This window comes from Emys orbicularis, chromosome 2 (genome assembly GCF_028017835.1).
Source record: "Emys orbicularis isolate rEmyOrb1 chromosome 2, rEmyOrb1.hap1, whole genome shotgun sequence".
Lineage (NCBI taxonomy): Eukaryota > Metazoa > Chordata > Testudines > Emydidae > Emys > Emys orbicularis.
Genome location: NC_088684.1, coordinates 144,746,435 through 144,888,055, shown reverse-complemented (window position 1 = coordinate 144,888,055; position 141,621 = coordinate 144,746,435). Strand labels below are relative to the sequence as shown.

The 141,621-nt window shown below is 51.5% G+C and overlaps 4 protein-coding genes across 4 annotated transcripts in view; 2 read left to right on the top strand and 2 right to left on the bottom strand.

Moving 5' to 3' along the window:
* Positions 1-2,032, top strand: part of NEURL3 (neuralized E3 ubiquitin protein ligase 3) — a 2,228-nt gene extending 196 nt beyond the window's left edge. Inside the window, 4 exon segments of the mRNA XM_065398360.1 lie at positions 1-303; positions 1,036-1,110; positions 1,720-1,986; positions 1,989-2,032. The exon segment at positions 1-303 is cut by the window's left edge and continues 196 nt beyond it. Coding sequence (XP_065254432.1) covers positions 1-303; positions 1,036-1,110; positions 1,720-1,986; positions 1,989-2,032 — 689 coding nt within the window.
* Positions 2,033-44,958: 42,926 nt separating this feature from the next.
* Positions 44,959-98,260, top strand: LOC135874645 (serine/threonine-protein kinase 10-like). Its single transcript, XM_065399531.1, has 18 exons — positions 44,959-45,105; positions 55,325-55,489; positions 56,786-56,834; positions 66,089-66,238; positions 67,557-67,629; positions 68,519-68,713; positions 69,363-69,444; positions 69,722-69,838; positions 71,083-73,644; positions 82,835-82,965; positions 83,885-84,008; positions 85,556-85,735; positions 87,186-87,315; positions 94,309-94,433; positions 95,064-95,249; positions 96,938-97,063; positions 97,431-97,544; positions 98,153-98,260. Exons 1-18 carry the CDS (start codon positions 44,959-44,961, stop codon positions 98,258-98,260), a joined length of 4,764 nt encoding a protein of 1,587 aa, XP_065255603.1.
* Positions 98,261-102,776: 4,516 nt separating this feature from the next.
* On the bottom strand, positions 102,777-119,178 carry NCAPH (non-SMC condensin I complex subunit H). Its single transcript, XM_065399005.1, has 15 exons — positions 119,116-119,178; positions 115,236-115,374; positions 113,390-113,511; positions 112,812-113,001; positions 112,134-112,225; positions 111,064-111,269; positions 109,333-109,481; positions 108,405-108,511; positions 107,477-107,599; positions 107,014-107,121; positions 106,015-106,179; positions 105,215-105,331; positions 104,600-104,688; positions 103,794-103,869; positions 102,777-102,836 (listed from the first exon to the last, which is right to left on the bottom strand). Exons 1-15 carry the CDS (start codon positions 119,161-119,163, stop codon positions 102,777-102,779), a joined length of 1,791 nt encoding a protein of 596 aa, XP_065255077.1. The 5' UTR covers positions 119,164-119,178.
* Positions 119,179-129,676: 10,498 nt separating this feature from the next.
* On the bottom strand, positions 129,677-131,345 carry ITPRIPL1 (ITPRIP like 1). The gene is given in 2 exon segments (XM_065399997.1): positions 129,677-129,724; positions 129,726-131,345. Coding segments are annotated over 2 exon segments (1,668 nt in total).
* Between the last annotated feature and the right edge of the window lie 10,276 nt (positions 131,346-141,621).

Sequence of the window (141,621 nt, the reverse complement as noted above, 5' to 3'; positions counted from 1 at the left end):
GGCATGGGGGGCTGAGGGTGGGCTTCACCTCCATGGACCCCTCCAAGATGGACCCTGGTCACCTCCCTCCATTTGCGTGCCCCCACCTGGTCATGCAGGGGAAGACGTGGGCTGCAGTCCTGCCAGACCAGTGCATAGAGGAAGGCACCATCCTCATGTTCTGGGTGGACCACAGAGGCAGAGTTTTCTTCCGCAGCCAGCAAGAGGCCCGGAATTTGCCCCTGCTGACGGGCGTCCCCGTGAGAGGCCGTCTCTGGGCCATCATTGATGTCTATGGACAGACCAAGGCGGTCCAGCTTCTGGGTGAGCATGCAGCAGCGCTGGCTGGGGACTGATGCCTTGGGCTCACGGTCCACACAGCACATCTGAGGAGATGTTTCATTCCCTTCTGCATGGGCTGCAGGGGCCACCCCACACAGGCTGGGATTGACGGGCAGCTCAGGGAGGGAAGCCAGGGGATGACAGACATGGCGACGACTGGCTGCCCTTCTTGGCTCAGACAGGGGGAGCTCTGCAAGGCACAGCTGCCCTTTGGAGTGTGGGCATAGAGAGGCAGAATGCCCTGCCCCGACTGCCCCACCTCACACCCCACTGACTGCGGGGGCTGCCCTCACTGCCCCACCTCACACCCCACTGACTGCAGGGGCTGCCCACACTGCCCCACACCCTGGCTGGGGGGGCTTTCAGAGGAGGCCGAAGGATCTATGTGACCTTGGCTAATCCCAGCCCATTTTCTGTCTCTGTCCATGGTGGGGGTCTCGGAGGGCAGGAGCAGAGTGGGTGTGAGGAGAGGGTGGGGATTCCCACATTGCATGAACGCCGATCTCCCTGGGAGGTGCGATCCGATTTCCTGCCCCTCTGGGGCTTGGCACAGACACTGCCCTGGAGGGCCTGGCCCGGCAGCTCAGGGGGCTGTTGCAGGGTGGACTCTGGCCCCCTGGAGTGAGCAGCCAGGGACTCGTTCCCTCTGGGGTCTGTCGAGAGAGGTTTATATTCATTGAGGCTAATCCTGGACTCTGTGTTTTCCTCTCCTAGATCCCACAAGGCCCCGTGGAGGCATCTGTGATCCCGCCCCAGCCCCCAGGCCGTCGTATCCTGCCAGGCCTCATGGTCAGTGGCTGAAGGTGGCTCTGACCACCGGCTCCTTCTGCTCCATTTCCTCTGGGGGCATGGAGCCGACCCAGGACGGGCCATGTCCCTACATACATGAGAACGGCCAGACTGGGGCAGCCCAATGGTCCAGCTAGCCCAGGATCTCATCGCTCGGTGCTGTGCATGGCCTGTGGTCAGCCTGCCCGGACAGAAGGCCCTTGTAGCCCTAGGAGCTCTGGCGGTGTGGAAGCGCTGCCCATCTGTCCGTTCTGGAAGTCCCAGCAGAGACGGGCTCCCTCAGCTCCACTAAACACTGAGGGTCACCTGAGCAGCCAGGGATTGTTAACCCCAGCCCCAGGCGCAGGGTCGGAAGCGAAGGGGACAGCCCTCGGACAGGCTGTGTCACTGGGTCAGCTAAGGGTGTGTCCACAAACTGGTTATCAAACCACTGTTGCAGCAGTTGTGTGTGGGGGGGTCATTCCAAGGTGGAGGGAAAATCTCTCTGATCCTAGCTCACTAGTGCCCAGGACTCTCGAGGGCTCGGAGAGGTGGGATAGGGCAGGACATTAGCCCAGCAGGGGAAGATGCCTTGCCTGCCCCTTTAACGCCATGCTCCTGTCTCCGCAGCGCCGGCGTGCAGAGATTACAGCTCTCTCCTGGGAGGCGACGTGGAGGAGTGCGTCATTTGCTGCTCACACGAGGCCAACGCTCTGCTGCAGCCCTGCGGCCACGCCACCCTCTGCCACTGTTGTGCCCAGGAGGTGTTCCACAACAACCAGCCTTGCCCCTTCTGTCGGGAGCAGATACAGGACATCGTCCAGGTCATCCCGGGAGCTCCAGCTCCTGTCACATGTCTGCCTGTTGGGAACCAACTGTGGCCAGGAGGATGGATGGAAGCGGGGGTGGGGGAGTTTCTGCAACCTGCCCCAGTGAAGAGTAGAGCTCCTCCCCCCAGCACAACCCTGCTGCTGGCTCCCCTTGCTGTGGGGGCCTTGGCCATGTCTTCTCCGCCCCCCTCACTCTCTGCACCTTGCACGGGTGATGATTCTCCTATACTCTCCCTGGCCAGGCTGTTCATAACACAAGCAATTCGCCCAGAGCAGGGGAGCCGGGAGCAGCCCCCATGATGAGGGACTCAGCCCAGAGGAAACAAGGAAGGTGATGAGGAAACAAGGAAGGGAGGCAGGGGCCCACGGGAAATTTTCATGGGAGCCAGAATTAGTGTGCCCAGTTCATCTCCTGCCCGTGTAAATAGCACTGCTGCCTGTAGTAACGTCAGCCCCAGCAGCATCAGCCCGTGTCTGGAGAGAGGAGCTCTGGCTAACGCTGAACTATGTAAATAGGCTGAAATGTGTGTAAATGTAACGGGGTCTCAGTCCCTCCCGGCAGTGTGTAACTAGCTCCATTGTGCAGCTTGGTGTGTCTCACACACCCGTGCACTCAGCACCTCCCCCAATGAACTCGGCCTGCCTGCCGGGAGCGTCACAGCCAAGTGGGCGGCTTTCGCTTACCCAGGAATTTGGGGCCAGGCCAGATGCTGAGACCACGGGAGTCAAAGGGAGCCTTTCGCTGTGTGCTGAGGGGCTTTCGATGAAGCCCTGAGTGACGGAGGCTCAGCGAGTGTCACTGAGATGGGCCTCGTCGGGGCAGATGGATCCAGGGCCAGACGGGGGCCTCCGGTCCCAGGGACAGCAGCTTTTCTTAACACAAGGGAATTCCTCCTGCCAGACCACAGGGGCCTGAGCACCCTGGGGGAGTGGAAAATACCGGGACTTTCCTGCTGCGGGGAATTCCATGGAGCCAGCCCGCCCCACACTGGGCACTCATGTGACCCGCACCCAGGGGGATGTGGACCTTTTATTTACAGTCGCCTTGGTGACAAACTGTCACACAAATGTCACTCAGTTGGGCCTGATCCTGGGTCCTATGCCAACCTCTGCCACTGGCCTGCTGGGTGACCTTGAGCAAGTCCCTGCGCCTCGCTGTGCCTCAGTTTCCCCATCTGTAAAACAGGAGTAAGAACCCTTTTGTAAAGTGCTTTGAGATCTATGCTTGAGAAGTGCTGTCTGAGAGCTGGGTATTGTTTACTGTTGGCTTTGGATCAGGCACCAGCATTTGGGATTAAATGTAAGACAGTATGTAAAGCCCCTGGGCCAGAGTCTGATCCCGGTTACACCAGGGTAGATCCAGAGTGAAGACAACGCCCCATGCACAGCATGCCCCGACCACTAGGCCTTACCATCATGAGCTGGGCGGTGTGTTTCGGTGACTCCTTTGAAAAATCTCACCCCTTAATCTTTAAAACCACCCGCATGCCGATGGGGAGAGGGGTGTGTCGTTCGCGTCCATATGGACACGCTGCCAAAGGCTTGTCTGTTACGGTTAATAAACTGTATTTCTTATGGCCTGGCTAGGATGACCAGATAGCAAGTGTGAAAAATCGGGACAGGGGATGGGGGGTAATAGGTACCTATATAAGAAAAAGCCCCCAAAATCAGGACTGTCCCTATAAAATCGGGACAGCTGGTCACCCTAGGCCTGGCTCTCTCTGGGGATTTCTGTTTGTCTTCAATGGTCATTCCACCCACGGCGTGGCTATGGACCCAGAAGCTCCTGGGTTATGGGCGGTGTGGAATGGTTGCCGGGACTGGTATTGTGAGGAGCAGCCAATGTTGCGGAGTGACCCCACAACAACAAAACAGGCCAGCCCTGCACCAACAGACTCGTGAACAGCATCGATGACCCTGGCTGCTGCCAGAGCATTTGTCATCCCAGGCTTGGTCTACACCTAAAACTTAGGTCAACATAGGCATGAAAACGCCCCCGAGAGATGTACGCCTTGGCATAGGCACAGTGGCGGATTATCCAATGGGCCCACGGGGCCCAGGGGCCCCGGCCAATTGGGGGACCCTGGGGAAATGGGCGCCCCAGCAGAAATTGGAAGCCTGGAGACCTGGCAGAAGCCGCGAGGCAGTCAGGGGAGGCCCCAGTGCCCCGACCCCGGTCCCCAGCAGAAGTGCGGGGCAGGCAGGGGAGGTTGCGGCCCCGAGGCCTGGAGGAGCTCTTGCTCCCTGCCATTGCCTCAGGGCCATGGCGGGGGGGCAGAGCTTTGCCAGTCTTGGGGCCACGGGGGGTGGGGGGGATGTTGCTATGGAGGGGGCGTGGGTGAAATGGGGACAGGGCCATAGGGGGAAGGGGCAGAATGGGGCGGGTCCGTGGGCGGGACCGCAGAAAGAAGGGGTGGAATGGAGGTGGGACCGCAAGTAGAAGGGGTAGGGCAGGGCCTCGGTTCCGGCGCCGGGGTCCTCCCACTTGCTCTGGCCCAAGGCCCCAGGAGACCTTAATCCGCCTCTGCACAGGCACCACTCTAGCGAGTTCTTCCATCGAAGAACTCTTGAGGCGGTGGATTCGTTCCAAAGATGGAAAAACTGCTGCCTTTGCTGTGGCAGGCGTCTACACTCCAGCGGCGTAGCTGGGCTGCTCTAGCGCAGACACGGCACCACACTGCAAGGACAGGGCTGGGTCCCAGCCACCTCCTCCGGTGGGGAAAACACACGAGGCGAAACAACTGGCCCAAAGTCACGCAGTGAGTTCGCACCGGAGCGGGGAATGGAACCCTGGGCTCCAAATGCTTCATTCCATGCTCTGGACACATCCCCTCCCCACCCCAAGAGCGAGGGGCTTGTCTCCAAAGGGCTTTCTTTGCACCAGTGCAATCCTGATTGCACAAAGGTTTGCACGGGTGTAGCTGCAAACAGCGCAGACAAAGCCTAAATGTGTCCTTGAAATGGACAGAGCCGCGTTCACGTGAGACAGTGGAAATGTACTGAGGGAGGGACAGGCTGCAACTTCAGGGTCCCGCTGATGATGCTGGTTTATTATTTGTATTGCAGTAGAGTCCGAGGACCCGTTCTGAGCTGGGGAAGCAGTGTCCTTCCTTCCTTCGGATCTCTCGCAAACCCTCCCCGTCCCCAAGAGGGGAGCCCTGATTGCTTCCTCAGGGCTTAAACAATAGCTGCACTCACTGCTTCCGGTGCCTCATCCCTGGGGCATGCATGGTCACTGCAGGAGGGGATGTTTCGTTACTCATGCCCTCTGGCAGGCTGTGAGTAATCAATCCCCCATAAATCAGTCCCACAATCACCTGCACACAGGACTGTCCTCAGTGGACTCTGGCCTAGAGGAAACACACAACGCTGATCACTCTGTGAATTGGTTTCCTATTACCAGTCCAGGACCCTTACTGTAGCAGGCTTTGAGGCAGAACCTCGGCTGCTGTAAATCAGGACCGAAGCCAATGGAGCTGCCCATTTACACCTGCAGGGGATCTGGCCCAAGAAGATCTTCAGTGGCCACCTGACCAAGAGGCGTAAGGGGCAGGGAAGGATCCTAACCGTGTTCTTTTCTTCCTCACGTGACATCTGTCATTGGTTTGGGGGCCCACTGACCCTCTCAGACCGCGTCTAGACTAGAATTTAAAGAGTGACTAAGTCTTATGGTATTTGGTTTTCTTCAAACCCCAGCTCCTGGAGTCATGTGATCACATGAAACTCTCAGCTCACATTTTTAAAAGTATGTTTTTAACCCTCATGGTTGTGGCGAAAAGTTTGAACATGTGTGTAGCGGGGTGGTCACCCCATGTCATAACTATAAAGGGAAGGGTAACAACCCTCCTGTGTACAATACTATAAAATCCCTCCTGGCCAGAGACTCCAAAATCCTTTTACCTGTAAAGGGTTAAGAAGCTCAGGTAACCTGACTGACACCTGACCCAAAGGACCAATAAGGGGACAAGATACTTTCAAATCTTGGGAGGAGGCTTTTGTTTGTGTTCTTTGTTTTGGTGGTGTTTGCTCTTGGGATTAAGAGGGACTGGACATCAATCCATGCTTTCCAAATCCAAATATGAGTGAACAAGTCTCTCATATTTCAAACTTGTAAGTAACAGCCAGGCAAGGCGTATTAGTTTATCTTTGTTTTTCTCAACTTGTGAATGTTCCCTTTGCTAGAGGGGGAGGTATCCCTGTTTTGCTGTAACTTTGAAACTAAGGCTAGAGGGGGTTCCTCTGGGCTCTTTGAATTTGATTACCCTGTAAAGTTATTTTCCATCCTGATTTTACAGAGATGATTTTTTTCCTTTTCTTTTTAATAAAATCCTTCTTTTAAGAACCTGACTGATTTTTCCATTGTCCAAAGACCCAGGGGTTTGGGTCTTTGATCACTTTGTATCAATTGGTTAGGATATTATTCTCAAGCCTCCCAAGGAAAGGGGGTGTGTCATAACTATAAAGGGAAGGGTAACAGCCCTCCTGTGTACAATACTATAAAATTCCTCCTGGCCAGAGACACCAAAATCCTTTTACCTGTAAAGGGTTAAGAAGCTCAGGTAACCTGGCTGACACCTGACCCAAAGGACCAATAAGGGGACAAGATACTTTCAAATCTTGGTGGGGGGAAGACTTTTGTTTGTGCTCTTTGTTTTGGGGGCTGTTCACTCTTGGGACTAAGAGGGACCAGACATCAATCCATGCTCTCCAAAGCTTCTCAACAAGTCTCTCATATTTCAAACTTGTAAGTAACAGCCAGGCAAGGCGTGTTAGGTTTATCTTTGTTTTCTCAACTTGTAAATGTTCCTTTTTGCTAGAGGGTTTACCTCTGTTTGCTGTAACTTTGAACCTAAGGCTAGAGGGGGTTCCTCTGGGCTCTTTGAATCTGATTACCCTGTAAAATTATTTTCCATCCTGATTTTACAGAGATGATTTTTACCTTTCTTTCTTTAATTAAAAGCCTTCTTTTTAAGAACCTGATTGATTTTTCCTTGTTTTAAGATCCAAGGGGATTGGATCTGGACTCACCAGGAATTGGTGGGGGGGAAAGGGGAGGAGTGGGGAATGATTAATTCCTCCTTGTTTTAAGATCCAAGGGGTTTGGATCGGTGTTCACCAGGGAATTGGTGGAGGAGTCTCTCAAGGCTACCCAGGGAGGGAAAGGTTTTTGGGGGGAAGACAGAGTTTCCCAAATAACTCATAAATCATTTGGGTGGTGGCAGCAAAAGCAGATCTAAGCTGGTAGTTAAGCTCAGAGGTTTTCATGCAAGTCTCCACATCTGTACCCTAAAGTTCAGAGTGGGGAAGGAATCTTGACAGGGTGTAAGGGCTTGGGGGGGATATTTTGGGGGAAGAGGAACGTCAAGTGGTCCTTTCCCTGTTTCTTGTTAAATCACTTGGTGGTGGCAGTGTTCCAGGTTTTAACCTAAGCTGGTAGAAATAAGCGTAGGGGGCTTTCATGCGGGTCCCCACTTCCGTACCCTAGAGTTCAGAGTGGGGAAGGAACCCTGACACCCTGCTCCTGCCCTGAAGGGCTTAAAACAGCCCGGGAGAGGGCTGTGGCAGGGGAAAAGCTGGGCTGATTGGGAAAAGCAGTCACAGCTGCAGCCAGTGCAATCAGGGCCCAGCTGGCCCTTATACGAGGGCTGAGGGCTAGAGACTGAGACAGCCACTCTCTCTAGCTCCCTAGAGAGAGAAGGACCTGGCTGTCTGGAAGCTGAGCCGGGTACCTGAGGTGGAGCAGTGCTGGGGAAGGGCAGAGGGAGCTGGGGAACTCCAGCCTAGAAAAGCCCCAGGCTGCAGGCCGAGTTAAAGGCCCACAAAGGGTACTGGGGCTGCAGAGGGGCAGCCCAGAGACAGGCAGAGGCAGCTGGTCCAACCCCCCCTTGCTGATGATGAGTGGTTTATAGACTGCAGCCTGCCCCAGGGAGCAGGGGCTAGATGGCGACTGGCAGTAGCCACTGAGGCAAGGTGGGGATAGAGGGTGGGGAGACCCAGATTGTGAGTTACTGCTGGGGACAGAATCCTGACATAGAGGGGCACCAGGGTCCGGGAGGGACATGGGGGGCCAGTGGCAGGTGAGACACTGGCCTGCAGAGGGCGCTCTGGGCTGGAAGAGCTAATTCCCTGGACGACCAGCAGGAGGCGCCATGCTGGTGAGTCATTGTCCCGCCACAACGTGACTTGTGTGTGCCCCAGAGCTTCAGAAACCCAACGAATCCCTTAAAACCTCGTGATGGTGCGAGGCCTGAGGCAGGGTTTGAACACCTGGGCATGGCCATACTGGGTACGTTGGAAAAGTGCAACACAGATGGGTTCCTCGGAGTGCATGCACTAATTTCCACAGGCGCTCGGCGAGGCTCCACCACACACGTCGATGTATTGTGTGTCTTGCAGTAGCACCTGGGATGTTGACTTCAATGGAGCCATGACAAGATATAGATGCCAAAGCCAGACAGTCCACTGTGATCATCTAGTCCAGAGGTCCCCAAAGTGTGGGGTGTGCTCCCCCTAGGGGGGCATGGAGGAACATCTGGGGGGGGCCAGGCCAGCCCTCACGGGGGCGGGGAGGGAGCATCACCCAGCCTCTCCCCACCCCCAGCATCAGAGGGGTAGCCATGTTAGTCTGAATCTGTAAAAAGCAACAGAGGGTCCTGTGGCACCTTTAAGACTAACAGAAGTATAGGGAGCATAAGCTTTCGTGGGTAAGAACCTCACTTCTTCAGATGCATCTGAAGAAGTGAGGTTCTTACCCACGAAAGCTTATGCTCCCTATACTTCTGTTAGTCTTAAAGGTGCCACACCACCCCCAGCAGCGTCCCCAGCTCCTGGCCCCAGCCTCAGTGCTGCTCCACTCCGGCCCCACGCCAGCCCCCAGCCTCGGCAGCTGGCCACGGCTGGGAGCGGAGCCACATGTGTCTGCAAGCCCAGCTGCCGGCCCCACTGCAGTCTGGCTGCGGCTCCACTCCCACCCCCAGCCTCGGTCCCTGGCTGTGTCCCCAGCCTCGGCCCCCTTACCCCTGTCTGCCCCCCCCCCGAGTTGTGGCCATGCTCCCGGCCCTGGCTCCAGGAGGTCTGGGAGGGGCAGACAGGGATCGGGGGGGCACAACACTCAAAAGTTTGGGGCCTACTGATCTAGTCTGACATGCTGTAGACCAGTGGTTTTCAAAAAAAATTTCCGGCGACCCAGTTGAAGAAAATTGTTGATGCCCGTGACCCAACGGGGCTGGGGCAGAGGGTTGGGGTGTGGGGGTGAGGGCTGTGGGGTGGGGCTGGGAATGAGGGGTTCAGGGTGTGGGAGGGGGCTCTGGGTTGGGGTGCAGGAAGGGGTCAGGGCTCTGGGTTGGGGGTGAGGGGTTTGGGGTGCAGGAGGGGGCTCCAGGTTTGGGGGGGGCTCAGGGATGGGGCAGGGGGTTGGGGTGCAGGAGGGAGTCAGGGCTCTGGGATGGGGGTGCAGGCTCTGGGATGGGGCCAGGGATGAGGGGTTTGGAATGAAGGAGGGGGCTCTGGGTTTGAGGGGGGGCTCACAGCTGGGGTTGGGGCATGGCCTTACCTCGGCCGGCTCCTGGTCAACAGGGCTAAGGCAGGCTTCCTGGCACCGCGAATCACGCTGCGCCCCAGAAGCGGCCAGCAGCAGGTCTGGCTCCTAGGCGGAGGCGTGCAAGTGGCTCCGCGTGGCTCTTGCCCGCAGGCACCGCCCCCCAGCTCCCATTGGCTGGGAACGGTGCTTGCGGCGGAGGCAGCGCGTGGAGCCCCGTGGCCCCCACCTGCCTAGAGCTGGACCTGCTGCTGGCCGCTTCCGGGGCGCAGCGTGGTGCCAGGACAGGTAGGGATTAGCCTGCCTTAGTCAGGCAGCACCGCCGACGGGACTTCAGCAGTGCTGACCAGAGCTGCCGCAACCCAGCGCCTTCCATTCTGCGACCCAGTTCTGGCTCACGACCTGCAGTTTGAACACCACTGCTGTAGAACACAGGCCAGAGACCAGCCCTGAAATAATCCCTGTTTGCCTAGAGCAGCTCTTAGAAAACATCCCATTTACACCAGCCGGGGCTCTCGCCTGCGGCCTTTAGCACTTGCAGCAGCATCAGTCGGGCGCTTCGGCTGAACTCGTCCAGCTCTGCCCATGCTAAAGGCCTTGTCTACACTAGACTTCAAGTGTGTTAGAGCGTATGGGTTACACATGCTAATATATAGGTGTAGTTTGACTTCTATATTTGGGGGGGCAGCTCCAGTCAAGTCAATGGGGGCCATGCATGGGGGGGGGCAAATTCTGTGCCGGCCCACAGCACCACCTTTTCAGATATTTTGGGGTGTGGGCAACTTTAACCGTGTTCGTGGGGCTACTTAGGCAACTGAAAACTCTAATTTTTTTTGCAGATAATAACTTAGAAATATCTGACAGGAGCACTGCATCTAATTCCTACAGCAAGAAAGAAAATGAAATATTAGACCCACTCAGCTCCAATACTAACATGTTCTGACATCTTGTGGGAAGTCACGTAAGGGACACTGGCTAGGTTTAAAATTGTAATGTCTATTCTTACTCAGATACTCTTAATAAAGTCAAAAGGGACCATCATGATCCTCTAGTCTGACCGCCTGCTCATCACAGGCCACAGAATCTCACTCACCCACCCCTGTAACAGACCCCTAACCTCTGGCTGAGTCACTCACTTCCTCAAATCATGGTTTAAAGACCCCAAGTTACAGAGAATTCACCATTTACTCTCGTTCAAACCAGCAAGTGACCTATGCCCCGAAAAACCACCAGGGTCTCTGCCAATCTGACCCAGGGGAAATTTCCTTCCCGACCCCAAATCTGGTGATTAGCTCGACTTTGAGCACCAGCCAGACACCTGGGAAAGAATTCTCTGTAGTAACTCAGAGCCCGCCCCAGCCAGTGGCCCATCACAGACCATTGGGGATTTTTGCTACAGACAGTTGCCGATGGGCCACACACCATTGTAGGCAGTCCTGTCACACCATCCCCTCCGTAAATGTATCAAGCTCATTCTTGAAGCCAGTCAGGATTTTTGCCCCCACTGCTCCCCTTCGGAGGCTGCTCCAGAACCTCACTCCTCTGGTGCTTATGCTCAAATAAATGTGTTAGTCTCTAAGGTGCCACAAGTACTCCTGTTCTTTTTGCGGATACAGACTAGCACGGCTGCTACTCTGAAACTCCTCTGATGGTTAGAAACCACCTAATTTCAAGCCTAAACTTGTTGATGGCCAGTTTATAGCCATTTTTTTTTCTGGGGTCTACATTGGTGCTTAACTTAAATAACTCATCTCCCTCCCTGGTATTTATCCCTCTGATGTATTTATGGAGAGCAATCATATCCCCCCTCAGCCTTCTTTTGGTTAGGCTGAACAAGACAAGCTCTTGGAGTCTCCTTTTATAAGACAGGTTTTCCATTCCTCGGATCATCCTAGTAGCCCTTCTCTGCACCTGTTCCAGTTTGAATTCATCCTTCTTAAACATGGGAGACCAGAACTGCACACAGTATTCCAGATGAGGTCTCACCAGTGCCTTGTATAACGGTACTAACACCTCCTTATCTTTACTGGAAGTACCTCACCGGATGCACACCAGGATCATGTTAGCCTTTTTCATGGCCGCATCACATTGATGGCTCATAGTCATCCTGTGATCAGCAAATACACCCAGGTCTTTCTCCTCCTCTGTCACTTCCAACTGATACATCCTCAGCTTATAGCAAAAATTCTTGTTGTTAGTCCCTAAATGCATGACTTCACGCTTTGCACTATTAAATTTCATCCCATTTCTATTACTCCAGTTTACAAGGTCATCCAGAACTTCTTGTATGATATTCTGGTCCTCCTCGGTATTGGCAATACCTCCCAATTTTGTGTCATCTGCAAATTTTATTAGCACACTCCCACTTTTTGTGCCAAGGTCAATAAGAAAAATGTTAAATAAGATTGTGCCCAAGACCAATCCCTGAGGAACTCCACTAGTAACCTCCCTCCAGCCTGACAGTTCCCCTTTCAGTATGACCCGTTGTAGTCTCCCCTTCAACCAGTTCCTTATCCACCTTTCAGTTCTCATATTAATCCCAATTTAAGTAATAATCTCTGGTATGGAACTGTATCAAATGCCTTATGGACATCCAGGGAAATTAGATCTACTGCATTTCCTTTGTCTAGAAAATCAGTTCTCTTCTCAAAGGGCTGGTCTACACTTGTGGGGGGGGGGGTCGATGTAAAATACGCAACTTCAACTACGGGAATAGCGTAGCTGAAGTCGACGTATCTTATTTCGACTTACCTCGGGTCCTCACGGCATGGGATCGATGGCTGCGGCTCCCCCATTGACTCCGCTACTGCCGCTCGCCCTGGTGGAGTTCCGGAGTCGACGGGAGCGCATTCGGGGATCGATATATCGCGTCTAGATGAGACGCGATATATTGATCCCCGATAGATCGATTACTACCCGCCGATTCGGAGGGTAGTCTGGACGTACCCAAAGAAAGATAGTAGTACCACCTGTTACCACCTCTTGAATCCAACAATTGAAACAACTGTAGAAAACGCTACAATTCCTTTCTATCATTTCGGCTACTCACTTTTTGCAGTTCACCAAGCTTGGAACAGATCATTGAAATTTAACAAACATCCTAATGGCCCTTTCTTATCTCAATCCCCTGTTAATCACTCTGTTTATAAACAAAATTCTGACTTCCTTCCTCAGGGGCCCAAGCTGGGAGAATTCTCCTGGTTCCTCTGCAGAGCTCATTACATTGCACACTCAGGCTGGTTGCCTGAGGTTTGCCGTTTGGGGGTGCAATATTCCCCTCCCACACCCAAACTCTGGCCCTGCTAATATCACATCTTTCGCCCTCATCTGGACAGGGCCACCGGTGAGAGTCTCATCCAACCTATGAGACAGTCACTGGAAATTCCCACGCACTCAGACCAACCTGGGTGAGCTGTTCCCATGGCTTCCTAGGAGTCAAGTGGAGGGGGCTGGAGAGAGAAACCAGGTGTGTTGAAGGTATGCTGTCGGCAGGCGCTGGGAGGCGCATCATGCCGAAGACGCAGGGGGCCAGTGACACGCACTGACAGAGGTACATTGGCAGAGGGGCCCTGTGCTCAGGAAGTCTGGAGTCCTGTAATTATGTGGGATGGAAACATTGTTCTCTTTGAACCATGGACAAACATAGACAAACCATGGCTAAACAACTGGAGGGATAGCTCAATGGTTTGAGCATTGGCCTGCTAAACCCAGGGTTGTGAGTGAGTTCAATCCTTGAGGGGGCCATTTAGGCATCTAGGGCAAAAAAAAAAAAAAGTTGGGGATTGGTCCTGCTTTGAGCAGGGGGTTGGACTTGATACCTCCTGAAGTCCCTTCCAACCCTGATATTCTCTTAACTGAGTTTCATCCTGAATGCCCCACTGGGCCTTTCCTTTCACAAGACACAAAGGAAACTGAAAATGGATGAGGGTGGCTGAGGCACTGCTGCTGGTGTTTACATGGAGGGCGTTCCAAGGAAGGTCTCCTGTTCAGCTCCAAACTTTTTATGCAGTTGTTTCCAGCAATTCGTTAAAAAATAAAGCACCTTTTACTAATCAGGGTGCGATTCCTACATGAGCCAGCGCCGCAGCTGGTGCAAATGAGCGTCGCTGATTGAAATTGCCAATTTACACCCGCCGAGGAGCTGGCTCCAAGCATTTCAGCAGGAATTCTACCATGGTGTGACAAACACAGCGGAGCGGGGGCTGCAAAGCGGCTGCTTCACAACACATTTGTGCAGCCGTACCAACTTGCCTGCCTCGCCATGTCTGTATCATGCATTGTGGCACATTCTGGACAGCTATCCCACAGTGCCACAGCCGGGGACCCAGTTCCAGGGGGAGGTGCATGCAGAGCAGTACCATCCAGCAGCAGGTGGGGCAATGCATTCTGGGCTGTCTGTGATGGAATGCTAAGCTGTATTATACTGTTCTGCCACTAGGTGGCACTTTGTGTAAAATACCCTATTTAAGCTAACCTCAGCCATATGGGGCAGGGCATTAAAGGCTCTTATGATGAACACATCTTGTTATCCCAGAATTGAGGGGAGTGTTACCCCAGAATTTGATCAAGCTAGTCACAGCCATTGCGTGCATTCAGCTGCCATGAATTAATAAAATAAAAGGTTGTTACAAGGAGGAGGGAGAAAAATTGTTGTTCTTAACATCTGAGGACAGGACAAGAAGCAATGGGCTTAAATTGCAGCAAGGGCGGTTTAGGTTGGACATTAGGAAAAACTTCCTAACTGTGAGGGTGGTTAAGCACTGGAATAAATTGCCAAGGGAGGTTGTGGAATCTCCATCATTGGAGGTTTTTGAGAGCAGGTTAGACAAACACCTGTCAGGGATGGTCTAGATCGGGGTGGGCAAACTTTTTGGCCTGAGGGTCACATCAGGGTTCCAAAACTGTATGGAGGGCCGGGTAGGGAAGGCCGTGCCTCCCCAAACAGCCTGGCCCCTGCCCCCTATCTGCCCCCTCCCACTTTCCGCCCTCTGACTGCCCCCCTCAGAACCCCTGACCCATCCAACCATCCCCTACTCCTTGTCTCCTGACCACCTCCCTCAGGAACCCACCCCTATCCACACCCCCGTCTCCTGACAGGCCCCCCCAGGACCCCATCCCCTACCCAACCCCCCCCCCCCCCCAAAGCCCCTTTCAGAATGCGGCCCTGCTAACATGGGCGGAGGGCTTAGAAGGAGCAGGGGCAGCCGCGCAGCCAGAGAGAAGCAGCCGTTTCCCCTTCAAAGCGCCGCGGCTGCCCGGCTGGCTGCGCGGCTGCCCGGTGTCCTCCTGAGTCCTCCGCCCACGTGCCCGCCACCCGCACCGCCCACCTGCTCCCCTGAGACTGCAGGTGAGCCTCCCTCCCTGCCCCCGCAGTGCAGCCCCCTCCCACACTGGTGGCATGGCGAGCTGAGGCTGCGGGGGAGGAGGGACAGCAGGGGAGGGGCCGGGGGCTAGCCTCCCCAGCCAGGAGCTCAAGGGCCGGGCAGGACGGTGCCGCGGGCTGGATGTGGCCCGCCGGCCGTAGTTTGCCCACCTCTGGCCTAGATAATACTCAGTCCTGCCTTGAGTGCGGGGGACTGGACTAGATGACCTCTCGAGGGCCCTTCCAGTTCTATGATTGATTCTGTAGTTAAGGATTAGTTTGGACAAGCAGGGCTTCTTGAGGCAAGGTCAAATGCGAGCCACAGGCGTGCAGTTTTTGCTAATCAGAATGAGAGGAGGGGAGAAAAGAGTCTACAACTGATGAGACTGAAAGAAAAATGAATGGAGACCCTGAGTTTGGGCATCTTTGATATAGAAGCTTATTATGGCTCCGATTGTTAGGAATGTTTTGTTGATTGAAGTCAGGAGAGCTGATGACCAGTAGGGGTCACGATGTGTGTTTTGTAAAAGCTAGTTATAAAAAGACTAGATATTAGCGTGTACTTGGGCGCAGTTCTCTGAAGCTATCCTGAGAGATTTTTCCCTGACACCCTATTCCCTGGCGGAGAAGCAACTGGCCATCATGTCCTGCTGCTAATTACTCGATACCATCTCAGATTTTAGGTAATTATTTGAGATGTCTTAATCCTATTGCTTATGTCTGTGTGTGCTTAAATCTAATAAACAGTAGTTTTAGATAGAGGATTGATACAAATAAGTGTGTGTTTATCAACCGGAAGTGCTGTGTTCCCATTGATTTATTCCTGACATCATCTGGAGTGAAACAGTTAAGTTACCCCTGCTTTGGGTTTTAAGACCCCGGGTATCAGTCTGGGGTGTATAAGCCAGCTCCAGAGCCGGGGTCTGGGAGGAACACGGGGCCCGCGGCAGGCGAGACGCCGGCCAGCTGAGGGTGCTCTGAGGTTGAGGCGCTAATTCCTGAGACTGGCCAGCAGGAGGCGCCGCGTGCTACAATTACATTTTATAACAGGGGTCGGCAACCTATGGTACGCGTGCCCAAGACGACACGTGAGCTGATTTTTAATGGCACGCTGCTGCCTGCCGGGGTCCGGCTCAGCCCGCTGCCGGGGTTCGGCAGCGGGCTGAGTGGGACCCCGGCAGGCAGCAGCGTGCCATTAAAAATACTGCCTGACCCAGCCCGCTCTTCTCCGCCCCCTGCCTACTGCTCTCTCTGGCGGGGGCAGGGGGCAGAAGCAAGCTTGGTCCTGCCAGCTGTGGTTGTAGGGCAGGCTCCACTGGCAGCCAAGCTTCCCCCTCCCCCGCCTCTTCCCCCAGCGTGCTGCGTGGAGCCCCGCCTCCTCTCCCTCCCTGACGCCGATGGCCCTTGCGAGGGAGGGGAGAAGAGCAGCCCCAGCGCCCTCGCTGCTCAGACCGGTAAGGAGGTGGAGAAGGGGAAGGGGGTAGGAGTGGGGTGTATCCCTCCAGCCCCCTGCCGTGAGCCGCTCAGGGGGCTGGGAGCACCCCCTGATCCCAGCCCAGCCCCCCAGCTCTCTGCCCTGACCCCTGCACCCCCCTTGCACGCCTGCCCCCTGCATCCCCCCCATGACCCCATCCCTGATTCCTGAACCCTCCACACATACCCAGACCCCTCACACCCCATGCCCTGACTCCTGCACCCCCTCACACGCCCTCTGCCCTGACCCCTGCACCCCAGCTCCCTGCATCCCCCCCACGACCCCATCCCTGACTCCTGCACCCTTCACACATACCCAGCCCCCCCTCACCCCTGCCGTGACTCTTGCACCCCCCACATTCCCACCCCCGACCCTGAGCACCAGGTTGGCAGCGGGCTGAGCAGGGCTGGCAGCTGGGACCCCAGCTGGCAAGGGGCCGTCAGCCAGAACCCCGGGCCGGCAACGGGCTGAGCGGGGCCGTCAGCCGGGACCCTGGCTGGCAGGAGCCAGCGGACGGAACCCCAGACCGGCAGCAGGCTGAGCCGCTCGGCCCAGTGCTGGCCTGGGCCCCTGGCTCCGCTCAGCCTGCTGCCGGACTGGGGTTCTGGCTGCCGGCCCGGGGTTCTGGCTGCCGGCCCCTTGCCAGCTGGGGTCCCAGCCGCCGGCCCCGCTCAGCCCGCTGCCAGCCTAGGTGAACGGAATCCCAGGCTGGCAGCGGGCTGAGCAGGCCAGCGGCTTAAGATCAGCATTTTAATCTAATTTTAAATGAAGCTTCTTAAACATTTTGAAAACCTTGTTTATTTTACATACAACAGTAGTTTAGTTATATTATATATAGATTTATAGAGAGACCTTCTAAAAAACGTTAAAATGTATTACCGGCACGCGAAACCTTAAATTAAAGTGAATAAATGAAGACTCGGCCCACCACTTCTGAAAGGTTGCCGACCCCTGTTTTATAAGATGGTTCAAAGGAACCACAGATCATTTACTGTGAACTTTTCCATAAGCAAGGGGTCTTCATTCCAACAGCCCGACCCAGTTAAAGTCTGCAGTGTGGCAGCAGCATGATCAGGCTCCCCTAACTGAATTAAAATCCTGGATGGTCCAAAGGCATCTCTAATACACCTTGTGTACTCTTCAATAATAGTTTACAAGAAATAGTTGTTTATAGTGTAGCAGTAAGATTGTCCAAGGTGTGTCAGTTGAAGTAATGGCTTTAAACTAACAAAAGACTAATGTGGCGCTAAAGAAAAACATTTCCTCCTGGGAAGGGCCATTCGATAAGAAAAGCTATTGTGATCACCTCGTTCAGAAAGTGATTAAAGTACGGTGCTTGCGAGCGGGGTTGAAGATGGTAGTGAAGAGCAGCACTGCCCAACCCTCCGTGTTCAGAAATCAGGAGGCAAGTTCCCCCAAATTGTGAGATTACTTTCAAAATCCTAAATGTCAGGCTCTGTTTCTCTGCCTTCTGGTATCTGCCTTTAGGGGGTCATGTCTTCAAGCTTTTCTTGGGGCGAGGGCGAGAAACGGTTTTTAATAAAAGCCAAGATTCCAGAGTCAGAGATCCAGGAGCTGGGGGTTTTCAGAAAAATAGCAACTAGTGTGAGACTTGTAATGAAAAATGGCAATACTGGATAATGTATAGGGTGCGTCAGCAACAAGGCTTTTGCCTGTTGGAGCATTACTGTTCTGCAAGATGGCGTAATATACTGTACATAGAACAGAGCAACAGAACCGTGAGACTAACAGATCCCTCTTCCAGAACACCTGTCAGACCCTAGGAATCTCATGCATACAGTGTCACACAGATGTGCTCTAGGGCAGAGGTGGGCAAACTATGGCCCGCGGGCCACATCTGGCCCGTGGGACCCTCCTGCCTGGCCCCTGAGCTCCTGACCCAGGAGGCTAGCCCCCTCTGCCTCCCCTGCTGTTCCCCCTCCCCCGCAGCCTCAGCTCGCCCCCACTGCCGGCGCAGTGCTCTGGGCAGTGGGGCTGCGAACTCCTGGGGCAGGGCAGCGCAGCTGCAGAGCCCGGCCTGACCCGATGCTCTGTGCTGCGCAATGGCGTGGCTGGCTCCAGCCAGCCACCAGTGCTCCAGGCAGCGCGGTAAGGGGGCAGGGAGCAGGGGGGGTTGGATAGAGGGCAGGGGAGTTTGGGGTGGTGGTCAGGGGGCGGGCGTGTGGATAGGGGTTGGGATGGTCAGAGGACGGGGAACAGGAGTTGAATGGGGGCAGGGATCCTGGGGGGGGGCAGTCAGGGAGGAGGGGGGGGTTGGATGGGCTTGCAGGGGGCAGTCAGGGGCAGGGGTTCTGGGGGCAGTCAGGGGACAGGGAGAAGGAGTGGTTGAATGTGGCAGGGGTCCCAGGGGGGCAGTCAGGAATGAGAGGAGGGGTTGGATGGGACGGCAGGGAAAAGTCAGGGGCGGGGGTTCTGGGAGCTGTCAAGGGACAGGGAACGGGCGGGTTGGATGGGCGCAGGAGTCCAGGGGGGCCGTCAGGGGGTGAGAAGCAGGGGGGATTGGATAGGGGGCGGGGCCAGGCACAGCCTCCCCTAACCGGCCCTCTATACAATTTCCGAAACCCGATGTGGCCCTCAGGCCAAAATGTTTGCCCGCCCCTGCTCTAGGGCCACCAAGATAACATAGCAGCTAGCCTGCCAAATGGGGTGTAAGATAATGAAAGAGCATTTGACCGCAGCTCAGGCTGTTACTGGTTCAAGTTCTCCTTGACCACAAGACGGGGTTTCAGGAAGAAGAAAGTCAAGAGATGGGGTCCCTTTGACCATGAAGGGGAAGAGCATCTTCACACAGTGACTTTACAACCTGGTGAAGCGGGTCTGTTGTATCGATCTCCAGGGTCAAAAAAGTTAAAGGTGTTTATAAACTCTGTGACTGTCCCACATTCAAAAAGTGATGGGTCCGGGGGGGGTTCTACAGAGGCCTTGGGCTACACAGGCAAAGACCCAAACGCATTAATTCTAAAGTGGAAAATGCAATGTGCAACATCCAGAAATGAAAACAAGCATTCCCATAGAAACTGGAATGGAGGGATTATGCAAAACAAACAATGAAAGCCTATTAAAGTCTCTCTCCTCTCTCCTTTTCATTAACAATCTTTCTTTGATGAAAAGAAAAGGATTAATTTACTCTCAGTCCTGATGTTTGAAGGGTATTCACTTCTCTGGATTTTGAACAAACACTCAGCAACAGGTGGGGGAATTATGGCTTTTGTTGTTCTGCGCACAATATTTTAAAATTCAGCGAAACTCTGTATATATTATTTGTCAAAATAACACAATATAATCATGCCAGTTTCAATTATTTTGGTAATTTATTTCAAAATACCTATCAGCAAGTATCTGTAACAATACAGACAACAACAACAAAAATTCAGGACAAATAGATTCCTTACTAGGCATATTAATACAGAACTTTTAATAATAATTAATTTAAACTACAGTACAGAAATGTATTTCCTGCACCCCTCAGAAGCAGTGCAAAGGCTTGGGGGTGTCAGGGTAATGGAGGAGCTGAGGGAGAGGGAAGTAAGTGGGAGAAGTATGGAACAGGGTTTTTGGGGGGAGGGATTGTTAGGGAGTCGGGCGCTTCCCCCATGCAGAGTCCAGATGACCCCAGCCTCTCCCATTCAGTCAGGCACATCTGCCCCTGTCCCCCTTTGTCCCTGCACCCCCACTCCCCCATGTGTCCCTGCACTGCCACGCAGCCACCCCTTGTCCCCATCCCATGTGGCCCTGCACCCCCACTCCCATTCAGTCCTATTCTGTCCTCCTCACTAGCCCTTCTGAATCCCAGTGCATGTAACCCCCCAACAGCCACATGTGCCCCCCTCTGTTTGTCCATCCCCCATATCCCATCACTCCCCACCTGGCCCCGCAGACATGCACTGTGAGAAAAGCAGCCTCTGCTCTCTCCCCATCAACTGCTGGCTGCTACAGTGATCTGGCTGCCCTCTGTTCTGGCACCACAGCTGCCCCTGGTGGGCAAAAGGCATAAATGCAGTGCCTCTCCGGTAGAATGAATTTTCTGTGGAGGAAAAAAAAACTTGGGGGGCTCTGAGCAGGGAGTTGGACTAGATGACCTCTTGAGGTCCCTTCCAACTCTGATATTCTATGATTCTATGAATTCTGCATGTGTGCCATGGCGCAGAATTCCCCCACGAGTAGTTGATATCTTTAGAGCATTGGACGGCTTGTCAGTCATGATTGGATGCTTTGGCTGGTAGGTCAACCACAAACATCTGTTGCTTGGACCCTGACATCATGTTGTGTCTTTTCTCCTTAGGCAGGGCAGGGTCGTGGACATCTCATTTCACTGTGCTGATGCAGTGCCGCTGATTTCAGAGTGAGCGATAGGATAGGATAGAAGGAAAGACGAGGAGCAGAAAGTAACACAAAAAGAAGGAAACAGAACATGATCTTTTAAGTGCCTCTGCAGTGCTAGGAATCAGGTAACCCCACAGATGACTGAGGACTGGATGTCATGATGGCATGATGGCATCCGGGACTCAAGGGGAAAAACAAAAGTTCCTTAAACAAGAGTAAGGCCTAATGGCCTTCCTCTTGGAAAGAAATTCCTTCGGTCTGGTCTGCTCCTTCTGTCTTGGGGTTGGGAAAGATGAGGTGGGGTGACAGGAGCTAGGACAAGACAACCGGAGTTGGGATTAATTGAGCTGACATATGTTGGGAAGAGACGTAAAAAAGTTCTACCAATCCCAAAAGATCGGACACATTACCTCCCAGGTTAGTGAATATTCCAGATCTTACCCAAATACACGCTACAGCCAATGCTTATTATCTAAACTAAAATTCATTTAAAAAGAAAAGAGAGTGAGTGTTTGTTAAAAGATCAGTATACATAAAGAGATGAGTATAATTCTTGAGGTTCAGATTTATAACAGAGATGGAGAGCTTTGCAGATGCAAAGAGTTCCTTCAGAAATAGTTCATAGGTTATAGTCCAATGTTTCTATTCAGGATGGTCCAGTCAGAACTGGGATCTCAGGCCCTGTGGCTTAGGCTTCCCCTGCATGAAACCTCAAGCAAATCTGAGATGACAGGATCAGGACCCAAGCCAGTTTTTATACAGTTTGAGGCCCTCTTGTGACAGCTCAGAGTCCCTTGGTGAACAATAGACACTCATTTCCTAAGCTTCGCTGGTAATTATTCACACAGATCAACATAAGGCATTTGCCTGTTTTTCCACCATTCGCAGATGATTTGCTTTGCATTTCAAAGAGAGATGAATACAGCGATATCCTAGGTTTACAGTTCATTTAAATATTAAGATGTTCTTTTGATCTCTGAATTAACAGAATACAGCACAGACAGGGACTGTTTGATTACATTGTTGATCTCTACCAATATATATGTAAATACACAAAAACACAAACATTATCTCCCCAGATGTTTTTAAGAGTTTAATTTGAGTCATTCATCCTGCAGGATGCTTAACCCTTTCTGGTCATGCATCACAAAAGTCTTTTTAAGAACCACAAAAAGGGGGGAATGGATGGCATAGCTCATCCTTCATTATTTTTTTTCCCACCAATTATGTCTAATATCCACCACACCAATTTTGGTCCATTAATTTCTGGAACCACATCTTCTTGTTTATTAAGTCAAACCACAACACAGTCCTCGAATCATATCAGAAGGTCCTTTTTTGTTTGGATTAATTTAGTCTGTCTGGTTTTCTTGCACTTGTTCATAACATTCATTATTGAAAACACCTTGACCTATTTTCCATGGTTAATTCCCAAGCAGGTAAAAAAATTAAAAAGTATATAAAAGTTTATAAAATGTCACAATACCCTATAATTTAATCTCAGATATAAATTTTGAGGGTCAACAATCACAATGGGCCCTAAACCAGTTCAAAGGGGGCAGGTGACAAAAAATCTACAGCTAGTGTAGTAGAATTTTATGTTTGTATTTTGTATAATTTTGTATTTGAGCTGATTTCAAGGCAGTAATAGACCTTTTAGGGTCACCACTTTGTTGTAGGTTTAGTATTTTAAAATAAGTAAAAGAATGCCGTGATTGTTTTCTCTTGCATTGCAATTTGATGTTCCTGTTCAAATGCTCTGTGTAAATCAATTCTGTGTTGTGTGTGATTGAGGAATATGTGTGTTAAGAAATAAGTGCGAAGGCCATCACCAAACCAAATGTTCTAGAAAGGAACCAAAAACAGACACAAGGGCGCCAGAAGATTGCAACACGTCCCTATTGAAATGTCAAAAAAGGGCAAATTAACAACTAAAAATAAAACCGGAACCTATCAATGGGAACAAAATAGCTGTAATCAAAACCAGCATGGGGTTACTCCCTAAAAAAAACGAAATAACAAAATAAATAAATAAACAAGCACTCATCAAACAACAATTAATTACAGCATGACGGTGCAAAACTCATTGGTCCCAATGAAGGACAATCACTATATAAACAGGGTGCCTTGCCATAAAACTTTGGATTCGTCCTGCCAAGACTTTCCCGGAGCATTGTGTCGCGACCGACAGAACCCGGCTCCTCCCTACCCGTGATCAACCTAGCTGGCCAATAGATTGATCCGGACTCTAAACTGGTAACTATAACATCGACTGGTGGGAGAGTGTGTGTGTGTGTGACTGAATTGTTGTATCTTCAATAAACGTGGCGTATTGCCTTTTCCCCTTAAAAAGATCCTGTGTGCTTCTTATAAGCATCACATTTTGGGTGGAGAATTGCGAAAGGGGGAAGAGGTGCACCGTGATTGTTGAAAATACTGCTAAAAGGTATCCCATACGTATAAAGTGATCGATCGATCATTCAGGTGTGCACACCCTTGGTCGTAGAGGTGCTGAGCAATAGGGGGAGGATTAAAGTCCTCACTACGACCTGTCTGTCAAAAAAGACTATACAAATATATATAAACTGTTCATACAAACTGTCGAGGTATATACACCCTCCGGTTGTAGAAGTGCTGGGCCATAAGGGGGAGTGTGTCGTTGCACTCCATATGAACTTATGAAAATATGCTAATAAGTGTGAATATAATGTAACTGGAATATGCTTCATGCAAAACGTCTCTTGTAAGATATCATTACGAAGCTTATAGTCTACTGAGTGTGTTCATCCTATTTGTATGTATGTATCACTCTTGTATCTGAAACTAGGAATATCAAATATAACTCTGAGGTCCTATTGTAGTTATGCAAAGTGGGGGCTATTAATGATGGTTTAGAATCTTGATGGCTCCCATCAACTAGGACAATTGACTGTAGATGGTTCTGTTTACTTGCAAGCCTTCCTGTGAGTCAGGCTGGGAAGAATGAAGGTTTGGGGTCTCACAGGAGATGTGACCATGTCACCCGGTACTGAAATCCATCTTAAACCTGGCGCTTTTCCATTTAGAAGGAGGGGTGGGGACCCAGAGAGACAAAGGATTCCCGCCTTGTGCCAAAGCTATATAAGGGGGTGGAACAGAACAAATGGGGCTGCAATAATGAAATCCCCTAGCTACCACCTGAGCTGGAACAAGGACTGTACCAAGGGAAAGGATTAGGCCCAGACCAGAAAGGAGTCTAGTCTGTGAAAGAAGCTTATTGGAACATCTCTGAGGGTGAGGTTTCATCTGTAATCAGTTTCTTACTGTATTAGGATTAGACTTGCGTGTTTTTGTTTTATTTTGCTTGGTAATTTACTTTGTTCTGCCTGTTATTACTTGGAACCACGTAAATCCTACTTTTTATATTTAATAAAATCACTTTTGCTTATAAATTAACCCAGAGTAAGTAATTCCTGGGGGAGCAAACAGCTGTGCCTATCTCTCGATCAGTGTTATAGAGGGCGGACAATTTATGAGTTTACCCTGTATGAGCTTTATACAGAGTAAAACGGATTTATTTGGGATTTGGATCCTAGGGGGATCTGGGTGCTAGAGACAGGAGCACTTCTTAAGCTGTTTTCAGTTAAGTCTGCAGCTTTTGGGGGACGTGGTTCAGACCTGGGTCTGTGTTTGCAGCAGGCTAGCATGTCTGGCTCAACTAGGGTGACCAGACGTCCCGATATTTAGTTGTTTGTCCTGCGTCCCAACCTATGTACAGTTGGGATGCCATTTGTCCCGATATTTTGGCTTGGGGCTGGAGGAGTACACTGGTGAGTGCCCACCTGGGGTCCCAGCAGTGGGGCTCCCAGGAAACGGCGGGCAGCAGGACCCTGCGGCCTCTAGGCACAGGGGTGGCCGGGGGGCGGTGTTTCTGCGAGCTGCACCTACCACAAGCACTGGCTCCATCCTGGCCAATGGAGGGGAGTCGGCGGGGGGGAGCTGCGGGCATGGACAGGGCGCAGACACCCCACCCCCCCGCTGCCCCTGACCCTGGGGTGCTGCGTGCTACTCACGCCCCCAAGTAAGTCCCACCCCCACAGTTTCCAGCCAATGGCAGCTGGAGCCAGTGTTTGTGGCAGGCGCAGCATGTGGAGTGGAGACCCCGCTGGCCGCCACTGACCTTAGGAGCCAGAGGAACCTGCCAGGTGCTTCCCAGTGGGTGGGAACCATCCCCCAGGGAAGTGGAGGGGCTGCGGCTGGGGCCCTGTGCCCGTGGCTTGTGGCGGGGCTGTGGGCGGGAGCCGGGGCCGGGTGCTTGTGCCGGGGGCCATGTGCCCCCAACCCGCGGCTTGCAGCAGGGCTGGAGCGGGTGCCGTGAGCCCCTGACCCGCGGCAGGGCAGTGCACGGAGCCAGGCCCTGCACCCCCAACCTGTGGCAGGGCTGTAGCGGGAGCCGGGACCCTGTGCCCCCGACCCGCAGCGGGGCTGCGTCTGGAGCCGGGGCCGTGTATCCCCAACCCGTGGCTTCCTTAGGCTTTGTATCCCCTTTCCCCCATGGCTCCAGTGGGGTGTGTGTGGGGGGTCAACCTGTGGCTACTCCCCCACCCCCATGTGTCCCGATATTTTGTTTTTGTCATCTGGTCACCCTAGGCTCAACAAGACGAGGTTCTGAAGTCCCATGCTGGCAGAGAAAACAGAGTCAGAAGTCCTCTCAGCACATCAGGTGGCCGTCCCAAGGGGGTCTCTGTAACCCAACCTGTCACAGGGAGGATTAGAGTCCTCGCTCCTACCCGTCTGTCGGGGGAAAATTGCATAAATTTAAATATAGCCTCGTAGCAGGATAAAGCCCAGAAGGTCGGGGGCTTTGCGGTCCCCGCTCCTGCTCTGTCAGGCAGAGTTTTTAGTGGATTAAGACTTTTTGTGGTTTGTAAGTCCCAGCACAATCATGGGCAAATAAAAAATACATTTCTGTCAGACCTCACTCTGAAGAACATGGGAGTGTGGAATATTGTTGTGATTTCACAATTTTGAAAAAAATGTTTAAGAAAAGGGACCAGGAGGGCGGGGGGCTAGTTAAGGAGCCCACCCTCCTTGCTAAATGGTTAGTGGAACAAAGCCTGCGCCCATGGGAAGGAACGGTTCAGCGAGAAAAGCAGGATCGGGCCCAAACAAGCAGGCAGGCAACAAACAAAAAAATTTAAAAACAAGTTAAAAGCCCTGAGGGGTAGAGTGGCAAAAGTAAGGAAAGGAGGAAATACAGGCCTGGGGATTTCAGATGGCTGGGACAGTACTTGGAATAGTAATGTCTGGGCTAATAAAGGTGTCATTTTAAAAAAAAGGTAAAAAGTCAACTCTGCAAAGGCTAAAGAAAATTAAGCAGTTAAACTTTGTAAAAATATTTTTAAAAGAAGTGTTATAAAAAGAAAATTCTTGGTTTCTTTGCAGCCATTCTGAAGGAAAAATGGGCCCTTTTCCAAAGGAATGTCTGTAAATAAGCCAAGAAAAAAACAATCTAATTTAAATCATTTGACTATAAACAATTTAGTTAAATTCGCTAAAAGACATTAAGAGATTTCTATTGGAACTTAACTTCCCCCAAGTGTATACAAATGTAATCTGTGTACAACTGTGTAAAAATTAAAGCAATATAAAAATATTTTTTAAAAATGTATGTGTAAATATATTATGTAAATATGTATGGTTTTAAGGACCTAAAATCAACACTCCTGATTTGTAGGTTTAAAATAAATTGGTTTTGTTTTTAAATAATACCACTAAAATCCATTTGAATCTTTCATGCAAAGTTGCAAAACTAACACACACTGTTTGCCAGACACAGGTAACTAATGTTGTCTGGCTTTGGTATTTGGCATTTAACCCTTCAGGTACCTTAATACTTTATAATGTTCAATATCTTTCTAAAGACCAAAGTCGTGGCAGTCAAAAAAAAAAATCTAAATTTGTTTTTTGCTAACAAAATAGCAAATAAAAGCTAAAGTAAAAAAAATTAAAAAAAATACAACAGTGCCCCTCTGGAGCAACAGCAGGGGTGAGGTGCACAAAACAAAAAAGGCAACATTCAAAACACTGAGCCTTAGGGTGGCTCTAAGAAGTAATCAGCCTGTCACTTTAATAAGGGTACACAAAAACTCTATAAGCACAAAAAAAGCCAGTTGCACCTTATGTAAAAAAGTAATATGGCTAATAAAATGTTATAACAGTTAAACTATCAAAAAAATGTGCTTTTTTCCCAAAACATGTGGGTTGTATATTGTAAAAAAAAAAAAATAATAAATAAATAAAACCCCAAAACATGCTACTTAATTAAAATCCTATTAGGGCTCCTAAAAGGAGCCACCATAAGTTGTTTTCTTTTTCAGATTGCCGTGTGTTTTAAAAGCAAAAATTAAAAATAAAAAGTAATCAAAACTCTGGTAGAAGCCAATTGTGTCCCTTTTAAAACAAAGTCTCTGAGCTCTGCTAATGGCTTTAAATCCAAAAGCAAGCCAAAAACCGTCTGTCTCAATGCAAATTACCTAACTAATAAGAAGAAGAAAACCCAACCTGCCCATAAATGGCAGCACAAAAAAGCCACAAATAAAAGACATACCTAATCAGCAAACAAACTACCTAAAACCAAAAAGGTCAAATGATAACCCTCCAAAAAAATAAAAATAAAAAAAATCAAACCTAATAATAATAAAAAAAACAGGTTAACCCTAAGTAAAAAAATAATAATAACACTTTTTTGTGTGTATGTACAGTGCTAAAATCTAAACTCAAATACAAAAGGGGTCTGCTTATATGCATAACACCCCTACCTTTTAATTCACCAAACCCCCCAAAATATAATTAAATTAAAAAGTCTATGTAAAATTTTCACACACACACAAAAAACATTAAATACACTGGCCTCAAAAACAAATTGTCTAAACAAAAGGCATGGTATAACAACATACTTTCAATAAATGTAATATTAAACATTGAAATAAATTTAATGTTAACAAGTACCCCTGTAACAATGTAAAGTGTATAATTAAAAAAAAAAAAAAAACCTTTAAGGTCATATGATAATGATGCTTCTCAGCTATTACCTGTAAATAAACTTAAAGCTTCGCACAGCAAAAAAACCATTACAAACCTGGTCTGCTGTATATATAAAAAAAACACAACTAAGGTATACCACCTCATAAATCTAATAACTAAACGTGAAATAATTTCCTCTAAACCCTTAAAAGGTAAAAGCCATTAAAACAGGGGTGGGCAAACTTTTTGGTCTGAGGGCCACACTGGAGTTCCAAAGCTGTATGGAGGGCTCGGTAGGGAAGGCTGTGCCGCCCCAAACAGCCTGGCCCCCACCCCCTCCCACTTCCCGCCCCCTGACTGCCCCCCTCAGAACTCCCGACCCATCCAACCCCCCCTGCTCCTTGTCCCCTGAGTGCCCCCTCCCGGGACCCCCCACCCCTAACCGCCCCCCCCGGGACCCACCCCCTATCCAACCCCCCTGCTCCCTGTCCCCTGACTGCCCCGACCCCTATCCACACCCCCACCCCTTGACTGCCCCCCTCAGAACCTCTGACCCATCCAACTCCCCCTGCACCTTGTCCCCTGACTGCCCCAACCCTTATCCACACCCCCGCCCCCTGACAGGTCCCCGGGACTCCCACGCCTATCCACCCCCCCCCCCCCGCTCTCTGTCCCCTGGGACCCTCTGCCCCTTTTCCAACCCCCCTACTCCCCACCCCTTACCATGCCGCTCAGAGCAGCAGGACTGGCAGCCGCGCCGCCTGGCCGGAGCCAACCACGCCGCCGCGCTGCCTGGCAGGAGTTCGCAGCTCCGCTGCCCAGAGCGCCAGCGGCACGGCGAGCTGAGGCTGTGGGGGAGGGGGTTCAAGGGCCGGGCAGGACGGTTCCACGGGCCATAGTTTGCCCACCTCTGCATTAAAACCTGGCCTGCCTATAGAACAAAAACACAGGAAAGTATCGGGGTAATTCCTGTTTTGCCTGCAATAAGCAAAAATATTTGTAAAATAAAAATAAAACATTTTAAGCAATAATCTGCCACCCCAACAAGGGTAAAAAAATGTTTTTTGTCTTTCAAAACTTCAAAAAAAGCTGGTACCAGCTAAAAAGCAACCCAAAATACCTTAAAACTACTGTCACAACAAAAATTGTGTTTTATGTTTTGTCTTGTATTGTTTGTCTTGTTACTAACATTGTTATGTACTGTGTTTACAAAAAAAACCCTACTGCATTAAACAAAAAAAATGTATAAGCATTTAAACTGTATTTACAAAAAACAATGTTGCAAAAGGGTAAAAGTTCAAAAAATGCCAGTCTGTTAACAAAAAACATCCTCATGTAGCAACCATCATATTAAAAAAAGTTGGTTTTAAAGAAAAAATTATAAATACTGTAAACCTAAAAATAACTAAAAATAAGTTAAGTTCCTTGTCAGAACTGCAAAATAGTCTCATTCACAAGCAAGCAAATACTACTATAAACTTAATACAAATAAATCTAAAAGCAACATAAAATATGTAGCGGTGGCTAAACACCGCCTTCTAGCTGCTATATAAACAACAAATAAAATTAAAAAATAAAACTGCCTTAGCCATAAAATGTACTGAAATGCAAATTCCTAGTTTAGCATCACTTGAACACAAAATGTTTTGGGTGATATCTAAAAATGTTCAGGTATTAACGCATCTTTTAAAACAACAAAAAAATCCTTGTTTAACATCTACAAACATAAATAAATGCAATATGTTTCCGGCATGGTTAAGCCTAATTTGTTATTAGGTAAAATTATTGTTAAAATTGCTCACCAACAGTCTATAAAAACAAAAATATAAAAAATAAGCCCACTCCCAAAATTAACTATGAAATCCTTTTGGCTACCCCGGGTCAATAAGCTTAAAAAAAAAATTGGATACTTAAGGGTGTACAAAATAAAGCCCTCAAAAATGGGTATGCTTGTCCCTACCTTTCACCACAAAACCATGTAGCAAAAATACCTCATTAAGAACATGTGTGTGAAACAAACTAGAAAATATAACACATGTTTTGTACAACAAACAATGTGTATATGTTACATCCTAAAAAACAGTATTTTAAAAAAATGCAAGTATTAGCCAACCCCCAGTAAATAAATATAAATATAATGCGAGTGTATTATATACTAGCACTCACACGTACTATTTACCAAAAATAAAAAAGCACAAAGCACTATAACCACCACCCCAGTTAATTTTTCTGTTACCCTTGGCCTAAATTGGCGCAATCTAACTAAGCACTTATTGTCAAAAACAAAGGTAACTCAGTTTTTTACAACAAACACAAAAAATATAAAAAAGCCTATCATGCAAATAAAAACATGTTAAAAATGGCTAAATCTAAAAAAACTAACGTTTTTACAAGCTGGTCCCCGACTTCTAAGGGCATATTGTCTATTATGTTTCACCCATTACTAGTTGTGTTAATATTGTCCTGTGTTTGCTTGCTAGGAATATGTCGTATGTGCTGTTAAACAAACAAAAAAAAATGTTTGTTAAATTGCAACCACAAGCTCCAATGGCCTCTCAATATATTGCTATAAAATAGTTGTATAAAATATGACCCACTCAAGAATTGTTCTTGAAGGGTCAAAAGGGGGACATCTAGTAGTAGAATTTTATGTTTGTATTTTGTATAAGTTTATAATTGAGCTGATTTCAAGGCAGTAATAGACCTTTTTGTTGTAGGTTTAGTATTTTAAAATAAGTAAAAGAATGCCATGATTGTTTTCCCTTGCGCTGCAATTTGATGTTCCTGTTCAAATGCTCTGTGTAAATCAATTCTGTGTTGTGTGTGCGAATGAGGAATGTGTGTGTTAAAAAATAAGTGTAACGGCCATCACCAAACCAAATGTTCTAGAAAGGAACCAAAAACAGACACAAGGGCGTCAGAAGGTTGCAACACGTCCCTATTGAAATGTCAAAAAAGGGCAAATTAACAACTAAAAGTAAAACAGGCACCTATCAATGGGAACAAAATAGCTGTAATCAAAACCAGCATGGGGTAACTCCCTAAAAAAATTAATAAAAAATACAAAATAAAATTTTTTTAAAAACAAGCACTCGTCAAATCTTCCAGCTCAAGCACATGGGGCACATACACACCCACAATTGGAATACTGATAACGATCACACATCTTGAAGAACCTCCAGTTACTGGTAAGCAACCTCCTCTTTCAGTATGGCCAAATTGAAGCTCATATATCTAGGAATTGGACTGAAATCAACAAGATGAAATTCAGTACAGACAACAGCAAAGTACTGCACATAGGAAGGAAAAAACAAAAGCACAACTAGATAATGGGGACTAACTGGTGTGACAGACCCAGACCAGTGGGGTACAGGAGTCTGGTAGAGGGCAAATATACTGGTCACTGGATGAGTAGTTTTCTGTTCCCTGAGTGAATCTCTGAGGCAAGAAAATCCGCCAATAAGCGCAGGACCCACCAAGATAGAGGAGGAACTTTGTCACACTGGTGTCAGGAGTGGGATCTTGGGGTGCACAGCGCGGCGGAAGAAGGAGGGTGATTTAAACAAAAAACAAAACAAAAAAAGAGAGAGGGTTTATTTTTTTTCACCACAATGGATGACGTAGTGCGGGCACTGATACAAGCTACGGCGGCCCAGCAGGAGGCTACCCGTGTCCAGGCAGCCGCCCAACAGGAGGCAGTGCGGCTGCAGCAAGAGACTAATCGCCTGCTGATGGACCAGGCTGCTCAAGACCGAGCTATGTTGCAGGAACTGGTAAACCAGGTAAAGTCCCTTACAGAGCTGAATCGCGGCCATGATGGGACGCGGCTCATACGGGCCAGCCATTGGCTGCAGAAAATGACACGGGAGGATGATGTAGAGGCATACCTTCTGGCCTTTGAGAGGACAGCCCTACGGGAGGCCTGGCCTCGAGATCAGTGGTCTGGCATCCTTGCCCCATTCCTGTGTGGGGAGGCCCAGACGGCCTACCATGATCTGCCTGAAGAGGCTGCGGCAGACTACCCCCAGCTGAAAGCAGAGATCCTGGCCAGATCTGGGGTAACGACAGCAGTGTGGGCCCAGCAGTATCACGGTTGGAGGTACCAGGAAGACAAAACCCCGCGGTCCCAATTGTATGACCTCATCCATCTCGCACGAAAGTGGTTGCAAACAGAGTCCCGGAGTCCGGAAGAGATACTAGCGGTTCTGATCATCGACCGATACATGAGGGGACTACCACCAGACCTTCGTGCCTGGGTAAGCCAGAACGAACCCTCCACCTATGATGAGGTTGTCACCCTGGTAGAGAGGCGAAGGACAGCGAGGGAGCTGACCCGACCAGTTAAGGAAGAGGCACCCCGGGTTAAACTAGCAGCACCAAGCCCTAAAGTTTGGGTGACTGGGCCACCAGGAGGGCCCAGGTGGAAAAAGAGAGAGGCTGAAGGCCCATTAGAGGCCACAAAGAGTCGGAGCACTGAGGGAGAAGAGGGACCACAGCACTGGTTGATTCTGGGAGTGCTATCACGCTTATCTCAGGGAAGCTTGTGAAGCGTAGTCAGCTGCTGCAGGCTAAATGTACGGGGATAACATGTGTCCATGGGACAGTTAGTTACTACCCCACCATCCCAGTAAAAATCGAGATCCAAGGGAACACTACTGAGGTAGCAGCAGGTGTAGTCCCTAAACTCCCATACCTGGTGCTCATAGGGAGGGACTTCCCAGGGTTTGGAAACTTACTCCCAGTAGGGGGATTGGAGAAAGATGGGGACCCTAAAATTGATGAGGCATCCACAGCAGACTGTCAACCCCCAATCTTCTCTGAAATATCCCCAGATTTGTTCTCCACTCCCAGACAGGGTAGAAAGACAAAAAGGGAAAGAAGGGCAGCTAAGGCCTTGGGAACCCGAATACTGACCCAAAGCCAGAGGGTCGCTCTTGTAGGTAGGCGGACCCGCGCAGCTGAAAAGGAGGCCACGCAGGAGGGAGAAGCACCTGAGTCTGACCCCCACCCTAATGCTTCTGAACCAGTAGAGGCAACAGAGACTGGGCCCCTAGATCTTGGGCAGATTAGCCCCGGGAGAGGAAATTTTGGACGGGACCAGGCAGAAGACCCAAGGTATGACAACATTAGGAAGGAGGTGACTGAAATAGATGGGGTCCCCATGGAAGGAAAAACCCAGGGACCAGGACCCTACTTCATAATGAAGAAGAATCTCTTGTACCGGGTTGCACCAGTACAGGGGCAGAAGGTACAGCAGATCCTAGCACCTCAAAAACACCAGAACGCTGTATTAAGTCTTGCTCATAGTCATCTTTTTGGGGGGCATTTGGGGGTAGAGAAGACCCTGGCACGAGTCCTACGACGGTTCTTCTGGCCCGGAGTACATGAAGAAGTTCGGAGGTACTGTGCCTCCTGCCCGGAGTGTCAGCTGCACAGTCCCCGTCCCCACTTGAGGGCACCTTTAATACCCCTTCCCATCATAGAGGTCCCCTTCGAGCGAATAGCCATGGACCTAGTGGGACCCCTGGAGAAGATGGCTTGGGGCCACCAATATATACTTGTTGTTTTGGATTATGCTACTCGCTACCCAGAAGCCGTCCCCCTGTGGAACACGGCCTCTAAAACTATAGCCAAAGAGCTGGTGGGGATCTTTGCCCGAATGGGGCTACCGAAGGAGATATTAACCGACCAAGGAACCCCATTTATGTCGAAGCTAATGAAGGACCTCTGTACGCTGCTCCATATACATACCCTGAGAACTTCGGTCTACCATCCGCAGACTGATGGGTTGGTAGAAAGGTTTAACCGAACCCTCAAGGCTATGATAAGGAAGGTGGTAAGTCGGGACGGGAAGGATTGGGACACCCTACTACCCTACCTTATGTTCGCTATCCGGGAGGTACCACAGGCCTCAACTGGGTTTTCCCCCTTCGAGTTATTATACGGGCGTCACCCCCGTGGCATACTAGATATCACCAAAGAGATCTGGGAAGAGGAACCCAATGAGGGGAGAAATATAATAGAGCATGTAATGCATATGCGAGACCGGATAGCCCGGGTTACCCCTATTGTACGGGAACATTTGGAGAAGGCACAGGAGGACCAGCGAACCCATTACAATCGCCAGGCAAAAGTGCAACAGTTCCAACCAGGGGATCGGGTTATGGTGTTGGTACCCACGGCAGAAAGCAAGCTTCTGGCCCAATGGCAGGGGCCCTATGAGGTGGTTGAACCCGTGGGGGAAGTAACCTACAAGGTGCGGCAGCCAGGACGCAGAAAACAAGAACAGATTTATCACGTTAACCTTCTGAAACCCTGGCATGCACAAGAGGCATGCACAACAGTTCAAAAAGACCTAACCCAGGAAAGCAAGCCTTCCAAACAGGTGAGAGTGTCTCCCGATTTAACACCAGACCAGAAGAATGAGGTGTCTGAGATGATCTTCCGGAACCAAGATGTGTTCTCGACAAAACCGGTCGAACAACCGAGACATATCACCACATCGTCACGAACCTTGGGGCCAGAGTAACAATAAGGCCCTATCGGGTGCCAGCGGCAAAAAGGGAGGAAATAAAAGCAGAAGTAAAAAAAATGCTGGAGTTGGGGATCATCGAAGAAGCCCACAGTCAGTGGTCCAGCCCAATCGTGCTGGTGCCCAAACCTGATGGCACCACAAGATTTTGCAACGACTTCCGGCGACTAAACGAAGTATCCCAGTTCGACGCATACCCCATACCTCGCATAGATGAGCTAGTGGACCGTCTGGGTAATGCCCGGTACTTGACTACCCTAGACTTGACAAAGGGGTACTGGCAGATTGCCCTTGCAGAAGATGCAAAGGAAAAGACTGTGTTCTCTACACCAGAGGGTCTTTTTCAATATACTGTCCTCCCTTTTGGACTACATGGGGCCCCAGCTACCTTCCAGCGCCTCATGGACAAGCTATTACGCCCGCATAACAGTTATGCTGCTGCCTACTTGGACGATGTGGTCATTCATACCCCAGACTGGGAATCCCACCTGGAGAAGGTGGAGGCAGTCCTCGATACCTTCAGGCAAGCTGGCCTTACAGCAAACCCTGCCAAGTGCGCTGTAGGGTTTACAGAGGCCAAATATCTTGGCTACATTGTGGGGAAAGGTCTGGTAAAACCCCAAGTGAACAAGTTAGAGGCCATCCAAAATTGGCCCCGACCAAGTCGCAAGAAACAAGTCCGGGCGTTCCTAGGTGTGGTGGGGTATTACCGACGATTTATCCCCCACTTTGCCACAAGGGCAAGCCCCGACAGACCTAGTGAAAGCCCGTAGACCTGATCTGGTGAGATGGTCTGACGCAGCAGAGGAAGCATTCACAGACCTACGGACTGCCCTCTGCAATAACCCCGTACTGATAGCCCCTGATTTCACCAAGGAGTTTATCCTGCAGACGGATGCATCGGAAGTAGGGTTGGGGGCCGTTCTATCACAGATGGTCGGGGAGGAGGACCACCCAATTCTATACCTCAGTCGGAAACTCCTTCCAAGGGAACAAAAATATGCAGTGGTGGAGAGAGAATGCCTCGCTGTAAAATGGGCCATGGAAACATTGCGCTACTACCTGCTCGGGCGCAGATTTGTCCTCGTGACCGACCATGCCCCTCTTCAATGGATGCAGCGGAACAAGGAGAAGAACACAAGGGTGACCAGATGGTTCTTATCCCTCCAACCTTTCCAGTTCCGTGTGCAACACAGAGCAGGGAGCCATCATGGCAACGCCGATGGCTTGTCACGTGTGCACTGTCTGGCGTCCCAAGCTGCCCAACCCCTTGGCGTTGAGCAGGGGGGAGGGATATGTGACAGACCCAGACCAGTGGGGTACAGGAGTCTGGTAGAGGGCAAATATACTGGTCACTGGATGAGTAGTTTTCTGTTCCCTGAGTGACCAGAGCAGGGGCTGCGCTAGAGTAATCAGGAACCTGCTAGAACCAGTTAAGGCAGACAGGCTAATTAGGACACCTGGAGACAATTAAGAAGAAGCTTCTAGAATCAATTAAGGCAGGCTAATTAGGACACCTGGAGCCAATTAAGAAGAAGCTTCTAGAATCAATTAAGGCAGGCTACTCAGGGCACCTGGGTTTTAAAAAGGAGCTCACTTCAGTTTGTGGTGGGAGTGTGAGGAGCTGGGAGCAAGAGGCGCAAGGAGCTGAGAGTGAGAGGGTGAGCTGCTGGAGGACTGAGGAGCACAAGCGTTATCAGACACCAGGAGGAAGGTCCTTTGGTGAGAATAAGGAAGGTGTTTAGGAGGCCATGGGGAAGTAACCCAGGGAGTTGTAGCGGTCATGCAGCTGTTACAGGAGGCACTATAGACAGCTGCAGTCCACAGGGCCCTGGGCTGGAACCCGGAGTAGAGGGCGGGCCCGGGTTCCCCCCAAACCTCCCAATTGACCTGGACTGTGGGTTCTCCCAGAGGGGAAGGTCTCTGGGCTGTTCCCCAACCCACATGGTGAATCTCTGAGGCAAGAAAATCCGCCAATAAGCGCAGGACCCACCAAGATAGAGGAGGAACTTTGTCACACTGGTTAGATGGTCGTACTGCTGTAAAGGATCTGGGCGTTGTAGGGATCACCAATTGAATATGAGCCAACAATGTGATGAAGTTGTGTAACCCCTTTGGGGTTTAGACAGCATGGCCCCTTTAAATCTTTTTCCTAGGCGGGAGGAGGAGAGTAAGAAAAAAGGAGGGAAACTCCAGGGGTTGGCGCTGCAGCTGAGAGGGAGAGGGAGAGCAGCCTGCAGGCCCTGGCAAAGGAAGCAGGAGAGAACCTGCCTGGAGCCTGGGAAGGTCAGGACGGCCGATCGGGGACAGCCCAGGACAGGAGCCAGGAGGAGCACTGTGCCAGGGAAGAATTGCCCGAGAAGGACAGGCCGGAACTGGACCCAGTATCACGGCTGCCCAGAGCTGCATGAGGCTGTGAGTACTGGAGCTTGGGGCTCTTCATTGGGAACAAGGAGGGAGGTTGCTAGATAGTTAAGTGGGGAGGTCGTCGCTCTGCGTGGCTTTGCAGAGAGCAGCAGAAGAGGGCACCGGAGGGGTTTGCTGGGGAAAGTTCACTGGCGCCGAAGATGACCAGGAGCACCCAAAACTCACCACTGTATTGGAACTTTGCTCAGGACTCCTGAACTCTGTGTGCAGACACATTGCTCAGTGTTTGCCCTTCCAGACTGTGCTACCACTGGGCCCGTGGGGCCTTGGTTTGGATGCAACCCTGTTTTACCCTCCCTTATATTTCCCCTTGTTGTTTTTCTCCTCTCATCCCTCTGTAAATAAATATTTCCCTTTGTTATATCCACTGTACTTTTCCTGTGGGGGGTGTGTTCACTCTGGGGGGTTGGAACAGGTGCCCCTGGGGTGGAAGGGATTTCTCCTGCTGCATTCCTGCGCGCGCCTTCTCTTGGCCAGAGCTGCCTGCAGAGCAGACTCCATCTTGGCCACGAGGGCGCTAAAGTTACAGTTGGAAAAGAGGCTAATATCGTTCTGGGGTGTATAAACAGGTGTGTAGCCTGTAAGACACAGGAAGAAATGGTCCTGCTATATTCGGCACTGGTGAGAGCTCAGCTGGAGTACTGTGTCCAATTCTAGGCACCACGCTTTAGGAAAGATGTGCCAAATTGGAGAGAGTGCAGAGGAGAGCAACAAACATGATAACAGGTTTAGAAAACCTGACGTGTGAGGAAAGGTTAAAAAAACTGGGCATGTTTAGTCTTGAGAAAAGAAGACAGTAGAGGACCACTAACCTGGGGAAAAAGTCTTCATATCCGGTAAGGGCTGTTATAAAGAGGACAGTGCTCGGTTGTCCACTGAGGGTAGGACAAGAAGTGATCAGCTTAGGGAGGGAGATTTAAGGTAGATATTAGGAAAAACTTTCTACAGTAAGGGCAGTGAAGCTCTCAAGCAAGGTGGTGGAATTTTGGGAAGTTTTGAAGAACAGGTTGGACAAACACCTGCTGGGATGGTCTAGGTTTACTTGGTCCTGCCCCAGTGCAGGGGCCTGGAGTAGATGACCTCACATAGTCCCTTCCAGCCCAGCATTTCTATGATTCTGTTTCCAGCTCCCTCTGGGAATTGGAACCTGCTGCCTGGCAACATGAATTGCTTCCCCATGTGACTTAGGGTGTGTAGTATTCAGTGTAATCGGGTATCATTCTGCTAGGCAAACTCCATTAGCATCTGTATCTTCAGTGGGTGTTTTCACTTCCGCAGAGGAAACAGGACTATTTGGAACAGATTAGTAAAGAGTCAAATATACAAGAACTCCAGCCCCAGTGGAAAGTAAATCTCAAGCACTGGTCCGAGAACCGTGAAAAATACATAGGCCAGTGTGGCCACAGAAGGATCAGGCCAGGCGCCAGGAGAGAAATTCACCCCATGCAGAGCAGTGGCACAGCCCAGCACAGGGCTGATGTACTGACTTGTGCCACTCAATTCCTATTTTGAGGGCTCTATTGATGCACCGGCCTGTGCTGGCCCTTGGCACAGGGTGCAGTTCCCCCGTGCATAAATGGGAACCAGATTCACAGAGACAAGAGAGTAGAGGCAATAACTGTGGCTTGACCTAGCACCTTCCATCCAGAAAGGTCCCAGTGCCCTTCGCGGCCTGCACACAAAGATCACTCGCTTCCTAGGAACATGCACCCAAAGGCACAGGCCTCTCCCATCAGAGCTAAAAGAGATCAGCTCCTTTAACCTATAGCAGTGACAAGCCCCATAGACCTTGATGGGCTCATCCACCAGAGGGTGAGATCACATGCACATATGCCCATTCACATGCATATGTAGGCATCCATGCATACAGACATGTACTCACACATACTGTAGGGATCAGTGCAAACCGCACCTATGGATACACACTAAGGTGACCATACAGTGCCTTTTTTAAGCCCTGTCGTGGACGTCATGACGTTTTTTGGCAAAAGTGGGCATTTGTCCCGTTTCCTCCTGCTGACTGATCATCAGCTGGCAAGAGCAAACTGGACAAATGCAGTTTTGTCCAACAAGTGGGTCGCGACCCCTGGAGGGGGGGGGAGAACGTGCGGGGGGAGGGGGACAAGCAGAAACGCCAGCCCTGACTGTGCGGGAGGGAGGGCTAGGGAGAGCAGCTTGGGCCAGCCTTGCACGGGCGGGCGGTAGGGGGTCTTGGGCCGGCCCTGTACGCAGGGGATAGAGGAGGGCTTTGGGCTGGCCCCACGTGGGCAAGAGGTAGGGAGGGCTGGGGGAGGGGCACGCGCCGGCTCCGTGCAGTGTCCCGTTTTCCTTTTAAGAAAATATGGTCACTTAACACAAACACACACACGCAAATGTACCAACACACACAGAGCAGGTGAAACGGATTCTGAGATAAGTGTGCTTGTGGTTCCAAACGACCTCTCTGGTTGTGAATTGTTTCCACTTGCTTAGATGGCCCCGTGACGAGGCAGGGTGAGCTCCTCCAGAGCTCCCAGTGCTGCCTCCTTTCCATCTTGGTTGTGTTTCCTCTCAGCTGCTGCTCTGCAGCCCTCTCGAGACCAGCAGTTCTCAAAACGGGGTCCGCAGACCCCAGGTGTCCTTAGAGCCTGCACCTGGAGTCAGCAGCACAGTATGAAAAATGTTTAAAAAAATCTCACCGCACATCTGCATTGCCTAATGATTAAAACCGAGAAATCTATTATTTCTGTTGACACAACATATTCCATGGTGCATGAACAATGTGGTGAGTATTAAATCACATGGCATAAGCGTCAACGTAAAAAACCTCACTGCTTTGTGGCAGCAAATCAGAAGTGATGTCCATTTTTTGGGTGACTGAGACATCTTTGGTGGGTGGAAATGGAATATATTTGTACAGATGTGAGCAGTGTACATTAACAATGGATAAAACGTCTGCATACTAGAACTGCTAGTTGGACAATGCAGAGTCAAGTAGTAAGAAACAAATGATGAACAGAAAGTTTGACGAAAATTATACTGATTTTGGTTTTATGGAATTAAGTGATGGATGACTGCAATGCGTTGTAGGCTTACAAATCCAATCAAACGAAGCAATGAAATATGCAAAGTTGGAACGACACCTACCAACAAGGCACCTGGAATATAACAATAAATCCAGAGACTTTTTTCAGCTAAAGAAAGAAGAATACAATCGACAGAAAACTCAAGTGACAAACATAACATCGGTTCCTGAAAAGGCACTTTGGATCGCAAAGAGTAAAACATCCCATGCCTTTGGAGAAGAACTGATTCTTCCAGCTGCTGTTGAAATGTGTGATGTGCTGGTAAGTGAAAATGCAGCAAAGCTGCTTGAGGCCATCCCACTTTCTAACGACACAGGAAGTAGGAGAATTGAAGAGCTTTCAAATGATGTAAAATGCCAACTAACTGAAAGGCTCCGTACATGTGAACAGTTTGCAATTCAGCTTCATGAGACAACTGATGATGGTAATGCAGCACAATTATTCGTTTTTAGTTGTTATGTTCCACTGGGGGAAATTTTGGAAGAGTTTCTTTTTTTTTTTTTCCAGGCGTTATCAGAACGGACAACAGGTCAGGAAATGTTCAAATGATCATGAAAGCTGAATTGCTGAATCGGGAGAAGTGTGTTGCTGTTTGCACGGATGGTGCTGTCGCTGTGACAGGCAATAGGAGTGGTGTTGTAGCGAGAATACAAGCCATAAACCCACAGGTAATTGTAACACACTGCATCGCCACGTTCTTACATCAAAGAGAATGGAACCTGAATTACATGATGTGCTACATGTGGCTGTGACAGTTGTGAATTTTGTAAAGTCCTGGCCTTTGAATTCCTGCTTTTTCTGCAAAGCTGGGTTTAGAACCAGGTGCAGGACATGACAAGTTGTTTCCTACAGAGGTGAATTGGCTATCTCACTGCAGAGTGTGGGAACGAGTTTTTGAGTTTTGCAAAGAGTTGCTGGGTTTTCTTTCTGTGCACAACCTGTGTGATCCCCGCACACTTTTCTGACCCGAGATGGATCATACAGCTTGAACCTCTCGATACAAGGGGGCGACACCACCATACCTGTGGTGAGTGACAAGAACACAGCATTTCAGAAGAAAGTGGAGATTTGGAAAACTAGCCTGAGCAGTGGAATGGCAGATCTGTTTCCGCTACTGACAGACTTTCTGGATCCTAACAGCAGGAAAATGGACTGTGTGAGAGACAGGATGGCGGCTCACCTTTCAACATTGCCAGAGCACTTCAGTGCTTACTTTACAAATATAAACATGGAGGAATATGACTGGGTCTGGGATCCAGTCTCAACTTCTGCTATGTCATCTTGCTTGAGTGGAAAAGCAGAACAGGACGATCACACACACAGTGAAAATGAAGTTTCAGAAACAGACACCTTGCCAGTTTGGGCCAACTGTTGCTGCCGAGTACCCGGCTTTAGTTCCAGAAGCAATGGAAGTGTTTCTACCTTACCCAATCACATATATATGTGAAGCATTGTTCTCTGCCATGCCATCTAGGAAGACAAAGTTCAGGTCCTGACTGGAAGTGGAGAATGATTTACGAGTTCGCTTGTCAACCCTCACACCAAGAACAGACAAACTCTGCAGTAAGAAGCAGGCACACCAATCTCACTGATATCTGGAAGTACTCGGATACCCTTTGTCTTAAAGCATTATTAGCAGGATACACGGGCTGACTTTCATTTTTCCAGGTGGGTACTCCGCCCCCACTCTGCCCCTTCCCCCAAGGCCCCACCCTTGCTCTGCCTCTTCCCGCCCCCTCCCCTAGTGCCTCCTGCCCGCTGCCAAACAGCTGATCGGTGGGGGCCCCTGAACAGCTAATCGGCGGGTGGCTGGTGGGTGCTGAGTACCCACTATTTTTTTCCCAGGGGTGCTCCAGCCCTGGAGCACCCCCAGAGTTGGTGCCTGTGGCAGTCTGTGTTTATATGCAGTACACACATGCTTTTGTCAATCAGTGTCTCAGTCGGGGGCATGGGTTTAATATTGCATTTGAAAAGCAGTCTGTCAACAAAAAAATGTGAGAACCTCTGCTCTAGACAATGGGACCAGCCCAGAGACACGGTGAAAAAGCGTGTGTGCAGGGATGTTAACAAACTAGCTTCGACCCTCGGGTGGGAGGAAGCTTTGGTTTGCACTGTGGGCGAAGATTCAGGGTGGGAGCAGGAGTCAATTATCTGCTCAGCTCACCCAATTACTGCTGTGAAAACCTTGTGTGAAGGCTGATCCCCTACTCTGGCACTTCGAGTGCAGAAGGTGGGGGCCTGCAAGGATTTTAAAAAATAATACTGGCCACTCCAGGCTGGTATTAAACTCCCAAGGTCACAGCTTCTCTCTGACCTGGGATGGGTAGATGCTGCCACCACCCAAGTGCAAAAAACTCCCCCTTTTGAGAACCCAGGAAGGCGCACTTGGGAATTCCTTCCTGTGGGGTACCCTCAAGCCCTTTCACCCCCCACCCCACCCCGCTTCCCAGGAAGAGCTGAGAAAAAAACAAAGGAAATCATCTGTTGCCACCAGCTAATTAAACACAGGGCCGGCTCCAGGCACCAGACGAGAAAGCATGTGCCTGGGGCGGCACATTGTAAGGAGTGGCATTCCGGCCAATCTTCGGGTGGCACATTCTGGCCGCCCTGCCTTGGTTCTTTTTTTTTTTTTTTTGCTTTGGCAGCCCGGTCCACAGCTCCGGCTCCCCGCACTCCGCCAGTCCCAGCCCAGTCCTGCAGGGGCACGGACCCCGGCCCGGGGGGGCAGGAACTAGCGATCCCCGCCACTCACTGTGCCGCCGGGCTCCCCGGAATGCGCCACTCCCTGCCGCCTGCACCGGCCTCCGCCTCCCGCGCCGCTCTGAGCCCGGCCCAGCCGAGCCGCCTTTAAAAGAGCGACTGAGCCAGCACCTCCCGCAGCCCCTGGGGGCTCCGCCTGCCTGGCCGGGAGAGGCACCCCAAGGCCGGAGGGGGGAGCCCCTCTTGCTCGGCTGCGAGGCACCGCCCTTCACCCCCCTGTGAGCCGCCTTGATCGCCCTCCACGCGCTCCCTGCGGCTGCCGGGTTTTTTTTGCTTGGGGGCGGCAAAAAAGCTAGAGCCGGCCCTGATTAAACAACACATGCACAAACCTCTTAGGGACACAAAAATCCAATCCTGATCTTAAAAAAAGGTAAACTTTATTAAACCCCAAAAGAAAGTAAACACATTTGGAACTTAGGTTTTTGCTAGATCTTAAAAGAAACAACTACAAAAATTAAACATCAAGATAGTTCTCTTGAGGTTCAGCTTAAAGGTTACAAGCAAAACAAAAGCCTCTGGGGTTAGCACAGAGGGGTCCACAATCCAATAACAAATAAAAGAAATCACCCTAATCGCGTCTTCCTAGACATTCCCTGATTACTTACAGGGGTTTCAGATGAGTAGGGTTGAGGTATGATTTGATGCTTTTTCATACCTGGTTTTAAAGCTTTTCACAGCATAGCTGCAGCTCTGTCCCCTCTCTCTGGAGAACAACAACAGACAAAGAGAAGTTTTTTCCCCAATTTTAAAAAGTTCTAGCCCTCCCATTGGCTCTTTTGGTCAAGTGCCCACTCCCTTATTTTTACCTAGCCAAGGAGACTTTTTAACCTTTTACAGGTAAAGCAAGCAGAGATCAGCCACCAAGAGGGACTTTATAGCTAATTGGCTGGCTGGGTGTCCATAAAAGGGAGCTACTCCCCACCCCCTTCATTTATCACACCTTGTCATAGACCAGAGGTAGGCAAACGTTTTGGCCCGAAGGCCACATCTGGGTATGGAAATTTTATGGCGGACCATGAATGCTCATGAAATTGGGGTTGGGGTTCAGGAGGGGGTGAGGGCTGGGATGGAGGGGTTCGGAGGGCAGGAGGGGGATCAGGGCTAGGGCAGGGGGTTGGGGCATGGGAAGGGGTCGGGGTGCAGGCTCTGGGCAGCGCTTACCTCAAGCAGCTCCTGGAAGCAGCGGCATGTCCCTCCTCCGGCTCCGGCGTGGCTCTGCGGCTCTGTGCGCTCCCCCGTCTGCAGGTGCTGCCCCTGCAGCTCCCATTGGCTGCAGTTCCCAGCCAATGGCAGCTGCGGGGCTGGTGCCTGCGCAGGGGGCAGCGCACGGAGCCCCCTGGCTGTCCCTAAATGTAGGAGCCGGAGTGGGGACATGCCGCTGCTTCCGGGAGCTGCAGTGCAGCCCCCAACCCCACTCCCCGGCTGGAGCGCCAGAGTGGGGCAAACCCCAGGCCCCGCTCCCCAGCGGGAGATCGAGGGCTGGATTAAATTGGCTGGCGGGCCGGATGTGGCCTGCGGGCCGTAGTTTGCCCACCCCTGTCATAGCCACTGGCAGGGAAGGGTGTGTGCACTCACATGAGCACAGCATGAGGTTTTGTCTTGTGTACATAAGAGGATAAAAACCTACCACAGTTTTCAGCGAAGGGAGCTTCCTTTGACATGGGTACTAGAGACTCATGCATTTAACAATGCTTTCAACCTCCCCGAATGACCATGCTGGTCTGTGGGGACCTAGGGCAGGGATTCTCCAGAGCCACATCCAGCCAGTCGGAGGGAATCACGAAGGAGGCTTGTGAGCTGGGAGCAGTTTCCGTGCTGGAGACGAGATCCCAAGATGTGGTTCATAGACACCAGGGCCAGAAGGGATGGGTAGAGGCATCCAGTCTGAGCTGGTCCCTACCTGCCATTTTGTAGCCACCTTCCTGGTGACACAGCCGTCCCTTAGGCCAATCCACAGCACACTCTCACGCCGCAGGATATATTTACCCACAGGCTCTGCACATCCTGTGAGAACCGTTAGGCTCTGCGCAGCACGCTCTCTCGCTCTCGGTTCAACCTGTTTCCTGCACTAGCATTTCTGCGAGCAAATGCAGGAGGAAGCGTGAGGGAGCTCCAGACGTCTCCCGCCTGGCCCTGGCCCTCGGCGTCGATTCCTAAGAGAGAGAGGTCGCTGGAGCCACAGGCCCATGAAGTGGGGGTGTCTAGTTTGGTATCTTGGTGGCCCCATGGCTGGAAGGGATTCTCGGCACTACAGAGGAGCAGGAATTTGAGAGGAAAAACAACGTCGGTATTTCTGTCTTCAGCCTCCTGCTCCCTCCCACATCTGCTGTCATCCTCCCCAGCGCTCTGGCATCCCTGTGCCCCAGAGATTTCTGTCTAGGGATCCCTCAAACACATACACAGGTTATGAAGTGACGACGTCTCTGCTGGTTACTCCTATCTCCCCAAGGGCTCTGAATGGGGGTCTCCTCTGGTCCTCACCCTTCCTCCCCAGGCTGAGCCCAGGGGGACCTGTCCCGCCAGGCCCAGGGCCATGGCCTTCCTCCTCAAGTTCTTCCGTTTTGGCGCGGAGAAGAAGAAGGCGAAACACTACGAGAATGTGAAGCGCGACATCAACCCAGAGGACATCTGGACAGTGCTGGGGGAGCTGGGGGATGGCGCCTTTGGAAAAGTCTTCAAGGTAAGTGGGGGGAAGGGCTGGGGTAGGCCCAATCGCTCGGCCGAGCTGCTCAGAAGGAAGCCCAGCTCAGCGCTGCTCCCAAGCGAGCTATCAGCCCAGCCGGGCACAGAGCTGGTCCCATAGCCTGGGGCCGTGTGTTTAGAACTGTCTCAGGCGCATCGTCCATCGCTGAGGCCAGAGATGCAGTGAAGGGGTTTATCCCATTGTCTCTGGTTAGGGTGGCCCAGGAAGGAAGAGACACGTGAGGAGAAATGTCCTATATCACTTCCCGGACTCCCGTGGCCTTTGGTGGGTGGGCTATAGACTGTCACCCCCACGTTTGGAGGAGGGGGATACAAATGGGTGACAGGATGGATCCCTGAGCGTAACACTGTACCTCTGGGCCATGGTGTTAAGAAGGGACTCCTGATTGTGGGTGCCCAGCTGAGCCACCATAAAGGGCCCTGATTTTCAGCAAGTGCTGCAACCCCCCATCATAGCCCCCCCCAAAAAATCAGGCCCCTTGAAGGAAGCTCAGGGGCAGCACCCACAATCACTAGTCACTTTTGGAAATCTGGGCTCGGATATTTCCTTCTTACTGTGCTCACATCCTGTACTCTTCCCTTAATAATGTGCAATGAGCCAATTCCCGAATTCTCTTTAGTGAGCTGATATTCATAACAAAGCCTCATAATTGAGCTCTTCCACTGCTCTCCATAATCCTTCACTAATCCGCATGAAGCCCTTTTAAATAGCGGCATATTAACGCCTTTGTACAGACAGGGAAACTGAGGCACGGAGGTGCAAACTCCCCGGTGCTGTCAGTTGTAGTGCTGGGAACTCGGTGCTTCTGGAGACCAGGGCCAACCTTTCCAAACTTGGGAGCGTAAAGCTGGGAGCTGGATGTAGTTCGTTGTCAGGATTGCTCGCAGGCCAGAGGGAGCTGCGAGGTTCAGAGCACTTGTTTACGAGCCTCGCTATGGCTTCTGCCCTCCCGGTTTGAACATGTTGGTCCACATAGGGTCAGGCTGCGAGCGCAGGTGCCTGCCTCCCCTTGTCCACGCTGAGGGGAGAAAGTATTTCCACTGGAGACATGGCAGTGGGCAAAGCGTGGAGGTGGAGGCTGGCGGGCAGATGAATCTGACCCACAAACGTACATCGGTGGGTAGTGACCATCATGTAGTGGGAAGGGAGCAGCTTGTCTGGCTCCTCAGGGCAGGACTGGGCCTTGCTGTGTTTTGGAAGGAGCTAAGTGAGGGCCTGACCTTGGCCCCTTTATAAGCTCTTGGTTGTGCTAGTGAGCTTGGGGGAGGAGGGGTCTATGTGCAGTGAAACCACAGTGCAGAGCATGAGCTCTGAACAGGAAACTGCCGGTAGTGCTGCTGCTCCGCTCCGTGCCCTCGCTGCACTCAGGCCTGGCATATGCACCAGCAAAGGGCTCAGCAAGGCTACCGGGCCGGTGGCTACGAGAGCTTGGCACAAAACTGGGCTTCCCCAGGGGCAGGATGCCCAGGACAGTGCATGGGAGGACCGGGGAGCTAGAGGCAAGAGCCCCAGGACAGGATGCTGGAGCCGGAGTCAGGGTGGTGTTTTGAGCCCTCGAGCGTGTGTCTGGAAAAGGAAATGGCTCTGCTGGGGGAGGTTTGCACCGACGCTGTCAGAAGCAGCTTCTGATTTTGGGAGACTCGCCCCCCCCCTCCCTCCGCCCAGGGCCCTGGCCTGTCCCCTATCCTGACGACTGGTGCAAATGCGTCTTCCCCTCCCCAGGGCCAGGTTTCTTGGCTGGCACCCACAATGGCTGGAAGGCGGGACCAGGCTGGGTTGGGGAGTCCTACCTGCTCCCTGGTGGCCAGTCTGATCTGCGCTGTGATGGCCACTCCAGCCCCTCCGCCAGGTCCTGCTCCTGCCTACGTGAGAGTGGTGGGGGTGGAAAACATGGTGGGGACAAAGATTCCCCCCCCCAATATTTCCATTGCAAGGGCTCCATCCCCTCCCGCTGCCCCTGCTCCGCCCCTCTGAAATGCAGCCCCAGGGTGTCTCTAGGCTTGGGCACCCACCCCCAGAAGCTGGCCTAAGGCACTAGGCAGAGTGCGGCTGCGGGTGGTTCCCAGCTAGCAGCACAGCGGCCTTCGGAAGGTTTTAATTGACAAGTTGCTGTCCCAGGGACTCCCCTGGCTTTAGCCTTGCTGGCATGCCCCGTGCCTGACTTCTGCCTCCCTCCCCCTGCCCCATGCAACACGATAGAGAAGGCAGAACACCCCCATCTCTAGGTTCGAATGCAACAGAGCCAGGCATAGCAGGAACAGCAGCTGGCATGGAGGCCATCAGTGTGGGCACACGCCCTTGGATGTGTTCTCTTGCCCCGGGGAGGTTGCTAGATAGTAGGGAGTGCGCCGAGGGTAATGGGGCCTGATTCCGCACTGGGCTGTGGCAGGTTCCTGGCAGTAGCGTGCCATTGGGTTGGAGTGAACTGGCCTGGCCTAGGACCGGAACGCTGTACTGGGGAACCAGGGCCAAGAGAGGTACAAACGGAAGCATTAAGAACCATATGGGAAATTCCACGTTGCCTGGAAGCTAACACGCTGCAGGCAGGACATTACACACTGTGGGAACAGTAGGACCTCAAGGTCTTGAGGAAAAGAGGACTAAGCCATGCTCTGTCGGGGTAAAGCAGCCACGCCTCTCCTGCCAGGCTTGCTGAGTGCCTTCTTGAAAACACCTTGCAGAGCCAAGGGGCTGCATCCCCAGCTGATGCTGCTCCACTGACTTCATGCCTTCTCCGGCAGTCTGCATCAGCTGAGGATGTGGCTCCTGGGACCATGCTGACTGTCTCTGGGCTTGGTGGGCACTGTGGTTTCTCAGCCAGTTGCTGACCATTGCTCTACCATAAGCACGGCTCTGCTAGCAATGGTAGCGGCACTGGGGTGGTCAGGCCACTGGCATCGTAAGCACCAGTTAGAGCTAATGGAAGGCACAAAGATGTTCTCTAGGAATGAGGCCCATGAACAAGTGAAATCCATCCATCCTCTCCCAGTTGCACAGAGGAGGGTGGAGATGTTTGGCTGGTGAGTCTTGCCCACATGCTCAGGGTTTAGCTGATCGCCATATTTGGTGTCGGGAAGGAATTTTCCTCCAGGGCAGATTGGCAGAGACCCTGGGGATTTTTCACCTTCCTCTGCAGCGTGGGGCACGGGTCACTTGCACCTTGAAGTCTTTAAACCACAAGGTGAGGACTTCAATAGCTCAGACATAGGTCAGGGGTTTGTTACAGGAGTGGGTGGGTGAGATTCTGTGGCCTGCGTTGTGCAGGTCAGACTAGAAGATCATAATGGTCCCTTCTGACCTTAAAGTCTATGAGTCTATGTTGCTGGACTCTGAGACTCCTTCCTAAATGTGTTCTGCACTTAGACACCAAGTTGCAGGCACCTTGGTGGACAGTCCAGGGAGAGGTGTATTATCCCTGTCTAATTTGTCTGGTGGGACCCCCCCCCCCGCCCCTCGAACACCGGCTGCAGTTCTGGGCACCTCACTCCCAGAAGGATGTTGCCAAATCGGAGGAACTTCTGAGCAGAGCAACAAAACCAGGGGTGTAGCTACAAAGGTGTGATCCGTGCCAGGGCCCACGAGGTAATGAGGATCTAGCCAGAGCGGCCCCTGGGGAAAGCAGGGCCCACTAGTCCCCCGGGGCCAGGGGGTGGCTGGGATGGTGGCACCTTTGGCTAGGCCAATCCTGGGTGTAAGCAGCCAGAGAGGCTGTGTGGAAAAGGTGTGGGGGTTCGCAGCACCCGGGGATGTATGTGGGGGCAGAGACGCGGCCCTGGTAAAGATGGAGCGCAAGGTCAAAGCATTAGCTGCTTTGCATGGGAAGGGGAGGGGGAGGATGTAAAGGGGGGAAGAGAAGGGGAAAGTTGAGGGCTAGATCAGAGCTGGAGGGGACCAAGGCAGGGAGCTGGCGGAAGGCCCGAGGTGGGGTTGGGGAGATGGATCAGAGAGCTAAAAGGACCTGGAGGAGTGATTGGGTCGGGGCTGGGGGAGCTGAGGTCTCGACTGAAGGAAGCTGGAGCAGGGTTGAGGGAGAGCTGGGGGCTGGATCAGAACTGTAGGGGAAGGAGGGTCGTCGGGGAGCTGGGGATGGGATAGCAGTTGGGGCTGTGGGGTAGCTGGAGAGGAGCTAGGTGTGGGTTGAGGGGCTGGAGAGGAGCTAGGTGGGGCTGGGGGGCTGGAGAGGGGCTAGGTGGGGCTGGGGGGCTGGAGTGGGGCTGGGGGGGGCTGGAGAGGAGCTAGGTGGGGCTGGGGGGCTGGAGTGGGGCGGGGGGGGGGGCTGAACAGGGTGGATTTCAGACTCAGAAAGGGAGCCCCTAACTGATTCTTGCCCCAGGGCCCGCTGGTGCCTCGTTTGGCCACTGAACAAAACTGAGCCGGGGCTGGAGGGCGGTGGCTGTCAGGGAAGACGACAAGGCCGGCCCGGCCCCCGGGGAGAGGTGTATCACAGCCGTGTGGCAGGGGAGAGGAAATGGTCACGGGTGTCCACGCTAGGAGGTACGAGCTGTCTGTGAGCAAAGGAGGTTTAGATCCCGGGCAATGGTTCCTTGGCACGTGGTACACCAGGGCTGGTTCAGTGACAGGCCCTGGCTGGCTGCGAGGCGCTGGCTGAGGTGCTGGCCTGTGCGACCCAGGAGGTCAGCCTGGATGATCAAAACGGACCCTTTGGGCTTTAAATCGAGGGGGCAGCTCCTCAGTGGGCGTGACCTGCAGCTAGGCCGCTTCCACCAGCTGGGGCTCTGGCCCGATGACTCTAGATTGTAGGACAGCCCCCGCGGATCTGGTCAGGTCACACAGAGACAGTGTGTTCTAGCGGGTCGGTAACAGCGCGGGAGTAGGGCCCCTGGATTCTGGGCCTTGCCGGCTAAGCTTTGGTAGGTCACTTCCCCTGTGGCAAACAGGGATACAGCTTTCCTGTGGGACATGCTGTTAGGCTGGACAAAGCGCTGGGGGGACGGGACCGACCCTGGGCCAGCCCCGCTCGGCAGCGTATTGATGGGAGCCGAGACCCAGGGACCTGCCACCTCCGACGGTGCAAACCAGGCGCGGTGCAGTCACTTCCCTGCAGGAAGCTGCTCAGGAGGCACCAGTGATGGGCCAGTGGGAGCAGGGACTCTCTGGAATCACTACCTAGTGTGGGGGGTTTTGTCAGCCCCAGTGTGTGGAGAGAGCCGTTACCATAGCAGCGCCCCTGCCAGCAGCTAGCCCGGCGTCTAGCAGAGCAAGAATTGCTGGTAATTAAGAAACCACAATGACTTCCGCTGGGCCGTGAACATGCACCAGAGTGCATGTGTCTCGGCTCCTCCGCCACGCTCTGTGCTGAGAGAGGGGAGGGGAAGGAACAGGGCTGCCCCAAAACAGGCCTCCACAGGCAGTCCCACGCTGCCCTGTTCAGCCCGGCTGTGAGGTTTAACTCTGGCACCTCTGCCGCTACACCCAGCCTTCCCGGAGCACTGATCTCGCAGAGGCAGAGCTCCAGCGAGGAGAACGCCAGCCGGCAAATCCAGCAAACTGCAGCTGCACAGCAGGGAGCTGCTGGCAAGAACCCAGGTGCCCAGAAGAGTTTGAGAGTGTGTCTGACGTTCCGGTCAGCAGCTCTCCACCCTCTGCGTGTGTCAGTCACAGCTGCTGACTTGTGGGCCTAATAATTCTTTGCTGCTTTCACTCCTCCTAGCCCTGCCGGGCCAGCCCTGCTCTGGGAGAGGGAGCCAAGGCTGGGCAAAATCCAGGCTTGATTCCTTCCTCTACACCTCCGGGCCTCTCCCCTCAAGCACGCCCTGAAAGGAGAGTTCTCCACATTCCCAGATGCTAGAGTTAAGGTTAAGACCAACTCACTGTGTAAAGCTTGACTCTTCTGAGTGCTCTCAAGTTTACAGGGCTACTCAGGTTGCTTTGAAATTCGGGGCGCCTCATGGAGCCCCAAGTTTTGGTCAGTGATCCTAATTTGGGGCCACTTGCCCAAGTGATTTCTGAGATCCAGCGTCCCCAAAAAACAGCTGTTCTTAAAGTTGACATGTTTTGGCAACTTTTTTTGTGCACAGATAGAGATCAAACCGGGGCTGAGCCTGAGATGGTCGTACCAGTGTCCCAGATGCTTGAGGGCTACCCCAACAGAGAACACGCCACTCACTGGCTCGGGGGGAAACCAAGTTACAGTGTTATTACAAAAGAAGTTTGGGTCTCCACAGGCAGTTCTGGCTCATGTGCCAATTGGAGGACGTGGACGATGTGCAGAGAGAGACATTAAGGGAATGCGAGCTCTGCCTTACAGGCCCTGAATAGCTCAAGGGGGACTGTTCTACCTGCTAAACCTGTGTGTTGCTTGCTCATTGTGAGTTCAAATCCCTTACTAATCTAAAATGCAAAAAGTTCACTTACTTACCAGATAGTGGTCAGGGTCACCAGTATGCTTAGATGTTTAGCTGCATGTGTGCTGCCCCAGCCCTGCACAGACAGCTCACACAGCAGACCTCATGTGAACCCCCCCAATGACCACAAGATCTGTTAAGGGACAAAGGCACCCAGCCAGGTTTATTGTTGACAAAGCACAGTTCTAGTATCCCACAGACTCTGCCGGACCACTAATACATGTATGCCTGTAACAGTGGACCAGCTCAGTGAACGGCAGGACTTTCCATTCCTCACTAGGCTAGACAAAGATACTTTCTCTGAAATACATCTTTATACCCCAATACAAACAAGCTAGTACTACCCCTCAGACGTAGTTAGTTATTGCCCCCTGACATGGCGAGTTATCACCCGTCTCCTTGTACATGTTGGTTTGATTAAAACATCTTTATTACGTACTGTCATCCTGACCTTATCTTTAGGAGGGGTCAGCGTGTTCCTGTTATCCTCAGGGACCATCCTTGATCTCAAGATGGTCTGGTTCCACTTGATATTGGGATGTGTTTGCGTGAGAGCTCTGTGCCTAGCACTTCTTAGGAATGTGTGTTTCTGCAATATCAGCCCTGTCCTTGCCAGATTCTGTGAGCAGGTCCAGCCTCATACCAGGCCTCTGATACAAGGGCTTGAGTCTCAGGCTCTCTTCCTACTACAGGATCTAAATTAGCTGTTACCCATCAAAAAAGAGATCTTGGAGTCATTGTGGAGAGTTCTCTAAAAAATCTGCTCAATGTGCAGCGGCAGACAAAAAAGCTACCAATCTGTCGCATCGTATATGTAATGTAACACAACTTCCTACCAACTTTTTATATATATATACCAACTTGCTTGGCAACTCAGGTATTTTCCGTCTGGGTCTAGGAGGGCTGGTCTTTCATGCCTTCGTGTCGCACCAAGTCTTGTGTATAACTTGCAGGCAGTTTGATGTTGGAGCTAGTGCAAATCCTTCTTGTGATGACAGGAGAAGCCTTGCACGTGGCTGTTGTTGGGTGTAGTCTTTTGAGGGTCTATTTTGATCTCCACAGTCAGGTCATTGGCTTGTGTTCCTTCCCTGTCCTGCTGATCAAATCTCAGCGGCGAGCGTGTTGCACCATCTGTCACATCTGTTGATCTCTTGTGTTCATTGGGGGTGTACAGATTTGTGGTTTCAGTGCAATATCTCCTCAGCCAGTGCTGAATTATATGAACGAGGAGTCATCTGTTCAACACATGGAGCTTGCTTCCAAGTGCATGTTTGTTCTGAGGAAATGGTCTGATCCTGACGGGATCTCCCACTTGTAGTACTGGGAGGTCTTCAACTTGTTAGTCATAGTCAGCTTTGGCCTTTGCATGTCTCTCTCCTTTTGTCTGTTACTCCTTCTAACCCTGCCAGCTATATTAATGCTGGGGCTGTGGGCGCCAAGGTACACGTGCCTCTTGACATCAAGCCTTGTGCCCGGCTGCTGCTGATTCCTTCTTCCGCCAAGAAACGGCTTGCCGTACCCTTCCTTTGTTTGGTGAGTTTTAGCAAGTTTCACTGTCAATTCAGCTTTTCCATGTGCCTATCTGTGGGTGATGCTGTGATGGGACTGAATTCCCATTGCTGGGAAAATTGCACAAACTCACTGCAAGCAAACTGGGTCCGTTGTCTGAAACGACACAGTTTGGGGTCCCATGCTCACTGAAGTGCTTCATTGTTGTGTCTGTGATGGTCCCTGTGATAGTTTCTGACAGTTCATCTCATTCCCAGGAGTCTGAACAGCAGTCTACAACAATGAGGTCGTCTGTGTGATTTGCCGTGAAAAGATCCATCCCTACTTTGCTCCAAGCTCTATGGGGAAGTTGTACATTTTCACTGCGTATTTTTGTTGCTTGACCTGCATTTCTCTACCTGTCACAACTGCTCACCAGGTCTCTGATATCCTTGGTCATATTTGGCCAGGATACAGCATCTCTGGCTTTCCCAAGACCGGCTTCGATTATAGAATGGCTCTGATGTATTCTTCAGACACCTTCTTGTCAACTGTTGGAAATGGGCCATCCTGATTATCACTACAAACGTTTTTTTTCTCCTGCTGATAATAGCCCACCTTAACTGATTAGTCTCGTTATAGTTGGTATGGCAACACCCATTTTTTCATGTTCTCTGTGTATATATATCTTGTTATTGTATTTTCCACTGCATGCATCCGATGAAGTGGATTTTAGCCCAAGAAATCTTATGCCAAAATAAATTTGTTAGTCTCTAAGGTGCCACGAGTACTCCTGTTCTTTTATGTTCTCAGTGTTATGATTCGACTCCCTTTATATATGATGCTGTCTTGTACACTCATATCATCTCAGTAGTTTGAATATTCTTGAGAGGCAGGTGCAGCTTCTCGCCTGGCGTCTGGCCATCCTGACAGAATGACGGACATGAGCCCTGGTAAATCTGTATAGTTTGTTCTCAGATTCTTTCCAGCTTCTGCCTTGAAACTGGCAGATAACTGTGTCTCTCTGTCTCACATTCTGGTTCAGTGGCTGTAGTTTCCTGTTGCAGGGCTGTTCTGGATAAACAGCCAGCTGCGTCCATCTCAGTCCGTTCCTTGTAGTGTACAGCTAAGCTATAGTTGCAGTTTCAGTAGCATGTGCTGAAGGCGTTCTGGGGCCGCTAGCAGTGGCTTTTAAAAAATGCTCTCTGGTGGTGTAGGGTCACTGTTTACTCAAAAGGTTTTCCATCTTTGAACACACATGGGAATGGTATTGCAAGACATGTCTTTCCAGTGTGGAAGTGTCTTTGGTCCATTGATGATAGTCACCTAAAAACTACGAGCAGTCCCTTTGGTAGGAGTGATGTCCCAAACCTGTCTCACTGGCCTTACGTTGCATGGCTGCCTCTTCACATTTCAGGATGGGAGAGCTGGTCACCAGCTCCTTGAGCTGTATGATTAAGCACTTCCTGAACGTCCCTAGATGTTACTCTAGATGTGAGCATGTCCTCACGCTGTAACGGCCCAGCACTATCTATCCCAGCACTGAGCCGCAGCAAGAGAATTGTTCACTAAGCTGCAGTGGCATGAGGGGGTGGCACCAATGGGGCTGAGCGTAGGATGTGACCTGCAGGAGCTTTCTTATTGGTGAGGATGCGCAAGAAGGAAGAGCCCAGCTTGACTCTCAGATCCTGGACAGCATTTGCAGGGGCAGCTGTTAGGAAAAATGGCTTTTTACTTGTAAGCTGAGCAGATTTGATCTGGAGACATCGTATATATGGAGCCTTCTGTGGTTCCTCTTTGAGCCTTCAACAATTGCCTCCTCCCCCACTGACAAGTTGTGTGGCTGCTTACAGAGCCTTAGCTGTCACTCAGCTCCCTGGAGGAGAGAGCCAGATTCGCTTACAGGAGCTGGGAATCCAGGGTTCACAGCTCAGTGGGGAAGAAATTGACCCTTTAGTTTTTACAGCTTGATCGATACTTTGCATACCGTGCATGCACCTTTGAGAGAGTTGCCTTAGCAATCAAATTGCTCTGTGTGAGAGTTTGGGTTTGCCCTGTTGCCTGTTTGCTAGATTTCCCCTCTCCCTACAGTTGTGCTGTGCACTACTTGGCTGCCAGCCTCCCCTCCAGAAGTGGTTGCATTTCAGTGACACTGCGAGTATAACATTTGGGAAGTGCTTTGAGATCCTCATGTGGAAAGTGCTAAGTAATGTGAACTGAGGGTGCTGGGGAGACTTTCCAGTGCTGACCCTCAGCTTCTGGCTGTTCCCAAGGTGGCTGGGCAGGGCTTTTGGTTGATTCATAACTGCGTTGCTTTGTACGTGTTAAATCTGTCTCAACAGGCACAGAACAAGGTGACGGGGGTTCTGGCTGCTGCGAAGGTGATTGACACTCAGAGTGAGGAGGAGCTGGAAGATTACGTGGTGGAGATAGACATCCTTGCCTGCTGCGATCACCCAAACATTGTCAAGCTGCTGGATGCACTGTACTGGGACAGCAGGCTGTGGGTGAGCTGTGGGGGCAGGCGGGCTGGCCTTACCTCCCAGTGTGGGTGATCTCAGAGCCAGGCGTGCCCCAGGCCACGTTCCCTGGTGAGCCTTAGGATGAAAGCTAGAGGGGGAGGCAAAGCCCTGGAAAGAGCTAACTGACCCCGCCCACAGTCAGCTGCATGAGCGTTTGAGCAGGAGAGCGTTCCCACAGTTCCTTCGCAGGTAACGAAGGAACAGCTACTCCCAGCAACGAGTGGTGTCAGCCTCACTCTTGTTGCTGGCCAAGCACACTTCCTACCTCCATAACTTTTCTCTCGTGTGCCGCTCTGGGCACGCCCTTTCCCAGGCCTCGGCAGGGAGCGTTCCCAGCAATGCAGCAGCAAAGCTGAAACTGCTGCTAAAGAGGTAGCAGGGTAGGTGTGGACAGAGAAGGGGAGGAGGGGTGGGCCAGAGCATGTGTGGTGCTTTGCTCAAAAGACCCTTTAAACATCCACAGGGGAGCAGAGAGACCCCGCAAAGGTAACCCCAGGGCATGAGATTTAATGGGAGGTTTAACACAGAATAGATTTTTTTTTTTTAATTGGTCAGTTTAGTAAATAATAAGGCTGCTGGAATGAACAGCAGCATGCAGCTCCATACTCAGGAATCCCCCAGCCTCCCCCTCCCACAGTCTCTGTGCCCAAGAAGCTCCATCGCTTTGCTTCCTCTCAGGGTCACTCACAGAACTCCTCCCACACACACACCGGCTGCACCCAGTCTCCTAGGCCCTGCATTTGCAATCGTTCTGGTTGGGCTGGAAACTTCTCGCAGGAACCCAGCATCGTCCAGCTGAAATGTTTCAGAGAAAGACTTTTCATTCAACATTTCTTATGGGGAAAATGGTGGGTTTGCCACCAGCTCTAGTAGCAATCCAGAGGCAGCAATGAATATTTCTACCAGCCAGCCTCTAAGAAGGGTGGGTGCAGGAATAAGTGAGTGTGTGTGTGTCGGGGAGGGGGAATCAGTCTTTTGACGTGACTAAAAGCAGAGATGTAGGAGGGAAGTCTAGGGAAACTTGGCCTTTGCTTGGCCACTGGCACCACAATGCAATCAGAGCCGAGCAGCAAAGGGGAATGGTTGAGGCTGTGATGGCGATGAAGGAGAGACTAGCAGGTAGGTGAAGCTCTCTGGGTGGGAAGAACAGGGACTCCCCCTGGGTGAAGTATACAAGCCAGCGCCCTCTGCTGACGCTGCCCGCCCCACCCCTGGCATGCTGAGACTGGAAGCTGTACTGTTAATGTGGCTCTCTGCTCTGACACTCTGCTCTCTCCTCAGATCCTGATTGAGTTTTGCCCAGGAGGAGCAGTGGATGCAGCAATCCTGGGTAAGTAGAGGGTGACCGTATTTCCCTATGCTGAATATGAGACACCTGGGAAAATTACTCGTATTCAAGCGAGTTCAACGGCAATCAATCAGAATTATGCAGGACAAATTAACGTCGAGTTGACTGAGCCTGCGTTAAAAAGAAATACCGCGTAGCTGGATTCTTTTTATTTACCTTCTTATCTTTAAGGCTTTTTGGGAGGAGGGATAGCTCAGTGGTTTGAGCATTGGCCTGCTAAACCCAGGGTTGTGAGTTCAATCCTTGAGGGGGCCATTTAGGGATCTGGGGCAGAAATCTGTTTGGGGATTGGTCCTGCTTTGAGCACAGGGTTGGACTAGATGACCTCCTGAGGTCCCTTTCAACCCTGATATTCTATGATTCACACGGGGAGGGATGACAGCCTCCCATCCCCCCTCCACACACACGCGGGTAGAGGTGACACACACACACACCTGTACACCTCTCTCACACAAGGGGGGGGGGTGACTGACTGACCCGACCCTCCCTGGCACTCTCCACCCTCCATTCCTGGCTGGACCGCCTCTCCCGGTACCTGGGGGGGATGCAGGATCACATGCCCCCCCCCACCCGATTTATGCCAGAGTTCACACCAGAACGTGGCCAACAGCAGCCTTTCGGCACTGTGCGGGAGGGAAGGGACTGGAGCTGCTTCCAGTCACTGGGGAGAGGGTGGGGAGGCATGACCTGGCCTGTGTCTTTGCAGAGCTCATCTCTTCCTCCATCCCCAGCTCCCCTGTGGCTGGAAGCTGCTTGTCCCTTCCTGTCCGCACAGTGTCAAAAGGCAGCTAACACCTCCAGGCTGCTGCTAGCCACCAACATAACCCAGCTGCCACCTGTCCCCCTGGCTACAGCATGGGCAGGAAGGGGTTAAGCCCTAAGGCTGCATTGTGCACCAGGGCCCAGGGAACCAGACTGCAGAGGCTTCAGCAAACCCGGCCAGAGAGGTGGCTCAGCAGGGGAGGGTGCCTGGGGGACGCAGCAGCCCCGTGGTCCCTGGGAGCAGGACCTGGGTTGGGGGGAAAGAGGGTGCTAAGCCCCTGCCCTGGGGGCTGCTGTGGAGCCTGCAGGTACAGGGCGTGAACAGGCTGGAAATCGCTTTCCCCCCTTGTCAAGGCTGTATCCCTACTTTGAACTTTAGGGTACAAATGTAGGGGCCTGCATGAAAACTGCTAAGCTTATCTACCAGCTTAGCTCTGGTCCCGCTGCCACCATTCTCGATGGATTCCCTCCCTGGGAAGCCTTGAGAAACCTTTCACCAATTCCCTGGTGAATACAGATCCAAACTGCTTGGATCTTAAACAAGGAGAGATTGACCCTTCCCCCCTCCTTCCTTTCACCAACTCCTGGTGAATACAGATCCAAACCCCCTTTGGATCTTAAAACAAGGAGAAATCAATCAGGTTCTTTAAAAGAAGGCTTTTAATTAAAGCAAAAGGTAAAAATCATCTCTGCAAAATCAGTATGGAAAATAACTTTACAGGGTAATCAAACTTAAAGAGCTCAGAGGAATCCCCTCTGTCTTAGGTTCAAAGTATAGCAAACAAGATAAGCACTCTGGTAAAAGGTACATTTACAAGTTGAGAAAACAAAGTAAATCTAAGACGCCTTGCCTGGCTTTTACTTACAATTTTGAAATAAGAGAGACTTGTTTAGAAAGATGGGGAGAACCTGGATTGATGTCTGGTCCCTCTCAGTCCCAAGAGCGAACAACCCCTTAAACAAAGGACACACACAAAAGCCTTTCCCCCCCCAAGATTTGAAAGTATCTTGTCCCCTTATTGGTCCTCTGGGTCAGGTGTCAGCCAGGTTACCCGAGCTTCTTAACCCTTTACAGGTAAAAGGATTTTAGAGTCTCTGACCAGGAGGGACTTTAGTACTGTACACAGTATGGCTGTCACCCTTCCCTTTATAGTTATGACACGCCCCCCAAATCACAGATAGTGTTGGACGTTCGGTTCCACACTGGCTGTGATTTCTTCCTGGAGTTCTAGGAGAAAACAGAGTTAACAAGACACATGTACCTTTAGACATACTACTGATTATATAAAAACTAACAATATGTTTCATTACAAGAACAATTGTTAACCAGTTAACTCTGGGAAACTTTCCCGGGAGAGTGCATCAGCCACTTTGTTAGAAGCTCCCGAAATGTGTTGTATTTCAAAATCAAAATCTTGGAGAGCTAAACTCCACCGAAGAAGTTTTTTGTTATTCCCCTTGGCGGTATGAAGCCACTGTAGCGCAGCATGGTCTGTTTGTAGTTGGAAGTGCCGTCCCCAAACATATGGGCGTAGCTTTTCCAGCGCGTACACAATGGCGTAGCATTCCTTTTCGCTGATTGACCAGTGGCTTTCCCTCTCAGACAGTTTCTTGCTGAGAAACACGACAGGATGGAATTCTTGATCTGGTCCTTCCTGCATTAAAACTGCTCCCACGCCTCGCTCGGAAGCATCTGTGGTTACTAGGAACGGTTTGTCAAAGTCTGGGGCCCTTAGTACAGGGTCAGACATGAGTGTTGCCTTAAGCTGGTTAAAGGCCTTTTGACACTTATCAGTCCACTGAACTGCATTTGGCTGTTTCTTTCTGGTTAGGTCTGTCAGCGGGGCGGCGATTTGGCTGTAGTGTGGTACAAATCGCCTATAATATCCGGCCAAGCCTAAGAAGGATTGGACCTGTTTCTTTGACTTTGGAACCGGCCACTTTTGGATAGCATCCACTTTGGCCTGTAGGGGATTTATAGTTCCTTGACCCACCTGGTGCCCCAGGTACGTCACTCTGTTTTGGCCTATTTGACACTTTTTAGCCTTAACAGTTAGTCCTGCCTGCCGGATGCGCTCGAAGACTTTTTTCAGGTGCTCCAGGTGTTCTGTCCATGAATCAGAAAAAATGGCCACATCATCGAGGTAGGCAACTGCAGATTCTCCCAATCCTGCTAGGAGACCATCTACAAGTCTTTGGAAGGTGGCGGGTGCATTTCGCAACCCGAAAGGGAGTACATTGAATTCATACACCCCTGCCTGGGTGATGAAGGCTGACCTTTCCTTAGCGGGTTCATCTAGTGGTACTTGCCAGTACCCTTTGGTTAAGTCTAAAGTAGAGATGAATTGGGCATGTCCCAATTTTTCCAATAGCTCATCTGTGCGTGGCATTGGATAGTTGTCAGGACGAGTTACAGCATTTAGCTTACGGTAGTCCACGCAAAAGCGTATTTCCCCATCTGGTTTGGGAACTAGAACCACTGGAGATGCCCATGCACTGGTAGAGGGGCGGATTATACCCATCTGTAGCATGTCCTGGATCTCCCTTTGTATAGCCGCTTGGGCATGAGGTGACTCTCGGTAGGGTGGGGTTCTAATTGGGTGAGCATTACCTGTGTCAATGGAGTGGTATGCCCGTTCGGTCCGCCCTGGAGTGGCTGAGAAAATCGGTGCAAAGCTTGTGCACAGCTCCTTTATCTGCTGTCGCTGCAGACGTCCCAGGGTCGTGGAGAGGTTTACCTCTTCCACGCCACCATTCCTTTTTCCTTCATAGTAGACACCTGCAGGCCACTCCGCGTCATCCGTTGCCTGGGCTGTAAACTGGCAAACGTTTAATTCTCTAGAATAAAAGGGCTTAAGAGAATTAACATGGTATACCTTAGGCTTTATGTTGGAGGTGGGGGAGGCTATGAGATAGTTAACAGCTCCTAGGCGCTCCTGGACCGTAAATGGTCCTTCCCACGACGCTTCCATTTTATGGGCCTGGAGCGCCTTTAAGACCATGACTTGGTCTCCTACTTTGAAGGACCGTTCTCTGGAATGTTTATCATACCAGGCCTTTTGCTCTTCCTGAGCATCCTTTAGGTTTTCTTTAGCAAGGGCTAAAGAGTGTCGGAGGGTGTTTTGTAGGTTGCTTACAAAGTCTAGAATGTTAGTTCCTGGAGAAGGCGTAAACCCTTCCCATTGCTGCTTCACCAACTGTAATGGCCCCTTAACCTCGCGGCCATACACAAGTTCAAATGGTGAAAACCCTAAACTGGGATGTGGTACAGCCCTGTAGGCAAAAAGCAACTGCTGCAACACTAGGTCCCAATCATTGGAGTGTTCATTTACGAATTTACGTATCATGGCCCCCAAAGTTCCATTAAACCTCTCCACCAGACCATTGGTTTGATGGTGATGAGGGGTGGCAACCAAGTGATTCACCCCATGAGCTTTCCACAGGTTTTTCATGTTCCCTGCCAGGAAATTAGTTCCCGAATCTGTAAGTATGTTGGAGGGCCACCCTACCCTGGCAAAAATGTCTGCTAATGCCTGGCACACACTTTTAGTCTTGGTGTTGCTTAAGGGTACAGCTTCCGGCCATCGGGTAGCAAAATCCATGAAAGTCAGTACGTACTGCTTTCCTCTGGGTGTCTTCTTTGGGAAAGGACCCAGAATATCCACAGCTACTCGCTGAAATGGGACCTCAATTATGGGTAGTGGCTGGAGAGGGGCTTTAACCTGGTCTTGGGGCTTTCCCACTCATTGGCACACCTCACAAGACCGGACATAATTAGCAACGTCCTTGCCCATTCCCTCCCAGTGGAAGGACTTCCCCAACCGGTCTTTGGTTCTGTTCACCCCAGAATGGCCACTGGGATGATCATGGGCTAAGCTCAAGAGTTTTACCCGGTACTTAGTGGGAACTACCAGCTGTCTTTGAGGATGCCAGTCTTCTTGGTGCCCACCAGAAAGAGTCTCCTTGTATAAAAGTCCTTTTTCTACAACAAACCGGGATCGGTTAGAAGAGCTGAGAGGCGGTGGGGTGCTCCGTGCCGCTGCCCAAGCTTTTTGAAGGCTGTCATCTGCTTCCTGCTCGGCCTGGAACTGTTCCCTTGATGCTGGAGACATCAGTTCCTCCTTGGACTGTGGACTGGGGCTTGGTCCCTCTGGAAGCGATGCAGGTGCTGGGGCTTTTTCCATTGACTGTGAACCGCTGTCCGCTGGTGCACTATGTGGTATTTCAGGCTCTGGCTGAGCCTCTTGGGTAGGGTTATCTGCTGCTTCCGCCAGTTTAGGCTCGCTGGTGTCCTCTGGCATTGGAGTTGTAGACGGGGTTGCAAGCGCTGGACTCAGTGCTGGCAATGGTTCTGGTGCTGGTTGCGTTGCCAGTTCCGGTTCTGGGACTGGCTTTGGCTGGGTCTCTGGGATTGGATCCACTACGGCTGTTGCAGTCGTTGGCAGGGGATCCGGTTCCACCACCTGGTTTTGGGTCTCCGGTAACACAGACGGGGCCCTGGTGAACGGCTCAGGAACAGGGATGGGGGTGAAAGCTTGCTTAGCCTGGCTGCGGGTGACTATTCCCACCCTCTTGGCTAGCTTCACATGGTTGGCCAAGTCTTCCCCCAGCAGCATGGGAATGGGATAATTGTCATAGACTGCAAAAGTCCACATTCCTGACCAGCCCTTGTACTGGACATGCAACTGGGCTGTAGGCAAGGTTACAGACTGTGACACGAAGGGTTGAATTGTCACTGTAGCCTCAGGGTTGATGAGTTTGGGGTCCACTAGGGATTGGTGGATAGTTGACACTTGTGCCCCAGTGTCCCTCCAAGCGATAACCTTCTTTCCGCCCACTCTCAAGGTTTCCCTTCGCTCCGAGGGTATGAGAGAGGCATCTGGGTCTGGGGTTCTTTGGTGTGATTGGGGTGTAATGAACTGTAATCGGTTGGGGTTCTTGGGGCAGTGAGCCTTTATGTGCCCCAGTTCATTACATTTAAAACATCGCCCTGCTAAGGTATCACCGGGGCGATGTTGGTTGCTGGAGACTGGTGTGGTGGGGTGAGAAGGCGTCTGGGGTTTCCCTTGGGATGTGGGTGGGGTCTTGGGTTGTCCCCGGTGATAAGGTTTTGTTTCGGCTTGCCCCTTCTGATATTCGCTCCAACTGCTACTAGCTTTTTTCTTTTCTGTCACCTCCACCCATTTGGCTCCAATCTCCCCCGCCTCGGTTACAGTTTTGGGCTTCCCATCTAGGATGTACCTTTCTATTTCCTCAGGAACACCCTCTAAAAACTGCTCCATTTGCAATTGGAAGGGCAACTCTTCCGTAGATTTAACATTTGCTCCTGATATCCAGGCATCCCAATTTTTCCCAATGTGGTAGGCATGTCGGGTAAATGACACATCAGGTTTCCACCTTAGGGCTCTGAACCGCCGACGGGCATGCTCAGGTGTTAGCCCCATTCTGATTCTGGCCTTGTTTTTAAAAAGTTCATAACTGTTCATGTGTTCCTTAGGCATTTCAGCCGCCATCTCTGCTAAGGGTCCACTGAGCTGCGGCCTCAGCTCTACCATGTACTGGGTTGGAGGGATGTTGTATCCAAGGCAGGCCCTTTCAAAATTTTCTAAGAAGGCCTCAGTATCATCGCCTGCCTTGTAGGTGGGGAATTTCCTGGGATGGGAAGTGGTACCTGGAGAGGAGTTGTTAGGATGGTCTGATGCACCCTGCCTAGTCCTTGCTGCTTCCAGTTCCATCTCTCTTTTATGGGCCTCCTGTTTGGCTTTCTCTTCTCTTTCATGGGCCTCCTGTTTGGCTTTCTCTTCTCTTTCATGGGCCTCCTGTTTGGCTTTCTCTTCTCTGTCATGGGCCTCCTGTTCAAGTTTTTTAATTTGAAGTAGTCTCTGATGTTTTTTCTCATTTTCTTCTGCTTCTAGTCTGGCCAGTTCTAGTTTGCTAGCTGCTTCACTGGTAGTCATTTTCCTGGTTTTCTGTGCTGGGCCACACCCCTCTGCAGTTGACTGAAACTGGGATGTATTTAGCTCAGGCTCCTGCTGAGTGCTGCTGAGTTAACAGAGACTTTCTAACAAGCTACTCCCGAGGATGTAAAAAGAAAAAAAAACACAATTCAGATTGTAAATTACCTTTACCAGATCAAAGTTTGCTCACTGATTGAACCGTTCTCTTAACAAAGGACCTTGTTAAAAAAAACTTAACACCTCTGCCTTCAGGCAAGGAGAGATAAGATATGAATCTACCTTCAGCTCTGCTCTCCAAGCAGCTAGAAGGAAAAAAAAATCTCTTACTGGCTTTTGGGTTTAAAACGATCCCACCGCTGTGCCACCATGTCAAGGCTGTATCCCTACTTTGAACTTTAGGGTACAAATGTAGGGGCCTGCATGAAAACTGCTAAGCTTATCTACCAGCTTAGCTCTGGTCCCGCTGCCACCATTCTCGATGGATTCCCTCCCTGGGAAGCCTTGAGAAACCTTTCACCAATTCCCTGGTGAATACAGATCCAAACTGCTTGGATCTTAAACAAGGAGAGATTGACCCTTCCCCCCTCCTTCCTTTCACCAACTCCTGGTGAATACAGATCCAAACCCCCTTTGGATCTTAAAACAAGGAGAAATCAATCAGGTTCTTAAAAAGAAGGCTTTTAATTAAAGCAAAAGGTAAAAATCATCTCTGCAAAATCAGTATGGAAAATAACTTTACAGGGTAATCAAACTTAAAGAGCTCAGAGGAATCCCCTCTGTCTTAGGTTCAAAGTATAGCAAACAAGATAAGCACTCTGGTAAAAGGTACATTTACAAGTTGAGAAAACAAAGTAAATCTAAGACGCCTTGCCTGGCTTTTACTTACAATTTTGAAATAAGAGAGACTTGTTTAGAAAGATGGGGAGAACCTGGATTGATGTCTGGTCCCTCTCAGTCCCAAGAGCGAACAACCCCTTAAACAAAGGACACACACAAAAGCCTTTCCCCCCCCAAGATTTGAAAGTATCTTGTCCCCTTATTGGTCCTCTGGGTCAGGTGTCAGCCAGGTTACCCGAGCTTCTTAACCCTTTACAGGTAAAAGGATTTTAGAGTCTCTGACCAGGAGGGACTTTAGTACTGTACACAGTATGGCTGTCACCCTTCCCTTTATAGTTATGACACCCCTTCTCTCCCCCGCCACTCCACAGCTTAGCTGAGGGGCGAGGAGGCTTCCCCATGCCAGCGCTGTGCGGGGCTTTGGCACGTACAGGGCTCAGCTCTTCCTGGCTAGCACCCCGGGCCAGAGGGTCGTGGGATTTCCCAAGGCGCCGGCCCAGCCAGAGGCAGTGGGGGAAGGACGGAGCCTGCCGGCCAGGCTGCTGGTGAGCTGAGCGCTCCGACCAGGGGCTGGTTCTCCGCACGGCGCTGGGGGCAGGATGCGCCCCGCCGAGGGGGATATGGCGGAGCAGCATGGCTAGGGGGGCGAAGGGGCAAAGGAGGGAGAGGACAGTGAGAGGGGGAGCATTGTTCCTGGTATCTTGGACAAAACAGCCCTACCCATTGTTTTGTCAAACCACCTAAGCTTGTACTAGATGGGGCTGTATCTGCACTAGCTGGGCTGTATTGACGTAAATCTCTAGGACACTAGCAACAACTGTGCCAAGTTCATGTCCTCGACAGGGAACTTGAGAGCATCTGGTTTAATCCATGGCCTGACTTTGGTTCACAGCCTCTGGTACCGGCCTCAGCTCTTGTCCCAGGCCCAGTGCTCCAGGCCCTCTCAAGGGGCTATAGGGAACTTCTAGGGCATGGCAGCAGGGTCCACACAGACACGTAGTACACGGCAGGCCAGCAGAGGGCAGATTTACACCCCAGCTTGCCGCCAACTCAATGTTTGTATAGACAAGCCCCTCAATTCCCTTTCCCCCTCCAATGTCATATTCATCCCCAGCCATTGACTCCTAGGATTTGTGTCACGAAACCCCAGACAGGGCAAAAATGCAAGTGTGCTTGGCACTAATTAGAGCTCTTTTCACCCCCAATCTTCCTGCTTCTTACAACATCTCACAACAGCCCTGGAGCACCCTTCCCATTTGACAGATGGGCAAACTAAGGCACAGAGACAAGAAGGGCTTGTGGTTAAGGCTGGGACAGCCACATGGGCTCTATGGCTGAAATTCCTGTCTTGCTGCAGGCTCACTGTGACCTTGGGCGAGTTGCGTTGTGCCTCAGTTCCCCCCCCCCCCCCCCCTGTGTCTGGCTGTCTATTGAGAGCGCAGGTTCTTTGGGGCAGGGCCTGGCTTTGGCTCTGTGGCTGTGCAGTGCCCGTAGAATGGGGCCCTGATCCCAGCTGAAGTCCCCATCCCTGGTGAGGTACTACCTTAGTGCCTGTACTAATTGGGCCAACTGTAACCCCAGACCTGAACCTGTCTCTGTGTCTCCCGCCGTGCCCCATGCCCAGAGCACTGTGGGGCTTTAGCTACTACACTGACTCCCCAGGGGTGTCTCTGATTGCAGAGTTGGAGAAGGGTCTGACGGAGGAGCAGATCCAAGTGGCCTGTAAGCAGATCCTGCTGGCCCTGCAGTATCTCCACAGCTGCAAGATCATCCACAGGGATCTGAAGGCTGGGAATGTCTTGCTGACCTTGGAAGGAGATGTCAAGCTGGGTGAGACTGTGGGGAAGAGACGTGGGCGGGCTGAGCGTGGGGTGTGTCGTGTTTGGTAGCAGTACAACACCCCAGTATCCTGCTCTAGGAGGGTGACTGGCTGGAGTGCAGGGAGCTGCCTGCGCCATCTTTCCCCAGTGCTTCTGAAATATACAGGCAATAGGTTCAGTTCCTGTTCTCCTCACAGTAAGTGCATGAGGTTGGTCAGCCTTAATTTGTGTTTGGTGTAAACCCATTGGGGTGTGTGATGCAGCCTGCGCTCTTCCACTCTGGAACTTTTTGGCAGGTGTTCTGGCCCATCGAGAGAAAAGTGGGGTCCTGGCCCATTACGTTTGCAGCCCCAGCTTCGCCCATTTCACTTCATTTACACAGACATTACAAATGTTTTGGGGTGCCCCCTGAGCTCAGGACCCCAGTACAATGGTTCCCCCTTCCTCCTCCCCCATCAGCCATTGGTGTTTCAGCTATTAACCTGGTCATTATGAGCAGCAGCCCAAGGGGAGGGGGGAAGAGGGGAGTGGATTCTGTGTCCACTGTAAGGAGGTTTGCAAGGCTGGTTTAATAGCACAGCCCAAATATTCAGGAGGGAGGAGATCTTCATAGGCGATGAGGGGAATCTAGACACAGCTCTGGGCAGGAACCCAATCGCTGCTGACCATCTCTGCCTGTACATGTTGCTTTGAAGCGTGGTGCAGGGGTGGGGGAGAGACAGAAAATTAGGCCTGATTGCCTTCAATAGTTTTGCCAAAGGAGCTGTATCGGTTAGGAGTGTGAAAAAATCCACTCCCAACCAACATAGCTGTGCCAGCAAAAGCCCCAATGTAGACACAGTTATGCTGGCAAAACTATCCTTTTGCCAGCTGGCATAGCCTATTTCCTTTGGGGAATTGGTATAAGCTATGCCAGCAAAAGGACTCTTGCTGGCACAGAGGGGTTGCCAGCGTAGCTTTCCTGGTAGAGGCTCCTCTCTAGGGTAGACAAGGCCTTAGTGTAACTAGAAGAAGTTAAGAGCCTTCGGGTTCTACTGTATGACGCATTCCACTGAATTATCAGCAGGCGATATAGGACACAGCCAGCCAGGTGCACCGTATTCCCAGAGTGGCTGTAGCAGGGGTGTGCGCGAACACAGGGTCACACTCTTGCTGGGCTGCACGCTCGGCTGACGTAACTCCACCGGCAGCAGTGAAGTGACTGAAGTCAGCAGAGTCGTGCCATGCCCCTGTGTTATGGAGTTACGCCCACAGAGAGTTCGGCCCTGGAGACAGTAAAACTGCCCACGCATAGTCATTGATCGTCTTCTCTTCTCTTTATGACGTAGCTGATTTTGGAGTCTCTGCCAAAAACGCCCAAACCCTGCAGCGACGGGCATCCTTCCTTGGGACACCATATTGGTATGTGCAGGCACTGCCTGGGAACAGCAGGGCATTGTGGGTAATGGACTTGGGAACAAAGTTGTTTTCTACTGGCCTTTGAAGCCTGTGGACACGGTGGCAGATCGGAAATGTTCTGTTCTGTCCCTCCGGCTGTAGGCTGAGCTCCAGGGAGTTGAAAGAGGGGACACTGGTTTCCATTGACATAATTTCAGCAAAAAGTGGCTTTTTGTTGAAAAGGAAAATGTAGTAGAAAAAAGGGTTCTGGATGAAAAATCAGCAGCTGAAAACATTTTGGTAAAAATTGTTGGCTTTCGGTAAAAACTTGCTTGTTAATTTTGAAAAACGCTTTTTTAAAAAACTTTAAATGGTTTTCAGAAAACAATTTTTGTCTGTTTCTGAGTCTGGCTTTTCCTTGAAAAATGTGAAAAGTTTCACGGGCAATGTTGACAAAACAGAAACAACGATTTTTCCCTCATAATAAATTGACCAGCTCTGGCAGGTGCAGGATGTGGTGAATTCCGGCTGCCCGAAGAGATTGGGATAGCATCTGCAGCCTTGGGGTGAGCTCAGAACGAGCATGGCTTGTGGCCCTGAGCACGGAAATGGGGCATCCCGCAAGGAACCACCTCCCCTTGGCAGATGCCCCTGTCCCCACTCTCCTCACTTTAGGAGACCCCTGGCACCCACTCGTGGCACAGGTACTGTCCCCTAGCTGGGCAGGGCTGGATGGGATCCATGCAGAACACATCCTCATTTCTGTGCCACTCTCAGGACAGTCTGACATTCTCGTTGTTTGCTGCTCTAATGGGGCTGGTGACAGCAAATGCTCAGGGAGATGCTGATGGGGAAACCCACATGTGCACCAGGGCAGAGGTCATTGTGAGCTCATCTCTCTCCCTGGGCGCAGGATGGCTCCAGAAGTGGTGCAGTGTGAGACCTCGAAGGAGAACCCCTATAACTACAAGGCTGACATCTGGTCCCTGGGGATCACCCTGATTGAGATGGCCGAGATGGAGCCCCCCTACCACGAGCTGAACCCCATGAGAGTGCTGCTGAAAATCTCCAAGTCCCAGCCACCCACCTTGCGCTGTCCCAAGAGATGGTGAGTCCATTGACCAGGGAACCCCGACACAAGTAGTGCTGGGAACCCACCTCCAGGGTCACGACAGTGATTTACAAGGGTGCTCACCTCCAGCGATTCCCAAACTGCATAGACATGCAGCACCTCTGGGTGGGCACCAGCATGCAAGTGGGAGGAAGGAAAAGGTTGGCCACCAATACTGGTGTGAACCTTGACTCTTACTAAAAATGCCTGGAGGCTTTTGCTGTCCATTCACAGCAGTCAGGGCTCCGTTCACAAGGTCCTTAAATAGCAGGGGATCCAGCTGTCCACCTGGGAAGGACAAATGGCTGAGCCCCCCGTCTGGAGCTTTGAACCCATAGCTCCAGGGAGCAGAAGTATGGCAAACCACAGCCTGGGGCTTGGTACAGTATTGCTGGGGCACAGAGCCAAAACAAGTGCAAGGGGTGTGGCCAAGGTCATGCAGTGAATCAGTGGCAGAGCTGGGACTAGACCCTAGGAGTTCCAGCTTCCGGGCCACTTCTTAGCCACAAGCTGGGCCTTCTACTCACCACCTGTCTAGGCTTAAAGGGGGGGTCCTGGGCCGGGAGCACAGAGCTAGAAGCAGAGCTCAGGGGCTGAGCAGCACGGAGGAGTTTTTGCCTCTTCAATACATCGCTGTGTCCTGCAGGTCTGAGGAGTTTAAAGACTTTCTGAGAAAATCGCTGGAGAGGAATCCAGAGGTCCGGTGGTCAGCCAGCCAGCTCCTGCAGGTGGGACATCCCCCCGCGGCCACGTCCTCACTGGGCAGGGGCAGGGACAGGGACTGGGGGGGGGGCAGGGGAGGGGAGTTTCCCGTGTTACCTTGTGCGCTCTTGTGCCCCAGAACCCCTCACTTCCCTCAGCAGCGAAACTCAGGTTCCCGCCTGCACGTGCGGAGCTCCCACCGAGAGGTGCAGGCAGGACGGCTGGGCGCCGGCCCCCCAGCCTGGCACCCAGAGACTGTCTCTGTGGAGATCTGCACCTTACTGGTCCCTTGCTTCCCCTCAGCACCCCTTCGTGGCAGAGGTGACGGAGAAGCGGCCCCTGCGGGAGCTGATTGCAGAGGCCAGGGCAGAGGTGATGGAAGAGGTGGAAGAGGAGGAGGAGGAAGGACATGTCTCATCAGTAAGCAGCAACCAAAGCTCATTGTCGTTTCCTAGAGGCCAGGCTGGCTCCCCCCAGGGGGGCCGCGCAGGAAGGGGAACATGTGGCCTGGGGCACGAGGCCGCCTGCCCCTCAAACAACCCCTGCTGGGCCTGGCATGACATGGAAGCGGGGGCGGGGCCAGGCATGCTGGGGGGGTGATGGTGGGTGGGGCCAGGCATGTTGAGGGGGCGATGGTGGGTGGGGCCAGGCATGCTGGGGGGGGCAATAGCGGGGGTGGGGCCAGGCATGCTGGAGGGGCAATGGTGGGGGGGCCAGGCATGCTGGGGGGGGCAATAGCAGGGGCGGGGCCAGGCATGCTGGGGGGGGCGATAGCGGGGGCGGGGCCAGGCATGCTGGGGGGGCGATAGCGGGGGCGGGGCCAGCCATGCTGGGGGGGGGAGAGTGGGCGGGACCTGGCATGTTGGGGGGGCGATGGTGGGTGGGGCCAGGCATGCTGGGGGGGGCAATAGCGGGCGTGGGGCCAGGCATGCTGGAGGGGCAATGGTGGGGGGGCCAGGCATGCTGGGGCAATAGCGGGGGCGGGGCCAGGCATGCTGGGGGGGCGACGGTGGGTGGGGCCAGGCATGCTGGGGGGGGAGAGTGGGCGGGACCTGGCATGCTGGAGGGGGCGATGGTGGGTGGGACTGGGCATGCTGGGGGGGGAGAGTGGGCGGGACTGGGCGTGCGGGGGGCGAGAGTGGGTGGGACCGGATATGCTGAGGGGGGAGAGTGGGCGGGACCTGGCGTGCTGAGGGGGACAGTGGCCAGGACCGGGCATGCTGTGGGGGAGAGTGGGCAGGACCGGGCGTGCTGGGGGGGGAGTGGGCGGGACCGGGCGTGCTGGGAGTGGGAGTGGGCAGGATTGGGTATGCGGGGGGGGGGGGGCGATAGCAGGCGGGGGGTTGGGCCTGAGCTCTCCCTGTGCTTGACTGTTATCTGCTTCAGCAGGGGGAACGTTCCATAGGCTGCGCTGCATGGACAGTGCTCAGGCGTTTCCTGCCTCCCTGCCTGGCCATTCTGGATCAGGTGATGCTCTGAGCCAGGTCCTTGGTGGTGTCAGCTGGAACAGCTCCATTGGTTTCATTGGCATCAGCTGGGGATCTGCCCCCAGGGCTCCTCCGGGTTAGACAAGGGTGGGTTTCATAAGGTCGCCGTTTAGATTTGGGTGTTCGACAGGAGGCTGCAGCTATCGCTAAACCTTTCTCCTCCTCTTGATCCAACAGCCACACCATGACCACAAAGGCTCCTTCTACAAGGCCTCCACCAGCAGCCACTGCGAGCAGGAAACACCGCCCCAGCCCAGTCAGAGCCTGGACGGGAGGGAAGTGCAATCAGGAGCGGGCAGGGAGATGGACATGATGGCTCAGCCAGCCAGCCAGCCTGTTCTGCCGGCAGAGGAGAGCAAACGGGAAGAGCAAACGGGGTCGCCAAAGAATCAGACGGGGAGCCCTCTCCCTGCTGGCCAGCCTGAGCTCCAAGGACCTGGGGTCAACACCAGTGTCCAGGGGGACTCCGTCCCCTATGGTCCCCAGATGAGGGCAAAAAAAACATCCGACTTCCTGAAACAAATGAGGCGAAAGTCCGCGCCCATGTTTGCGGCTTCCCGGGAGCTGCGCGGCTCCATGAGGCTCCCCTCCCGGAGGCCCTCCGACGTCCTGAAGCTGATGAGACGCAGGTCGTTCTTTGGTGGATTGAAGTCACAAGAAAATGCCAGGAAACAAGGTGGGATCAATGGAGAGCCAGTGGCGCAAACAGCCAGTGGGAAAGATCAGGGCGAGGAGCAGTTACCTTCATGTCCTGAGCCTCAGCCACGTGTGGAGCTGCCAGGCACGCTGGAGGAGACAGCGCTAGATCCCTTCCGAGCAGCAGCACTCGAACCAGAAGCAGAGAACGACTTTAAAGGGAACCATGAAAAGGAGACCAGCCCTCTAGAGAGCCCAGCCCAAGCAAGAGAACTTTGTACTGGGCCAAATCATTTAGCACCATCTAAAGATCCAGCGGAAGGGCAAGAGGTGGAAACAGAAGAAGTAGAAACTGCTGATGATCAGGCCAAGCCTGTATTGGAAGAAACTCAGGCAGGTTTTGAACTCCCTGACTCAACCATAACAGACAGAGTTCCCTCCACAGAAGCAGAAAGTCAACAGGCAGCTGTAGGCCTGGAGGACAGAACCCAGACATGCCCCACTTTGCTCTCAGTGAGTAACATGGAAAACCTATCAAATAGCGATTCTACCAGTAATTTATTTGCTCTGCAGGAATGCACAGGAGCAACTAAGTGGGACTTGCCTGAAGGCTCAGCTGGGATGGGAGAAGGGCAGACCGTGGATGAGACTCCTCCCTCCAGTTCCAGGAAATGGAGGATTCAGGGTGAAAGGACAGAGGAAATACGAAGTCTAGCCAAGAAACATTACCTGGATTGTGCATCTGTGAGCAGCCCTCTTGCAAACCTGGATGTGAGCGAGGGTACACGACTATTAGCAGCTCTAGACCTTTGTCAGACTAGTACTAAAGTTCTGAGCATCAAAGAATCCTTGAGACAGCTCCAGCCCAAAGGTGCTGGAGTGTGTCTAGATAAGGAAGTGAGAGGGGTTAGATTACAGACTGAAAATTACTCAAATGCAGCAGAAGCACAAGAAGGTGGAAGCCCAGAGACTTCTGGGGAGCTAGCAGAGCAGACACACTGTGAAACTGAGAATGAAAGACTCCCCAAGGAATTAGAGCAGAGTGGTGAGAATTGGCAGCAGGCAGAAACCTTCTCAGTAAAGAATGAAGCAGAAGGAGACATGGAGAACGCAGATGAAAACACAAAGGTGGGATCAGCAACCCTAGAAGAGCTGTGTTGTATGGGAGAGATTGCAGTGACTGAGAACGGAGAGAACAATACAGCGGTCGCTAGCTCTGCTATGGAGACAGTGGTTCCAGCCAACGAGGAAACAGGGAAGAATGAGGAAGAAACTATAGACAACAATATAAGGGGTCATTTAAATGAAGATCAACATTCAGGGGTGGACACCTCCCCCAAGGAGATCATGGGGCCAGCGCATGAGGAGTCAGAAGGAGATATTGTAAACAAGGTTGTAGAGGAGCATTTAAAGGGAGACCAAAATTCAGTGGTGGACACATCCAGTCAGGAGATACTGGTACCAGCAAGAGAGGAAGCCCAGGAAGGCAGCATAGAAAATATAACACTCGGTCATTTAAATTTAGAGGATCAAAACCCAGTGGTGGATACCTCCCCCAAGGAGAACCTAGTGCCAGCTCAGGCACACACAGGGGAGAAAGTGGAAGACACTGCAGACAGCCCTAGGGGTGACCCGTTAAATGTTGTTGAGGACAAAGACCATGAAGCTAGGGGAGATGGAAATGGTAGAGAAACAGAGAAGGAAGAGAGACACCCACCCAGAGAAGGTCTGGCAGAGGCTGTTCTGTGTCCAGAAGGGGCCTCGGGGGATGGAGCTGGAAGAGAAGAGAGAAGTGCCCCCCTGGGGAACGGAGCAGGGCTAGAGCCCCAGGGGGAACCTATTGGGCACCCAAAGGTAAGGAAGAGCGTGAGCTTTGCTGAGGCACCCCTGGGATGCCCCGCCTCCCTGAAACAGGCAGCTAATGGAGGAGCAATGAGAGATGGAAAAGATCCCAGTGGTGAGGGAGATTCGACCTTAAACGATGGTTTAATACACAACCAAGAAGAGACGCCGACTTCACCAGGCAATACAGAGTCTGACACGGACCGCCACCTTCCTTCGGCAAGGCTGCAGACCCCGCGCTGCGCGCAAGACATCACACAGGTAGGCTGGCACAACACCTGAGACTAGAATGCTTTGAATAGATAGACTTATGTGTAGTGCTGGGGAGGAGCCGGTGGTCGTGGTACATGTAGGTACCAATGACATAGGGAAGGGTAGGAGAGATGTCCTGGAAGCCAAATTTAGGCTGCTAGGGAAGAGACTGAAATCCAGGACCTCTATGGTGGCATTTTCAGAAATGCTCCCAGTTCCACGCGCAGGGCCAGGTAGGCAGGCAGAGCTTCAGAGTCTCAATGCGTGGATGAGACGATGGTGTAGAGAGGAGGGGTTCACGTTCATTAGGAACTGGGGAAACTTCTGGGATGGGAGGAGCCTATACAGGAGAGATGGGCTCCACCTAAACCAAAGTGGAACCAGACTGCTGGCACTAAACATTAAAAAGGTTGTAGAGCAGTTTTTAAACTAGGAGATGGGGGAAAGCCGACTGCTGCAGAGGAGCGTGTGGATCGGACACAGACTTCCCTTAGGGGAGAGTCTGATGATAGAGAATCTCCAGGTTATAGTCAGGAGCAGAGGACTGAAAAGTATAATGTAAGGGCCGGATCAGATGATAAACAGCCACATAAAAAAGAATCTGGCACATCAGAAAAAGACAGGCTAATAAACAGGGACAAGTTTTTAAAGTGCTTGTACACAAATGCCAGAAGTCTAAATAATAAGATGGGTGAACTAGAGTGCCTTGTGATAAAGGAGGATATAGATATAATAGGCATCACAGAAACCTGGTGGACTGAGAGCAATCAATGGGACACAATCATTCCGGGGTACAAAATATATCGGAAGGACAGAACAGGCCGTGCAGGGGGAGGAGTGGCACTATATGTTAAAGAAAGTGTAGATTCAAATGAAGTAAAAATCTTAAGCGAATCCACAGGTTCCATAGAGTCTCTATGGATAGAAATTTCATGCTCTAGTAAAAATATAACATTAGGGATCTATTATCGACCACCTGACCAGGACAGTAATAGTGATGATGAAATGCTAAGGGAAATTAGAGAGGCTATCAAAATTAAGAACCCAATAATAGTGGGGGATTTCAATTATCCCCATATTGACTGGGAACATTTCACTTCAGGACGAAATGCAGAGATAAAATTTCTCGATACTTTAAATGACTGCTTCATGGAGCAGCTGGTACGGGAACCCACAAGGGGAGAGGTGACTCTAGATTTAATCCTGAGTGGAGCGCAGGAGCTGGTCCAAGAGGTAACTATAGCGGGACCGCTTGGAAATAGTGACCATAATACAATAGCATTCAACATCCCTGTGGTGGGAAGAACACCTCAACTGCCCAACACTGTGGCCTTTAATTTCAAAAGGGGGAACTATACAAAAATGAGGGGGTTAGTTAGACAAAAGTTAAAAGGTTCAGTGACTAAAGTGAAATCCCTGCAAGTTGCGTGGGCCCTTTTTAAAGACACCATAATAGAGGCTCAACTTCAATGTATACCCCAAATTAAGAAAAACAGTAAAAGAACTAAAAAAGAGCCACCGTGGCTTAACAACCATGTAAAAGAAGCAGTGAGAGATAAAAAGACTTCCTTTAAAAAGTGGAAGTCAAATCCTAGTGAGGCAAATAGAAAGGAGCACAAACACTGCCAACTTAAGTGCAAGAGTGTAATAAGAAAAGCCAAAGAGGAGTTTGAAGAACGGCTAGCCAAAAACTCCAAAGGTAATAACAAAATGTTTTTTAAGTACATCAGAAGCAGGAAGCCTGCTAAACAACCAGTGGGGCCCCTTGACGATGAAAATACAAAAGGAGCGCTTAAAGATGATAAAGTCATTGCGGAGAAACTAAATGGATTCTTTGCTTCAGTCTTCACGGCTGAGGATGTTAGGGAGATTCCCAAACCTGAGCTGGCTTTTGTAGGTGACAAATCTGAGGAACTGTCACAGATTGAAGTATCACTAGAGGAGGTTTTGGAATTAATTGATAAACTCAACATTAACAAGTCACCGGGACCAGATGGCATTCACCCAAGAGTTCTGAAAGAACTCAAATGTGAAGTTGCGGAACTATTAACTAAGGTTTGTAACCTGTCCTTTAAATCGGCTTCGGTACCCAATGACTGGAAGTTAGCTAATGTAACGCCAATATTTAAAAAGGGCTCTAGGGGTGATCCCGGCAATTACAGACCGGTAAGTCTAACGTCGGTACCGGGCAAATTAGTTGAAACAATAGTAAAGAACAAAATTGTCAGACACATAGAAAAACATAAACTCTTGAGCAATAGTCAACATGGTTTCTGTAAAGGGAAATCGTGTCTTACTAATCTATTAGAGTTCTTTGAAGGGGTCAACAAACATGTGGACAAGGGGGATCCGGTGGACATAGTGTACTTAGATTTCCAGAAAGCCTTTGACAAGGTCCCTCACCAAAGGCTCTTACGTAAATTAAGCTGTCATGGGATAAAAGGGAAGGTCCTTTCATGGATTGAGAACTGGTTAAAGGACAGGGAACAAAGGGTAGGAATTAATGGTAAATTCTCAGAATGGAGAGGGGTAACTAGTGGTGTTCCCCAAGGGTCAGTCCTAGGACCTATCCTATTCAATTTATTCATAAATGATCTGGAGAAAGGGGTAAACAGTGAGGTGGCAAAGTTTGCAGATGATACTAAACTACTCAAGATAGTTAAGACCAAAGCAGATTGTGAAGAACTTCAAAAAGATCTCACAAAACTAAGTGATTGGGCAACAAAATGGCAAATGAAATTTAATGTGGATAAATGTAAAGTAATGCACATTGGAAAAAATAACCCCAACTATACATACAACATGATGGGGGCTAATTTAGCTACAACGAGTCAGGAAAAAGATCTTGGCGTCATCGTGGATAGTTCTCTAAAGATGTCCACGCAGTGTGCAGAGGCGGTCAAAAAAGCAAACAGGATGTTAGGAATCATTAAAAAGGGGATAGAGAATAAGACTGAGAATATATTATTGCCCTTATATAAATCCATGGTTCGCCCACATCTCGAATACTGTGTACAGATGTGGTCTCCTCACCTCAAAAAAGATATTCTAGCACTAGAAAAGGTTCAGAAAAGAGCAACTAAAATGATTAAGGGTTTAGAGAGGGTCCCATATGAGGAAAGATTAAAGAGGCTAGGACTCTTCAGTTTGGAAAAGAGAAGACTAAGGGGGGACATGATAGAGGTATATAAAATCATGAGTGATGTTGAGAAAGTGGATAAGGAAAAGTTATTTACTTATTCCCATAATACAAGAACTAGGGGTCACCAAAAGAAATTAATAGGCAGCAGGTTTAAAACAAATAAAAGGAAGTTCTTCTTCACGCAGCGCACAGTCAACTTGTGGAACTCCTTACCTGAGGAGGTTGTGAAGGCTAGGACTATAACAATGTTTAAAAGGGGACTGGATAAATTCATGGTGGCTAAGTCCATAAATGGCTATTAGCCAGGATGGGTAAGAATGGTGTCCCTAGCCTCTGTTCGTCAGAGGATGGAGATGGATGGCAGGAGAGAGATCACTTGATCATTGCCTGTTAGGTTCACTCCCTCTGGGGCACCTGGCATTGGCCACTGTCGGTAGACAGATACTGGGCTAGATGGACCTTTGGTCTGACCCAGTACGGCCTTTCTTATGTTCTTATGTTCTTAATGGGGGGTGGGATGCCAGGGTCTGGGGCCTTTCGTCTCTAGGGCTTTCTCTGGGCCTGGCTGGGAGGCTCTTAGTCCTGTAGCCATATCCAAAAAACCCTCCTACCCACCTGGCCCCACACAGACCGGCTCCCTGGAATGGAGAAGAACTGATCTGACTGAATCCTGGAGGGAGGTCCCTTTAGATCAGGGCTGAGGCAGAGCCATGGGGAAAGGGGAAGATACTTTTGCTGCCAGGCCTACAAACAGGACTTCATCTTTCCGGGCTCTCCCCCTGGCAACTCTGAGGAGCGCCAACTCCATTTTGAGCCCCGAGGCTGTATACAATCCATGCTTTATGGATGGGCCGTGCGGCTGGTGCAGGCAGGCAGTGCAGAATGGACCAGGAGCATAGTGCTGTATGGTTTGTCTCACATTCATGGTTAACTGCTACTTTGTCTGGAGGATGTAACGAACCAGAGAAACCACAGACTGTTTCAAGCAGAAACAGATTAAACTGCTAGCACCGAATCCTGCCGCCTTTTTCTCTGTCTGTGCTCCGTGGGACAGATCCTCAGCTGCTGTCGTGCGATGAAGGGCCAAGGACAATTTACACCGGCTGAGGATCTGTTCCAGCATCTGTGGCTGGCTTCACTTGGGGCTTTGCCTGAGCAAGGGCTGAGCATGGACTTGGGGAATTAGCCCAGTGACCAGTGACCCAGTTGGAGTGAGGCCCTCCAGATCTGGTCCATAAGAAAATGACAATTATGCAAATACATTATCCAGGGAACTGGTGTGTTGGGGTCTCTGGTGCCAGGCTCTGCACTGGTGGTTTGTCATGGTAGCTGTTAATCGACAGCTCTTCCTCACCCGTGCCAGCTGTGAGGAACAAGGCCTGCTCAGAGCAGGATAGTCTCACTAAGGTTTGGTCCAGGTTCCCTTTTCCTGTGCCAGGAGATGTCAGTTCCACCCTTTCTGGGCAGAGGTCCTGTCCTGATGCTCATTTTCTAGGCCCTTCTGAAAATAGTCAGCAACATCCACACACGTGCCGATTGCTCTGTTTGCCAACCAGACACTTTAACTGATCTCCCCGCTACAATTCGTTGCTCCTTGCTTTCATGCTTGGTCCTATTCAGAGTGAATAGGCAAACCTTCCAGAGGGCCAAACCCTGACGTCCTTACAGAGCAGGAGTAGGAGCGGAGGCTATCACAGCTACAGAGGCAGCAGTAGTAGTGACCCAAGAAATGGAAGAGACAATGAAGATGACTGGATGGGAAAGCTGCGGGATGTACATTATCCTGGAGCAGGTACCAGAAAAGAGCTTTGTTTCTGTGAAGTGCTGCTGATAGATGGGATGGAAGAGAAGATCCAAGGTTTGGAGATGCAGGTAGAAACTATGGTTGAATTTTCAAAGGGGATTTGAATGGATGAAGAAGGGAAGGCAAGAGGAAGGAGGCTGAAGGGAAATCTCAAGACTTGGAGATGCAAGCTGGACTGGAGAACTGTGAGGGTAAAAGGGCCAGTGGAAGCATGTGACTATGAGAACAAGCCGAGGAAACAACTGGTGAGTGAAGGAGAAATAGAGCTGAGGAAGAGGTTTGCTGAGTTGGAAAGTGAAGGGGCATGGCAGAGAGGGCGAGAGGGCCAGGAAGAAGAGAAGAGCAGCTAGTCTTACAAGAAGAGGGGAAAAGTCAATGGAGATAGCTGGATTTCTGAGCCCCAGGAGGACAGAGGAAGATTTGCAAGTGAGAACAAAGGACAAAAGGCAGCCTGAAAGAACAGAAGGCTGGAGAATCTCACCAACACCAGGAAGAGGAAGGTCTATTCAATTGGGGACTCCCTACTAAGAAGAACAGACAGGCCTGTCACCAGAGTTGATCCAGAGAACAGAAGGGTGCACTGTCTGACGGGAGCTAAGATACAGGATGTGGACCTGAGGCCAAAGAGGATCCTAATGTGAACAGGAAAGAATCCACTGACTGTCCTTCATGTGGGAACAAATGACACAGACACTTAAGGAAATGGAGGCTTAGGTGATCTTCAGTGGGATTGTACCTGTCCCCAGAAGAGGAGATTGAAGGTGAGACAAGATGATGATCAACAGATGCTCAGGCATCTGGAGGGCTTTGGGATGTTTGACTGCTGGGAGGCATTCACTGACAGAGGACTGTTCTCCTGGGATGGACTCCACCTGAGTAGGGAGGAAAATAGACTTCTGGGATGGAGGTTGACACAACTGATTAAAAGAGCTTTAAACTAGGAATTTGGGGGAGATGGTTGGGAGATGCTCATGTAATCTCAACACCTGATTCTAATATTGAGCGGGAGGAAAATCAAGTAAGAGAGGATACAGCAATGGAGAAAGGCACAACAGAGGGCAAGAGAGTGGACATCAAGAGGAAAGACAGTGTTGATATCAATGGCACTAAATCTGGTAGGTGATATTGGCGATGATCTGGTGAGGAATTTGGACGAAGCTGAGCAGAAACAACTCAGATAACTGTACACCAATGCAAGGAGCCTGGGTAACAAAATGGAGGAAGTAGAGCTACTGGTGCAGGAAGATTAAACCAGACGTGAGCGGGATAACAGAAACATGGTGGGATAGTAGTCATGAGTGGAGCACAGGTATTGAAGGGTACCTGCTATTCAGGAAAGACAGAAATAAAGGTAGAGGCGGTGGAGTAGCATTGTATATTAATGACAAGGTAGACTGTAAAGAAATTAGAAGTGATGAAATGGATAAAACAGAATCTGTTTAGGTATAAACACTTTGGGGAAAAGAGGTACCAGAGGCTCCACTGGGATAATGCTTGGGGTATGCTACAGACCCCCAGGATCCAATCTGGATATGGATAGAAATCGCTTTTATTTTTAATGAAATACATACTACTGGGAATTGTGTGATTATGGGAGACTTTAACTTCCCAGATATAGATTGGAGGAGAAGTGCTGCTAATAATAGTAGGGCCTAGGTTTTCCTGGATGTGACAGCTGACAGATTCTTCACCCAATAATCACCGAACCTACAAGAGGTGATGCCATTTTAAATTTGATATTGGTGAGTAGTGAGGACCTCACTGAAGAGTTGGTTGTAGGGGACAACCTTGGTTAGAGTGATCATGAGCAAATTCAGTTTAAACTAAATGGAAGGATAAACACAAATCGATCTGCAACTAGGGGCCTTGATTTCCAAAGGGCAAATTTGAAAACATGAAGGGAATTAGTTAGAGAAGCGGGCTGGACTGAAGAACTCAAGGATCTGAATGTGGAGGAGGCGTGGAATTACTTTAAGTCCAAGTTGCAGAAGCTATCTGAAGCCTGCATCCCAAGCAAGGGGAAACAATTCGCAGCGAAGGGTTACAGACCAAGCTGGCTGAACAAGCATCTCAAACAGGCGATTGAGAGAAAGCAGAGAGCCTACAAGGAATGGAAGAAAGGATGGATCAGCAAGGAAAGCTACTGCTCAGAGGTCAGAAACTGTAGGGGTAAAGTGAGAACTGCCAAGAGCCAAGCAGAGTTGGACCTAGTAAAGGGAATTAAAACCAACAGTGAAAGGTTCTATAGCCATATAAATAAAAAGAAAACAAGGAAAGAAGTGGGACCGCTAAGCACTGAGGATGGGGTGGAGATTAAAGATAATCTAGGCCAGGACACAAGACCTACACAAATACTTTGCCTCAGTTTTTAATAAGGATAATGAGGATCTTAGGGGTAGTGGCAGGGTAGCTAATGGAAATGAGGATATGGAAGTAGAAATTACCACATGCAAGGTAGAAGTTAAACTCAAACAGCTTAACAGGATCAAATTGGGGGTCCCGGATAATCTCCATCCAAGAATATTAAAGGAACCAGCACATGAAATTGCAAGCCCAATAGCAAGGATTTTGAATGAACCTGTAGACTCGGGAGGTCATACTCTATGACTGGAGAATGGCTAATATAGTGCCTATTTTTAAGAAAGGGGGGGAAAGTATTCCAGAAAACTATAAACCTGTTAGTTTGACCTCAGTTGCCTGCAAGGTCTTAGAACAAATTTTGAAAGAGAAAGAAAGTAGTTAAGGACACAAGGGTAAATGGTAATTGGGATAAAATACAACATGGTTTTACAAAAGGTAGAGAGTTCCAGACCAACCTGATCTCCTTTTTTGAGATGGTAACTGATTTTTTAGCCAAAGGAAATGCAGTAGATCTAATCTGTCTGGATTTCAGTAAGGCATGTGATACAGTTCCACATGGGAAATTATTAGTTAAATTGGAGAAGATGGGGATTAATGCAAGAGCTGAAAGGTGGGTAAGGAACTGTTTAAAGGGGAGACTACAGTGGGTGATGCTGAAAGGTGAACTGTCAGGCTTGAGGGAGGTTCCTCAGGGATTGGTCTTGAGGCCAATCTTATTTAACATTTTCATTCATGAATTTAGCACAAAAAGTGGGAGTGTGCTAATAAAATTTGTGGATGACACAAAGTTGGGAGGTATTGCCAATCCAGAAGAGGACCGGAATATCATACAAGAAGATCTGGATGGCCAAGAAAACTGACGTAATAGAAATGGATGAAATTTAATAGTGCACAGTGAAAGGGCCATGCACTTAGGGACTAACAACAAGAATTTTTGCTATAAACGGGACGTATCAGTTGGAAGTGACAGAGGAGAAAGACCTGGGTCTATTGGTCGATCACAGGATGACTATGAGTCGCCAATGTGATGTGGTTATGAGAAAGACTAATTCAATCCTAGGTTGCATCAGGTGAGGTATTTCCTGTAGAGACAGGGAAGTGTTAGTACTGTTATATAAGGCACTGGTGAGACCTCATCTGGAATATCGTGTGCAATTCTGGTCTCCCATGTTTAAGAAAGATGAATTCAAACTGGAACAGGTACAGAGAAGGGCTACTAGGATGATCTGAGGAACGAAAAACCTATCTTATGAGAGGGGACTCAAAGAGCTTGGTTTGTTCAGCCTAACCAAATGTAGGCTGAGGGGAGATATGATTGCTCTCCATAAATACATCCGAGGGATAAATACCAGTGCGGGAGAGGTGTTATTTAAGTTAAGGGCCAATGTTGGCACAAGAACAAATGGCTATAAACTGGCCATCAACAAGTTTAGGCTTGAAATTAGATGAAGGTTTCTAACCATCAGAGGAGTGAAGTTCTGGAACAGCAGTTCTGGGGAGCAGTGCGGGGCAAGCCTGTAAAGTGTGATTTGAGGACGTCAGTAACTCAGCCAGAGGTGAGGGGTCTATTACAGGGGTGGGCGGGCGAGGTTCTGTGGCCTGTGACGTGCAGGAGGTCAGACTAGACTAGATGATCACGATGGCCCCTTCTGGCCTTAAAGTCTATGAATCTGAGTTTTTACTCAGTCCTTGCTCAGGCTGTGATTTGGCTTCGCTGGGAGTTCCCCTGAGTAAGAACAGAGCATCTCCCTGGTCTGAGTGATACATAAGCAAGTGGAATTATGTGGTGGAGGTTCAAGCTGCCTCCACATCAGCTGTTTTGTTGGGTTTGTCTCTTTGAATGAGTGGATTCTAGGCTTGTTGTGAACATAACCCCCTGTTTCTGGTCTCAGGAGGCTGTCTCCCTAAGAAGAACAGTGAAGAAAACCAGGAAGTTTGTTGTGGATGGGAAGGAGGTCAGCGTGACAACCTCAAAGACCATCAGCGAGGTGGATACAAAGGGCGAGAAGATGCGCTCGGCTCGGTAAGGGGCACTTGGCCGACTGGGAGGGGATATAGCCGAATGATGACAGCAGGGGCTCTCAGGGTGAGGGCTGAGAGCATCCTGCCCTTCCCATATTGTTAAATAGGAGATGGGAAGGGCAAGTCAAGATGCAGAAAAGGGAACATCACCTGGCAAGGTGAGAAGCACGGGGGTTAGAGCATGAGAGGGGAGGGTTAGATTCTGCTCACAGCTCTGCCACTGACTGGCTGAGCAAGTCACCTCCTGTTTTAGAGCGCCCCCATCTGGCAACAGTGTGTGCTGGTGTGTGGTCTCAGAGGGACGTCTGCAGACAGTGTGTGCTGGCATGTGGGAGGCTGCCTGCAGACAGCGCGCGTTGGGTCTGGGAGGGACGTCTCTGTACAAATGTTGGACATTGTTGTTGTGGGCAGTAGCTCATCATAAGTAAAGGAGAGTGTGTGCAGGAATGTTTCTAATCCCCATGCATGTTCGCAGTTATTGCATCCCAGTTACTGAGGACGCTGGTGTTACTCCAGGAATGAATTTGGCCTAAAGGTTTCAAACCTTTTTCTATAGCCACATTTACACTCAGGGTGGCAGCTGCCCTGCCAATCTGCGGCTCCAGTGGGAAGAGGCAGGAAACCGTCCAAACACAGGGGATTTCTATATCTGCACAGGGCTAGATTCTCTAGTGGCGCCACTCCATTGAAGTCAGTGGAGTTTGCAAACTTGTGGTAAAACTCAAGAGCAGGCTTCCCTGTGAAATTGTCAGTGTGGCTAGAGCCAGAGCTGGGCCAGTCTCACCTCAGGAGACAAATAAAAAACCGTTTGGGGTCGAGTTTGGTTCTGAAAATGCCTGAAGTTTCAGGAGGTTGCTTATTGCTTGCCAATGCATCTCCCCACCATTGCCCTGTCTGTGGGTCTGTCTCCCGGTCGCCAGGCGCCAGGAGCTGCATGAACTCCGCCTTCTCCAGAAGGAAGAGCAGCGAGCCCAGAGCCAGCTGGAGCAGAAGCTCCATCAGCAGCGGGAGCAGATGTTCCGCCACATTGAGCAGGAAATGACGGTAACCACCTTAGCAGCTGTCAGCCGGGCCCTGCGAGCGGCACTGCCAGACTGGACAGGCCCACGGCCCCTGGGGCAGGGTGCGACTGCTCTCATCTCCATGGCATAGTCGTATGCCGTTCAGAGCTTGAGGAGCTTGGGGAACTTGAGGGAGGGATAGCTCAGTGGTTTGAGCATTGGCCTGCTAAACCCAGGGTTGTGAGTTCAATTCTTGAGGGGGCCATTTAGGGATCTGGGGCAAAAATCTGTCTGGGGATTGGTCCTGCTTTGAGCAGGGGGTGGGACTAGATGACCTCCTGAGGTCCCTTCCAACCCTGATAGTCTACAATTCTATGAACTGAAAATCATCACAGGTCTCAATCCCTCCAGCTCCCAATCCAGCACTGCTCCAGATGGGATATGCTTAGGGTGACCATATTTCCCAAAGGGAAAACAGGACAGTGCATGGGGCTAGCCCAAGGTCCCCTCCCCCTGGTGCAGGGCTAGCCTGAGCTGCTCACCCAAGCCTCCCTCCCCATGCGGGCCTGGTGTCGCTGCTCACCTGAGTCCCTGGCCCGAGCCCTGCCCCCCTTCCCTGCACTGCTCACTCGAGCCCTGCTTGTCCCCCACCCGAGCTCTGCCTTCCCCCTGTGCGGGGCTGGCATCACCCTTCCTCCGCACCCCACTTTTTTGATGAAGGTGGGTATTTGTCCTGTTTGCTCTTGTTTGATCCAGTTGGCAAGATCAAACGCGACAAATGCCCCCTTTTGCCACAAACGTCGGGCTGGCCAGCACAGGGCTTAAAAAAGGGACTGTCCTGGCCAAAACGGGACGTATGATCACCCTAGACATGCTTCGTGACAGCTGCCTGAGGCCTAGGCCCCAGCTTTCAAAGCCGTCCGGGGTTGGAGGGGCCTTCATTTCTCGGTGTCTGGCTTGAGATGCCCTGAATCTGATTTCCAGAAGGGCTGAGGGTCACTGAAGTCCTTTGGCGCTGCAGGCACTCAGCCCACCTGCAAATCAGGATCCCAGCAGTGTCCCAAGCTGGGCACACAAATCAGTGGCCACGTCTGAGAATGTGAGCCGTGGCTGGTGCTATCTGTTGTTTGTTCACATGCTGTCACTGATCGGGGGCTTGTTTCCACCTCTCCAGACACTTCCTAGGTCACGTCCCGTGTTCTGTGGCTGTAAGCAGCCAGGACTGGGGCTCCTAGGCACTATGGTGAGACAAATAAACCATCATTTTCAGTGGGCTCTGCCCACATCTGCCCTTCCCGAGCTCCCGGCGCAGGGGCCTGTGCTCTGCACAGAGCTCAGCATCCCGCTGGAGACGTGCACCGGCTCGTGTCCTCCGCGTTGGGTGGTTGCACTTCCCAGCGCCTCGAGGGACACCCAGTGCGGCAGGAGCCCAGAGGTGTGGAGCCAGGCGCTTGCCTAGGAACTGCAATCCCTGCAGTTCAGAGAGGCCGACGCTGTCTGGGGCTCGGCCCCTCTTGTGTCCCCCGATATTATTTGATTCAGTGAGTGGGAGGAACACGCATGTAAGCTCCCTGCTCTGCACACGCACAGAGTAAGAAGCAGTATTATGACCATGAGGTGGAGAGCCTGGAGCGGCACCATCGGCAGGCCCGGGAGCGCCAGGAGCACGAGTTCACCGCCAGGCTACGCGATGAGGCCAAGCGGCTGAAAGCCCTGCAGGAGAAGGACTATGGCAAGAAGCTGTCGGCCTTCAGGGGCAACAGGCGAGAGGTACCCCACGCGCGGAGACCCAGACCACAGAACCTACTGCCCCTGTGCCAGTGGGACCTTGATCTCCCCCCCACCCCTCGCCAACGGGAACTAGGGATCCTCCCCTCCCCTCCCCCGAGCCAATGGGAACTAGGGATCCTCCCCTCCCCTCCCTCCCCCGAGCCAATGGGAACTAGGGATCCTCCCCTCCCCCGAGCCAATGGGAACTAGGGATCCTCCCCTCCCCCGAGCCAATGGGAACTAGGGATCCTCCCCTCCTCCAAGCCAATGGGAACTAGCGATCTTCCCCCTCCCCTAAGCCAATGGGAACTAAGGATCCTCCCCCTCCTCCAAGCCAATGGGACCTCAGGATCCTTGTCCCCTGAGCCAAGGGGATCTAGGGGTAAGCGACAGACCCCCCCCAGAATCTGATTTGGAGACAGATAGAGACCTCTTTAATATTTTTAATTAAATAAATACTAACGAGCCAATGGGACCTAGAGATCTTTCTCTCCTCCCCTTCCCCTTCCCCCCCCCCCCTGAGCCAATGGGAACTACGGGTCTTTTTTCTGAAGCGATGACATTCAAGAATCCTGCTGCTTGTATTCTAAGCATCCTTCTTACTTAGCCAATCACATCTATGCATCCCCTTCCATGTAGCTGGATCTAAGGATCCCTCACTTAGCCAATAGGATCCAAGGATCCCTTTCCCAGACTATAAGAATCCTGGTCACTGAGCCTATGACATCTCAGCTCAGGCGGCAAGTTTTCCCTCTGCCTACCGCTGGGGTTATTTTCATGCTGTGGGTACCTCTGGGTCCCATGATGGTCCTTATATTGCTGTTTCAGCACGAAGGCAGGATTTATAACGACTGGAGCCCAGAGGGCAGAGATCCCAGCCTCGGTCTGTGCTGGTCCATGCGCTGTTCTAGTTTAGCTGCAAAGCTGGGATTTTCCATAGGGCGGAAGGGGGGGGATTGCAGCTCCTTTGGGCCCATGGAAAAGCCCAAGCCTCAGGGAATGAGCTCCATTGCATAGACACTGTAACAGCAAACGTAAGCTGGCCTCCTGCCGAATGTTCTAATGTCAGTGTCCACATCCAGATGCCAGCTAGCCAGGAGCGTGTGGAACACCATCCCTTGTTGGGTTTGCTGCAGGAATTGCTGTGTGAAATTCCTTGCCCTGCTGACGCGGGCGGTCAGAGCAGATGAGCAGGAATGGCCCCACTAGCCCTATGGGTACTGACCCACAGGCACTCGAGATAAGCAGGCTGATAAACGGGGGCAGGGCAGCCTAGATGCACGGCCACTGACCATGACAGGTCTCAGCAGATGGAGCTGGCACATGGCAGCAGCTCTCCACAGCAGCTGAGCTGGGGAATCTGCACTAGCCAGCTGATGAGCTAATGGGCTGCGATAGTTTTGAGAATTTGGCTGCTCTGGGGCCAAACCCATATGTTTCCCTCTGGCAGGAGCAGAGATTTCTGCAGCAGCAGCAGGAGGAGCTCAACCTGGCCTTGCAGAAAGTCATCCAGGAGCACAAGAAGAAAGTGACCTCGATCGAGTGGGAGTGCATCAGCAAGATCCACAGCCTCAGGAGAGGTAGAGCTGAGCTCTGGGAGGGATAAGGGCTGAGATGCAGAGATAAGAGAAATGTCTGGCTGGAAGGGACCTTAGGAAGTCATCAAGTCCAGGCAGGACTTGTGTCGGGGCAGGACCAAGTAAACCTAGACCAGGGGTCGGCAACCTTCGGCACGCGGCCCATCAGGGTAATCTGCTGGCAGGCCGTGAGACATTTTGTTTACGTTGACCATCCGCGGGCACGGCCGCCCACAGCTCCCAGTGGCTGAAGTTCGCCGTTCCCGGCCAATGGGAGCTGCGGGAAGAGGCAGTCAGCACGTCCCTGCGGCCCACACCTCTTCCCACGTTATTCCTAAAGTGCAGCACCCAAAATTGTACACAGTACTCCAGCGGAGGCCTCACCAATGGCAAGTAGGGTGGGACAATTACCTCCCATGTCTTACATACGATGCTCCTGTTAATACACCCCAGAATTATAGTAGCCTTTTTCACAGCTACATCACGTTGTTGACCTATATTGGGTTTGTGATCCACGACAACCCCCCAAGATCCTTTTCAGCACTAGGATGGCCGAGCCAGTTAGTGCCCATTTTGTATTTGTGCATTTGATTTTTCCTTCCTCCATGTATTTTGCCCTTGACTGTATTGAATTTCATTTTGTTGATTTCAGACCAATTCTCCAATTTGTCAAAGGTCATTTTGAATTCTAATCCCGTCCTCCAAAATGCCAGCAACCCCTCCCAGCTTGGTGTCATCTGCAATTTTTATAAGCGTACTCTCCTCTCCATTAGCCAAGTCATTAATGAAGATATTGAATAGCGCCGGACCCAGGACTGACTCCTGCAGGACCCCACTAGATACATAAGAACATAAGAGCAGCCATACTGGGGCAGACCAAAGGTCCATCTAGCCCAGTATCCTGTCTTCCGACAGCGGCCACTGCCAGGTGCCCCAGAGGGAATGAACAGAACAGGCAATAAACAAGTTATCCATCCCCTGTCGCCCATTCCCAGCTTCTGGCAAACAGAGGCTAAGGACACCATCCCTGCCCTGCTAATAGCCATTGATTCATAGACTCTAGGACTGGAAGGGACCTCGAGAGGTCATCGAGTCCAGTCCCCTGCCTTCATGGCAGGACCAAATACTGTCTAGACCTATGGACCTATCCTCCATGAACGTATCTAGTTCTTTTTTGAACCCTGTTATAGTTTTGGCCTTCACAACATCCTCTGGCAAAGAGTTCCACAGGTTGACTGTGTGTTATGTGGAAAAATACTTCCTTTTGTTTGTTTTAAACCTGCTGCCTATTAATTTCATTTGGTGACCCATAGTTTTTGTGTTATGAGAAGGAGTAAATAACACTTCCTTATTTACTTTCTCCACATCAGTTATGATTTTATAGGCCTCAATCATATCCCACCAGTCATCTCTTTTCCAAGCTGAAAAGTCCCAGTATTATTAATCTCTCCTCATACTGAAGCCGTTCCATACCCCTAATAATTGTTGCTGCCCTTTTCTGAAACTTTTCCAATTCCAATATATCTTTTTTGAGATGGGGCAACCACATCTGCACTCAGTATTCCAGATGTGGGCATACCATGGATTTATATAGAGGCAATATAATATTTTCTGTTTTATTATCTATCCCTTTCTTAAAGATTCCCAACATTCGGTTTGCTTTTTTGACTGCCACTGTACATTGAGTGGATGTTTTCAGAGAACTATCCATGACTCCAAGATCTTTCTTGAGTTTAACAGCTAATTTAGACCCCATCATTTTATATGTATAGTTGGGTTTATGTTTTCCAATGTGCATTACTTTGCATTTATCTACATTGAATTTCATCTGCCATTTTGTTGCCCAGTCACCCAGTTTTGCGAGATCCTTTTGTAGCTCTTCGCAGTCTACCCGGGATTCAACTATCTTGAGTAATTTTGTATCATCTGCAAATTTTGCCACCTCACTGTTTCCCCCTTATTCCAGATCATTTATGAGTATGTTGAATAGGAGTGGGCCCAATTCAGACCCCTGGGGAACACCACTATTTACCTCTCTCCATTCTGAAAACTGACCATTTATTCCTACCCTTTTTTCCCTATCTTGTAACCAGTTACCAATCCATGAGAGGACCCTCTCTCTTATCCATGACTGCTTACTTTACTTAAGAGCCTTTGGTGAGGGACCTTGTCAAAGGCTTTCTGAAAATCTAAGTACACTATATCCACTGGATTCCCCCTTGTCCACATGCTTGTTGACCCCCTCAAAGAATTCTAGTAGATTGGTGAGGCATGATTTCCCTTTACTAAAATCATGTTGACTCTTTCCCAACAAATTATGTTCATCTATGTGTCTGACCATTTTGTTCTTCACTATCGTTTCAACCAGTTTGCCCAGTACTGAAGTCAGGCTTACCGGCCTGTAATTGCTGGGATCACCTCTGGAGCCCTTTTTAAAAATTGGCTTCACATTAGCTATCCTCCAGTCATTTAGTACAGAATCTGATTTAAATGATAGGTTACAGACTACAGTTATTAGTTCTGCAATATCACATTTTAGTTCCTTCAGAACTCGAGTGAATACCATTTGGTCCTGGTGACTTATTACTGTTTAGTTTATCAGTTTGTTCCAAAACCTCCTCTAATGACACCTCAGTCTGGGACAGTTCCTCAGATTTATCACCTAAAAAGAATGGCTCAGGTTTGGGAATCACTCTCACATCCTCAGCCATGAAGACCGATGCAAAGAATTCATTTAGTTTCTCTGCAACGGCCTTTTTGTCCTTGAATGATCCTTTAGCATCTCTATCATCCCGTGGCCCCACTGGTTGTTTAGCAGGCTTCCAGCTTCTGATGTACTTTTAAAATGTTTGCTATTATTTTTTGAGTCTTTGGCTAGCTGTTCTTCAAATTCTTTTTTGGTCTTCATAATTGTATTTTTACACTTCATTTGCTAGAGTTTATGTTCCTTTCTATTTTCCTCACTAGGATTTAACTTTTTCACTTTTTAAAGGATGCCTTTTTGCCTCTCACTGCTTCTTTTACTTTGTTGTTTAGCCTTTGTGGCACTTTTTTGGTTCTCTTACTATGTTTTTTAATTTGGGGTATTCATTTAAGTTGAGCCTCTATTATGGTGTCTTTAAAAAGTTTCCATGCAGCTTGCAGAGATTTCACTTTTGGTGCTGTACCTTTTAATTTCTGTTTCACTAACTTCCTCATTTTTGTGTAGTTCCCCTTTCTGAAATTAAATGCTACAGTGTGGGGCTGCTGTGGTGTTTTCCCCGCCACAGGGATGTTAAATTTAGTTATATTATGGTCACTATTACCAAGTGGTTCAGCTATATTTATCTCTTGGCCCAGATCCTGTGACCACTTAGGACTAAATCAAGAATTGCCTCTCCTCTTGTGGGTTCCAGGACTAGCCAATCCAAGAAGCAGTTATTTAGGTGTCAAGAAACTTTATCTCTGCATCCCGTCCTGAGGTGACATGTACCCAGTCAGTACGGGGATAGTTGAAATCCCCCATTATTATTGATTTTTTTATTTTTATAGCCTCTCTAATCTCCCTGAGCATTTCACAGTCACTGTCACCATCCTGGTTGGTAATATATCCCTACTGCTATATTCTGCTTATTCAAGCATGGAATTACTATCCACAGAGATTCTATGGTAAAGTTTGGTTCATTTAAGATTTTTTACTTCATTTGATTCTACACTTTCTGTCACATATAGTGCCCCTTCCCCACCAGCACGACCTGTTCTGTCCTTCCGATATATTTTGTACCCTGGTATTACTGTGTCCCATTGAGTATCCTCATTCCACCAAGTTTCTGTGATGCCTATACATCAATATCCTCATTTAATACGAGGCACTCTAGTTCACCCATCTTATTATTTAGACTTCTAGCATTGGTATATAAGTACTTCAAAAACTTGTCACTTTTTAGCTGTCTGCCCTTACATGATCTAATTGAATGGGACTTTTTTCATTTGACTGTTTCTCATCAGATCCTACCTGTATTTCATCATCTTCCATCCTCTCCTCCTTACTGGGACATAGAGAATCTCCATTAATAGATCCTCCCCTAAGTGGTGTCTTAGTCCAAACCACGTGCTCTTCTGCACCTGTCGGCTTTCCCCCAGCCCTTAGTTTAAAAACTGCTCTACGACCTTTTTAATGTTAAGTGCCAGCAATCTGGTTCCATTTTGGTTTAGGTGGAGCCCATCCTTCCTGTATAGGCTCCCCCTTTCCCAAAAGTTTCCCCAGTTCCTAATAAATCTAAACCCCTCCTCCCTACACCATCGTCTCGTCCACGCATTGAGACCCTGCAGTTCTGCCTGTCTAACTGGCCCTGCGCATGGAACAGGGAGCATCTCGGAGAATGCAGCCATGGAAGTCCTGGACGTCAATCTCTTACCTAGCAGCCTAAATTGGGCCTCCAGAACCTCTCTCCTACCTTTCCCTATATCATTGGTACCTACATGTACCACGACCACCGGCTCCTCCCCAGCTACACATACGTCTGTCTAGATGTCTCGAGAGATTCGCAACCTTTGCACCAGGCAGGCAAGTCACCATGCGATTCTCCCAGTCATCGCAAACCCAGCTCTCTATGTTTCTAATGATCGAATTGCCCATTACTAACACCTGCCTTTTCCTAAAAACTGGAGTTCCCTCCCCTGGAGAGGTATCCTCAGTGCGAGAGGATATCACGACATTATCTGGGAGGAGGGTCCCAACTATGGGGTCTTTCCCCTCTGCTCCAGTTGGATGTTCTCCTTCCCTGAGACTTTCATCCTCCTCAACAGCACAGAGGTTGTCAGACCAGGAGTGGGACCATTCTACTGTGTCCCGGAAAGTCTCATCTGTGTACCTCTCTGACTCCCTTAGCTCCTCCAGTTCAGCCACTCTGGTCTCCAAAGCCTATACATGGTCTGTGAGGGCCAGGAGCTCCTTGCACCGAATGCACACATACGCCGTCTGCCCATAGGGCAGGTAATCTTACATGCTGCATTGGGTGCAATAAACTGGGTAGCCCCCACTCTGTTGCTGGACGTCTACCTGCATTCTCTTTATACGCCTGCAGCTCGTTCCTTTGTTGATGTTTTGTTTTTATCAGGGGGTGTTTTTGCTTTTAAGTTTAAAGAATGTTAAGTGTATCTAGCCCCTCCACACAATCCCCCTCTAAAGCAAACACACCACAAACACAAACATACACACTACAGACAACAAACTTACCCCAAGGGTCACGTAATCGCTCCTCCTTCACCTGGAGAACTCGCAAAACTCCCCTGTGAGCCGCTCCTGGTCACTAGCTCCTCTGGTCACTTAGGAGCGGGTTTTTTAAAGCCCTGGTCTTCCTGAGTAGCCCCGCCCCCTGGTTAAGGGTCGATGGGTGCTAAAGGGCTTAGGGATCAAAGCCTCGTTAAGAAGCTCTCAGCCTTGCCTAGCAGACCGCTAGGCTCAGCCCACCCCAAACAAACAGACCACGTGGTATATTTCAATCAAGCAGCAAGCACACCATGCCTTCCATAGAACCCTGTTATCCTCCAGGTGCTGACAGATTATTTAATAATTTGTTCCAGTATCTGTCCAGGTTTCAAATTTAGGCTGAGTGGTCTATAATTCCTTGGGGTCTTTTTGTTCCCCTTTCCGGTGTTTGCCTCTCTCCAGTCTTCTGGGACCTCACCCCGTCCTCCATGCGTTCTTGAAGAGAGTTACTAGTGGTTCCGAGGTTGCTTCAGCTAGTTCCTTAAGAACCCCAGGATAAATTTCATCAGATCCTGTCCACTTGAGTACATCTAACTTATCAAACTATTCTTTAACCTGTTCTTTCCCTATTTTGGCTTGAATTCCTTCCCCCTGGTTGTTAGTAATTAATATTATTGAGTAGCTGGTCACCCTTCACCTTTTTACTGAAGCCTGAAACAAAACAGGCATTACACACCTCAGCTTCCTTGCTGTCCTCACCGAATAGCTCTCCTTCCCCACTAAGAGGAGGACTTGCACTTTTCTTCATCTTTCCCTTGCTCCTAGTACAGGGGTGAGCAAAGTTGATGATTTAGTTGGGGATTGGTCCTGCTTTGCGCAGGGCGTTGGACTAGATGACCTCCTGAGGTCCTTCCAACCCTGGTATTCTATGATTCTATGATCCAGCCCATCAGGGCTTTCAATCTAGCCCGCGGGATTGCCAGCCCCATGGCGCAGTGGGGCTAAGGCAGGCTTCCTGCCTGCCCTGGCCCTGTGCCGCTCCCGGAAGCGGCCGGCACCACGTCCCTGCGGCCCCTGGGGAGCAGGGGGACAGAGGGCTCCGTGTGCTGCCCTCGCCTGCAGGCACCGTGCCTCCCCTCCCCCCCCCCCCCCCCCGCAGCTACCATTGGCCAGGAACAGGGAACCGCGGCCAATGGGAGCTTCGGGAGTGGTACCCACAGGCGAGGGCAGCGCACGGTGGAGCCGCCTGCCCCACCCCACCCCCAGGAGCCACTGCCAGACACGCTGGCCACTTCCAGGAGCAGCGCAGGGCCAGGGCAGGCAGGGAGCCTGCCTTAGCCCCGCTGGCACCCTGGAGCTGCTCGAGGTAAGCAGCGCTGGGCAGAGCCTGCACCTCGAACTGCTCCTGCACACCACACCCCAACCCCCTGCCCTGAGCACCCTCCTGCACACTGCACCCCCTCCCACAGCCCGTACTCCCTCCCGTACCCAACCTCCTGCCCCAGCCCTACATTCATGGCCCTGCATACAATTTCCCCACCCAAATGTAGCGTATTTAAAGACCCTCGTCTTCACGCTGGTGTAGAGGGAGAAGGCGCATCAGGGCTGTACGGCTCTGGGGAGTCAGCTACACGTAGGAGTCGTGTGGCTATTCACTGCCCAGGGCAAAACCCACCAGACATGCCGGCCGCTGAGGGAGGGCCAGGGGACTGCTGAGGGCTCGGTAGGGGATGGGGGCTAGGTGGGACTCTGACAAAAGAAGGGATGAGACCAGGGACCTGAGGGCACTTCTCTGCCCTCCCCAGCCCGGGAGGCCGTGGTGTGGAGCGTGGAGCAAGGCCACCTGCAGGAGAAGTATCATCTCTTCAAGCAGCAGGTGAAGGAGCAGTACTCGCTCCAGCGGCAGCAGCTCAGCAAGCGGCACGAGAAGGTGAGTGCGGGGCTGGCTGCTGTGTGGTCGGTAGCACAAACGCGGCCCCCTCCACGGGAACGTGAGGCCGGGCGAGGCCTCGGGGCACCCATCAGCACTGCAGCTGAACCGTGCTGGGGCCATGGAACCAATGGAGGCTGGACCAGTGGGATTCTGGGGTGGCCGGTATCAACAAGGAAGGACTAGAGCCACCTGGGCCAGTGGGACACAGGAGCCCTGGGCAGGCAGCATGCTCAGCCCCAGAGCAGCGCTCTCCCTCCCCACACAGCCTCCTCCCTCAGCTGCCCTGCCCCTGCCCTCCCCCTCCCCCTCCTCCAGGGCTCCGGTCCTAACCCAGGCTGGGCTCCTGTCTGGGGCTCTGGGCTAGGGATGAAAGAGGGTCCTGTGGCGGGGCAGGAGGGAGCCCAGCAGCCAAGCTCTCCTCTCAGCTCAGCTCCAGCCCGTGGCTCCCCGTCCAGGCCTGGCAGAGGGGGAGCCAGCCTGGGAGGGGAGAATTCTGCTACCCCCTGCTTGGGGCCATGTGAAGGCGGCGAGCAGGAAGAAGGGGTAACGGTGGGTCACGTTCTAAGCACCCGGGCCTGTCCCATCCCGGTGGCCGGCCCCTGACGCCTGCGCACGCCTCTCCGCTAGGAAACCGAGCGGATGAGCCGCTTCCACCTCCTCCTGCTGGACGAGCTGAGGAACCAGCAGGCGCAGCAGCACGCTCAGCTGCTGAAAACCCAGCGTGGGGATGCCAAGCTCCGCCTAGCCATGTTCAAGGAGAGTCTGAAGATCCAGGAGGTGACGGGCGCTGAGCAGAAGGACAGGACCAAGCAGGTACTGACCCCCAGCAGTCCCCACGCCCGCCAAGCGCCTTCTCCAGAGGGGGCGGCAGGGCCCCAGCATGGCCAAAGGCTGCTGCCAGCGCAGAGCCCACGTCACCAGGGCACTGGGGAGATGCCTGGGAGCCAGGGAGAGGATGACGCCTTCTCAGCTGTGGGCCCAGGGACAGAGCCACTGCACAGCTCCCGGCCCAGAGCTGAGTGACCCCCGTGGCTGGAGTATGTCTCCTCTGCTAGGAGGGAAGGACAAGAGAGTCCATGGGATGGAGTCACCAGCAGCTGGCCTGCTGCTGAACCCCACAGCACATGGGGGACCGGGGCTGTGCAGGCTCCTGGAGCTCCACTTCCCTCCCGGCTCTGCGCTGAATGGCCTCGCTGAGGCTGCCAGCCGGGCCTTGGGCATCCTGTAGGGGATGCAGCATCTGGCCAGCAGCAGCCGTGTCCCAGCTGTGTGTAAGCGGGGGAATGGGCCCACTATTGGGGGGAACTTTCCTGGCTTACACATGACCCCAGTGAAGTGGGCTAGTGAAAGGATCTGAGTCCTCGCTCCCACTCCTTTTACTCAGAGCCCTGCCTGACCTCGAGGGCTCCCCTTCCATCTCCTGTGTGGCAGAGTTCTCGTAACCCCAACAAGGCTGGGCCCAGGGTTCCTGGGGGGCTCAACCCCCAACCTTGTCGTGGTCACTTAGGACAGGGGCTAGGGTGTCCCCACTCCGGGGTGCTCTCTCTGCACTGGGCACCTCCCTGACCCACTGATCATTACATACAGTTCAAAACAAATACGATTTATTTAACAGCAACCAATTAAAAAAATAAGGAAAAAATGGGAAAGGTGAAAGGAAAACCCGTCACCCCGCTCTGTGGTTCAGGGATGTCACAACCAGCGTCTCTGGGATGTCAGGGAAGTTCAGTCTGTTCCCCACACGTCCCAGGCCCCTGCCCAGGCCCTGGCTGTGCTGCAGGGATGCTGCGGGTCGGACACTTGCTCTGGTGGTGGCCACACGCTCTCAGGCGCTAGGTGGCAGGACCCTTCTTCCCAGCATTGCCACCACCCCATCGGGGTTACGATCCCCCTCCAAGTCTGGCCTGCAGGGCCTCTGGGCTGGGGGCATCTCCCTGTGCTGGGCCCACTGCCCAGGGTCCCCCTCGCTCTGCCCAGCTGCTCACCTGGCTCCGGACGGCTCCAGCCCCAGCCCCGCTGCTGCTCTGCCTCCAGCCCCCTGGGCTGCTTTTTCTGGCCCCTTTGGGTGCTGCAGCTCTGCTCCCAGCACAGGTCTGCTCTCTGGGCTGCTTCTGTGGCTCTGCTCCCAGCACTGACCTGCTTCCTGGGCTGCTTCTCTGGTTCTGTGGCTGGCACAGCTCTGCTCCCCAGCTCAGCTCGGGCCCCTGCTCTCTCCTTAGCTGGGGCCCACTCTGCCACCTCACACGTAGGACGCCCCTCCCGGCCTTCTGACTCCCTCATTAGCCTGCCCGCCCTGCCAATCAGGCTGACCTCTCCCCGTTGCTCCCGGGGACCGAGGGCTGTGCTGAGCAGGGTGAGGAGTACGGAAGCTGCCAGGAAGGGCCCCAGGACTCAGGCAGGCAGAACTCGGAGTGGTTCCCCAAGCCCTGGGGCCCTGGCCGGGACTGTGACCCCTTTGCCGCGGCTGAGTGTAACGCAGGGCGCCGACCTGCTCCCCGCAGTTCCTGCAGCAGGAGGAGGGGCGCCAGCGAGCAGAGGTGCAGCTACAGCAGCAGCAGCACAAGGAGCAGCTGCAGGACCTGCAGCAGCATCTGGCTGAGAACCTGAGTGAGCTGGAGCAGTTGCAGGTGAGTTCGAGCAGCGTCCGGGCAGCTCGCCGTCCTGCTCCCGTCCCCCTTCACCGGTCGCAGGGGGTGCATGTGTGTGTGGGGCTCTGCCCCCTTCCCCCCAGCCCAGACGGCTGGTGTGGGGCAGAGCCCTGCCATGCAGCCGCCTCTGAAGCAGGATCATCCAAATGGCCCTTGCAGGTGTTGGCATCACTTGCCTGTCAGCGTTTGCAGGCCTGGCGGCTGTGCCAAGGGCCCCGGGGCCTGGCGTGGATTTGATCTGCGTCCCGATCCCAGACCCTGGCAGGGCCATTCCTGGTCACGGCCAGTCTCCGCTCATTGCCCGAGTTGGTGGCGTGTAATTGCTCTCGCCTTGCGTGTCTCCCAGACCGAGAAGCTCCGCCTGCTGGTCGAACAGGAGAAGAAGCAGCTGAAGGGGCTGGACGACGAACACACCCTGGAGCTGAGCGAGTGGAAACAGCGGCTCGCTACCCGCAAAGAAGTGAGCCTCCCGAGCGCCTCCAGCCTGAGCCGGGGTGATCGCCTCACCGGGGGTGGCAGCAAAGGGGGATGGGTTCTGTGCCACAGACCCTGTGGGACTTCACCCAAGGTCCTTCCCCTGCTGTGCCGCAGCGTCTCCAGCTGCACTGTGGGGGGACAGACCCTGACCTGCCGGGCAGGGGCTGGTGCTTGGGAGCTGCTTCGATGCTGCAGAGACGGGGGGACCACGAAAGTACCTCAGCAGAGCTCTCGAGCCTGCTCCCTACCTTCACACACAACACGTTCCCACTAGCTTCGGCACAATCCAATCCTTGAATGAAACCTGCTTAGAGCAGTGTTCTCCTCTCCCGGCTTCAGGCACCCAGCGCTAGGCCCAGCCCGGCCTTAGCCGGTGGCTGTGGAGACTCCCTCATTTATCTGCCAACTGCTGCTTTGAACCCAGAATCTCCCTGCTGGGGCAGGGAAAGGGCCTTCGCTGTCAGACTGGCCCAACAGGCTTCACTGCTCAGCAGCCGCAGGGGTCCCAGTGGTGCAGCTCCCCGGCCTGCCCAGGGGCTCCAAACTGCGCGGCCTGTAACCCGAAACGCTTTGTTCCCGTGTCTGCTCTAGATGCTTGAGGAGGAGCTGGCTCACTTGAACCCGCTGCAGCAGAAGGAGCTACGCCGTGGCAGCGAACCAGGCAGCAGGATATCCCGGTTCTTCCACTTCCCTTCCTGACAGCCCGCGTGGGATCCCAGTGGGGACGGCCAGCACGGGTCCTAAGCTCCTTCTCCCCATGACCTGCAGAACAGCTCGGCCTGAGAGCCGGAGCAGAGACGGTGCCTGCGAGCAGCCAGGAGAAAATCCCTCCTGTACCTGTATTCAGGGGGTTTGATCAAGGTGCCATTCAACCAGAAAGACCACACGTGACAGCACCAAGGAGCCCTGCAGCAGAAGCAGTTCTGGATGGGCTGCTCTCTGCGGTCAGACACTGCCAGGGCGATCCACAGGCCTAGAGCTCTGCAGTCAGTAGGTCAAGACAAGCAGAGACACATGTAGTGGTGGGCAGAGGAGAAGACGAGTGCATCTCAGACAGTTGGACACGGAGCATATAGGGATCTGGGACAACCCGTTAATACGATCTGCTGGAGGGGAAGATTTAGCACTAGCCTAAACCCTCACCCAGCTGAGTACATTCCGCTCCCGAAGCTGCGAGACTGAACTCCTCACGCCCTCCGTGCTGGGGGTGGGGCTGTTGTAGCTTACGGCAGGGGCAGGCCATTATTTGTTCTCAACGTCCAAATGTCTTGGTCAAGAATTAGTCAAGGTCCAGATTGCAGAAAAAATAATTTAAAAAGCCCAACGATAATAAGAAGTAAATAAGATTTCAGGGTCTGTTCCAAAGCGTCTGGCGGTCCGGATTTGGCCCACGGTCCGCCTGTTGACTACCCCTGCCTTACTGAAACCCATGATGACAAAGCCAGGCCTTGGAGCAGCCCAGCAAGAGGAGCACTACACCCGCCATTTTTAATTCAAGGTGCTGAGTGTCTGTGCAGTCCATTGACCACAAGTGGGTTTATTAGTGCGCTGAAATCTGGCCAGTGGCACTTAGGCACATGAGTGTACAGGCAGAATTGTACGGACCACCCCTGAGGAGCTAACTTAATGAGCTAGTGTGCTGAACCAAACCACCATCAACACTGAGCTGAACCAAAACACCATCAACACTTTTTTTATTGGGAATAAAACCAAACCCCCAACTCCAAACCTTGCCTGTCCCTAATTTAAGGAGAAACCTGTGTTTGCACCGGTCTGAGGGGAGAGATTGTGGGCCTTGGCAAAGCAGCTGTAATGACACTGGTTCTCCAAGGCGGGGCTGGTGTGTTTCCCCCAGCTCGTGAGGAAGGTGTAGTAAGATGAGGTCTTGAAACACAAGTCCTTGTATCAAAGGCCCGGTATGAGGCCTAAGGCCTGAGCTAAAGTAATGGTCAAGACTTTGCTGATATAAAACAAAAAGCTGTGAGCCAGAGGCAGGCCCTGCTCACAGAATCTGACGAGAAGACGGCTGATGCCGCAAAAACACACATACCTAAAAGGTACTGGGCACAAGTGATGGAAACACGTGCCAGGATGGTACCAGAACACTCCAGCACAAGCACATTCCACATAGATAACGAGGAACAGGCGGACCCACCCTAAAGAGAGGGTCAAAAGGGTAATATGGTGGATAGAGTTGTTTTGCTTGAACCAACATGTGCAAGGTGAGAGGCGGCACCTTGCTACGTAGAGGGGTTGTACCTCAATACGTCAGGAGTGAGGAGTAACTTGTTTGTACCTGTGTATAAAAATGGACCCCTGAGGGGTTGTCTTTATCTGGCCTAGGGGGCAGTGGTAAATCCCACCACTGACTGAGCCGGTCTATTGTCAGGGAGCACATATGTACTAGCAGAACGGTAGACATCTGATCCGGGCAGCTAGAGACTGTGTTTCGTGTGGCAATAAACCTGGCCGGGTGCCTTCGTACCTTATCGGAGTCTGTGGTCATTGGGGGTTCTCTCGGGGTCTGCTGAGCCAGCGATCTGCAGAGCCAGGGCAGCGCACAGAGGGAACACACACGCAGCCAACGGTTATCAACATTGGACAGAGCAGAGCATCACACCAGTGACGTCTGACGACAGAAGGTACACGGGTTACTCAGGCAAACTTTACTCCCAACATGTGCCAAAGAAAAGTGTGACATTAAAGCAGCTGAGACGTACATGTGTGGGGAGAGTAAGAATTTTCCTTCTTTCGTGCCTTGGCCCGTAAGTTTTCCTAATGACCTCGCCAGGCTGCCTTCGAAAGATCAACGACTAGGGGTAACGTTTCCAAAAGTACACAAGCAAGTAAAGAGTTTAAGGCCCAATGAACAAGCCCCAGCTCCTCCCACAATCTGCAGTAGTCCTGTTACAATCCATGCAGCACCTGACGTTCTGCATCAGCTGGAGCTGGCGTGGGGGGTCCTCATGCTGAATTCCACTTGCTTAAAGGCTAGTGACTGTTGCCACTCATAGCCGCAGCTACTGCAACGTTGGGGAAGAGAATTGAAGCGGATTGTAGGGTTGCCAGGTGTCAGTTTTCGATCAAAAAGGGACCCTGGCAGCTCCGGTCAGCATCACCGACTGGGCCGTTAAAAGTCCGGTCAGCGGGGCTAGGGCAGGCTAGTCCCTACCTGTCCTGGCACCACGCTGCACCCCAGAAGTGGCCAGCAGGTCCGGCTCCTAGGCGTGGGGGCCACAGGGCTCCGTGAGCTGCCCCCGCTCGAAGCACCAGTTCCACACTCCCATCGGCCAGGAACTGCAGCCAATGGGAGCTGGGAGGGCGGTGCCTACCGGTGAGACCAGCACACCCCCCGCCTAGGAGCTGGACCTGCTGGACGCTTCCAGGGTGCAGCACAGAGCCAGGACAGGCAGGGAGCCTGCCTTAGCCCCGCTGCACCGCTGACTGGGAGCCGCCCAAGGTAAGTCTGCACCCCAATCCCCTGCCCCAGCGCCTCCCCACACCCCTCATCCCCAGCTGCACCCAAGCCCACACTCCCAATCCATACCCCCTCCCACACCGCAACTCCCTGCCTCAACCCACAGCCCCCTCCTGCACTGCAAACCCCTCATCCCCTGCCCCACCCGAGCCTGCACCCCCAGCCAGAGTCCTCACCCCCTCCTGCACCCCAACTCCCTTCCCCAGCCCAGAGCCCCCTCCCACACCCTGAATCCCTCATTTCTGGCCCCACCCTGGCCCAAAACTGGACACTACTCCAGATGTGGCCTCACCAGTGAATGATCACGTCCCTCGATCTGCTGGCAATGCTCCTACTAATGCAGCCCCATATGCCATTGGCCTTCTTGGCAACAAAGGTACACTGATCTCCTAGCAGTGCCCCATTCCTCTGTCTGCACTGAGTTCAACTAGTGATGGACAAGGCCCTGCTTACTGCCAGACACCGCTCCTCTAGGAGTCTAAAAGCCCTGGGCACTGCTAGCTCCACTGAGAATAGCGCCCCCTGGTGAGGGCCAGGGTTGCTCAGACTTCTCTGCCTGATTTAATTCAATAGAAGTGAAGGTGTTTGTCATGTTCCTACATTGCACAACCAGCAGCGTGAACAGATGCATGCTCTCCTGGGATCGCATGTGGTGCTCAGCCCAGCAGCCTTGAATTCTGCTGCTCAGAGGAGCTGGTCTTGTGTATGCAGATGTGACTGGATATGCACAGCCCGGGAGTACATTGGACTGGGTCTACATACACCTCGCAACTACATTTCCTGATGGGGACAGCCAAAGCCTTAGTTCAGTGGAGCACTAGCAAGGTCATAGCTCAGGTCATGGCTATACATATGCTAGGACTATGCGCCCCAGAACTCTGCAGCACACCTGTATGGTGGCATCACTTGTTGTTTACTCCAGTTAGGAGAATGGACAGAGGCAGCTGATGCTAAGTCTGCCAATGCAACCTCTTCAGGCACCCAGATGTCTGTTTCCAGAGGTTCAGGAGGGAATTCAGTCCGATGCTGCACCTTTCGCATTGTTTTACTCTCCTCTGCTTCACTGCCTCCCAGCACCGTGAATTCTGAAACTATGAGGGAGATGCAGTGGGGTTTGTTCTACCCCTGGGAAACCCACTCTCCCCCCAACAAAGCAGAGCCCCCAAAATCTGAACCAATATTGCAGTTTATTATTTTTTTTTAAAAAAAGCTCTGTACAAAATAGGTAAAATCATTTCAGAGAGATCCTAATAATGTGTAAAGTGATGAGACGATATAGTTAAGGGGGTAAAAACCCACTAATTACAACCAGTCCTATGTACAGAAAGTGAGAGCTGTGTTAAAACAGACAGGTGGGGATACGCTGGAGAGTTCTTTGCTCTAGCAGTGGCTATGGCAAGCAGCAGCATGCATCTGTGGGTCATTGTTACCATCTAAAAAGGCAAGGGAGACAGTTTGACGGTTCAAAGAAGGCTCCAGTTCCCATGGAAGCACAAGAGTAGCAATCCCCATCTGCCTGAGTCACCCTAAGAGCCCAGGTTTGGAGAGGCAGGTGTCCATGATTCACACACGGTGTTCTGAGAAATCCCATTGTTGTCGCTGGCAGGGGAGAGAAAGCTACCAGTGATGAGACCCAGTCATGCCTCTCGCTGAAACGAATAGCTAATCTCATGGTAGGACGAAGAGCTCCTGTCTTATCAGAGCAGCCAGAGCGCCCTGCTCCACCCACGTGGCACGTCAATCTCCTTGCTTCACGAGGACGTCAGACAGGTCCTCTACCCCCTCCAGCGTCAGATTCTGAAAAGGAGAGGAAACCAATTAGTTCTACAAGCCAGACTCTTCCCAGTGGAGACCACCGTAGCCAGCCCACAGGAAAGCTGTTACCAACAGGTCACAATGGCACAGTCAAACTAGTCATGAGCCTAGTCTGCCCTGACTTCCAGCTTTGTACCTAGAACCGTCCCTAGGGTGGAACCATCTTAGAGTCACTGCCGAAGAGCCAACTTGCTTATTTCTTATCAGTGCATGGGAAACTGAATTAAAAACCCAGAGCACAGAAGTGATGTTCAAAGCAAAGTACAGGGTCTGAGCTAAGCCGCCAGAAGACAGGGTGAAAGGCCAAATTCAAGCCATAAATCAAGACCAATGTGTTCGTTTCTGGATTAATAACCACCTCAAAGAAGATGCAGGAGTAAGCAGAGAGCCTCCAACAAGGACTTGAAGACGGGATTGATCAGCAAAGAAAGCTACAGCTTGGAAGTCAGAAAACATAGGCATGAAAAGACAATTGCAAAATTCAAGCTGAATTAGACCTTGCAAAGGAAATTAAAGCAATAAAAAGGTCTTTGGTCATAAATAAAAAACCCAAGAAGAAAGGTGGGGTTGCTATGAAGCATCAGAGGAATAAAGTTCTGGAACAGCCTTCCAAGGGGAGCAGTGGGGGCAAAAAACCGAACTGGCTTCAAGACTGAGCTTGATAAGTTTATGGTGGGGATGGCTTGATGGGGCTGCCTACAATGGCAGGTAGCCAATCTGTGACTCTTAGCAGCCAATATCCCCAGCAGCCAGTGATGGGACACTAGATGGGGAGGGCTCTGAGCTACTGCAGAGAATTCTTTCCCGGGTGTCTGGCTGTTGGCCTTACCCACATGGAACTTTTGGGCCCAGCACCCCACCTCTTTCACTGACTGCTCCCTGCAGGCCCAGTGGGATTCATCGGAGTTGCCCAGCATTAGACGTAGACACCATACTCACCTTTTCATTTGCCAAGTGCAAGAGGCAGGCAAACGCCAGGGGCACAGAGAGGTTCTGCGCCATCGCAGAAGGCAGTCTGCAAAACAGCCAAAGGGAGGGAGGTGGTTACATAGACAGCAGGAGCCTACACATTAGACACCAGTGATGGAGCATACTGGAGAGCCAGTGGGGGCTGGTTAAGTGAGTGACAGATCCTTCACCACTCTCCAGCTTTTCCTGTTTCTCACTAAGGAGACCAAAACCTCTCCCCCCGAGGGCCTCACCTCAGGCCTGCAGCTTCTTCACACCCAGCTCCGCAAACCCAGCCAGGAAGGACTCTGGGCCGAGGGGTGAGCAGACTCTGATCGACATTCAGCAACCAGAGCTGGAGATCAAGCTATCCCCACGCGCAGCAGATGGGAGAGCTTCACACTGCGGCCAAGACATTCAGGGGATGCTACACCGCCATGAAGCACCCGCAGCTGGCCCATGGCTCAGCCTCAGGGGCTATAAAATGGCAGTGTAGACCTTTGGACTCAGCCCAAGCTCCGAGACCTGGGCAGAGGGAGGCTCCCAGAACCCAGCTTCCAGCCGGAGTCCGTCAGCTGACCCGGGGCAGCTGCAGGTGTTGCATTGCAGTGTACATATACCCTCTTCGGAGGCCACTCCCTGTTCAGACTGACACCCCCTCGGTGTAAAAGCCAAGCGCGACATTATCCCACCAGGGGGCAGATGGGGAGTTAGTAGGGAACACCCAGGATTCATCCAGAGGCTTGCAGCCCTGGCACAGCAGGCCCTCTCTAGGAAGGGTCTCTATCCCCACGTACCTGTGAAGCAGATCTTTTGTGATGCCACTGAAGACCTTCTTGCCTGCTAGTGTTACAGAGTCAGTCCCCTTCTCTGCGACTTCATTTTGCTTCAGCAAGGGGAGGAAAGGCAGATAGTCAGAAACAGGCAGGTCAGGGTGCTCACCCCAGGATTCCAGGTCTTTGCTTTCCCAGATATGAGCAAGCCAAAGATGCATCATGGAGGAGTCTCACACAGCTCCTTCTGAAAGGTGCCATCTTCTCTCCAGGGACAGTCTGGCCCCTTGAGGAGCCACGTGCATGGATCTGAAGCCCTCCCCAGGCCACATCAGCATGAGAGAAAGGGACTGGAGCTGAGAGCCTGGGCTTGGACCTCCTACACTGAACACGACATTCCTGCCAGTGCGGGCAGGGTCGCCCTGAACGGGTGGCTTTACCCAACATTCAGGATCCCCCAGGGCTTGGTAAGGTGCCTGCTAGTAGCACCACAGAGATGCCTTGGCTGGGAATGCAGTGGAATCAGCCAGCCACGTCACTACAGTGCAGAGGGAGGCCTGAGAAAGGGCTGTCAAGCTGGTAGGCACGTGGGTGGGTGGCCAGCCAGGGACGGCTGCTTTGGGATCTCCTTGCACTCACCTCTGCCCCCACCTGGTCCTTCTGCACATCAGTCAGGAGGTCCCACATGGTCCGTTTTAGCCTCTTCATGTCCATCTTTTTGGCCGTCTTTGCATAATGAATTTCTATCTTATTCACCTGAAGGTAGACATGCAGGGTGAGAAGGGCGGTGAGAAAGCAGGGGGAGGGATAGCTCAGTGGTTTGAGCATTGGCCTGCTAAACCCAGGATTGAGTGTTCAATCCTTGAGGGGGCCATTTAGGGATCTAGGGCAAAAAATCTGTCAGGAGTAGTACTTGGTCCTGCTAGTGAAGGCAGGGGACTGGACTCGATGACCTTTCAAGGTCCCTTCCAGCTCTATGAGATAGATAGGTAGATCTCCATATTAAAAGGCAGCAGCGTCTTCAGACAAGCAGAAGTCTGTCAAGCTGACCAGAGAGCTGAGTCCAGCAGGATCCCCTCTCTGGGTGGTTTGGAGGGCATTATGCTACCGGATGGAGCACGGCAACCAGTTAGTCCCTGCGCCTCAGCATGCAGGCCCGTTCCGAACCCGTTCCGAACACAGCCCCCAGGCCTAGGCAGCGCAGCCTGAAGGAAGTCTGCTCCATCCCACAGAGAGCTTTCCTTCCATGGGCCTCCTGCAGCTGGAGCCTCAGACTAGCTCCCCCACTCCCCTGCACTGGCCAGCAGCTTGCTACTGGAGCACACAGGGGGCTTCACTGCTCTCCAGGGCCCCAGCCCACCCCGCAAGCTCAGAACTAACCCCGATGGTGCTCGGCCACATACCAGCTGGGGACGCACAGGCAGCAGGCCAGTTCTTACCTTCTGTGGCTCAGCAACAAGGTTGGACTCGCCATATGTTGTGATGTCAACCCCAAGGGCCCTGCTGAGCTCACCAAACTGATCTGTCCCCCTCACGGTCAGTTCAAAGGGCCCACCCTGGCCCATGAAGCCAACGGGGTCGGGGTCGTCGTCACTATCAGCAGCCTGAGCAGATATTGGGGGGAAAAGAGAGACGCCTCATGCAGATGCCGTAGTCCGTGTCCTCCCTGCAAATCCCAACAGGAACATGCAGGTTTCCCCATCCCCCACCACAGCTCAAATATCTATATCTATATCCACACACACACACCGATGAACCATCTGCACCCCATCACCAAAGCAGTACATGTTTTCCAGAGCTGGGAAATGCAAAGGGATGCCCGAGCTCACCCACCACAGGGGGCGTGACTGAATCGGCACAGGGTCTGCGAGGGCACTGAAGCAAGTCCACTGCATTTTTGAAGAGCCAAGGCAGAGAACTTGCAACAGGATCCTGAAACAGCTGGGAAGCCACTGGAGGCCTTGGAGGATGTGACAATTGTGCCGTGAGCTGAGGGTCTGCACACACGGGAGAGGCCACAGGAGGGGCGGTGGCGTCCTGGCCCGGGGTTTCAGCAGATGGAGAGAGGCACATTTGCAAACATAGGAGTTAGCGCGATTCCAAGGTTAGCGAGTGTGGAGGGATGAGGAGGCTCCTGCTGCCCAGAGAAAGGTTACAACCGTGTCACCGGCAAGAGTCAGCTGCCGTTTCACTAGTGAAATCCGGTAAGCATGGGGCTTTGTTAGCGCCTGGTTCAGCTCCCTCACAAGCGAGCAGGTGCCAAAGCCTGTCCAGGCAGTTCCACTCGTGGCACTGCAGGGATCACATTTGGATAGGTGAGAGCAGGCAGGCCTGTGTGGTGCTGGAGGCCGCTCTCCCAGGTGGATCTTTCCAGCTGGAGAGAGATGGTATTTTCCACCAGACAGTATACAGCCAAGTGACACCCCCGCCCCACCTACCTTCAGTGCAGGACAGAAGTTGGAGGTGTCATTGGGATTGTTGTAATCATACTCTCCAATCTCATCCTCTTGGTCAGACAAGCTGCTCTGCAGAGCCTTCCTCCACAGCTGCCGAGACAAGGCCAAGGGGGAGAAAAGGACACAGAGATCCTGAGCACTGCCCAGACTAGCATCCAGACAGCCATATTCCCTTTCTCCTAGGCCCATGGCACTCCTCTTCCTCCCCAGGTCCATCCCAGCCCTCCTCCATTTATCCCTCTGCCCTCCCCTCCTCCTCGTGCACAGGGTGGGGAGCCCAGCACGCCTGGTATCAACAAGGCGGCAGGTTTAACCAGATGAGCCGAGCACCTCCTTAGCGGACTGTCTCCTGCCGGAGGAGTGTTCGGTGCACCATGGGAGTCCCGCAGCCTACGGCTCAGCGGGCAGGGCGGAAGAACCCAGTGGGGTCAGGAAGGGACTGTACCTTGATAGCTGGTTTGAGGGAGAGCCGAATGATATTGTCAGGGTCAAAGTGGAAGTCTTCAGGGAGCGTGGTGCTCTTCTTGTTCTGGTTGTCAAGAGTTGATTTGGCCAGAGTTGTCGCTGCCTGTTCAAAGTCAACACCATATTACACCAGAGTCCCTGCCTCTCCTAGCCCAAGAACGTCCAAGCCTATACACCAGGGAGCCATTGCAAAGAACTCCCTTGCTTGCCAGGGCATAGCAGCTCCGAGTTCCACACAGCACTGGAGCAAGCACACAAAGAGTTTGGAAGTGGGTCCTTGAAGCTCCATGTTCCAGAGAAGAGAGTGGGGGATATTCAAGAGGACGCTCAATGCACCAGCAGCAGCAGAGAGCAAATGGGAAGACAACCAGCCTGGGGCTGGCACTACGGTGCCTCGACAGGCTCGAGCTGTGGGTCTCATCTAACAAGTAACTATGGGAAAAGGCACCTTTTCACTCAACAGACCTGCCCCCCGTTATTCAGTCAGACCTGTTCACTTTAGTGACTACAATATGCTTCTAATCCAGATTATTCTTGGGAGGCTCAAAAAGCGAACAGCTCTGGGATAGCAAGCTGGAATCTATGCTGGCGCCCCCTCTGTACAGATGTTAGCAATGTGCCACTGGCAGCGCTGCATATTGCCCTCGCTGACCCCTGGGCAGCTCCCTGCCTGCAGCGGCATAAGCCAGGAAGAATCCAGCATGACTTCCAGGATACAGGGCTAGCAGAGAAAGTCTCTACTGTCATTTGATCTGGAGTGAGGAACACCCCCAGGGCTGACTTTAGAGTCCAGTTCACAGCAGAACCCCATTTTAAAAATTTGCTAATGGCTTGTACTAAAGAGACTCCCCGTGTCGCAGAGGAGGGAGCAGAAAACAGCCAGGCACCCGTGGCAACCCAGTACATACCCTAGTCTTACGGAAACGCGTTGTGAAGTCAATATCCTCATCAAAGTCGAGTTCGAAGACTTTCTTTGTGTTCCTCTTCCTGCCCCCCTTCTCAGCGCCCGTGTCCACTGCAGAAAGGGAGGCTATGGTCAATGCTCAGCACTTTGGGGGAGGAGAATCAAGTGCTGCTACCTTTACTTCTCAGACAGTGTTCCTAGCCTTCTGAGGACCTTTCCAAGCAGATCACCCACACCCAGATATTCTGGAGCTAAAGGAAAGGAAGATGGTATATGCTCCGCTTTGTCAGTGGAGCTTTTCTGTGAACTAACAGAGGCACTGGAGTTTTCATTCTAGATTTAGTATTTTAAAAGGTTTCAGAGTAGCAGCCGTGTTAGTCTGTATCCGCAAAAAGAACAGGAGTACTTGTGGCACCTTAGAGACTAACGAATTTATTAGAGCATAAGCTTTCGTGGGCTACAGCCCACTTCTTCGGATGCATCCGAAGAAGTGGGCTGTAGCCCACGAAAGCTTATGCTCTAATAAATTTGTTAGTCTCTAAGGTGCCACAAGTACTCCTGTTCTTTTTATTTTAAAAGGGCTGTTTGTCTTTCTAAAGAAGCACAAGCAGAAAATGCAGTTGAGCTTTGTTGTGTTGGAAGGAGGTTGCAGGCTAAACTGGGATAGATATTTAAACTGGTATCCCCTATGGCTGCACTAGGACAGGACCTAGGTAGTATGCTATTACCCCTCACCCCATACCAAGCTAGTCTTCCCCCTAGACAGAGAGCGCTCCTCCTAAACTGGCTGGAAGAGTGACTGGAGAGCAGTGCACAGTGGTCTCTACCCTGATAGATGGCTTTCTAGCCATTGACTAGTGACTGTCTCTAGACACACCAGAAGTTTATGATAATTGGATCCACTTTCTGAACTGCATCCTACAAATACATACGTTTATGGTGAGGCTTAAAGCGCCAGTGCTCTGGGCCGGCCCACATCAACATGGTGCGGGGGCTGAAGTAGGAATACTCTCCAGGTTTCACAGAGAGATGGAGGCACATGGTCCCGATGTCTCCTTCCGCAAGGGGAATCACGTCCTTACTGAAAGAGCACCCCCCCAAATCGGTTATAATCCATGCAAAAAACCACCACCACACACTACAGTAGCCCAGGGGCTAGCCAGTATGTGCATGCATCACTGTCAGATGGCATCAGTCCTGTTCAGATATGGGTCATTTCCCCCTCCGGTGGCTAGTACAGTATAAAAGCCTTAACACAGACAACCCTTGAGATTGAGCAGGTGGGGTGCAGTGGCTTCTAATCCCTACACCTCTTACTCACTGTCTTGCTGTTGGTTGTAGAGGCACACCCACAAATAATACAAGTTAGCTGACTTGCCAACAGGGGTTCTGGGATTTGGGGAGCAGATGGCGATTTGCCATGTTGCTCCCTAAGGAGGTACAGGATTAGCAGCTGAATAAGGGTGATTTCCCTAGCTTCATTCCCTTTCATCTCATTCCATCCCAATAGTTGCCCACCACAGATGGTGGAAAGGGGGTTTTACTTTCCTCCTTCTGAAGTTCGCAGGGGGTAAGGGCAGATGTTTTGGCTCTAGCCAAGGGAACGGTCTGGGCATGTTGCAGTCCCTGCCGCACGTTTGGGGCTGTCAACTCCCAGCTACAAAAACATCTCCGGACATGGCAGTCAGATGGTTGATGCAGGGTAAGGATGCCCCTCCCTTCAGAGGTGCTTTGCACAAGATCAGGGACTGGTGGCCAACAGACTGAAGCGGCTTGAATTGAAGTAACAAATACTCTGGTGTGACATACAGCCAAATTCTAACCTTCATTAACAAAGCTCAACCACCTGAATACCTTCAGCACCAATGGTTCTGGTGATTCACAGCAGGGAGGGTTGGGGTGGGGGACTGGGAGAAATTTAAAACCATTTTAATTGCATTTGACATTTAAACAGTGTTGGGAGACCCGCTAGAGAGCTGTGCCGCTTACTTTTAACCTGGAGAACATACTGGATGGATGCTGGCCTGGTTGGATCATTAACTGGGATCCTAGTTTTCCATGATGATAAAAAAAATCTCCAATAAAAAAAACGAAACAAAAACTATACAAAGCCGTGTCTTTCCGCAATTAAAATGAAACACTGAACTTTCGTTTCCCTAGCTACATTATATAGAGGTATCAGTTGAACACAATATTTTAGAACCCCGTTTATCCAAACCTCTGTTATCCAGCTCTCTGTATTAACCAAACCACCAGCCGCCTGAGCCCCACCACTGTTGGTTCGGTTAATACCGAGAGCCGGTCAATGAAGGCGCGGATAAACGGGGTTCTACTGTGTTTTTATTTTAAAGATTCTCTGTAAAAGCACAAATTCCGTGTTTTTCTGTGGCGAACGGATTTCTAGGCTCCCTGGTCACCAAGTCCCATTTCTGTCTCTCGGTGGGGGAAAGAAAAGATTAGAGCTAGAGTCCTATAACGAGAAGTTAGGCCATTAGTCTACTTGGTTCACAGATACCACCTGCACAGTAAGCAAGCTCTGCTTGTAAACTTCATTGCCTCAGGAAACCTACCATCAAAACACTGCTGTCCAACATGGCAATCCTGAGCTGGAGGCTGTGGCTAGGTGGCAAACCCCAGCTGCAGGCCAAAGCAATACCACGTACCTCATGCTCTCACGCACCATCCTGCAGGCCTCCAGCTTGTCTGAAAAGTCCCCAACATCCTCTGCTACCGTCCTATCTGGCATGTCTGCATCAAAGTCATCCTCCTCTAGGGCATCAGCACAGTCTGCAGGGTCACAATCCACCTCTGCGTTGATATCAAAGACTTGGTCGCTTTTCTTAAATTTATCCAGCAGAGCGGACACTGACTGCAGAACAGAAAGAGCAGGTTACTCACTCACAGAAAGGATTCAATACCAAACCCTGGGCCTCCAAGGCAAAATAGGACACCTATCACAGGGCTTAACACATTTACTCCAGAATATAAACCCTACTCTGGCCCTAGTACTCAGAGAGACTGGACTAATTAAAAACCTGAAGGGGATTGGTTATCCAGAGAATGGTCGCTTCAGAGAATCCCACACCCAGGTAACCTGCTCATCCTTGGAGCCTTAGTCCTGTAGATTAAATGCTATAGGATGTCAGCCTCAGGGAATAGAGAGGGGAAAGAAATTGAAGAACTAAACTCAGGTGATGCCTCCTGAATGGAGCATATCCTCAGGCACACGCAGACCATTTGAGCCCGGAGTACATCACCCCCCGCCCAATCTAGAAGGACAAGAATTGATCCCGTCTTGTACTCAGTATGTGTTTTCTCAGTACCTCAAGATGCAAGAGGAATCAACCTCTCTGCTCCACACCAATGGGTGCTGATTACAATAATCCTAGGGAATCCTTTGGCAAAGGCCAGGGCCTTAATAAGATGTCTGAATGGCGTGTATTTCTCCAGAGACGTCCCTTCAAATAGTTTCAAACCCTCTTTTCTGTTTAAAAGTAGGTCAGATGCTTGAGTTAGTCCCAGAATTCTAGTTGCTAAGATGCACCGCAGGGAAATACTACATACCACTTCCCTGTCCGGTTCCGGCAGAATAGCACCGACCCCACAGAGCAACTCTCCCTTTCCTTTCCAGCCTGCAGAGAGATCTTTGACAGAGGAAGCTGAGCACACTGGGAACAACTCCCATATCATGCTCTGCACTGACCTAATATGAGCAGCTTGCTAACAGACCTACCTCATTATGGGAGTCACTGTCCCAGTGAGAAAGCTGGAAGCCACTCAACGTAGGGCAGATGGGGCGCGGTTCGATGCACTGCAGCAGGATAGCTAGAGACCACGAAAGCAGTAAGGAGATATTATGAACAGGGTTAATGATCAGTAATTAGCCTAAACAACCAACATCAAATAACCTGGATTTATACTACTGCTGTGGTGACCGTACCCCAAATATGGATAAGCATTTCAGAACACATGCGTGGGAGTTGAAGGTTGGAGAAGAAAGCTATTGCCCCACCGCTGAGTGATTAACCCAGGAAATAAATGCCTGAAGCCACACTACATTTACTTTCACCCTACACTGGCTCTGATTTTACGGTTTAAGCCTAAAAAGCAGCAGGAATCAAGAAACCTACCCTAAAATCCACACCATGCATCAAATATAAGAACATCTCCCCCTAAGCAATACATGCATGACAGCACCAAAGGGTTAACCGGGCGGGGGGGCGAATTAGATAACCGAAGCAAGAATGAAGTCAGCTGAGACCAAAATGTTAACAGATGATCCAACCAGCGAAGGGAACATAGTGCCTGTTGCACTGCGAGATAACGAGCATAAGAACTTTATTAGGGGGTTACGTGGGATGAAATGGGAGCCTGGAGGAGTCCAGAGTTCACAGTTATTACTTCCACCTACACTTCAGGTCTGCCACCTTCACAGGAGTAGAGCTCGGGGACTCCAATGTCTCAGAAGATGGGAGCGGCGTGACCTTGGAATCCAACAGGAGCTCACAGCTATAGCTGTGGGTGTGCAGGGTGCTGAGAAAGATGCCAACCGTGCTGCACTCATCGAAGGAGGCTGCTGTCTTCTGGAACATGGGATCGACCTGCACATGGACACAAAGCGAGAAGAATCAAGGAACAGAGGCGGAGGGAAAACAGATGATGGATGGACACAAGACCCCATCACAGAGAAGCTCTAAATAGAGACATGAGCTTCGCACTCACACTTGGGTTAACTAGTGCAGAGTTGTCTTGCTGTCGAATTTGAAGCACACCAGTACGGGAGGGACAGGGTGGAGACAGATGAGAGACTTGCTATGACAGCAGAGTGCAGAGATAGGCAAGAGGAAAGCATATGATTGCTACAGCCTGACACAAGATTGCCATGTTGAGAAGAGGAGTTACATGGGGGTGAGGAAGGAGAAGTGTCTATCTGGCGCAGGGTTAAGTAGAACAATTGCTACACGAAGACTCCAGGGCAGTATTCCCCACCTCACTTCTGCAATCTGCCTCAGAGATGTTTATGTTATTCAGGTTCTGTTCGATTGTTTTGTACGAGTGCTTCTTCTTTGTCTGGAGCTTCTTGGCAGCTTCAGTACCGGCAGCAGCTCCATCTATAAAAAGGAGAATTACTGCAGAGGCTGTCTCTAGAGCAATGTAGCTACCAATGGTGGGAGTTTGACTCTTCTTGAAAAGTGGTGGGTCGAGAGTACATCAAACATAGACCCGACCCACTCATGCCTTTCTAAATCTCTGCCTCCTCTTCTATTCCCTCAAGCCTTGGACTAAGAGGGGTTGTGTGTGTTTAGGTTTTACCAGGAGTTACCACAAAAATCAGTGAGCAGGTTCAAGAGTTTTGAAAAATCTCCTCAGAATTACTACAAAAATAATTCTAGGTTTATTTAAAAATCTGATAGCAAAAGGCAGTACTCAAACCCACTGGGCAGATGCCGCAGAGATGCAGACAAGAAAATTTCCTTTGATGCACAGAATCCAGCTCCATCCTCCATAAAATCTCTTCCCATTTAGATTAGTTTGTGAGAATTAACACACTTCTTCTTGCACGCGCTGGTGAGAATATCATCTCTGATTTCACATGGTGCAACCCCACATCAGCTGACAGTGTAGGAACTAAGTGACATGAGTCCCTGGGCTCAGCTGAAGCTGCTTCAGTGTAACAGACAGCGTTTTGTCTGTACAACTTGTAGCTCCTGATCTCCTTGCTCACCCAGACCAACACAAGGAGAAGACAAGTTCTGGACAAGTTCTGAACTTCACTAGCCATTATTGACTAGGGAACACAGGCCTAGACAAGTCAGAAACCAAAGTCCCTTCAACTGATCAAATTAACCCCAAAATAGCCATATAGTACCTACTCATAGCAAAGCCTTCACTACACTAAACGAAAGCAGGGAGCACAAACCAGACTGGATCAGCACTAGACATTTGGGGAAATCCTTTAAATGATTTCTTATTCAACTGCATTTAGATGCCCAAACTAACAGGGAACCAGAAACCCATGTCATTCGGCCCATCCCTTACTGCCCGTGTAATGGGAAGCTGAAAAAGACATTGCACAAACATGCTAGAGCAATCTGGATTCATCCAGCTTGCTTAGAAAGACAGGTCTACCATAAATAGATCAGACCATTAGTCCATATGGCTCAATAGGCTACTTCCATCTGTGGCCAATACCTGCACACAAAACTGTCCCATAATGCACCTGACCAGTGATACGATGCTGACGATCACAGAGGGCGTGGGAAATCCGGGGCATGAATGTATCCTAAGGATTAGATTCCATTATTTTTATTTTAGCTTTTATGACTACAAAAATTACTGGGCATAAAATTATCCATATTGGGTATGTCTGGATTCCCAGCAAAGGGAAGTTATATAAAATAATTAAAGGCTGTGTTTCCTTTTGTTGACTAATCTGTCTCTCAACAGGACATTCTGCTTTTGTAGCACAAGACAGGATGAAGACAAGGGGGTGCTTCCTCTTATGATTTTGAATCTCTCAGTCAGACCACTCTGCCAGAATAAGTAACCCAAGTACTCACACTCAGCTCAGAGCAGGGAGAAAGGTCTAGCAGGCTGAGCACAGGACTTGGGAGGCAGGAGATTTGGGTTCTAATCCCATTTGTGTCACTGATTTACTGTGTGAATTTTTACAGTCACTTCCCTCCATCTTCCCATCCCTAAAGAGGGCCTGGAAATCTACAGATACTGTGTAAGCATAAGATTGTTATATGGGGGTCCTGCACCAATATTTGGAGTTATGACTGTTCCAACTCCCTTGATTAGTACATCAAAATAAAAGCAGCAAGCAGCACACCTGCACCCTGGCTGTCCACATCCTTTGTAGGTGCTGAGTCTTTTCCCAACCCTCCAAGAACCTTGTATACATCTGCATGGACAGCATCCACTCTCACCGCATAGATCTTTGTGCTGGCATCCAGGGTGCCGGCTGCTATCTGTGAAACAGACCGAACAGAACACAGAACACACAATCAGAAAGGATCTAATCTCATTGGAATAAATTGCTTTCAGAGAAAGCAAACACAAAATGTGAGCTGCAGAACTGAAATTTCGGTGAGAACATCTATTTTTATATTCCCGATGTGGCTGGAGACCAGCAAAAAGCTAAAGTAGAATGTGCCAAGCTGAAACATACAAGAGTGGCCATGTGGCCGGACAAAGTCCATGTTCCATTGCATCAGCGCAACCAGAGATGGATTCCCTTTGTAAAAAGGAGACATTACGAGCATGAATCACCACAATGCATTTCTGTTCAGCCACACTGGGCTCTTCAATCCCTTTTCCTTCCACAAAACACAGCTCTTCAGTAATGTCGCAGTGGATACTACGGAATTTCTCACCCACCCTACGCACTACTGCTGTGACCCATTCTATGGATCGAATGTCACAGTCCTCTCTTTCAGCATGAGCTTCATACATGGAGGTCAAACTTAGTTACAGTCAGGCCACCATTACCCTATGATTCAGCCACGCCGGAACTCTGCATTTGGTGCTGTTCTCCCACCTCCCAGATCTCACCTGTCTTGCACACCTCATTTTAGCTAAAATTTACAGAAGTCAAATGATCGCTCTTATTCCCCCCCACTTTCAAAACAGAAAGTTATAGCTCCATCTCCTGCCAGTGCCAGCGGGTCCAGCTCAGCTTTGCTTTGAGGATTCTCAGTGACGACATATCTTTGTAGTGTCTATCTGCAACTGAGTCCAACTTTATTGTATGTTGTTGCCAAAAGTTTCATTAATTAACTGCTTCTCCTTGTCCCTCTCCCGCCCGTTACAATTTCACCCCCTGCTACCAGAGACAGTGTCACTTGTACTTCTGCTGTACTGAATTCTACCCAGATTTTTTACCCTGTAGTGCCCTTCAGCAAATACCAGCTCTTACCCTAAGCCCAGCTCCCTAAGCCCACCTGATGCTTTGAAAAGATTGGGGAGGTGTGGGGGGTTGATGCTTCCCAGGGTGCGTAGGACAGTGAGACACCTCTACCGCCCGCCCTTAGCACAAGGAACTAGGGCTTTGGAGCGGAGCCTGGAGCTGGAGCGCAGAGCAGCTCCGGAGCAGTGGAGCTGCAAGTTTTTGCCTGGAGCTGGAGCGGAGGCGGAGCACAGCTCCAAAGCCCTGCAAGGAACCCTTGCCAGTACCTGCTATGGGTCAGTTCCTCAACACCACCAGCCTCTGGCAACATAAGACCAGCCATACTGGGTCAGACCAAAGGTCCATCTAGCCCAGTATCCTGTCTTCTGACAGTGGCCAAGGCCAGGTGCTTCAGAGGGAATGAACAGGATAGGGCAAGTATCAAACAGAGGCATCTCCTGTCGCCCAGTCCCAGCTTCTGGCACTCCAAGAGCATGGAGTTGTGTCTCCTACCATCTTGGCAAATAGTCATTGATGGACCTATCCTCTATGAACTTTAGTTCTTTTTTTGAACCCTGTTATCCTCTTGGCCTTCACAGCATCTCCTGACAACATGTTTCACAGGTTGATTGTGAGTTGTGTGAAGAAATACTTCCTTTTGTTTGTTTTAAACCTGCTGCCTATTAATTTCATCTGGCAACCCCTGGTTCTCGTCTTATGTAACAGTCAATTTTTCCATACCACTCATGATTTTATAGACCTCTCTCATATCCCCCTTAGTCATGTCTTTTCCAATCTCAGCAGTCCCAGTCTTTTTAAACTCTCCTTATACAGAAGCTGTTCCATACCCCTAATCATTTTTGTTGCCCTTCTCTGTACCTTTCCCTAATTCCAATACATCTTTTTTGAGATGGGGCAACCAGAACTGCAGGGAGTACCCTGGATTTATACAGTGGCATGAGGATATTTACTATTTTATTATCTATCCCTTTCCTAGCGGTACCTAACATTGTTAGCTTTTTTGACCACCACTACCGATCAAGCTGACATATTCAGAGAACTGTCCAGAATGACTCGAAGCTTTCTTGAATGGTAAGAGCTAATTTAAAACCCATCATTTTGTATGTATAGTTGGGATTATATTTTCCAATGTGCGTTACTTTGCACTTATCAACATGGAATTTCATCTGCCATTTTGTTGCCCAGTCACCCACTTTTGTAAGATCCCTTTGTAACTCTCTGCAGTCCGACAGGTAAATAAGTGTCTCCTGCCTGATTATGACCACTAGTGTGACACAAGGTTTGAGTCAACATCTTACATGACACCCCATGGCGAACGAGTAAGTAGAGACCAGATTGAGGGGATCCCTGTAACCCTTGGTAAGTTGCTCTGCAATTTGGTACAGGGCAGGTTTCTGACTCCTTGGCTGAAGTGGAATTGTAATCTCTCCTGTACAGGCTCTTCCTTCCCCAAGTCTAGCAGAGTCCTCAGAAAAGGAGCAGTGCAGAGAAAACCACCAGAGAGGCCTTTACTGAAGCCTTCTTTATAATCTGTGTTTTGCTTCCAGAACACTCGTGCAGACTCCCATCAACATGGCTTGTGGAGTCTGACATCTGCCCTGGCAGGCAAGTATCTTACTGTTACCAGCAAGCAGCAATGCCCACTGGAAAGCACAACGCCCACATCCAGATCTGGACTCTGTTCTGCCAGTGACTTGCCATGTGTCCCTAGACAAATCACTCCCCCCGTTCCTCAGGCTCGCCCTGCACAGTGGGGTTAAGCTCATCTGCCCACCCCTACAAAGTACCTGGAGATCAGAGGAAGAAAAGCACTCAAGATACAAAGTACTATTCTCAGGGTCACCAGACCCCCTGCTATTTAAATCATGACTGAGAATCCCCTACCCACACCTTGCCCAAGTGAATATTCTGCTGGGCTCCCTCTAAAGAAAACTGTTCCTCCTTTTGTCTCCTCCCATCATATCCCTGGTTCCCTCCCTGCTGTCCATCTACTCCAGTCTAATTCACTCCGCCTTCAAGTCTCAGATCAAACTCCTTTCAGTATAGCCTTGCTCTATCGCTGGCCTCTAATGTCAAAATAAGGACTTCAGGAAACCTTGCAAGCCTTTCCTTGATAAATGAACCCTGGTTTCTGTGGGCTTAATTCTGCTCGATTATAACAGTGCAGAAATCTCATTGATTTCACTGGTGTAACAGAAGAGAATTTGGCCCTATCGAATTCTATTAGGAGTTACTGTCCAGTCATTTCCATCAGCTGTCCTAACCAGGAACAGCAGAGGGGTTCCCATCCAGTCTTCCCTCTAATTTTTTACATCCATGTGCGGAATGAATTTTGTTACGTGCACCAATATGGAGGTGATGTGTGGCAGGAGTGGGGCCAAGGGGTTTGGAGTCTGAGAGGGGGCTCAGGGCTGGGGCAGAGGGTTAGAGTCCAGGGGGTGGGGCCGGGGATGAGGGGTTTGGGGTGTGGGAGGGGGCTCAGGGCTGGGGCAGAGGATTGAGGTGCGGGGGGGGAGGAGGGGTTTGGGGTGCAGGCTGCCCCAGGGCTGTGGCGGGGAGAGAGGACTCCCCCCAGCCCTCTCTTGACGCAGCAGCTCTGGGCAGGGTGAGAGGCGCCTCTCCCAACCTGCACTGCCCTTGATAGCCTGCTGCGCGGCCGCGCAGCTTACAGGGAACTTAGTTCCCATCTGCCTGCATTATGCCCATTTGAGGTTCAGGCAGGAATTAACAAGAGGCCTCTCTGCTCCAGGAGGGAGCAAGAGACAGAGCACTGCACCAAGCTGGCAGCAGCCATCCCCCTCACCTTGAAGTTGGTCAGTTCGGAGTCCTTCTGTTTGAGTATCTCTGCCATGTAGTCTATAAGGTGCAGGCCAAACGCATTCTTCGTGGTGATTCTCTGAAACACAGCACATAAGCAGCTTCTATTATTGGAAAATCATGTCCCTCAATCCACAGTGACATGAGCAACTCTTGGTGGGGAATCTCATCAACAGGGGGTCTTTGGAAATCGTTCTAGGCCCGACACTGTTCACCATTGTCATCAATGATCAAAAAATAAATATAAAAATCACAGCTAATAAAAATCGGTGGATGGCACAAAGATTGGCAGAGGTAAATAAGGAGGACGACAGGGCAGTCACACCGTGATCTGTATCCCTTGGGAGGCTAGGCCTATTCAAACAAACTGTGTCTTAATGCAGAACCTTTCCAGCAGTCAGTTATTCTCCATTTTCTAGTTGTGCATTTGATTTTTCCTTTCTACGTGCAGTACTTTGTTCGTCTTTATTGAATTTCATCTTGTTGATTTCAGTCCAACTCAGCAAGGTCATTTTGAATTCTAACCCTGACCTCCATCCTGCAAGTATGGCCGACATTTTTTGTTCCTAGATATATGACCTTCCATTTGGCCACACTGAAGTGTTTGTTTGCTTTTACCCAGCTTAGCCAGCAATCCAGATCACTCTGCAGTGAGCTGTCCTGTTCATTATTTGCCAGTCCCCCAATCTTTGAATTATCTGCAAACTATCAGTAATGATTTTATTTCTTTCAGGACACTAATAAAACATGTTAAATAGTGTATGGCCAAGAATCGATCCCAGCAGATCCTCACTAGAAACACCCTCATTCGATGATGATTCCCCGTTTACAATTACATTGAGACCTATTAGTTAACCAGTTTTTAAACCATTTAATATGTGCCAAGTTGATTCTCTATCATTCTAGATTTTTAATCAAAGTGTCATGCGGTAATCAAGTCAAATGCCTTACAGAAGGCTATTACAGCAACACTACCCCCTTTATCAGCTAAACTTGTCCTCTTCTCAAAAGACGGATCTTGTCAAACTAACTTCATTTTCCATAAACCTCTTGATTGGCTTTAGTTACGTTACACTTCAACATAACTAATTCTTTATTAATCTAGTTCACATTAGACTCCAAAGTGTCAGACTGTATCCTAGAAAGAAGTGACTGAAAAGGATTTAGGAGTCTATTGGACAAGCAACTAAACACAAAGTCCCAGCGCAACAAGCCTGTGGCCGAAAGGGCTAATGAGATGTTTGGATTTATAACCAGAGGAGTAGGAGTAGAGATGATTTTTACCTCTGTGTACCACACTGGTGGAGCAAATACTGGAATACTGCATCCAGTTCTGGTGTCCACATTTTAAAAAAGATGTTGAATAACTGGAGAGGGTGCAGAAGAGAACCACAAAACAGCCAGAGAAAAAGCCTCACAGGTAGAGACAAAGAGCTGTCTGTTTAGCTGATGAGAAAGGAGATTGAGAGGTGAATTGATCACACTGTGTAAATAGTCTTACAGGGAAAAAAAATACTGGGTGTGATACTGCACCCCTTATTCATCATAGGGATATTATGATATGATTATGGCATAATTATGATGCATTTTATACAGGATGGGTCATGTAAGGGGTCATTGGAAAAGTTATGATTTGCTGAATATGATTATCCAATTTGTATGCATGTATCATTTTTGTATCTGAAGGTATGAATATTGACTATGCATCTGTATTTCAAATGTGCTGTCTCTGGGTGACACGCACAGTTAGCCTTTCAGGTACAACAATGAAGAAGCTAGACAGTGCTGATGGCCCATCAGCAAAGACAATGGGCTAATGAAGAGTTTAGCCAGCCCGTAAGTAATGGCTGTTATGACTCAGCAAAGGCATGTGACCAGACCACATGATACTGAACTCCATTTTGGGTACCTGTATTTTTCCATAAACTGGGCTGGGAACTGTTTTTGGAAAAAAGGATTCCCACCATATGTTAAAGCTATATAAGGTGGGGTGTGACATCATCTAATAGTCTCACTCCCCACACAAGAAAACTCCTGGAAACACTTGTGGAAGAAAGACTAAACTGGGGACGCCACGCTAAAGGGATTTCTAGCCTGTGCATGGAAACCTGGTGGACTGCTTGTATCATCAGCCAGGGTGAGAAATTGCTAATTCATATCCAATCTATCTAGTACGTTACGGTTAGTTTGTGGTTTTGTTTATTTATAAGTGATAGCAAACAGATCAAAGCAGATTACCTAGTAATCTATCTTTTGTAGTTAATAAACTTGTTTTTTGCTTTATCTAAATCAGTGCGCTTTTGAGTGAAGTGTCTGGGGAAAAATCTCAGCTTTGTGTACAAAGGCTGTTGCATATTCCTCTCTACATCGAGGGAAAGGGGAACTGGGTAATAAATTCATACTGGTCAGAGTTTTGATCAGAGCAGGACAGTACAGCTCTGGGGTCTTAGGCTGGGGATTATTTTGGCTGTAGCCTCTCTATTGTTGGTTCATGCAGTGGCTGGCCAGAGCCTGCATGTAACTGCAGCTGGGTGTTAACCTGCCTGTGTGAATGCTGGTGGGAGTGTAGGACTGAGAACAGTCTGCAGCTTGTCACAGAAGCACAGTTTGAGAGGGAACCCAGGCTGGTGAGTCAGAGGGCTCAGTGCTACCCCAGTTCCAGGTGGCACCCTGGGGGGAACCTGTCACATTGGGTACTAATGGGCTCTTTAGTCTAACGGAGAAAGGCAGAACAAGGACCAACGGCTGGAAGCTGAAACCAACCAAATTCAAATTAGAAACACGGGACACATTTTTAGCACTAAGGGTGATGATTACCAAGGGAAGTGGTGGATTCTCCATCTCGGAGTCTTTACATCAAGACTGGATGCCTTTCTGGAATACACGCTGGAGACGATGATAGAGCTGTGTGGGTGGGGTTGTGTTTTTTGTACCTCATATGTACTTCCGTTTACCTGTTTGATATGATCCTGCCTGATAGCACAGAATCAAATCAAAGGAGGCTGTTAGAGATGAAGCAAAGAGGGAACAAAATAATGAGAGATAAGGCTCCTTAAGGGAACAGTGAGGGGAGCTATTAACTGGGGATTGCCTGGTAATATTTACTCTTCCCAGACCTGAACCTAGGAAGATGGGGAATTGAATACTGGCTAGGGAAGATGGGAGGGATTGAGCAAGTTATCAGCAGCAAGTGGAGATGCTCCTCTGACGGACACAGAAACTGCAGCAAGCATGCTGTCTCTCTCAACCCAGAGATGGAGGTAATGAATGTCACACATGCTTTAGCCAAGTTATTTTCCTCAATATAGGGGGAACTTGGTGAAACATAACAGCCTGTGATAATCTAGATCTTAAGATGGTTACAGAAAACTTTGTTTGATAGCATTCTGTCTGGTGAGAAATCACTTATCAGTAGTTGTGGTTGTGAAATCCTCATTTCTTTATTCTTTTATCTTTATGGTCCCCACATCTCTATTGTTTGTCAGTATGGTCTCTGTCTGGTTCTTCAAATGTTTGTCTGTTACATAATTAATTTTCTTAGGTGTAAATTAACTAAGGTGGTGGGGTATGATTGGTTAGAGAATTTTGTTACAATATGTTAGGATTGGTTAGTAAAATTTTAGTAAAAATGATTGGTTATGGTATACCTAAGCAGGACTCAAGTTTCACTATATAAACTGGGGTCCAAAAGGAAGTTCTTTGGGAACCAACTCCAGGACACAGCCCCAAAGAGCTGCCAGACCTCAACACTCTGCCAATGACACTGTGCAGAAACTGGAGTCCCCCAGATGACCTGATCCTGACTGGCCAGCAAGAAAAGTTCGCCAGTCTTATTGGGAGTGGTGAGCATTGTACGTGTAGCCTGTGCATTCCATTTTGGCGATTGTTAATAAATAGAAGTAGGATATTACTGTGTAAGGCTCTTTCACTGGTAAAAGACCCCATAAACCTGCAAAAGATTAAGCCCTGCATCCAGAGGGAATGGGTGTTTGCCCAGAGCCTACGGAGGAGTAGAGTTAGAGTGCCTAAATTAAGAGGGTTATGTCTGAGCCCTAGGAACAGGGTAAAGTTGGGTGCCCTAGAGCGTGCAAGTGACAGTGAATTTTGTGCAGGTAACACAGGGGCTTTCCACTAGTTTATTTGTATTGTTATAGCACCTAGGAGCCCTAGCCATGGGTCAGGGCTCCGTTGTGCTAGAAGATACACAAAAAGACAGTCCCGGCTTTGAAGCTTACAACTTTGGGCTTACAACTGAAGGCTGCATTCTTCACTTCCAGGCTTAAACTTGGGAGTTATTGAGTCTGTTGCTAAACATCCCAGAAACGACAGCCTTGAGCATATGCCTAAGAGTCCCAAACTTCACCACCCCCAGCAGGCTACACTATGTCCTTTTTTGGGTTGTGTTTGGGTGTGATCTGCATGTGTAAAGTTGCCCCACTTGAAGAACTGGCTTTCTTCAAAGTTGGCTTATTGCGCTACATGCAGAACTACTTTCACTTACGTTCTCTGTTGACAGCTTGATGCAGGTGGAGTAGTGATCTGAAATCTGGGTGTTTGTCAGTTTCGGGATCACGGGTAGGGAGGTTTCTGCCGGCCTAAAGAAACAAGCAAGAACGTCTGCTTTAGAGAGCACGACCCTCCCACCTGGGTAGCAATGCACGAGAAAGCAGCTGTAACTTAGAAACACCTCCTCACCCCAAGTCCCTGGCCTTTCGCACAACTCCACCCGTATACTTACTCACCCCCACCGAGTCTGGTACTAACACAGCCCAGGGCATTTCCTGCAGGCAATAATCAAACCTGGATAGAGCTGCTTCATAAGTCACTCTGACCTGCTGGAAGGGGACTGCACAGAGAGGGGCGAGTCGGTGCTGCTGAGCTGCAGATCGATGACCCTGGAACGTCGGCGCTGCTTCCGTTCCTGTTCGTCGTCGTTCCCCGGGAAGCTGGCTAGCACCGGGGTGTTCGAGGTGCTGACATGCTGCCGCTTGGTGCTGGGGGACACGAACACGCCGTCGGAGGAGGCGCTCTGGCTGCGACCAGTGGGCTGGGGCGCTGACGTGCTCATCTTCACTGCAGGGGAGAGCAGAGAAATACAGAGAAGGCAGGTGATGAGCTAAAGAGACATTAACCTCAGCCCCCCCAGCCAGCCCCCCACTAACCACCCCGGGACAGCTCCTCCCCCCCCTCCTGGGAGCCCCCTCAGCACCCCACCTCCCTCAGCCCCCCAACCAGTGCCCCACTAACCACCCCGGGACAGCTCCTCCCCCCAGCTCCTGGGAGCCCCCCTCTGCCCCCCACTAACCGCCCCGGGACAGCTCCTCCTTCCCCCCAGCTCCCGGGAGCTCCCCTGCACCAAGCCAGCGGGAGTGACTCGGGCGGGACGGGGGCGCGGCCCGTCACCCCCCCCGGCAGGACCCGGCTGCTCCGAACCGCGCTCGCTGGGGGCGGGGCCTCCCCCCGTTCGCTGCCGCGCGCGCCCGGCCCGGCCCGTCACTCACCGGCCCAGCCGATTTCCTCCGCTTCCCGGTTTGAATCGGCCCGCGCGGACACTGCGCAGGCGCGGGTCGGGTGACGTCGCAGCGCCGGGGGAGGGTGAGCGGCTACGGGGGCCGAGAGGCGGCGCGGGCCTGGGGGCCCCTCCCGCGTGCCTGAGCCTGGGTGGCCCCGGGTCTGGGCGCTGCGTCCGGCGGGGCTGCGGGTCGGGAGCGAGGGACAGGCAGAGCTCTGGGTGTGGGAGGTTTATACAGCATCTGCCCGCGCCTGGCTCACCCCGGCCAGCGTCACCGGTCGGGTCCCCGTCCCCAGTCTGCAGGGCAGCCTCTGCGATCGCCCCGCCCCGCGCAGCGCTGCGCAGCGCGGGACTGGCAGCAGTGTGATAAATCGGGAAAGTAACAAACACTTTCCTCGTGGGTTGTGTTTTCTAACCAGACAACCAACCTCATCCTCCATTTCTGAGGGACAATCTCCGCTCCTGGATCTATTTTGCTTTCCACAGCCAAATCTCTGTACAGCTGTTCATGAGCGATGTACCCGAGTCCTCGGAGTCTAATATCTAAACTGTATTGTTGAATCTCTCCACCTACGTTTGGGTTGTTGCTGACTGTGTACAGTATATGGAGCATATGACTTTAAAAACAAACTATGTATTTGTGGATAATCTAAGCACTATGCCGAGACGCTCTTTTCCCAACCTATGTATTAGGTAATTTTTTTAACATTAGCTTTAATAAAATTTTACATTAGTCCCAGGAGGAACAGCCCCAGTTTGGGACTGTTTAGGGTTGGCAAATAGCCAGTTATTCTAGCTGGCTTCTTGTACCTCCCTCGCTGTGTTATAGTTTCCTGTACTCAATGGGAGGTAAGGAAGGGTGGGATTTTCCAAGGAGGTGTTGGGAGATGGACCGTGAACTCCCTTGGGCTCCTCTGAAAAGCCGGCCTGAATGCAGGCGGTGGGAGTGAGAGGAGAGAAAATGGCCCATGACTGGGAGGGAAGCTGGGTGGGCTGGATAGGTGCCCGCTCCGTGGAGCACCTAGGGGGAAAAATTAGCAGGTGCTTAGCACCCACCTGCTATAGAGCTGCAGCTCCACCCAGGGCTCAGTAGTTCCTAGGCAGCCCTGCCCCCACTGATCAGTTTGTAGATGGCTGAGTTAATTGCCTATGAGCTGTTCAACTTTTGTAGCCCCTGGGCTTGCTGCAGTAGAGGCTGACCCAGCCCTGCGTCAGCCCTCGGGGGCGGGGGCCTGCTCCAGCAGCCTCAGGGAGTTGCTCCAGCCAGGGTTAGGGGTGGGTGAGGGGGGAGCACAGGGCTCCCTCTCAGGGGCAGGGGGTATAGTAGGCAAGGGGAGGCTGTGCCCCCACCCCCTGGCCAGCGTGCCTCCTGCAGGGGCTCAGGGCTGGTGGGGCAGCTGGTGCTGGGGTGGCTGGGGGTGCCGCCCGGCGCCGGACACCTGAGCACCGGGACTGGGGGTGCGGTGACTGCGCTGCCAGGCCTCCTGAGCGCCAGGGCTGGGGGCTGCCGAGGGCTCGGGGACCGCGCTGCCCAGACACCAGGGGCTGGGGGCGCTGTGCGGAGAGACCCACCTGCTACCTAGATCTCCTGGGCAAGCTCCAGCTCCCAGCTGGCTCCAACTGCAGGCAGCACTGGGTGAGTCCTGTTTCAGGCAGAGGGAGCCTGGCTGGGGAGGCCCACTGTAGTGCTGAGAGAGCGGGAGAGGAGTCCACCCTGGGTGCAGTTTGGGGGTGGGGGGGCCTGCAGAGTCACTGTTGCTGCCTTCCCCCATTTCTGCCAATGCTGAGCTGCTCTGCTCTGCCTAGGTGGGGAAGTCTCTGTCCTCAGGGGTGCCATTTCCTAGGGGAGGAGGGCCCCCCCCCCCAGGATAGTAAAAATCTGGGGGCAAATTTGTCTCTCTCATCCCTCCTGTGCACCCAGCATCCTTTATCCAAAATACTCATTTGGCACTGAAGTTAAATAGGTGTTAACAAAATCAGACAAAACAGAGGTTTTCGAAGTGTGATTTAAAATCCCTTCCCCCCTCCTTTGCTCAATTTTCTGTCTCTTGTGAATGATATCATTTCACTAGTTCTCCTGGTATCATAAGCTTTGTCTGGACTAGCATTTGTCTTCCTGTAGTAATTGATTGCCAATTGCTTGTTAAGTGACTGTGAATGCTAATCTAGACACAAACATTTGCAAAGTATCAGGACATGGTGGCTCAGCCTCAAGCAAACCACAAAACTTGTGCCCAGAACAAACATTTGGGCAGGGAGGGATAGCTCAGTGTTTTGAGCATTGGCCTGCTAAACCCCGGGGTTGTGAGTTTGATCCTTGAGGGGGCCATTTAGGGAACTGGGATAAAAATCTGTCAGGGGATTGGTCCTGCTTTGAGCAGGGGGTTGGACTAGATGATCTCCTGAGGTCCCTTCCAACCCTAATATTCTATTCTAAGAGCCTCAGTTATCAACACAATTAGCATTTACGATCAATTAACTTGAGTGGTTGATAGGAGGGAAGGCTTTGAGCCAGGCCACCTGCTTCGAGCCAGCAGCCTTATCAAAAGCTTTGGGCTTTGCGAACCGAGGACAGGCAAACAGTGGGAGTTTGCACACAGTGTTTTTGCCTTTCAGGCTTCTGTGAGCAGTACATACAACATCTGAGGAGCCTCTTAGAAGGAAGACATGGATGTTTGTCTTTCTCCCAGAGGACAGAAGCGACTGCGTCTGTACGAAGTGCAAGCTGGTCTCCATATTGGAAGAGAAGGTTAAAGGACTAGAGAACCAAGTATCAACCCTGCGCTGCATCAGAGAACATGAAGACTTTCTGGATAGAAGTCAGCGTTTGGTACTGCAGGCACAGCATGCTGAAGAATCAGAGAGGGCAGTGCAGAATAGGGAAGATTTTTGGCAGCATGTGACCTCCAGAGGAAGAAAGAGGAGAACCTACGAACCCCCAGTGCAGATAGAGGTGAGAAACCATTTTCAGGCTCTCTGCACAGGTACTACTGCAGAGAAGGATTTAGAAGAGCCATCTGAGGGAAGGGATCAGAAGGAGACCCCATTGGCCAGAAGGCATGGGATGCATTGTCTTAGGGGTGGTGGTGGTCAGGGACTCCCTCCCAGAATTGGTGAGTTGAAACTAATTGGTGGACAAACTAATGAACTTGACGGGCTACTCCCCCCAGCACTCCTTTTGTGGGGCCTTATAGAGACTTTGGGGAGAAAAATTCACTACTGGAGTGAGCTTCACCAGCATAGTTGCCATCCCCACCATCTCCTGGGACCGTGGGACGTCGTCATCCTGATCTTGGCGATGTCCTGACCAGACAGGGCCAGAGCGAGGGACCCAGTCCCAGACAACATCACCACTCCGCCGGCACCTGCTGAATCCCAACCCCTACCCCTGGGATGTGAAACTTTGTCTGTCTCTCTCTCTCTCTCTCTCTCTCTCTCCAGCCCATGTGTCCTTTTCATTCCCTCCCTTTGTTCTTCTCTGTGCTAGCCCTCTCCTTTTTCCTTCTGCCTAACAAGAGTCTGGCTTAGCCAGGATATTTTGTAGCACTGCTGTAAACCTGTGACCAGAGAGGCAGCTAAAAGCAATGTGCTAACCAGCCCAATGCTGGTCCGAGTTTGCCAGGCCTTCAAGTGGCTGATCAAACTGTGTGCTGGGCTGTGCTTTTCAGCAGGGAGGTTGCAAGTGAGAGTCACACCAGAGACAGAAGCTGCATTTTCTACCTGTGCTGGGTTTTTTTTCTCCCCCTTTTGTGGGTTTGTCGTCTTAGGAAACGGGATCAGACTTTAAGAGCAGCAGCAAGGACAGCTCCAGCTCCACTAGCTTCTCCTCTTTTCCCCAAAAGGACAGTTATTGCCGTCACAGGCGCCGGCTCAACCCCCTTTCAGCCCCAGGCCCGACCCCCACTCCACCCCTTGCCCTGCCTCTTCCTGCTCCACCCCAGGCCCCGCCCCCACTCCACCCCTTGCCCCAAGGCTCCACCTCTGCCCCACCTTTTCCTGCCCAGTTCTCCCCTGAGCGTGCCCTATTCCCGCTCCTCCCCCTCCCTCCCAGCGCCTCCTGCACTCCATGGAACAGCTGGTCTGCAGTGGGCAGGAGGTGCTGGGAGGGAGGGGGAGAAGTTGATCAGTGGGGCAGATGGGAGGAGCTGGGGGGGGAGGGGGAGAGCTGGCTGCTGGCGGATGCTAAGCACCTGCTTTGTGTGTGTGTGTGTGTGCGCGTGCTCCAGCCCCGGAGTCAGCACCTATGATTGCCCGTCGTTGTTACCATCTAAGAGACTGTCAAATGGGGCTTTTTCCTCCTAAAACCTCTCTCCAGCCAAAGGGAAAAGGAACAAGGGATGTAGTTCAAACAGACGCTTGCAGAAGGAGGCAGAGGGCTCGGCCCTGAGCTGGAAGTTGTAGTTGTGAGCGCCCAGGCCTTGCCTTACTTAATCCTTTGCATTTCAAAGGCTTTAACTGATTTTTCCCTCTTTTCTGTATCTTTAGTAAATGGTTAAAATGTTTCCAGGTGAGTTTGCCTGGTATGGAGCAGGCTGAGGTCTCTGCAAACAAAACCTGTTGGACCTTGGACAGTGACTGGGTTATGTTAACACCTTTGGCCCATAGTCCATCCAGATTCCTACAACAGACTCCGCATGCTTGGGGAGTCAGTGGAATACATTTGGACGGAGGGGGTCGTTTCAGCAGAGATTCAGTCCCTTGGCCTGGAAGTGATGGGGTCAGGTGTTTAACAATGGAGATTTGCCAAAGCTTTTATTTGAACCAGTAGAGCAAAGCCCTTGAGAACAGATGTACACTCGTACCAAAATACCGGAGCATTTCTGGGACCAGGAAGTTTGTCTGACTTGGCTTTAAATGTACAGCGCCTTCTGCATGCCCTCTGTCCCCAGGTCTCTCCACGCCCAGGGCACACAGAGTGGCATTTCCGGCAAGCCCTGGTGGCCCTGCCCTGGCTCAGCGACGCTGTTCTGGCTCCGCTCCGATATCCGTGGCATGGTCTGACTCCCACTAGTGATTCTGTGCTGTGGATGATGGGCTAGGCTATCAGGCCCACAGCATAATGGACTGCTCGGTGCCGCGGACCCACACCCTGTCTTGCTGCTCTGTGGGAGTAGAGCCCTCACTTGCTCCATCATTTCCAGGAACTCGCTCGTTGCCTGGGCATGAGCAGCAGGCTCCAGTGCCAGGTGCTGGAAGAGGTTGAGGGGCTTGGCGTTCAGGAAGGCCTTGAGGACAGGGATCTGGCTGGACAGGGTGCTGTTTCCGATCAGGAAGTGGTAGAGGCGTTTCTCCTCCAGGCCACGGCACAGGTACAAGAGGATGTCCTGCAGCCTCTGAGCTAGCTGCTCCGGGCCCCATTCCGACAGCGGCAGGAGGAGCAGGAGGTGCATCAGGACGGTTTTGAAGTGGTAGGTGGTGAGGATCCTGTTCTCCAGGGTGGGCAGCCTGCATTCCTTGAGGTGGATGAGGATCTGGAGGCATTTCAGGTGGCAGCTGTCCTGTGGGGCGTACCTGCTCATCATCTGGAAGAACAGCATTTCCTGGACAGCGAAGGTCTCTAGCCAGACTGTGCTGCTCGGGTGGCCCGTCTCAGCCCCGTGGCTGGCCAGGAAGACCAGAGAGTCTCCCCGTTGCACCCCGAGTATGATCTCGATGGAGAGGGCCTTCCCGGACTCGTAAGCCAGCCTGAGTTTGCAGGAGGAGGCGGAGGGCTGGGCTGTGAGCTGGAAGCTGTAGTTGTGAGCCAGGAGCGCCCAGGCCTTGCCTACCAAACTGTGGAACCAGAGGATGGTTTTTCCCACGTCCAGGTGGGAGCTAGTGCACAAGAGGTGCACGCGGAAGGGCCCCTGCTTGTTGTCACTCAGGTCTTCCTCGGAGTGGTGCAGGAGGCAGAGCACGTCCCCCAGCAGCCTCTCCCTTTTGCACATGCACTCCAGCTCCACCAGGATGTGGCCATGCTTCTCCAGGGTGCCCTCCGCGTTCTCCACCTCCAGGCGGAAGGAGTGCCCCTTGGGCGGCAGCAGGGGCACGAGCACCCGGTAGGCCTTGGGGTCCCTATGGGGGCACCAGCCTTCAAAGGTGCTGGCCACACCAATGCAGTTCTCCAGCTGTGGGAGGAAGGTCTCATAGGTGAGGACTCGGCAGGCCTCCAGCAGGTTGTTCACCAGGCCTGCCACGAACTCGCAGGTGCTGGCCAGGTCCTTGGACACTCCCTGGAGGTGCTGTTGGTAAAAGTGCTCCAGGGCCTCTCTGTCGGGGAAGTCGGGATGCCGGGTGCAGGAGCACCTGGGCGCTGCTTTGGCGTCGTCGTCCTCCTCCCCGCTGCTGATATCCTCGCTGCTGGAGTCGTAGTTGGACTCGGGCTCCAGGCTGGGCATGCAGATAATGAGCAGAATAATGGCCAGCGCCCCATAGTGCCACCTATCCCAAGCCATGTCGTCGGGCCCCTGCTCGGCCACCACCCTCAGCGCCGTGGCCCCTTCCTCCCCCTGGCTCTGGTTTGGCCCCAGGCTCTGGCGTGGGCCCGGCCTCTCCTGTTGGTTCCTCTGCTCAAACTCCAACTGCAGGTGCATCATCTCCAGGGCCAGCCGCTGCTCCTGCTGCTGTGCCCGCTGCACTGTTGCTGGGTCCTCCTTGTCGCTGACCATCAGGGGGTGGTGCACGATGGCCAGCACCACCATGAAGAGCAGGCTGCCCACAGCCATGGCCTGGAGAAGGGAAGAGAAAACCACTCAGGGGGCGGAGGAGGGAAAGGATGGGGGAGGGGTATCCCGCCCCCCTTCCACCTCTGCCAGAGCTTTGGGCAGCACCCCCAGGTGCCTGGCTGGGTGCTGCAGGAGCTGTACTGGGAGAGCACACGGCCTCCTCCATGAGGCACTGCAGGCCTGGAGCCAGCATTTCGGGGGTCCCCCTCCTCCATCTGCCTCCACCCAGCCTCTCCATACTCACTCTGTGGAGGCGTCACACTCTCTAAGGGAAGGTGCAGCTTAAGCCAGGGCTGGCCCATGCTACAACCCTGCCAAGAGCAGCCCTCCAGGACGTTCCACTCGCATTGCGCTGGCTGGCCCACCTTCCCCAGCCCTTCCTGCCCGCTGACACCACCCACCTTCCATTATTACCCACTCTCTGTGAAGTCACACCGGCCAGCATCCCTTTAAAGGGGTGGCACACAAAGCTCCACGTGTGCCCTGCAATGTCAGACCCCGCCCTGCCCAGCCCAGCTTTGGGAGATCCCAGCAGCGAGGTGTGATGGATGGGAACTGGAGCAGGGCAAAGCTGGTGGGATGACTTGTGACCAGCCTGAAGCTGGGCTAGGCTCATCAGTGCAATGTTTACCCCAGTCTGAGCAGCACTGAGCAAAGCTAGCCAAAGTCGTGGCAGGCGCTGGATTTTGAGCAAGTCTGGATCGGATGATCGTACCAGCTGGAAACCAGGCAGAAGCCCATGATTTTTTGGTCCATCTGTAGCAGTTTCAGATGAGTTATGCTGGGGGGAGAAAGGGGGACTGCCATAGTTGGGGCCCAGTATCCAGTAGAGGGCTGTCTGGTCTCTGTCTTTGATTTTCGCTCTGCTCTGTCTGTCACTGGCTTCCCCTGGCTCCTGCCCTATCTCTTCTCAGTCTCTCCTAAGCAGGACACAAATCCAATAACCGCTAGGGATTGCTGATTGCCACTGGCAGTGTAACGACCCCAGCCATTGGCCAGTAGCTGGCTTTGAGCCCAGCACCCAACCCTAGACCTCTGCCGCAAGAGCTATCGGAACAGCCCCCTTAGTCGGCAGTAGCAATCTGCTCTGTGAACTAGCCCCTGAGAGAGGCACGAGAGATGCTCTCCCAGGGCATTACAGCGGAAACCCCTCTGGGTGCTTTCTGCTGGGTTATTCGCAGTAGCTGTAAGGAACTTGGCAGCTGGTGATCGCACGGATGATGCAGGAGGCAGAACAGAATCCAGCTCACTCTGTATTGGCTGCACTAATACCAACCCATAACATCTCCCAGGCACTTTAAACAGGAACTAACCCCTTCTCACCACCTCTCCTGTGTCAGAGCCTGACTCCCAGTCCTGGCCTTTAACCCCCCCACACCCACCTCCTCAGGCCTCTTGTGCCTCTGTCTTTATGATGATTGACGTATGTATAGCACAGCAGCACCTAGAGGCCAAGGTCCCCCCATGCTTGGCCCTGTACACACACATCATAGAGACAGTCCTTGTCTCAAAGAGCTCTCAATCTAGATCCATGAGGGCTTGGATCTTCCCCCTTTGCTGATTTGGGGCTTGCTGTTCTGCCAGATCTCTCCTAGTCTGTAGGCCTCTGCTCCACCTGTGCAGGCCAAGGGCGTCTGTCCCACCCTGGCTACACAGCACCAAGCAGCTCTCAGAGGGAAGCCGCTCTGTGTCTCCCACTGCCCCCCATTTCTCTCCCAGTGGCCTGGCTCTCTCCCTAGAAAGCCCAGCCCCACTGCAGAACGCACACGGCACGTGCAGACTGTGAGCGTTGCAGGGGGCTGCGGGTTTGGGAAATCTGGCCTTAATCGGGGAGGCTAAATGGGAGCCAGGCTCTTTGGTGTACGCACCTCTGTACAGTGTCTCTATTACCACCTGCACCCCTGGGCTGGGAACACGGAGCGCTTGCCTCGGAAATCCCAAGGGCTTGGGAAGTGGCACTAGGGATTCATTAGGTGGCTCTTTTCCCTCCGTGTCAGAGCGGAACCCAAACCCCCATTGGGTGCAAGGGGCACTTCTGTGTAACCTAGGGTTGCCAACTTTCTAATTGCACAAAACCAAATGCCCTAGCCCCGCCCCTTCCCCGAGGCCCTGCCTCTTCCCTGAGGCTCCGCCCCCCCACTCACTGCATCCCCCCTCCCTCGGGGACTTGCTCTCCCCCACCCTCACTCACTTTCACAGGGCTAGGGCAGCGGGGTGGGAGGGGGTGAGGGCTCTAACTGCGGGTGTGGGCTCTGGGGTGGCGCTGGGGATGAGGGGTTTGGGGTACAGGAGGGGGCTCCAGGCTGGGGGGTGGGGCCAAGGGATTTGGAGTGCAGGAGTGGGGCTGCAGGTTGAGGCAGGAGGTTGGGGTGTGGGAGGGCGTGAGTGCTCTGGGCTGGGGGTGCTGGCTCTGGGGTGGGGCTGGGGATGAGGGGTTTGGGGTGCGGGAGGGCACTCCGTGTTTGGGGGGGCTCAGGGCTGGGGCAGGGGGTTGGGGCTCGGGGTTGGGGGTGTAGGCTTACCTCCGGCAGCTCCCGGTCAGCGGCGCAGCAGGACTAAGACAGGCTAGTCCCTACCTGTCCTGGCACTGCGCTGCGCCCCGGAAGCAGCCAGTAGGTCCGGCTCCTAGGCGGGGGGCCAGGAGGCTCCGGGCGATGCTCTCACCTGCAGGCTCCCATTGGCCGTGGTTCCCAGCCAATGATAGTGCGGAGCCGGTGATGGGGCGGGGGCAGCGCACGGAGCCCCATGGCCCCCCGGCCTAGGAGCCGGACCTGCTGGCCGCTTCCGGGGTGCAGCACAGTGCCAGGACAGGTAGGGACTAGCCTGCCTTAGCCGGGCAGCACCGCCAACTGAACTTCTAATGGCCCGGTCGGCAGTGCTGACCGGAGTCACCAGGGTCCCTTTTTGACCAGGGGTTCCACTCGAAAGCCAGACACCTGGCAACCCTAGGTAACCAGAGGTGCTGTCTTTCAGATGAGATGTCAGTCCAAAATCCTGATTGCTTGGAATCATCACAGATCCCAGGCCACTAGGCCTAGCAATGACAGGTGTGACGCTTCCCAGGGTACCAGGAGCGCCGCCAGCTTTTCTGCTGCCCTAGGCGGCGGAAGGTCCTGCCCCAAAATGCCGCCCCCCACAGAGGCGGTGGAAGGTCCCGCCGCCGAAATACCGCCGCGGTCGCCACCCCCCAAATTGTAGAGCCCTAGGAGACCGCCTAGGTCACCTAATGGGTTGCGCCGGCCTTGCAGGATACCCAGGGCTATGAGGCACCTCATTACCACCTGCCCTTAGCATAAGGAAGCGTCGTCTGTGCCTGCCAGAGGACAGCTCCCCGACTCCACCGGGCGTGCCCCTCTAGGCCTACGCAGGCCCTGCTGACAGTCTGTAGGTTAGCAGCTGTCACACGCCAGCCCTGGAGTCCTCTGAGCCTCCCCCTGGAGGGTCCAGCCGCTGGACCCTCACAGATTCGCTGCTTCCAAAGGAGCAGGACAACCCAGCTTACCAGCTCCACCGCAGATCACCGCTGCGCTGAGCACAGCACACGCCGATTTGGTTATGGTGAACTCAAGCGCAAGGTTATTTAACAAAGCCCAGGTAACAGCAAGAAATATTGGAAACAAAAGGTTACGTATCAAATAAAATCATAACATGCATAGAATCGTAGAATATCAGGGTTGGAAGAGACCTCAGGAGGTCATCTAGTCCCATCCCCTGTTCAAAGCATCCTACAGCCTAGACTCAGTTAACTAGATACGCATGTCTAATAAAGTATTACTCATCCCAAATCCATGCTGTGCTTTGCAGCCTGGCTGGCTGTGACCCTCCTTTCAGGAGATGCGCACACCGTCTGTTTACCTCCTAGGACCTAGGTGAAGGATTCCATGTGTCTCTTTGCACCAGGCCAATCCTTTTTCTCTGTTCCTAAACAGGTCACTCCCTGCTGTAGATTCTGCAATGTCTCAGTTCATACCTGGCTCAGTGTACAAACAGGCCTACTACAATATGAGGCATACAATACACGGAACACAAACGGCCAGACAGGGAGATAGATGTCTGTTGCCTCCTGCCTGAAAGGGACATCTCCAAGGTGTGTCGCTCCTGGGGACCTTAACTCACAGACCTTAAGAACATCATTTGCAGTATAGATACAAAACGTATGAGCCGTACATACATTTCACAAGGATTATGATGACCAGTGGACAACTGGCTCTCCATAGAGACCTCACGCTCCTCCCTTTGGTGAGCTATTATGCAGATATCTGACCCCAGGAACCCTGTACAACCCTATGCAGCCCTCTGCCAGTTGACCCCTGACTCACGGGGTGAGCAGTTCTATCAGATAAGTCTCACTTTTTCATTTGATCCTGTTTTGCCCCGTCCTCTATTTTCAGACAAAGTTGGTGAGTTGCAGTGATTCTTCTCTCGGTCACACTGGAGCAACGTCCGTGGATTTCCTCCTCATTTCCCTGTGTGAACTAAAGGGGAATCGGGTTCCAGCTCTGCTAGAGTTTGGGGCTTTTCTCTCTTGCCAGGACACAACTGGAGCATGCAGCTGTCTGGTGCTGGCTTTGCTACCTCACGTTGTTCACATCTGTCTGTGTGCAGATACTCTGGGTTCTCTGTTGGGCGAGCGCAGACCCGGTATGTTCCCATTGTTGATCACTGCTGACTTGGGCATTGCATCATAAAGGTGCAAACTTCGGTCCTGGGGCTCCCTGCTTGGCAGGAAGAGGTTTGCTGGCTAGAGCTGATGACGTTTGGCAGATAAATGATTTATTCGCTGAAAACTGCAGTTGTGATCAACCGAAACTTTGTGAATTTGACCCAATTAGTTTTGTCTAGAAAAACTTCTTCTGGGTCAGCATCAGCAAACTCCCTCTTTGTGCTAGGGCACGTGCTGGAATGTGGGAGACCCAGGTTTTGAATTCCCACGCTAGGGGCAGGGACTTGAAGTCAGATCTCCACCTGTAGGAGCTGGATTTTATAATGTACTATGAGAATTAATGTATGATTTAATTTCATCCTGTCAGCCACCCCTTTTGAATAGCAGAAAGGAATGACAGACCAGAACAATCCTTATGAGTGATTATGGTCACCCTTTTGTTTTAGAATAAGTTATAAAGCTACTATGGTTTCCTATATGTATTACAAATTAGGAAGTAAGAGATAGATTCTCTATTGTATCTATGTTAAGAAGATTAGAGGAATGTTGAGGGCCTGAAGCCCCAATGTGAATTGTTTCAGTTATAAGATTTAGCAAGGCTTGATTTACAATGTATTCTGCTGAATATACAATACTGCTGTCTGTATACCTTTGAAGGTTTCTGTAAGAGATTGTTTGTGTGAATGAGGAATGCATACATCAGGAAAAGATAAGGTGTGAAAGCCATCACAAATGTCCAGATGGTCAAGAAGAAGTGAGAGACTTGGAAAGACCAGGAGACAATCAGAAAACATCCATTGTATCCGATGTTAAAATATGTTAGCAGCATTGACGACCTCAGAGGTGAGGCAGGCACCCCCAAAGGGGAGACAACAAATAAGAGATAACGATGGGAAGCCCGACAATAACCATTAAATGATAACACCACTTAAGGACTAATGATTACAGGATGACATTGCAAAATGCATGGACTCAAATGGGAATTTACAACTATAAAGCTGGGGTGTTTTGCCATGGAACTCTGGGTTCAGTCCTGCACAGCCTCGGAGCATCGGATCGCGACCGACAGAACCCAGCTCCACACTCGTGCTCAATCTAACTGGCCATTAGATTGACTCGAGCTACAACAGACTGGTAACTATGAACATCACTGGCAGGACTATGTATGTGTGTGTATGTGTATGTGTCTAAAAAGCGTATGCTAACTGTGGTATTCTCAATAAATGCTGTGTATTTACTTTCCTCTATAAAGATCCTGTGTGCTTTGTATGAGCATAACACACCCTCCCGGGTTCATACATTGCAAGGCTAGAAAGGACCTTTGTGATCATCTAGTCTGCCCTTCTGCATAGCACAGGTCAGAGACCTGCCCCAGAGTAATGCCTAGCACAGATCTGTTAGGCCTGGTCTACACTAGGCGCTTATGTCGAATTTAGTGCCGTTACATCGAATTAACCCTGCACCCGTCCACACCACGAAGCTATTTAGTTCGACATAGAGCTCTCTTAAATTCGACTTCTGTACTCCTCCCCAACAAGGGGAGTAGCGCTAAATTCGACATGGCCATATCGAATTAGGCTAGGTGTGGATGGAAATCGACGGTAATAGCTCCGGGAGCTATCCCACAGTGCACCACTCTGTTGACGCTCTGGACAGCAGTTCGAGCTCGGATGCTCTGACCAGCCACACAGGAAAAGCCCCGGGAAAATTTGAATTCCTTTTCCTGTCTGGGCAGTTTGAATCTCATTTCCTGTTTGGACAGCGTGGCGAGCTCAGCAGCACTGGCAACGATGCAGAGCTCTCCAGCAGAGATGGCCGTGCAATCCCAGAATAGAAAGAGGGCCCCAGCATGGACTGATCGGGAAGTCTTGGATCTCATCGCTGTGTGGGGCGATGAGTCCGTGCTTTCCGAGCTGCGCTCCAAAAGAAGGAATGCAAAGATCTACGAGAAGATCTCTAAAGCCATGGCAGAGAGAGGATACAGCCGGGATGCAACGCAGTGCCGCGTGAAAATCAAGGAGCTGAGACAAGGCTACCAAAAAACCAAAGAGGCAAACGGACGCTCCGGATCCCAGCCCCACACATCCCGTTTCTACGAGGCACTGCATTCCATCCTAGGTGCGGCCGCCACCACTACCCCACCACTGACCGTGGACTCTGAGGATGGGATATTGTCCACGGCCGGTTCCTCGTCGGAAATGTTAGCGGACGGGGAAGATGAGGAAGGAGATGAGGAGGACGAGGCAGTCGACAGCGCTGGCACCGCTGATTTCCCCGACAGCCAGGAGCTCTTCATCACCCTTACCGAGATCCCCTACCAACCGTCCCCATCCGTTACCCCGGACACCGAATCAGGGGAAGGATCAAGCAGTAAGTGCTTTCAACATCTAAACATTTATTTTTAACATAACTGGAATATTTATATTGTTAACAATGGGGTTTTCATTCATTCATTTAAACATATAAACTTTTATTTATAACACAACAGGAATATTAATAATATCAACAATTGGGTGTTCATGATTTCTTTGCCTTAGGCAACTATTTAGTCCCAACTATGTAAAAAAAATCAAATAATGTCCGGATTTTCATGATTAGGCAACCACAGGACGCTCCACTCTGTAGTCCCTTCCAGTACAGCTACACCAAAATACGGTCTATATGTCCGGGAATTGACACAAAGTCCTCATGGGAGAGCTCAGCATAGCTCTCCTGGAGGTACTGCTCAAGCCTGTGCATCAGGTTCCTTGGCAGGGCGATCTTGTTAGGTCCACCGTGGTACGACACGTTCCCACGCCATGACTCTATCAAGTAGTCTGGGATCATAGCACGGCAGAGCATGGTGGCATACGGCCCTGGTTTCTGCATGCTCTCCCGAAGCATCCGTCCCCTGTCGCTCTCCGAGATCCTCATCAGCGTGATGTCGCACATGACGCCCTGCTTTGAATTAGGGAGGGGAATGTTAGTATTGGGACTGCTTTACAGCCACGCGGTGGAGGCGGCAGAGGGGCAGCATACAGGGATCTTTCCCTGGGACAGCCGCAAGGTGGTGGGACAGGGGCAGAGCTCATGCTTCCCTGATTGCTGCCAGCAGAGAGTGGCATTGCTTTCAATGCGAAAGGAGCCCAGTGCTACTATTAAAGTTTTAAGCTGCCACAAGTCTACGGCTTACCATGTTTTCCTGCTACAAAAGTTGAGGTGTCCTGCCACGCTTCTCGGATCGCAAGTGCAAGACCCCAGGCACTGAAGGCGAGGGCCGAAAATTCGACCTTGTCCTGAGTGCGCATGTGAAAGGTGCAGTGCATGGTGTTGTTCACAGAGAAAGACTAAGTTCTTTGTTAACAACTTCATTTATCTGTCTCAGGAATTCACTCCCTTTTTCCCATTCCCACAGACACATCTGCGACTGTCTCCCAACCCAGCCTGGCATCACACTCCCAGAGGCTAGCGCAGATTAGGAGGAGGAAGAAGAAGACGCGTGAGGACATGTTCTATGAACTAATGGACTGCTCACGAGCCCAGGCAGCCCAGCAGACACAGTGGAGGGAGAACTTGTCAGAAATGCACCGAGCAGTCATGGAACGGGAGGAGAGGTGGCGTCAGGAAGACCAGCAGGCTACTCAAACCCTGCTTGGACTAATGAGGGAGCAAACTGACACGCTCCGGCGCCTTGTGGATGTTCTGCAAGACCGGAGGCAGGAGGACAGAGCCCCGCTGCAGTCTATCTCTAACCGCCCTCCCCCGCCACAAAGTCCCACACCCCCCTCACCCAAAGTCCAAAGAAGGAGGGGCGGCAAGGGCTGTTAAAACTTTCAGTCAACCCCTGCAGACTGCTGTAGCACTAGAAGGCTCTCATTCCCCAAAGTTTGAAAAGTCCTTTCCTACCCATCTCACACAAGCCCCCGTCCAAGTTTCCCACCCCCCCTTTTCATGTGCGGTTCATAATAAAATATTTGTTTCTGTTAAGTACTGTTTCCAAGATTTTCTTTTAGAGGAGATTCTGTCTGAAGGGGGGGAAGGGGTTTGGTAATTGGACAGGACAGTCACCTTTAGCAGGCTACAGAGGCGGGGGCAGGTCCAGCATCAGGACACATACACAGTGCGGTCACCAGTTACCCTGGTCAGTCTGGGAGGTGGTTTTCATGTTCTGGGGGGCGGGGGGGTTCATCTGTGACTTTGTGGTGGGGGAGGGCAGTTAGAGATCTTATGCCGCGGTCCTTATCCTGGATCACAGAGCCACGCAGCAGGGGATCTGTAACCCTCCGCCCCCTGCCAGAAAGTCACTTGGCCGACACATACACGCAGTCCCGGCCAGGACTGCTGGCAGGCTCCGTTGAAACAACCAATCCACCACTGCGGAGCCTGTCATTCCCGGAGTTTAGAAGCATCATTTGCATCAGAACACTAAACCCGCCCCCCGCCACAGTCTGCGTCCCCGGTTTAAAACATTCCCGCGAAAACAGTAATAAAGACAACGTTGTTCATTAACAAAACGGAACAGATTTTATTTGTTGGGAAGGTGGTGAAGGGGGTATGTAACTTGGAAGGATAGTCAATATTAACTGGGTAAAGAAACGGGGGCAGGTTCAGCATCTGTGTCCACAAACTAAACAGTCACTGGATACCTTGCTCAGTCAGGAACCTAGCTTTCAAAGCCTCCCTGATGCACAGCGCGTCCCGCTGGGATCTTCTAATCGCCCGGCTGTCTGGCTGGGCGTAATCAGAAGCCAGGCTATTTGCCTCAACCTCCCACCCCGCAATAAAGGTCTCCCCCTTGCTCTCACACAGATTGTGGAGCACACAGCAAGCAGCTATCACAATGGGGATATTGGTTTCGCTGAGATCACAGCGAGTGAGTAAGCTTCTCCATCTCCCCTTGAGACGGCCAAAGGCACACTCCACCACCATTCTGCACTTGCTCAAACGGTAGTTGAAAAGTTCTTTTTCTGAGTCCAGGGCGCCAGTGTAGGGCTTCATGAGCCAGGGCATTAGCGGGTATGCAGGGTCCCCGAGGATCACTGTAGGCATCTCCACATCCCCAAGACTTATTTTGTGCTCCGGGAAGTAAAGACCTTCCTGCAGCCGTCTAAACAGACCAGAGTTCCTGAACACGCGAGCGTCATGAACCTTGCCCGGCCATCCGACGTTGATGTTTGTAAAACGTCCCCTGTGGTCCACCAGTGCTTGCAGCACCATTGAAAAGTAGCCCTTTCTGTTAATGTACTGGCTGGCCTGGTGGTCCGGTCCCAGGATAGGGATGTGAGTCCCATCTATAGCCCCACCGCAGTTTGGGAATCCCATCGCGGCAAAGCCATCTATGATGAGCTCCACGTTTCCCAGGGTCACTACCTTTGACAGCAGTACCTTCACGATTGCCTTGGCTACTTGCATGACAACAACCCCCACGGTAGACTTGCCCACACCAAAGTGGTTCGCGACTGACCGGTAGCTGTCTGGCGTTGCAAGCTTCCAGAGGGCTATGGCCACTCGCTTCTGGACAGTCAGGGCTGCTCGCATCCGGGTGTCCTTGCGCTTCAGGGCAGGGGACAGCAACTCACAAAGTTCGAGGAAAGTCCCCTTCCGCATGCGAAAGTTTCGCAGCCACTGGGATTC

What these genes read in the sequence shown, in the direction of transcription:
- LOC135874645 (XM_065399531.1), top strand. Translation starts at nt 44,959, where the DNA reads ATGGCCTTCCTCCTCAAGTTCTTCCGTTTTGGCGCGGAGAAGAAGAAG. An exon ending in AGTGGATGCAGCAATCCTGG is followed by an intron (nt 56,835 to 66,088) that starts GTAAGTAGAGGG and finishes CTCTGATTGCAG; the next exon opens with AGTTGGAGAAGGGTCTGACG. An exon ending in TCAGGGGCAACAGGCGAGAG is followed by an intron (nt 85,736 to 87,185) that starts GTACCCCACGCG and finishes TCCCTCTGGCAG; the next exon opens with GAGCAGAGATTTCTGCAGCA.
- NCAPH (XM_065399005.1), bottom strand. Translation starts at nt 119,163, where the DNA reads ATGGCAGAGATACTCAAACAGAAGGACTCCGAACTGACCAACTTCAAG. An exon ending in ACAGTGACTCCCATAATGAG is followed by an intron (nt 111,270 to 112,133) that starts GTAGGTCTGTTA and finishes TCTGTTCTGCAG; the next exon opens with TCAGTGTCCGCTCTGCTGGA. An exon ending in ATGGTGCGTGAGAGCATGAG is followed by an intron (nt 109,482 to 111,063) that starts GTACGTGGTATT and finishes GTGCTCTTTCAG; the next exon opens with TAAGGACGTGATTCCCCTTG.